Source organism: Patiria miniata, unplaced genomic scaffold, assembly GCF_015706575.1.
Source record: "Patiria miniata isolate m_02_andy unplaced genomic scaffold, ASM1570657v1 HiC_scaffold_5, whole genome shotgun sequence".
Taxonomy (NCBI): Eukaryota; Metazoa; Echinodermata; class Asteroidea; order Valvatida; family Asterinidae; genus Patiria; species Patiria miniata.
The window spans coordinates 31964124-32108302 of NW_024037072.1; the positions used below are offsets into that span (position 1 = coordinate 31964124).

Genomic DNA, 144179 nt, shown 5'->3' on the forward strand with positions numbered 1-144179 from the left:
TATCTTACTCGATTGTTAGTGAATGACAGTATAAAGCATCCTGTAAAATCTTGGCTCCTGGTGTGCTGACATTTTCAAGAAAACTTGTATTTTTCCCAACACTGGTCGGCCGACCATTGGAGAACACTGGCGTTTTTCGAAAAGTGCTCCTAACTTTTTATATCTAGTTATTCCGCATTTTCTTGGCAATTGATAACACATCTCTGAAGGGGTACAAGTCTGTTAGACTGATTCTCTGACCTTACAATTCCCCTAAGTCTATAAATTGCAACGTCTCATCTTAAGTGGGGTCCGGGAACCAGACTACAAGAACATGGTAGCTTTTCTTAGATTTTCTAGCATCTCCAGTCCCAAAACGTGAAACAAGGAAGTTTAACAATATTTTCTATAGCTATTAATCCTCCAAATCCATTTATTTTTTGAAAATTGCAGCAAAAGCAAATGTTGTATATTCCCTTCAACCACATGTACAGGTATACACATAAAAAAGGCCATTGGTCTGCAAGTTCATTCTTTAAGGTACACAAAATTCCCATTTGGGAGAAAAGGCTTTGAAAAGAGCTTTTAAACATTTGCATTGCTTGTGATAGTCTGGTTACTAATTACTAACAAATTGTAATAAGAGAAAGAGCAGCCCAAAAAGGTTCCTTTATACTTTTTCTGTCGTACGCAGTGCTTGAGGTGGGAATCAATCGCGTTTGTGCAACAGAAACTTGCAACTTGCACTTGTTTTTCAATTATACATCGTATTCAGTAGTTGCAAAAACGATTTTTGTCAAACTACATAAGATTACCTCTGTCACACCCTATGTGCCATTTGGGAACGTCTGTAGTGTTCTGATGGAATTACATATCCATAGAACCTGTGTTACACCGCGACCGTTCCTTCTTTTTTTTCATTACAAAATTCCCTGTACTCAAATAGTTTTTTAACTGAATTTTGAGTCATTAAATTCTTTCTCCTGTAAAACATTAGGGAGGCGATTCTTTGTATAAGTATTTTAAATTACAGACAATTTCTTGAAGTAATTACAGAATTTAAAAAACAGAATTCTTGAAGCAGCTTGACTTTGTACATTGTGATAAAATTCTTACTAAAAGATTATATTATATACAAACTATACTAACTATTACATGGGTGTGTTGAATGATAATATGTATGATACCCGGGGTGAATAAATTGCTGTTGTACAGTATGCAGTATCAATATGTTGTCTTGTATTTGTATCTCATTCTTTGAAAATTGTCTAGATCTCGTAGACCCGGATAAAGGATCTGAGGTACTGTTATTCAGCAGCTTAATTGTACGCTTGGTGAACTGAAAAGTAGTCTATGGAACAGCAAGGGTCTGTGATATACTTGATACTTGGTTGGTTCTTCTCCTAAGGACTTCCACAAGGGAGTATATCTCGGAGGCCAGAAACACTGGGGCAAACTCCTCTTAGCGATAAGTGTTACAGGGTTCTTTTACGTGCGTTAGGCCTTATACAACACACGGGACCTCCGGCTTAATGTCCCATCCGAAGGACGAAGCAATAATGGTTAAGTGCCTTGCTCAAGGGCACAAGTGTCCGGGCCCGGGCTCGAACCCACACCACTGTTGCCTCTGAAACACCAGAGCATGAGTCAGGTGCTCTTAACCGCTAGGCCATGACACTTCACTCCGAATCTGCTCATATGTGAGCAGATTCGGTGATTAATTATGCAAAACAAGACTGCTGACCATTCAGCGGGCGCCCTCTATCAGGTCTTTGGTAACTCGTTGTTGGATTACCAAAACATGGCATACAAATTGACCAATCAACAGCTTAGTCCACATTTCTGATCAAAACGATGTCAGTTTCAAAAGTGGATTCCGATTGGCTGGCACGCGGGGTTGCATAAAATTTGCATGTTAGGATGTATCAGATGTTCGACTGTGGCTCTGCACACATAAATGTCTGATCCTACTTAAAAGGTGTCCTTTTGAAAAAATGAGCTGATATTTTAGGAATGATGTTAAGTGTGCAGATTTGAATCCCATTTCAATTGAGGGAATCTATTCCATAGTAAAAAAGTTAGTCAGTGCTATGTTCAAATTTCATCCTGAAAATAAACTTTTATGGGGGTTACAATTTAGTTTTCTCACAATCCTAAAGTTATGGACTTTTAAATGAGACATTTAACACATTTTGAATTATTTGCCTGACGATAATTTAAGTGCATCGTGTGTGTGTAAGAAATACAAAAGTGATTTGTTTTTTGGTTGAAAATATATTTTTTTTTGAAGTAAAAATTGAAAATTGGTTAGGCGAAAACCATTTAAATGTATGTATGAAGCGCACAGACAGTATATCCTTTAAAGAAGTATAGATTTGGGCTGATTATCCAGTTGCTATTTTCGTGAAAATAAAAGTTATTCACTTTTGAATGAGACATAGAATGAAAACTGACATTTAGTTCTTTCTTTCGCAGGGCGGGTTCGGTTGTGCAAAAAATGAAAGCCCTTTTTTAAGAGGCTGCAGACGCCCAGAATAGAGAAAACAATTCATTAAAGCAAAAATACAAGTTGAAAATTCGCTGGGATTTTTTTTTTTTAACAGCATGGGATATCTTTATAAGCAGATGATTACAGACCAGAGGAGAGAACAATTCGAAACAAACAAACAAACAAACAATGAAAGCCGGACACCGTAATTTATTGATAGGTGATTGATTTTAATACCGTTCTTTACAAAGGTGTTTTAGTAGAATTTATAGTATGTGTACTACAATTGCTGGAATGGAAAGTGTAAGGGGGTTTTGCAGAATGCATTTATACAAAGGTATCAAAACTAATGTTTAATGTAATGTACTTAAAGGGAATGTACAACATTTGCTTTTGCTGCAATTTTCAGAAATAAATGGATTTGGAGGATTAGTATGTTAAAGCAAATACTGTTACACTGACTTGTTTCACGTTTTGGGTTCGTTGATGCTGGAAAAACCAAGAAAAACAATCATATTCGTGTAGTCTGGTTCCCTGACCCCACTTAAGATGAAACGGAGCAATTTATAGACTTTGGGGAATTGTAAGATCAGAGAATCAGTCTAGCAGGCTTGTAGTCTTCACAGGTGTGTAATCAATTGCAAAGAAAATGCAGACAAACTAAATAAGAAAAATTAGGAGCACTTTTTGAAAAAAGCCAGTTTTCTCCAACGCTGGTCGGCCGACCAGCGTTGGAAAAATACAGTTTTTCTTGAAAATATCAGCACACCAGGAGCCACAACTTTACAGGATGCTTCAGACTGTCGTTCCCTAACAATCCAGTGAGATATTTTGTGATAATTTGATCATTTTGTTTTTTGATTTTTGCAAATGTTGTATCTTCCCTTTAAACACAGTCAGTATAGCTGCATCATTCATGAAGCATGTTTTTTTTCCCCCAGCTTTTCAGAAATACCTTACTTGCATTCCTGTCGTCATGGATGACCGAGTACCATATTGGTTTTGAAATTTCTAAAAAAAAACCTTATGTCAAATTGGGTAGTTAGATGTATTGGTGGAACGATTGTCGCTAAAAAAAATACCCACCACTACAGGTTTTGAATGCATTTTGGCACGAAATAGCTCATTTCAAAGGAATGACAAAAACTTGGAATGATTTTATATTTTTCATGAAACAACAGAACAATGTGCCAGTTTATGCAAAAACACCTTCAATATGTCTACCTCAATACAGAAAGCTGTTAAGAACCATGCATGATGCAACCATACTGACTTCATGTATATGTATTCCTTACATTCAACTCACTACATCAAGATTACCTTTTATACATGCTGTATTGAAAGTGAAGTCGGGCACCAGATATATTACGTGTCCATCTTTATGTGGTGCACAACACTAATTTGTGACCGTACTGTTTAAAAAAAAAATGTTGTAAAGATGCTAAGACTTTTTGATAATTTGACCGTGTAGTATGCTGCATGCACAAACTTGCATTACATGAAGGGCCTCACGTACACCCAAAAGAAATACGTCTTTCATTTATTTCAAAGACAAATTACAGTTGTGTGAATTGATGAATTAACAATGCCCACATTTGATGTGTCCATTTGAACTCCACAGGCAATTAGTAATAATCAAAGTAGAAGTTAAAAAAATAAATAAATAAATAACAAACAAACATTTAACAATTGAAGCATACACACTGTTCCCCTTTCAGTACTGCATTCTTACAGACTTTGTGAAAATCCTTTATTATTTGTGATATTTTATCATCATACTGGCAATTGATATTTAAACAATCCTGTAAAATTGTTCTGTACTGGCTTTTTGTTCAATTAACTCAAATTTAGGCCTCACAATGCCCCTCTTCACAGAGATTTTGTAATAGATTTTGAAAATCAACATATTGGTTTTTAAAGGTGTCTATAATATAGGCATTTATACGTTTTTATGGTGCAAAACCATGAAATTTTTCAGCGCGAGGTAGCAGAAATGCAGCTAATTGCTTCCCTCAAAATTTTCATGCCAGATAAAAGTACCAAAAATGAATATCATGCAAATGACCCAATTCTAAAACACTTATAAAAAACTTAGACAAGACTGTTGTCAGTATTATGATAACTCAACTTGTGGGTCAAGTTCATTCTTAAAATTGTCTTTAAATGTTTTTAAAATTTAACGGCAGAATATAAATATAGGGTTGTATAGGTTATAAAGTTACTTTAAATATCATATAGGCTCTGAAGTTGAAATATAGGGTTTTTTGTTTTACAGGTTTTAAAGGTTGCTGTGATGCCTGCAATTATTAAAAAAAAAATAACATAACATAACTAGTCAACCAATGGCCATGTAGCTTCTATTATTGATACACTATCAAAATATATCATCAAAAAAGAAATTGTTTATTAATTAATTATTTTTTTTGGGGGGGGGAGGTTTGAAGTTGCAACACATGAACCTCAAAATTAAAACCAATAAATAAATACACTATAAATAAAGAATACTACATAAAATATAACAATAGGCCTAAAAGGTTTGTTCCATCATGTTGAAAGAAACGAAAAACATAAAAATCAGCAATAATACATATATTTCAGAGTCTTTAAAATTTTGTTGTTCACTTTTGTTTAAACTGTCACCAACAGTCTACTAGCATAGAACAATCTCCATTACATAAATATAAATATATTTCATTCATTACAAATGTTAGAAGATATTTTACAAAGAACTCATAACAGTACTGTACTGTGGTATACTCATACATAAACCTCTACAATCACATTTTCCCATCCCAACAGCCATTGTTGATAGGGAAAATCCATCTGGGTTTTTTTATTGTGATAAAATATATATAATTATACACATAATACATGTACATTGTAAGATAAAAATTGTTCATGAATCGTTTGAATTGAAACATTTGCGTTATTTGCCCTTAACCACCAACAGTATTATACACAAAGGTGAGAAATGACCTTAAAATAGGACAAGAAACAAAGCAGAAATTTTTTAAAGGCATATATACAGGGTGGTGCAAAAAGAAGGAAACCCACTTTTGACAGGTACTTCAACCTAGTTACTTAACTTATATGAACTTTTTTTTATAAAAATGTAGTGACATTTAGCTCTTCAACAACACGTGGAGATAAAAGCTTTAAAAAAATCACAAGACTAGCGTTATTATGCTAATCTGAATACAAGTCACCAAAATCACTGTTGTCCACGGGCAAGTCTAGAGCAGTGTTTTTTCCATCTTCAAATCAAGCTCCGGAGCTCAGTCAAGTGGATGGAATAAAGCCATCGGTGGACAAACAGGTTTGACACATAACAATTTTTAAACTATACCTTTGCAATCATTTTTTCGTCACTTATGTTTAAAGATCAATATTTTAAATACCATTAAATTGAACTTTTGAAATACATGTTGTGTGTGTATGCTCAACAAGTAGGTGAAAACTGCTGTCAAAAGAGGGTTTCCTTCTTTTTGCACCACGCTGTATACATGTAGGATTATTTGCTTTTATGTCTTGTTTTGTTCTTTCAAAGCCAAAAAACAAACACATTTGTTCAAAAATCTAGACTAGTACTAGGCTGCATGACAATTAGCTAACCAGTTTGGGCTCAGTAGCTTCTCCACCTTTTGAGGAAAAAAAGTGAAAACTGGTGCACAATTTTTGGTCGCCTGGATTCTGTTGCCAGTGCTTCTGATTCAATAGTTTGCTGTTTTATATTCTGAATTACACCCTCTCATGTACAATCCCTAAATCAGCACTAGGGTATATTATTCTCATCAATAATATATTTGACGTTGAAGTCCAAGTAGATGGGTAATCTTCTGAGTATTTAATAAGTATAGCAAAATTTAAAAAGTGTGCATATACATGCCTTTAAGCCATTGATAGGGTCAATAGTTCATTGGCTCAATGCATGAACAGTTTGCTTTTATAAATGTAATGCATAGTATTTACATAGTACAAGTTCCATACAGATGTAGATACTGTAATACTTTTTAATGCCTCAGGTTAGATACAGTACTATACTCAGATGATATAACATGATTACTGTTTTATATTGAATATTTACCCACCATTATTTGACACAGATCTCGGCCCCCAAAATTGAGGACGCTGATCTCAAAATCCACTTTAAATGCTTCAAATGTGTTTGTATACATAATATCTTTGATATTTATACATGTGAATATATTTTTGGAGAATTACAATGTAGTTGGTTGATGGGCGAGTTTTCTTCTGCTCTGAAATCAAGTCAACATCGGTGTCAAATAAGAACTTGAATTGTGACAATTAAAGGCATTCCTCACATGTCACTGTCTGGCCATGATCAATGTACCTCCAATCCCTGAACATTAGTGTAATCCGCACACATGGAAGTGTTGAACTGGGGTCATGTATATTCAAAATCTGTCCAATGATTGCTCAAACATGTTGGCACAGGTTAAAGGGTAAACATAATCTGTCCAATGCAAGTTTAAAGGTATTAGAAATCACCAGTGCCCTTGGAAAGAGGGGTAAGTGGGTTTGAAACTGCCTCTACGTGTATATGAAAATGTACGAGTAAAGGCCGGTTCATGATACTCGGTGCGAACGCAAACATGAATTTGTGACTTTTCACACTGTGAATTTGCAAAAATTTGCAACATTTCAAAGAAATTTCAAAAATTGGCAACTTTTCACACTGTGAATTCGCAAAAATTGAACACATTTCAACTCCCGCGAATTTCGCAGCAAATGCTCAGTGACGTCAAATTCGCATCGTATTCACACTCGCATGAAGTATGTACCGGCCTAATAAGTCAGAATGGAATGCTGCTGTGCAGTTAGAGCGCCACTTCTGTGAGGCAGTTATCCAGCATGAGGTGAACCTGGGATGATGGAAGTGCTGGCTCTTTCCCCCAACATGATTCCAGAATGCCAATCAACTGGTTGAAAGGTAACACACACACAAAATAATAAGACACAAAAAATGCATGTCAATAGGGGCTCCCTCAGGGTGCTGTGTGGCCTCCGCATAAAAACAAGCTTATAGGGCAGAGAAGGTATAGCATATGCGACACTGATGACTTCAATGTGTACAATGAATACAATAAGCCTACTGCAGATCAACTTGATTTGTCTGAAACTTGTATCTAATAAGATCAGGTCCCTGAGGTTAGAGTTGCTTGTTTTTTTTATAAGCCATTTGTGTCACAAAACAGGGATCACAGCTATATTTGTATGATGGTCAAAAGTTTTGTAGGCCAATTTTTTTTAAAAGTACCGGTAAATGCGTGTATGGCATATGGCCATTACAGATGTTTTGTTTGCAAAGGAGACTCACCTGAGTGTAAAGGCATCCATCATAGTCCTTCAGTGAGTCAATCCACTGTAGCACAGCCTGTCCGCATCCTTGCTGCTTCCACCAGAAACCCAGCACCACTTTGGGTAGGCAGGGAAGCAATGCTTGCAACTCCTGGCAGAAGTTGACATGTTGCTGGTTGATTCCGGTCACGGGGATTCGCTTTGCACCGGGTCCCGCCTTGAGGCGGCTCGACCTCTTGTGATTGGACTGGAGCTTGTCCTCGAAGCTGCGGGACGGGTGATGGTTGATGACGCGAGAGGACAGCTCATTGATGGACTCCAAAATGGCGTCCTGACGGTGGAGCTTGCGCATCATTGGAATGCCTGGCGATGATGAGGGCTCAGAAAGACCAACAAACGTCTTAGGGGAAGAGACAGATGTCTGAGATAGACAGGAATCCTCCAAGCTTCTAGACTTCATTGACAAGGTGGCACTTGAAGGCGGGTTTCCCGGTGAGCACTGGGGACAACTGTCCACCGAATCCTGACCGTGAGATGAGCCTGAGTCCAAAGAGTTGCTCTTGTTGGCTGCCACCTGGCCATGGCAGGAGCTAGGTCGCCCCCGGCACATGCCCATCAGTCTAGGACTGTCTGGAGCATGGATGGTTCTCCTCTGGAGGTTTGTAGGAAGGGTGGAGGTGCTCCCAGGGACTATTGTGATATTGTGGGGCCTTGGGGCCCTCTTACGGACGTAAAACTGCGAGAGGGAACTAGCTGATCTTGCTACAGTTACTTGTGATTTGCTATTGCACTTGTCACCATTGGTTTCATCGTTAGACTCTGTCCTACTCAGCTGATCATGGGCTTCCTTCAGGTTGGTGTTATGCATCTGTGCTGTGGTGTGTATGACGGTGTCTTTTCCGGGAGACACGTCCAGACATTCTATCTCTTGAAGGGTCTCTGGGACTCTTGGCTTGGCCCTGCTGGTCCTGTCTGGCACCACACCAGATCTATGATGGCCATTCTGGGAGGCATGATTCTCCACCCAAGTCTCTACATTCTGTCCTGGTTGCAGATGCGCGTTACCCTTGCTAGTCAAGCAGGTGTCATTGGCGTTCTCAGGGCATGTCTCAAAGGTACACTGGAGATCTGACTGATGTATCATCCTCTGTCGCTTCATCATCAGGCTGTTGGATTTTGTCTTAATCCCTGAGGACACACTGTCAGCCCTCCTGTTCATTTTATCACTGCTGCTGCTGCGCATGGAACTCTGATGTGATGATATGCCACTATCCAGACTGCACATGCTGTCTCTTTTCGAGCAATGGGATTCATCAACCCCTTGACTACAATTGTTCCTTCCTGATTTGCCATTCTGTTCCTTTGCTCCTGGATTTCTTTGGCTTTCTTCCTTTTCCACATTTTCTGAGCCAGTCACTGTTCTCCCTGATGGTGCATGAGGGACTTCTTTAGAGGAATGTGGTTTTTCTTGTGAAGTAAGCTCATCGTCTGATGCCATCATGTCAAAGTAAGGGTTGACGATACAACAGCTCCCATCCTCTGTCATGTTGGCCAAGCTTGTCTTGGCTTCCTCTTTGGACGTTGGCCCATTGCCCAGATCCTTCTTGGAGCCTCCGCCAGAAGAATCAGAAGAGCCTTGGAACTTGCCAACCTTACTGGGATGGCTCTCTAACGTGCGGTCGCTAGAGAACTCTCCAATGCGGTAGGCCTTGATCTGTTTGGTCCTCCTGGGATATGTACCAATCTCCTCCCAGGAGGGATTGTCAGGTGCAGGGAACCGGAACTTTTCAGGGGAGGGGCACCGGTAGCCATCCCTTAGGGCACAGTCGACGACAGTGTTCTCCCAGCAGTGCATCGTGGGTGCATCTGCCAGCCCGTCATCTGTGCTGCTGTTGATGTTGCTGCTGCCACAGGAATCCATGGAGCCACTGGCATTCCTGTTCAAGTTGACGTGGCACATGTCGGCAGTCCAGGCCTTGGTGTCGGCGGGGGCCAGAGTCCAGCCGCGGGTGACACCTCGGTTGGGCTTGCGGTCCAACGTCCAGGCCTTGGTCTTGATAGCCAGCCCGTCCTCAGGTATGCGTATCATTTTCAGCCAGGCCATCATCTCCAGCAGAAGCAGCGCGAAGGATCGTACATCTCCTGTGAAAGGAGCCTTCTCTGGCACCTGAGGCTGAGCTGTGGTTATCTGCTTGGAGTCCCAGCCCCCAAAAGAAAAGCACACCAAAATTTATCATTATCAGGTGACATTTGTTATGACCTGAGGCTACATCTATGTCATTTAATGGGAACCATAGCATTAAGAAAAAAAAAGGAAAATAAAGGGGAAAAGGAAACAATCAACCAAAGCATGTTTAAGTTATAATCCTTCAAATAATTGAGACCTTTTCATGACATCAGTTTACTTTTATTAATGAATGGGAGGTTAACTCGACGTTTCTAACAGTATGCTTTGCTCGTCATCAGGAGACACGGCTGAGCATCTGTCTCCTGATGACTAGCAGAGCACACTGTTCGAAACGTCGAGTTAAACCAACTGGTTCTTCTCAGAACCACACAACTCACTAAGAGATATCATTCACATGGTGTTACCGCAAACCTCCCATTCATTGATCATGTCCACCATGCAAACCCTTAAATCTTACTTTTATTAAGTCACTAAAACAACTCGAGAACATAACAAAATATTTGATTACAAGAACTGATGAAAGAACAATTGATTATATTTGAGACATACGCCCTCAGACATGTTAGAGACAAGTCAAGAACCACCCCTTCTAGACAGAACTACAAAGACACTATGACGCTGCAAATTCAGGATTTTCCCATGATTCGATTCCCTGTCAAAAGGTGCATCTCCTTGGTAACCTGTCAGTGGTGCACTGTATGTTGAACTGCAAACCCTAATTCAAAGACCTACCGTTTCTTGATTCACGGTGGATCCTGGCACGTTGGCCACTACGGTGTTGCTTGAAGCGTTACTGACAGCGTCATCTTTCTGCGAGCTCCTGTCGACATCTGAGGGTGGCCTTCGAGTCAGGTCAACAGCCCTGGAGAAGTTGGCGATGACAACTTTGATGGCCATGGTCTGTCAATTACAAGGGGAAGATATTGTTGTTAAATAATGGTGAAAAAAAAAAACACGATAAAAAAAAAGAAAAGGAAGGGGGCAAACTGTTTAACAGGTTTCCTTGGCAACCCCGTCTGTTGATTTCATATTTGCATATTAGTTTAATTGTAGTGCAGCTTACTTTCTGCATACTAAAGAAGTAAATGATGTAGAGCTTGTAAACAGGGTGACAATTCTTCAATACATTGTTTTTATTTACTCCATTCACTGATCCTCTATACGAGGATAAACGACTTCCCCAAATTTCTGGTTAGATGGTTGATACGGCACTTGCGCGTCGTGTGTGTGCGTGCGCAAGACTCGGCGCGCAACTGCAGTCTTACAGCGGTCAAATTTCTGTCAGGACACCAGCTGTCGGTGATCAAGGCGCTCACGCATTGTTCTACATGTTCTAAGCGTTGCTCTATGAGCTGACGCGGCATATCACGCATGTAGACAATCCATTCCGTAAATTTTGTACACAAGCTCAGATGATTTGTTTATCCTTGTGTAGAGGATCCGTGCTTGGATTTCAGCTGTAGATATGCCTGTTACAACATGATCAAAATGTGCATAATACAAATTATTGTCATTACATGTATGTAAATCATAACCCTCTCAGAGCCTTTAAATGCCACAAGCACAACAAGCCGCTTAAGAGGATGTTGGAACATTTCAGCAGATAGATTCTAGGTACTATTACTCAATATGGGGGTTAATGATACCCCTGGAAAGTTAAATAAAAAGCATGAGCCATTGTTTTCTGGGAGCGTTTTAGAGGACCCAGGAGAGTTCCTAGCAAAATTGCCAAAGGAGTAGGTTAAAGAGAACAGCTGATTGATTATAACATGCAACTTTTTGGAGGAAAAAAAATGGAGGGCGATTAAAACTATAAAGGTTCCTTTTCTTTGTAACTTATTTTACGTCTTAGAGTTTGACTTTACATTAACTATTTTGATGCCAATCTTTGACATGTTAAGTTTGCATATTTTGTGTTTAATAAAATACTACCATTTTGAAACATTATCACGTTAAATTACTCCGTTTTTTTTTTACATTGTTGACTAGAAACATTGCCCAGTGGCTTTATTCCCACAGAATATAACACAGAAAAAAAAATCACCGATATAATAGCCACATCACAATGACAATAAAAGGATGCCAAAATTATGCAAGTAACTGTGGATTGCCCTTTCCTCATTTCTTACCCGAAATAAAAAAAGACCTTTGTGACTGAAAGAAATTAAAAAGAGCCAAGGCTATGTGTGTACATACATACAAAAAAAAGCTGAATTGCAATTGCCGGGGCTCAAGATTCAATCTAAGGGATATTGTCCTTTTTGATTGCTGCATGGAGCCGACCTGACTGCACTGCCCTGAGCAGGGCAGGCTCTTAATGTCAGGCAAACACACGGTGTCTCTGGCCAATGCCTAGCACAGCCCAGTGCTTTATCGAATTTTGGAGATAAAAATACACCGGCTTGACGGCAATAGTTCAAATAAAGTCATGCCAGTTTTCGTTACGTCGGGAGGTTGCTTGATAAGGTTATCAAATCATTGTGAATTATTCATCCATTCGAATGAAAAAAATATTTTCGGGAAGCTGTGCACAGTTCCAGCCACAGAATAAACTTATCGCACAGATAATATTTTCTTAACGGTAGGATGAATTTTCAAGTTGACACCTTATTTTTTACATGACTGATGCTTTCTTATTAAGCCATTCTTAACCTCATTTTTAGTAAGATTAAGATCATTAAACTAACCACAAAATGCATTAAACTGTTAAAATATCTCTTTTTTGTTAACAATAGAAATGTTTATCACTGGTGACAATTCAGTTCATTTTAAATATCTCCCAAAGTGCTTTTTTTCTAATGTAAAATAGTAACATTTACAAGTACAAAATTTAGATCTAGTTAGATGTACTGAACGTTTTTCTAAAGGTAGAGTACATCATTTGTAATTTGTGCATTTTGTTCATTTGTGAAGCAACGAAAGTGCTCAAACTCTAAAGAAAAGTGCTTAACAACTAACCGGATGAAAGTTTAGCTCAGTGAATACTATATATTTTTGGGAAAAATATTATTCTATAGGATCTCAATTTCTAATCAAAAGTTGCAGAGTCATGTTTTGAATTACGCCCGAATTTAGCGTCCGGGACACATTCTCATTCAGCCGATTGCAGATACGCCATGTCACGCACTTAACTGACGAATTATAGCAACCGTGCACACGTATGCGTCGAGTCAATGCTTGCATGCCCTTCGCCTAATTATAAAACTGAACTACCGGTACTAACGGAAATTTCCAAGAATGTGTCTTTAGACGCATCGTTGGAAATTGCCTTCTTTCATTGTTTTCTTCGAAATGACAGCTTACCAGAAAGAATAATTTCACAGGGAGTTTAGTGCAATTTCTATCTTTAAACCAAATATGCTTTTCAACAGTAATTTCGTCAGTTACTTTTTGGATAGGTGCAAATGATGGACTGTAGCTTTAATACTCATATTGATTATACATCTTTACTATTACAATGAAAGGAAATATTATTCACACCATTAGAAGAAAATATGTAATATGGCTGACCAGTCTTTCAAATAGAATTTCTGATGACATTTTAAACTCAACCCAATACTAGGAGATCGCAATCGTGTTGTTAGTGAGCAGTCCCAGACTAAAGTGCACAGGGCTCAACTCAAGCTCAATTATTCTACAAGTGACCTGGTCCAATCAGACGTCGTCGGTTGGAGCCAGTTGGCTTGCCTCCAGGGGGGCTTCCTTCAATCGTTAGGAGTAAGGGATTGAGAGACAGACCAGCGACGTAACGTGGGGCCAGCTCAAAATCTCTACTCCTTTGATTTCCCTCCGTTGCGAAGTGTGTTTCTGAGGGCTCACAATCTAATTGCCGAGTCCATCGGAATGCTTAATTCCTGTATAACTTGCTCCAGATCAAATCAGTGGCATGACCAGGCTCTTGATTAAAGCAAAGTATCCACCGGTCCTTGAAGTGGAAAGTCTTGATGTAAATTGGCTGCACGCAAGGTCAGCAGAAATTTGTTTAATTACATGTATTTGAAACTGGATGTCATACGGCAAATCTCACCTGGAAATTCAAGTTGGGGTGGGGGAGAGGGGGAACGGGAGGGATGATTAAAGATGGGCATTTGCCTCCCAAATGTATGATTTTTGCCCTCATCTCGCCCAGGGCTTCCAACCTTTGGAGCCCCTATGGGGATGTATATACATTTAGCTGGCATGGGGTCCCCAACATTCAGAAACCTTCAACCTTTTTTGATTGAAGTCAAGTGCATTTTGATGAGTGCAAGAAAATGTCTCAGATACTAATAGTACATTGTGTATATGTACAACACTGCAATTCATGTACAGTTGTACAAATTTATGTAAAATGTGAGTCAAAATTGAATAGTACACAATTGCAAACAAGTTATCAATCGATATCTTCCTTCTTTTTTTCCACTGCACAAATGTCAGTGCAAGAAAATGTCTCAGGTACATGTGATAATAGTACATGTGTATACGTGTATACAACACTGCAATTCATGTACAGTTGTAAAATGTAAAATGTGAGTCAAAATTGAATAGTACACAATTGCAAACAAGTTATCAATCAATATCTTCCTTCTTTTTTTCTCTGCACAAATGTCAGTGCAAAAATGAAACATTAAATGAGAACTGCAATATTGACCAAAAAGCAAATAGTGTAGATGAATAATAACAAAAATATGCCTTAAAAGTACAAGGTTCACTATCAAATTAAGACCCACAAATAAAACGATCCATAATCACGAAGATAGATTCATAAACTACTACCTTACTGTTTATATTTATCATCAATATGTTCAATATGTAGGGTTCCTGTTTTTTGATTGATTCTAATTAGATTATTGTCACAAGAAGTGTAAATAAATTGATTTTTATGTTAATGAGATTTGTTAATAGTATTGATTTCATTATTTCCCAAATGAAAAATATTGTTGGGGACAGTACATATTCAGCAAAGTTTTCATTTCACATAATAAATTTCCATATTCATGAGTAAAGCAGTATTAAATTTTATGACAGAAAAGCTGCTGCCATTTTTCAGATTTCTCCATGAAAATATTTAATTTCAATTACTTAAATCCTGATCATTTTATACATTTTTGGAGGCTGTAAGTGTTTGATACTCAACTTTACAACATCTACCGGTACATGTAGATATTTCTTTAACCCTGCTATGTCCAGTGCAGTTGGCAAAGATAATTATTAGACCTTTTAAAACATTTATTAAATTTGCCTGACCAAAGGGTTTTGAAAGGTGAAATAGTGCTGAACTTTGGGACTTTCCAAAAGGTTTCCAAAGGTGAAGCAACTCTGTGGGCAAATTCAGCAAGTTGCATTTCAATACCTTTCAAAAGGAATTGAAAGGTGTGGTAGTGCAGTAACAATAAATTCTGGAGGATTTTAAAAGGTCCAGCATTTTCTTTCCCTCCAATTTGCCAGCACCCAGATTTTGAGGTGTTTTGAATGGTCTAACTATAGGAGAGTAAATCCTTTTTGAGTGTTTGAATTATGCTGCCAAAAAAGGAAACTGATTGTATCACTTTAATTTGTGGCAGACGGTGGATGTCAACCGGGGCACCCACAGCTTCTTGAGCAGGCTTTTGGGGGGGGGGGGGGGGTAGGCTTTCTGCCTAAATATAATACTATCAACATTTGTTTAAAATTATCATATTCCTTTACTTTAACATCCAAATTCTTTCCACTGTACAGGTACTTCACAAAATGGAAATATGAATGAAAAAATGAGTCCCTCAATATAAAAAATAGACCAATATTGCTTTCTTCAAAACAGAACTTTCCACTTTAAGAAGCCAGAGCGTGGCTTAAGATTACAGCAGCCCAAAGGCAAAAACTGTCAATGTAAGTTATTACATTTGCGACTTATCAACTGATCATCTGATGAACGGAAACTTGATGCCACCAAGAACATGTATGTCAGATCTCTCAGGCATTCGATGACATTGTTACAATCATGCCTTTTGCCAGGAAAAGCATTTAAGTGATGCATAAACACATTGTGCCATAAATGCGCGACAGCTGCTTTGTCATCAAACAAATCCATTTCCATCTTATTCTGCTGGCTATATTAACTGTTGTTTGCAATGGAAAGCTCAAATTTTGTGCTGAATGTCTCATTTTATATCTTTTGACAATTTCAATTGTTACTTACAGTATTCTTTCCTATAATTCTACATGTAAGCCCTAAATGTTTATTTATTAGTTTTGATTGATTTGTAACTGAAAGAAATCCCCACTTAATTTGTTAAATTAAAAACTAAACTTATAATTGCCCAAACTACCAGGGTATATTGTCAACATTTTCTTTTGCAGCCTTGTGCAGGGCATACATTTTTTGCTTGAGTATGATGTATGTTTCTAACTAGCACAATAAATCTATATTGTAAAAAATTACAATGCATGTTGTAAGGCCTCTCAAAATTAAGACAAGATATTCCCTCCCCCTCAAAAAAAAAAATAGCCCAAAAATTCCTCCCCCACAAAAAAAAGGAGGTTATCAATGTAAATGTTCAGTAAAGACAGACTCCAAGAAAATATCTTGTCACAGCCAGCCTGCCTCCCTATTTACCGAAGGGCTCCTTGGGGTGTGTTAGTCTTAATGTCTGGCTTCTGCAGCAATTTAATCACATTCAACTATGACCAGAGGTGAGAATGGTACTGGGAGTTAGCATGGTTAGGGTAAAAGGGTGATCCGAGCGCAGGCACACATTGCTTAGAGTACTGGAAATATATCACTCTTAAATATCATGTATTTCGTTGTAGTTTTTGTATATTTTATAATAACATTGTCATGTATGATGTATGATATGAGCTTTGCGAGTAAAAACTTGGATTTGTGATGGTGAATACTGAGCTATATTGTCTAGCAGTCAAGTATTTTTTAAATTCAATGTTATTAATTGTAGGTTAACCTTTTCAAGGTTTGTGACATTTTCCAGTTTTTGGACTTTTAGGATCAGTTTATTTTCTTGGATATCATTTCATATATGTATCCAATTGTTATCATTTTATTCTTTGTACTTTGTTATTTAATGATGAAGGTGCTTCCCAAATGTATTATTCTTTTCTGCGTACAATGCCAACACCATGTGGTGCACATGTACAGGAAATAATGTAACTTCTTTTTTTTTTGGGGGGGGTATATTCCAGAAACATAAAAAGCAACAGCAGCACAGTATTATCAAATTTTAATTTAAGAAAACCAGCCTTTCTTAAAAGAAGGCCTCAGTTCAATCATTAAATTTATATATTGGGAAAAATTATGGGGTCATTTGTACTTTCCAGAGAAATTCCATCAATATTGCTAATTTGCACACAGAAAATCCATGGATTATCTTGCACTGACACCCTAATACAATGATTGCACAGCTATCACATGGCCAAGCACGGTCCATAAGTCTTCCAAATACCTCTATCTACCGCTCCCTCACATAAATACATCTCAAGAAGGATTGGAGAAGGATCGATAAGCGTTAGTTGCAGCCAAGGCCCGTCCTTGCTTGCGAAAAAACAGGTCCTATCACGCCTGCCCTGTCACATATCCGGTCTGGGAATCAAACTCGACGTTATGAGTGAACGAAGACTTGGAGAGTGAGAGAGAGAGAGAGAGACGGAGAGTAGAAAACAAATGCAGCAGAAAAACATGTCAGTGAGATGAAGGGAAGTCTGACATCACTTGCGGGATTTGACGTCAATGGTCGGTGCGGTAGAATACCAAATGACAACGATGGTTTGGGCACAGGCAGGGGTACCCCCCCCCCCCCCCAGGAAAGGTTTCTGGGCTTGGACAGGGTCAAGTGCTACACAGTTGGTGATTTCTAGGAAAGGAAAGGATTCTGTTTTCTTTGAGAGGTTTTGATTTGGGACATTCAGTCTGAGAGTCTAAGAACTGGCGGCAGTGAAGGAATTATGTTTCAGCAAGCCACTGGCAAGTTAAACAAGTGAAAGTTTAAATATTCAGGCTTTGTGATCCCCCCAAATAATAATAATTAAAAAAAAATCATTATAGCACAATGCCGGAAATTCAGAAGCCGTAACTAATGCTAAACTGGTGTGCTGTGATGTTTAAAAGAGCAAAAAATAGCAAAAGCATTGGGCAATAGAAACATCTAAATTAACTGTTTTTGTTATGTACATGTAGTGTTATTGATATTCAAGCTTCCTGCAGTTTTGAAGAAAATTAAATTCAATTTAACGTCAGTTACGGCATCCACTTTATTACGGTGTTCACTTATTAGTGAAAAATCTACTGCTCCTCAATTTTTTTTTCTGCAATTTTAATTTTAATTTTAATTAGAATGGATACATGTACCATGACAAGACTACAAGAAGCCCACAATTGCCTGGTTTGATACTTGCAGAAGAATGCACAAGTGGAAAATGGACACCATGTGCATGTCGTTAACTGTCCAAACATACCATTATTTTTGCAGTGAAAACTTGTTGCCTATAGTATCTTTTCAATGTTGTTTTCAACTTAAAGGGATGTTTCTCCCAACAATTTAAGACAAAACAAACTGCATGCAGCTTTCATCTTGCTTCAGATCTCTAATGTCCCACTTTAGGTTGCCAGTGTTTGGTTCGTACACTTTCATGCAAAAATGAGCCCCCCTATTTTGAAATTCAATAATGCACAACAACAAAAAATGAAAAAAAATAATAATTGGCCTATGGGATATGCTGCAACTATTCATTTCAAACAACTATATACAATAATCTGATTTGTAAATGACAGATCTATGTCTCCTTTTTTGGTAAGACTAAACTTCGTGTAGAGCCGTACGTCCATTTTCATATTTATTGGCTGTATTTTCTGCTTAAGATCTGTGTCATGTGCCCTACTTTTGCGTGACCCTGAATCCACGGGCAATATCAAAGCAGACTTGGCGACACAAAATGAATAAAAAAATATATATATAATATAAAATTGCTTCCATAAAATTGCCATGCTTCTATTTTGAACTTCCTGTGACCTGCTAAAAAACACCCCCCCCCCCAAAAAAAGCTGCAATATATTTAATTAGTGGGTTGATGAGAGTCCAATGCAGGCCTCGGGCAGTTTCATATCCCCTGGCAGCACCGCTTTGCCAAGCCGGCCATGAAACGATGAGCGCCACGCCATGCGGATAATTACCAACAATCGCACAACTTTAACTCAATCAACTATGATTTCTTTATGTCCCCGCAATTCAATTTCCGTTACAAATCTTCGTCATTATTTATGCTAATTTGGCAGAAAAATTTGCGCAGATTTGTTTTTGTTTTTATAGGGATGCTAACTCCCTTTGGGTCCAGGGTATCAAATATTGCTCAAATCTGAATTTTTATTTAATTTCAAATATCCAATGAATACATTTCAAGTTTTTTGACCCTCTATTTTATAATTACAGTTTGTACATCGTTTCAGCCAAACCGGGATCAGTTTTGTATGCAGTATGCATGTTGAGCAACTGCTCTGTGAGTGGGCGGGATGATGAATAAATGAAAAAAACAAGCTTGCTTCCTGTCATTTATCACTGATCTCAAAGCTAGATGAGAGATGTTAAAACAAGATAATCCTGCTGCTCCCTAGAAAAAAATATTATTTTGAAAAAAAAGAGAGCATTTTTTAAGGGTATGCCTTTAGAAATGAAGCCGTGCCCTTTTTACTCTATACAAATTTGAGGGGGGGGGGGGAATACACACATGTATGCGAGAAAAAAAAGCAGGGTTGATTTGGGACAAACAGTTACACTTTCCGTTTTGTTGCAGTTTTTATTATTTCAGACTCTTCTGTTTTTAGCTGCGGGTAGCAGTTTAACAAATCATCATGTCTCGCCGTTAGTAAGTTACATGTAGTAGCATTGACATTGTCTATTGCTCCTACATATTTTGACCGATTTCAACCAAACTTTGTCAAAAATATCAGTAGCCCATCCCCAACATGTCACATGACCAAACTGGGGTCAAAGGTCATCATGAGGTCACTGGGGTCAAAAAGCTGATTTTTTTAAAACTCAAAACACTGCATATGCATGAACACAAAATTTGTCGGCCCGCAGCTTCTGAGATCCAATCGAGCTTGTTCTTTTATCATTTCTATTACTGCCTCTTCTTGTTACGTTTATTTTTCAAGCATTTTTTTTTCTTCGGAAAAGTCAAATGTCACGCTTTTCCCCAATGGCTTTCAGGATTCATTTTAATGCGTACGTGGGCTGTATTTCTACATGCTCCTTTTGTTCGAATAAGACAAGATATGGCACAGTTAAATTTGTATATCTCATGACATCTGTGATGAAGAACATAAAGGTAGGTCTACACGGATCAAAAAATAAGCTAGGTTCTGAAACTGAATGTAAAAATATCTGTCCTCCCAAAGTATGGTTCATCAACCACAGGAAAACGTTTTTATTGCAAACCGAATTAAATGACAAAAGTAAAACAAAAATTGTTAAACTACACCACACACCGTATACCTGGCCCAATTTGTTTGGGGGAAAATCTTATCTGCATGTAAATAATTTATAGTGCTCTCCACATATCATTCAGATACAAATGCCAATGACTAGTTCGATTAGGTACTGAGTAGGTAAAGACCACAATTATTGTAGTAAAGTGACTCATGTTATTTCATTTCACTGACAAGGATGAACAGCCTGTCATCAATAGCCCATGGAAAAAGCGGACAATTGGTTTCATTAATCTTGACCTTCATACTATAATGTAGACGTACAAAGACTTGGAATCATGACTGATTTCATTGTACAATACAACAGTGACGGTGGTCCACGGACCATCAATCTTGCCCTGGCATGGCGGCTGGCGCTGACACATTTCTAATTAATGAAACTAGAAAATCCAATTAAAATAATGCAGGTGGTTTAATCCAAGAAAATTAATCACGAACCATCAAGTTGTTCTCAAGTAAACACAAATTTACACGTTTGTACCGGTATGTACATGTATGTACATGTATAACCACAGAATTGTCCACTGGCTCTGTGCAGCATTGACTGGGAGCTCTGTGTACGTAGCCAGTCTCACAATAGCCCGGCGTGGGAGGACACTTTGATGGTGTGAAGTACACTACAAGCCCAGAAACATGTCAATTTGCAAAAAAGAAAAAAAATTAGCAATAATATACTGTGCACTGTTTCAGGGTGAAGTATGGAAACGATCTCGGCCCTTTTTGTTTTTGTTTGCATTGTTTATAATTTTTAATATGTATGTAACGTACATTTTGACACTTACAAGTAGAAGTTTTCAATACACACGATGTGCGATATACCGGTAGAAAGCACATTGCCTAAAAACTAACTACAGAAGCACTAAAGGCTAAGAAAAAAATCCCCCTAACGCCCCCACCGCCATCCCCCAATAAAAAAAACCCCGATCAATCCTCATCATTGACTATATTTCCCAATGTTTGTGCAATGTATGTTGTTGAAGCTTATGAACGCACTTCAGATAATTAATCCACACAGGTAGCAGTAGTAAATGTAGGGGTCTTCCCCCCCCCCTTTTTTCCTCCTTCCCCTCCCCTTTTTCAGCTGCTGGAAATTTTAATAATAGTAAAATGTTGCCAAAAATAGTAACATTTTACTTAAAGATCCTAAATTTATTCTGAAATAGCCTTAGAATGCGAAGGGGGCAGGGCACGCCTTCACTCAAATATACCCCCCCCCCTCCCCCATGCATTTCCTGAAAACCACATCCGCCCCTGACACGACAGCCAAACCATGTCTCTTCCATTTCCCCCCTCCCCAGTTTTTGAGAAAACAATAACAATTGTTTCTGTCTGACTCACGCATCAATTTGGTGATTCATTGCCATGGCATTGTTCAATTTTTTTACGACTCGTTATTACTCATTCTAAGCATAGAGGCCCAGCACATTTGAATATTTACTCATACGATATGACAATGGCACAGACAATCTCCCGGTAGTTTCAGTTTGATAGTTAATGACAGGGAACTAATTAAATATTTGCAGAATGACTGGACGGGCGTTTCTAAAACCGTCCTGCCATTATATATAATTTTTTTCCGGGGGGGGGGGGGGGGGGGGGGGAAATTTCTTGATCATGATGACTGGGACAGTCATGTGTACACATTTCCAATGCCAGACTGAACACAATTTTCAGGCACCATTTAATGAAGTACCACTAGTCTCAAGTGCAGTCCCTGGGCCATTCTGATGATGTGGCTACAATCCATCCATCACATTAGGGTAACTACCGTACCGAGGCACAAGTAGATGCTTTGGCCATCCATTCTGAATGGTATATGTCAGTGGGGAGGACAGGCAGGGCTGCCAGGCAGCGTCCTAAGATGATGAATTTGATACTAGTTCTTCATCTTTTGCGTGGTTACAAAAATGGCAAAATAATAATCTGCAATCTGAAATCTATCCATTCTATCACAAAGGCCCCTTTTAATGGCAGAAGCATTGTTCAGATAATCCATCACGGGGCATTTGCTTAGTACAATAACATGCACAATGGTTGCTCCATTGAAGGGGTTCTCGTGCGCGTTCAGACGTGCACTAGGTCTTGTGAAACAGCTGCGAAGGTTATTATAAAGCTACTCATATATGTCGGCACAGTGATTTTCCTTGAATTATTTTCCAATGTTTTAAATGTTCCTTTCCACGCACTGCCTTACTCTGAAATTCCCTACCTCCATCCCGTTTTCCAGGTTACTACAACCTATCCCAGTTTGAGCGCAATGTGAACATTCATCTTTCATGTTGAACTTAATTGTCTTCCTTTTCTATCATCCCCTTTTCTTCTGTCTCTTCCTCTGGGGCCAATTTCACGGCGCTGCTAAGCATAAAAATTTGCTTAGCACAAAAAAAGTCTGGCTCATAAAAGCAGGTTACCAGCCAAAACTCCAAGTGATTTATATTGCTTGTGATTGGTATTCAGCTGCTGTTTGCTTAGCATGAAAATCACATGGAGTTTTGGCTGGTAACCTGCTTATATATAAGCCAGACTTGTTTTTGTGCTAAGCAAATTTTTGTGCTCAGCAGCGCCGTGAAATTGGGCCCAGGTGGCCTTGAACTTGATTGGCCTTAGTGCCTCGTGACGTGCGACTTGCATGAATACAAAACAAAAAAACAAGGTCTCTTCTCAAGAAACCTTAAAAACAAAGTCTTACATGTACTTTCTTTTTCAGTTGGCAAGGTTTTAAGAAAAACAAATGAGCAAAGAAAAAAAACCCCAATAACTTGGATATAAACCAAAGAGACATAATGACCTGGGCCCAATTTCATAGAGCTGCTTAAGCACAAAATTTGCTTAAGCACGAAAAAACATTGCTTAGTAAAATCACGTAACCCGCCAAAACTCCATGTGATGTACATTGCTTGTGACTGGTATTTAGCTGTTGCTTACTTAGCATAACAATCGAGTGGAGTTTTGGCCGGTAACCTGATTATATTAAGCAAGATTTTTTTGTGCTTAAGCAAATTTTTTGCTTAAGCAGCTCTATGAAATTGGCCCCTGAATACAGGGAACGCCTTGATGAGTTTCACTGTTGATCTGAGTCATTCTCTTACTGTCAACAGTTGGGTATCAGTTTCATATATTGTGGGGGAAAAGAGGGCAGGTATTATACTTTGTTTCGATTCCTGATGCTGCATCATCCTGTGTATCTGGAAACCCTGATGATGTGGAGACAATCAAGGTTTTGTTGACGGAACAAATAGAAAGCTAGAGTTCTTTTTGGATAACTAAACTGTCGGGGTTAGACATTGACTTAAACATTGTTTCATTGTTTGCATTTGTTGCTTTATGCGAATGACTATTAACGTATGTGTATTTGAACATTGAGTTACTTTTCTGAATGCACTGAATGAGAAAAACAATGAAAAAGAAATACCGGTACTTTAAAATGAAACAAACATTCTGCATGTTTGGAGGATGAGTTCTGAAGATTTGAGTTCAATAAAAATGTAAGTAAGTTAAATATGAAATAAAAAAAAGCTATTTGGATTGGGATGACTAGTTTAAAAGATGTATGTAAAGTAACATTGGTTACTAAATAACATTTAATTATAAGTTTTCCAAGTTGATGTGAGCTATTTTAAAGCCTATATTTATTTATTTTATTAAAAATTGAATATTTACATATCTAACAGCCATTTGCATAATATTTATCAATCGAAAAATGATTATCCCATACACTGTGCATTTCAAATTGAGGTTGGAATCCTCTGTTGTATTATTCCAAACGGCAGCAGTGTGTGGCCTGGAGTACATATAATGGGCTCAAAGATGCTGGTAGTGCATAGGCGGGGCAGACAGTTTTATCAATGAGTCATCGTTTTGTCTGTCTGTGTGAGGAGGGCAGGGGAAGGGATGACAGATGTACCAAGCATGTGGTATTGTATCTTTGGCTCGGTATCATGCAACACACAATGGTTTCAACTTCATTCATAATATGCATTGTGCACAGGTGGTTGGGGTTGTGGTTGCATTTTATAGAAACGAACACGTCAGCAGTAAAAGGTTAATGATGTTATCAGCGTTATAGGGGGGGGGGGCCAAGGGTGCAAGACCATGATCTCGCTTTGAATTGTGCGCTGGTTATTTTATGTTTACAAACTTGTGCATGTCTGTTTGCTTGTTTTCAGTTTATCTGTTCACATGTTACACTTGTCTTTCAATTCATTGTTTTAAATGATAATTCTAAGTTATACATGTAGTTTATACTTAGATGAAAATCTCCATTTTTTCCTGTACATTTCCATAATTGAATACTTTTCAGTATTTTAAAATATGGTCTTTTATAATGTACGTTTAAAGAGCATTAGAATGTATTTCTGGTGACTGCTCTATGTTCCGACACCCCTATGTTCCGACAACCTAGATTGTGTTACTCCCGGTTAGGGTTAGGGTTAGGGTTAGGGTTAGGAATAGGAATATGTGCAGTCGGAACATAGGGGTGTCAGAACATAGAGGTGTAACCGTATTTCTAATGCACTTGTGCTTAATAAATGAAAAACTAGTATTAGCAATTTATTATTTTTTTGTATTATTTATTTATTTGTTTGAATGGTGCAAAATGTTTTTGACTAAATGACTGAATGTTGATTCAGGTGAAACTACACAGGAACATAGGACAGTCACATATGTATTTACCATTTACCACATTTGTTTTGAACAAACACAGATCTGTAATCTGTAAAGTCTACAGTTCAAGAGTTATCAATGTTGTGGTCTGTTGTGCTGATGCCAATACTGTAATTAACACCAAATGTGCACATCGCCCAGCATTCTCCCCAATTCTCAGCAGCGGCAGGATCCCATTTGAGTGTTGTGGGACATGGGGCCGATGCGTCCCAGCCTGTCCCATAGACCGTGTGAATAATTCATAATTCTATTACCAGCTCCGTCGTCAGGACCTGTTGGCCTAGAACCTGATACACAGGAGGCCCAGGCATCCTGATATATCCCCTTCTCTTTTTATCATTTCAGTTTGAGTGCAGACATGTTTTGAGTATCAGACATTTATGATGTATGCGGGTGTTGTTATGACTTTCAGATGTATTAACTGCAAGCTAGTACTTTTAAAAGAAAAAAAATTGCATTTCCCATGAAATGTTAACCCGAACCAATCCAAGATTAATATTCTCTCTGGATTTGTTACATTTAATAGCCTTGACTTTCGGTCTGTAAATGCAGCTTTTGTAACATACAGTGCATAAAATGTATGTATGAATATACTTTATGCATGTGCACCCCCTGTACACGTGTACATTTGTACAGCATTGAACACTCCTGCTGCCTTTGTTTGAGCATGTCTAAAGCTAGAAGGATGTCTACTGGGTTTTTGGTGCCTGTTTTCAACTGAAACACCCTACCTTTTCAATTCTTTGCAAATTATGACACAGGGTTTCAAAATCTTTCATGAAAATCCTGCTGCTGAGCCAAAATTTGACACTTACTGCGTGTGCAATGATGCATATTTTTTTTCAACAGACATGCATGGTGTACAATTCAAGTGTTCAACGTAATTTACCGATGATTCTTATTGGATGTTACATTTGTATGTAACAATTCATGACTTATTAAAAGGGGAAATAATATTTAATAATAATTATTATAACTATAATGATCTGCTTGATTACTGTGCCCTTAGTTAGATCCATGCTGCATGATTTATTTGTGCTGTGCCTGCCATTGATGGCTGCATGGCCTACTGTTGGAGAATCCACATTAACCCTCCAGCTGTCTGAACAGTCAGAGACAGTCAAAAATCAATCCTCTTCCCCTGCCATGCCTTTTACACAGGCTAGTCACCAACAGTCAGATCAATGAGATCATATTTCAAGCAAGCACTAGTGACTAGTCAAATTCAGTCAACAGACAAAAGCAGGCAAGCACAGCTGTCTTACAGTCAAAGCATAGCTGTGTCAAGTTACATAAACAGTCACAGCCAGTCAATCCTGTTTTATGTACCGGTAAGCTGGGAGCTCTTAACTGTTAAAAACAGTCACTTGACTGATTTTGACTGAATGGAGAACTTCGCAAAGAGTGCACGTTTGTTTGCATAGGAGGGTTAATTATATTTAAAACAAAATATACGGACATGCCTGGGTCCAAATCCTTCAATCCTTATTCGTTTCAGTGCATGTTAGGGATGAGGCATGCAAAAGACAACCTTGCAAAACGACAGCTTTATTATCGTCATCTGAAGTGAAGCTTTCCATTCGAAACAAAATGTCAGGGGAGTGTGCACTATTCGCACGGATTTTTTTTCAAGTCTTACTCCTGCTGAAACCGTGTTATCCTCTTCAGTATTTTATTAGCTCTGTATCCATCTGAAACCTCCAGAGATATTTTGCACAACAAAAAAGGGAAACCATATTCTGAAAGGTGCCTGGCCATTTTGTGTACCCGAAAACAAATATTTACACATGTAGTTGTATAGTTCGGTTTGTCTGATGTCACACAATCCGAACCTTCAATTGAAAACATGGTCTCTCGATTAATTCATAAAAATTTTAAATGCCCCAATTTAGAATATCATCTCGATTTGCTTGTTTTATACTTCCAAGACAGAAACATTTAAAGCCTTTAACTCTTCAACTCTTCAATTCCAAAATTAAACAGCATATTTAAAAACAAATTTATTGAAATTCTTTACAAATTCTGAAATGGATACGTGCAAAATCCAGGAACTGGTTTAACATCAGGATTCATTATGCATTCCTAGGTTTATATACCCTGGCATGGTCGAGCATTTTTTTGCAGAGGAGAGAGCGAGAGCAAGTGATGAGGGATGCAGCTGAGCAAACCGGCCTCAAGGTCATTCCTGATGAGACACTTACAGCGCAAAGGGTGTCGGGCCATTTCATAACACTAGTCTGCTGCTCTCAAAGAGGGGACTGAAATCATGAATAATTCTGGGCACAAGAGTTGCTGTCAACACATGCGAAGTTCTGGTTTGGGCAAGGCTAAAAATATCCCAGATTATCAGGGCACACATTTTTATTGTTTCAAATATGCATGATTTCGAATTAATTAATCATTTACATTAAAAAAAACTGCATGAATTTTTGGCATGATTATTTTGTTTTGAAATCTTTGAGAGAAAATGTGCCGCTTAAATACATGCATTTAGCCATTTGGCAATTAAGAGGACAGTAAAAATCGCATCAAAAAAGTTAGAGAAAAAACACTTGGTGAATTTCTATTTGTAAATCTTTCTTTGTCCTGGACAGATAATCCCAATTTATTTCATGCCTACACCCAAGCCCCCGACAGAGGGACGCTGCTCCTACACCTGAGCCTAATTGGGTTTTATTCCTACCCTCCCATTTCTGACTCACAAGGAGTGACTAGTTACGCCCTGCGATTCTTTCGCCACGCTGACGAGAAGATTACGTCCGTCCAATTTCACCCGAGACCACAATTCAATCTCAACGTGTGAGAAGTTGGGACATTGGGGCCACAACGAGATTTGACAGTCTGTCAGGCTTGTGTGATCTCATCCAGAAGGTTATTCTTTCTGTGGCTAAGCAGGCCTTGTTTCTATCTGCCCCCCCCACATCCCCTACTCTCCTCCCCTCCCTTCCCCCAGGGCACCACCGACTCCATCTTGAATTAATTCCTTCAATTGTAATTAATTTCAGTGCTTTCATATCAGAGTGTTTGGTTGACATACTGTAATTGCTTAAGAGTGCTGGTTATTTTGGATGTATGCATTTCAGACAGTCCAGTCCTAACTGAAACCAAATACATGATTCCGATTACCCCTGAAATATGATTTTATCCCCCATAAATGATCTTATCCCTTCCCCAATTATGCCCTAAAGAGTAAGCAAAACAATAACTTTGGGGTGGGTCACTGCATGTAAATGTTATGGTACGAAAGCTTCACAAAAAAGGCTAAACAAATTAAAAGATGCTTAGAGTTTGCAATCCTGGTGTAAATGTAATTCAAAAAATGGAAGGCTAAATTCTGCTGGACAAGATTCCTTCCTATTTGATTCCTATTTGTACAGCTCAAAACGCTCCATGTACTGGCCAAGAATATACAGGTAGTTATACTTTTTCTTAAATTAAAAGAAAAACTATATGTAACTACAAAAGATGGCTTAAGGAAAGAGTAAGCTTTGCTGATATCCAAAGAATGTTGGCTTATCACTACTGACCACTAATGAACACTAAAAAGGAGATAGTGCAAGTTTTTTTCCCCAAGCTGCCAAGAAAGATTGGATTCAAATTTAAACCAGGATTAAAAACTACTTTTCCTTTGAAGGTGCTTGCGAGATGTGGCACCACAATAACTTAATATTCCAATTGCTAATTTGACCAAAGTCATAAACTTTCAAGTCGGACATCACAACGAAACAATAGAGTACGTATCAGCCTACGATAAGTATAGATTAAATAAGTACCAAGCACAGGTATCCACATCTAATTCCAACAGAAAGATTGGTTTTCAATAATCAAAGATGATAAACACTGAAAACAACATTTTTGGAGCCAAAAGGAGTGCTTGAGTGTCTTGATTTTTTTTAATCATTCGCGGGCAGGGAGAAAATGCAATTATAAAAATTTGCAGCGGAGAATAGATATGCCGGCTTTACTTGTTTTGAGCCGAAACGCCCACACAATGAATCCTTTCCCAATCCTTGGAAAGTAAAAGTGCATCACATGCATAATATATACATCAATAATGCACTAACGTGTGCGTAGATAGCGTGTTTCTTCCCCTCGAGTTGATAAACAGACTCAGCAATGCACAAGGGATCCATTCGCCTTTCCTATTTTAGCTCATTCGACGGCGCTTCACGACAAGGGAAAACAACCTCGGCGACGCAAACAATGAATAATGCATTTAGCCAGCAGCCAGCAAGCAGCTAAGGCGCTGACTTTCAGATTAAGAAACGCAGAGGGACGAGGAACAACACACACATACATGCACAAAGTGATGCCTTTTCAAAGCCATTTTAAAGCATTGTCACGATGCTTCTAGCCTACAAGATTCCTTTCAATTTTGACAATGCACGCCGATGTCAGCATTTAATCGGTGCATATCAAATTTATAAATTAGCAAAGCTGAGAGGTTTCACATGTCATCCGTAATACTACTCCTTATCTGAAGTACATCAGCAGAGGACTCTAGCCCAAAGAGAACCTGCTGATTTAGAGTCTGAAAGTACCGGTAAGGACTCCGAGCACAAGTATTCCCTCAACGGTAAGGAAGAGAGCGTTAGGGGAGACCACTTGGAGTGACATTTACACACACTGCCAACAGACGCTCGCGCGAAGAGGCTCGCGCGAAGAGGCTCGCGCGAAGAGGCTCGCGCGAAGAGGCTCGCGCGAAGAGGCTCGCGCGAAGAGGCTCGCGCGAAGAGGCTCGCGCGAAGAGGCTCGCGCGAAGAGGCTCACGCGTTGTACTCCGTGCCATACACGTGCAAACCAGTATGCGCACACGGTGTGTCCCGTCCACGGGGCTCTCGGAGGTCGTTAATAAGCGCCCTCTTTTGTTTGTGCACAGAGCCCATTGTCGTTCAAAGAATTATGTTTCTTGTCTCTTTTTTTTAATCAGGGATTTTTTTGAGAGGGAAGTTTTTTGCCAGATCATTAAAACTAATTTTTTATATTTTTTATAGAAAACAAGTAATTAACTTTGAATTATTCCCTGCTTTTGAAACATTGAGAAAGAGGCAATACTTCACCCGAATTCGGAAGCAAAGCTGATTCATTGGGGTATTGGTAAATGTCACAATCAGTCAATGTCACAATTCATTGGTTGCCGTCCATGAAATTGGCTGTGCATTCATGTAACTTATGAACTGACCAGAAGAATCAGCATCTCAATGGTGTACGTAATTGAAAAATAGAAAAGCGATGAAAAAAAATGTTTCCCTTACAACATTTTCAAAGTCTGAAATAATTTGACGACAGTACTGAAACACAGGATGGTGCCAAACTTCTCAGGTCATTCAGTATACCTGGTTAATCAAATCCTTAGAGGTCCACACAAAATAAGGGCTTTTCATCCTGTTCCTATGATTCATTCTCACTGATTTAGTTGATCATTTAAACCAAAACTACTATGGCCAGTAAAAAGAAAAAAACAATTCAACTTAAAATCTGACTAAAAAGTCCACACACCTTTGTGTGGTTTTGGGCTAAATACGGTTCACGGATCCTTCTACATCAACTGACGATGGACCTACCTCAATACGTCCGCCGATCAGAACGCTGGTGGTCTCCATCAGACCGTGGACAATGCTCATGGCGTGGAGGTAAGCCATACCGGCCGAGACCTGCGTAGCGATGGCGTGGACGTGGCTCTCTTGGATGGTACGAGGGTGACTGTGTAAGAAATCACGCAGGGTGCCGTGCTGGTAATAGGCTGTGCAGATGAACCTGGAAAGACAAAAAAAAATTCAGTTTATACACGTAAGACATCATTTGCGCGCAATCAATAAGCTTTTTTTCATCACTGTCTCTCCTATTCATGTTAAAATAGAGTGGAACCGGGTCCCTTCAAACACAAGGTAAGCAAGGCCTACCGTTCACACTTAACTGGGTAAGTATACGGGTCAGCTGTAGCTTTTGGATCTTCTACCCAGACAGAGCCTCTCAACCCCTTGACCAGAGTTGGATTAAGCCCATGTAGAGCACCGGACCCATTTAGAAGCCATGTGGGATTTGTGCTACTGTGAAAGGTGTTTCTGAAAACTCTTGTGTTAGACCCGGGTCCAACATTTAGATTTTGGATAGTGTAAAAGGCCCTATTGCTGCTCCTTATGCAGAGAAAGAGGGTAAGGCCCCCCTCCCACCCCCCCAAAAATGATTCTGCTTCCGGTTTCCCTACCTACATGTACCGGTACCCTATTCTGACAGCCCCTACCTAAATTTTTTTGGGGGAAAAATGAGAAGAAAAAAAACCACCCAAAACCATCAACTACTACCTTTTACCCTTGACTACACGCAGACGTCTCCATATGAACATACACACAAAAACATTGTCACAAAAATGTTGTTGAGATATGCCCTACATCGATGTAATTTAACCTTGGTAAAATTCAAAATCACAATAGTAAAACAAACCAAATATTTAATCCCCCCCCCCCCCAAAAAAAAACACAACCAGAAAAACCTTTCCTTGGAATTTTCAAAAACTTTGAAAACCAAAATGTTCAGTCTTAAACTGCTGCACTGCACATAAACTTTCAGTTAGTACATGTACTTCAACACTATATAAGACAAACTGTGAGAATATAATTATTTCAATACTTTGATGATCGAGCCTATCATTTGTTATCAATGAAAGATTTTTTCATATTTTTTAACAACACTATTATGAAAATAGTATCCAATGTACACGTATGGAAATCAGGAAAACCGATTTCAAGTATTATTGAACGTTTTATCTTAATGGCAAATGGAAACTATTACGCAGGTAAAACAAAAAAGAATTAAAAAATTTATTAATGACCATGATTTATCATTTAATTTGGACTATACTAATAAATCCGTATTTAGCTACGCACAATTTGTCAACCCAGTTTAACTGCTAGCGGGATTTGCCTTGAAGACAACTAGATGAATATTTCATTCCCTGTGGCTGTTCAGATTTACACCTTTTCTCCATCACACCAGGTAAGGCCTGACAATCAAAATTTAATGGCGTGGATGTCAAGGCGAAACGGGGGAAAAGAAAAACACTGTCAGTGTCTTGCAGCAGAGTCCACGGAGAGGTAGGGGTCACAGGGTCAAAGCCGAGGTGGTTGCCAAGGTGTCTAGCAGTTGTCTGTCAGTACTTCCCATATTTTTGTAGGGTTTCTGGTTTGCAGAGACAAGTAACTTTCCCCTGGTCTGACACAGGTATGCACTGTTGTTATAAATCACTAAGCGTTAGCAGGTGACTAACTGGTATACGATGGATTCAATCATAAATTTGCTTACTGATGGATTGAGTAATTGGTAAAATCAGCCGCTGATTTACTGACTGATTGATTTGATTAACTGGTTGATTGATTGATAGATTGGTCAAATAATTGATTCAGTATTTGACTAATTCAATGATAATTGGTCAGGTGGGTTTGGACTCAAATTACTTAAACTTATATAAACAAAAAAGACAAAGAAAAACAATGAAATAAATTGAATTGATTGAACTAATAACTTGAGTGATTGATGGACAACCTGAATGACTGATTGAACGAGTGGGCAGATTATTTGGGATATTTTGTGAGGATGAAAAAGGCAGTAACGGTTATTGGTCTTTTTCAGGAAACCAAAAGGTTTGGAGGTTTTTACAACAAGGCATTACTCCTCTCACATAGATTCAACAGGCTTTGGTGAAATTTTGGTTTTCAAAAATGAGACAGTAAAACAAATCATTGACAGAATGAATAATATGAGACATGTATGGCAAAGTGGCAATAAAATGAACACAAACCTGTCTCAAGAACAAAAGAGACACAGCCTGGGATGACAATGTAAAAGCCAGTTCACCACAAAATTTGTCTGGGTTGAACCATGTGTTCTTATTCCTCCATGGTTGAACTGTGGTCAACCTTTGAAAACATTCAGTGTCGAATATATATGCACTTGCCTTAATTTCTACGCCAAGTACAAACCAGGAATGAGATTGTCAATTGAAAAGAAAGTCTGAAACATTTACAAAATGTCTGAAAAATGCATATCCTTCTGTACTAATGTCTTTCTCTCAGATTCAAATAGTCTGATTTCTGACAAAAGTCTGCAAAATCCTGCCTTAAACCGTTCTGTATTTCACCACAACGTAATGCTTTTAAATGAAGTTTTCCTTTCTACAGTGAAAGTTTTGAGATAACTGGAAAAACATGTACTGGTATGCATGCTGGAATATAGATCAGTGCTTGTCAAGGGGTCAAGTCATATGAGGCCATTTACAGGCAACCTGAGACAACCAATTGCACTGTAAGCTAACTGAAATCCTAGGAAGACCAAAGTGCATGTATAGTCCTCCAACAGTTCAAGGAAAATTGGAAGATTCCCAAATTGTTTTCCAGAAAAAAATTAAGTACACCTGTTGTTTCCTTCTTGGAGAAATTGCCTGATATGAAACAAGTTGCCTATAAACCACCTTGTGAAACTAATACAGTCCTGTTGTACAATGTACGTGTACAGGTTTGTACATGGACTACTACATGTTATTGCAATTTAGAAAACCCCTGAGGTGCCCCAAACTGGAATGATCGACATGATCATGCCTGACAGTAATAACCTGCATGCTTCAACTTCAACTTCACCTGTAACTTGTGGGCAATTCCACGGTAACGGAAGGACGTTTTCACTCATTAAACAAAATTTCAAATGTGTGTATCACAGACACTGTTCATAGATACAGCAAACAAATGTCACAATTGTATTGCTATAATGCTACTTTCATTTTCCACAATTTTGGGGGGCATGAATGCCTCCTGTTTATGAATTATGAATATTAATGAGGTCGGTAACGGAAGGACAGTAAAACGGACAAGGGTTTTCCAACTTACTCGCGTTTTGCGTAAACTCTGTGAATTTTATGGGGCAATTATATTTTAAAGGTAGGAAATGGAATCCCTGAAGCTTTATCTATACTATACCGTCTTTCATTTGACTTTCAGTGTTTCGGTGATATAATTACAACGTTTTAAGCAGATTATAAGTTGGTAACGGAAGGACGGTAACGGAAGGACAAAAGGTTTACTCAATTATAGCATGAACAAAATGTGAATTTACACTAATTATACAAGTGAAACAAATTGCTGAAATGTGAAATCAACAATATGCAGACCTGGCATAAATAATTATACCCAAGAAACTATTGAGATAAAGATAGAAGCCTGCTAATTAATGATAACAAAAGAGAAACGAAAACAACCCAAAACACATAATTCACGAACACAGGACTACTACAGAAATAGACTTCAAACCCATCACCTCAATCCTTAAAAGTTTAAATACACAGTATTTGAACTCTTGAGTATATTGGTTACATGTTCACCAACAACTTTTAATAATAATACCGGTAGGTTCAAAGGTTTACCTAAAGGGGGGGGGGGGGGGGGGGGGGCGACCAGCCTACATGTACATTTAAGGTAAAAACATCTACCGGTAGAACTGATGACTTCAGTTAGGTGTTGCTTTTAATTGAACTCTAAAATCAATGTTTGAAATCAAATTATAATGATTTAGAGTAGTAACAATTAATTTATAAACATCCAAACTGAAATTGTTAACTTGGGCATAATTTGTCAAAGATTGCACCTCACATATGTCTTACACATGTAAATTGAATGAAAGTGCCCCAAAGTACCGGTAGGCCTACTTTCTGCCATCTCATTTTTGACATAATTTTCTCCTGGAATGGCTTCACAGAATTCGTATCTTTCTCTGTTGTCCATGAATGCTGATGGCAGCAACTTTATGATTTGATTTTCTGCAACAACTCCATACATGTACAAGTACTGGTACATCGGCATATATGTACAAGTACATTGTACATGTTGTACATGCCTGTGCCTTCCTTTGTAATAAACACCTTGCCCTGCTTATCCCGCTTTTGTGAAGGTGGGTCACATGAATGTCCTTTCAATGCTCATTATACATGCATGTATTTGCAGTGATTTTCATTTTTCAAACATGAGCGCAAATGTTGTAACATTTGATAAAAATACGATTTGTCCTTCCGTTACCGTCCTTCCGTTACCAATTTGGTAACGGAAGGACGTGATTTAATTAATTGTAATTAAAAAACGAGAAGTACAGCAGTGTCAGTTATAATGTCATATTGAAGGCCCACCTAAACTTGCTTTGCACAAAAACTTTCAATGCATTCATACTGCAAGTTTTAAAAATAAATTAAAAATATGTATTTTTTCGGTAACGGAAGGACATTTTCGAAGGCTGAAATATTAGAAGTCACTGAAGCGAAACAAATTACGCAAAATGTTAAAAACAAGTTTCAGTCGGTTTTTCAAGACCAATGCTTTCTCGTGACAGAAACTGATGGCATTAGTACATATTTTTGTGTGTCTATTGGTAGAATACTTTCATATCACTATTAATCACATTTTTAGGATTAAAACAGGATTATTACATAATCCTATTTTTTGGTACCGAAATGTATAAAAAATAGAATTGGGACTTCGAATCTTGAAAATATAGACTTTTAGCTTTCATTTGATGCCAAATTTGTTTAAGTCACATGTATTTGAATATTTTGGTGTCATGTCCACTTTGGTGTGGAATTGCCCTTGTGCTGATCAGTCATAATGCAGTTTTGCATCACGGCTGTCATATGCTTCGAAATGGGTTCAATATTCACAAGAGTTAGGTTTTGTATTTATGATCAAACTGGTCTGAATTGGCTATTATTAAGCAAACCACCTCACAACTGCAGTGAACAGATGAAGTTAATTGTTCCACTAATGTAAATGATTTTTACTCAAACTTGGGATGAAAACGGATTGATTTTTTTCCTGAAAAGTATTTTCCTTATATAGGCTAACATGGCTGTTATTAGACATTCTTAAAAGGGGGAGGGGGGGGGGGTCTTCTAGTAAATCCCCTCCCATTCAATTTAACACTGGACTTTTTAATATAAATTTATCCCAAGCAGACACTGCATTTAATGTCTACTTTTAATCTTCCATTCCATTTCTTCTCTTTTCCCGCATCTTTGAGCACAGGAACTGTGCCTCCACTGTTGATTTAACATCTCTGAGCAGATATCCGCAAAATCACGTGTCCAGATCAATGTGTTGCCAGAACGACCAGCCTTCCCCCCCCCCCCATATGCAATCAATACTTAAAAAGCAGCTCAGACCCCATACTTGCGTCTGTAAGGATAAGTAAACCCACATGCAATTCAAGGTACAAACTGCATCCTTACTCAATCCTGCTTCACACACCACTAATTCAATTGATTGTCCAGCCGGCCTAACACTTTATTTGCCCGAACCCTCGCATTTCAAGATTGAAAGCAAACAGACCCGTGGCATTTTCATTGCCATTAATGCACGTATCATCCATCAAAAGCAAACAGTTTTAATGAATTAGATGCCTTTTATAGCCCCGTGCTTTTTTTAAAAAGAAAGTTCCCAGCCTTCGTAATCAGATTCCAAGGTTGCCAGGCGACTGACACATTGTTTGCGGATAAAAGAGCATTGTTGCTCTTTTTGTTTCACCATAGGTTCATCCCTATTGTTCAATAACTCCTATTGTTAATAGCTATTGACATTGATAACACTTTGCTTGTGAAAAAACATCATCCACAAGGCCAAAGCACCATCTGTGTTGGTTCCGGGAATTTCAATTTAGCACTGCTTTGTTATGCTTCTCCTTCGTGCGAAAAACTTACAACCAATATTGCATACAAGTTGGCAGAGATTACTGTGAATTTATCAGCGCCAGTGATAAATCAACCATAGGCCACATAAATCCGAATTCTGCGGTGATAAATTGTAAACCAGTAGGCCTCCTTCAGTGAGATCACAGATATAAGTCCCTTACAAAAACTGTTTTTTTTTTCAACAGCGCAAGTGGTGATCAAATCTCACAAGTTAAAAAAAACAAACAAACAAACACAACAGGTTTATGGCTTCTGACTAGTGCCCCTTGAACAGGGACATTGATAAACTAGGGAACCACCAACATACATGTACAACTGGATAGCTCAGTTGGTATAGCACCAGCATAGCTATCAGATTCAAACCCTGCTTCAGTCAATTTCAAAATTATCATTATGCACCTAATCAGTTTACCAAAAAAAACATCAGGTAGTTGCATGAGCCAGTGGCAACTTATCGTTAGGAGCTACATGTGCATGCATAGAATCAAAACAAGACGCTGCTGTTAATCAACAGGGTTATAAAATAAAGTGAGAATATATTTGTTTATCTTTCCTTTCCTGAGTAGCAAGAACGAAACCGTTATACCGGTAAATTACAATGATATTGAAATTTGATATTGTGCGTCACCAGATACAATATGTTAGGAAAATGATTGTAAACTATTTTCAATTGCCGTCTTATAACCGAAACCCCCCAAAAACTGAGTAAACAACACCTCACACTCCTACAATGATATTCCGGCTGTAATCCTTTCAAAGACACTCCTACGTTGTTGTCATGGGCAACACGATCCATTGAGACTGGATCATTTGGATGCGGCGTCGGTGCAGCCTCAGGCTCATTAGTGTAGCCGGCATCCCTATCTAGATTTATAAATTGCTACATCAGTTCTCCATCAATTTCCGGTGAGCCGACGGACTTTTTTTTCTCCTTCTTAAAGTCTTGGGCACTGAATTGCATTAGTGTGCTGCATCAGACTTGCAGTAAATACAGTCCGTGCATAGGCATTTGGCACATTGAAAGCTAATTTCATGAGACTGATATGAGAAATCTGTACTGTGAGGCTGAAGCAGGCCTAGTGTTTTCTAGGGCGAGAGTTTTTCTTAAAGCCAGAGTCCATCATTTGCAGCTATCCCAAAAGTAACTGGCGTAATTATTGTTCAAAAACATACTTGGTTGAAAGATAGTAAGGGGACTAAACTCCCTGTGAAGTTATTCTTTCTGGCAAGCTGTCATTTTGAAGAAATCAATGAAAGAAGGCATTTCAACGGTGCGTCTTAAGAAGCACTGTTGGAAATTTCCGTTAGTAGTTCGTTTTTTATTCGGTGAAGCGCACACAAGCGTTGACACCAATGACACGACGCTCATGCGCGCACAGTTGCTATAATTCGTCGGATCGGTGCGCGACATCGCGTAGCTGCAATCGGCTCAGTGAAAACGTGTCTCAGATGCTGAATTCAGGCCCAATTCAAAACATGATTCAGCAACTTTTGATTTGAAATCGAGATCCTAGAATGTCGTTTCTCTCGAAATATACAGCTGAAGCTGAGCTGAAACTTCATCAGGTTAGTTGTTCAGCACCCTTCTTTAAATTTTGAGCACTTTTGTTGCTTCAAACGAACAAAATGCACAAATTACAAATGATGGACTATACGGTACCTTTAATAAACTGCACCTCTTTTGTATACAGTGTTGAGAAACTGAAGGGCAACATAACTGGTTACTGTATGAGGTCTGTGGACCAAGAACTATAAAGGCAGCCATTCAGCCTGTTTGGCTGATCAATTCCGCAGCAGATAAAATTTCAGAAATAAGCGTCTGTCTGAACATGAAACCAATGTGTCTGAAACCTGTACAATATAGCTCACAACAGGTCTTCCAAGGGCCCCTTTGTGTCCCAGTGGGGAAGTCCTCAAGCGGAACACTCTATTATTGGCAACGTTTATGCCAGGGACAATGTCAGTCTCGGCCTGCAACTAGGGTTGCTAACATTGTAAGGGAGTCAATGGACAAAAATAAAAAATTTTTAAGCGATCTTGAATGACAAATGTTAGTGTACATATAAGTGTAATACAGCACAGTACACTAAATCTCCAAGAAATCGGAAGAAAAAAAAAGAGTTCATTTTTCTGGAGGTGTTTTATGGATGTTTTGCTTTTGGTTTTTCAAATTAAATATGAATAAAATTTGGCCTCATAAATTGGTAAATTTATGTGAATGTATTTTTAAATTTTTCTTACTTTTATTGTCAACAACTAATAATTTATGAACTGTCAACATTTTTTTCACTTTAAAGGGAATGTACAACATTTGATTTTGCTGTAATTTTCAGAAATAAACGGATTTGGAAGATTAGTATTTATAGCAAATATTGTTACACTGACTAGTTTCATGTTTCTTGGTTCGTAGATGCTGGAAAAACCAAGAAAACCAATCATATTCTTGTAGTCTGGGAGTGACCCCACTTACATGTAAGATGAAATGGAGCAATTTATAGACTTTGGGGAATTGTAAGATCAGCGAATCAGTCTAGCAGGCTTGTACCTCTTCACAGGTGTGTAATCAATTGCAAAGAAAATGCAGACGAACTAAATATGAAAAATTAGGAGCACTTTTTGAAGGAAAAAAAAGTTTTCTCAAAGGCTGGTCAGCCGACCAGCATTGGAAAAATACGTTTTTTCTTGAAACTGTCAGCACACCAGGAGCCACAACTTTACAGGATGCTTTTAATAGACTGTCATTCCCTAACAATCCAGTAAGATATTTCGTGACAGTTTGATCATTTCATATTTTGATGTTTGCAAATGTTGTATCTTCCCTTTAATGGATAATAAAGAATTGAATTGAATTGAATTAAATCGAATTATCATGACGCCATTCTGGATTGGGTCATAAGCCCCGTCGATTTTGACCACTCTGTGGTGATCTGACCACAAGTGGTGATCTAACTGAACAATACACACTCTTTCCATTAAACCTACCTCTGAATGCTCGGCTTTTCTGGATCAGGCGGGGCTGGATCAGTCTGGCCCCGGTCCAGCTTGGTCTGGGAACTCTTGGAGTGCCACAGGTACTCCACAATGTTGCGGTGGTGCTCCAGCCGGCTCAGGCGGTACAGGATACCAGACTCGTTGCGCCACTCCCGCGAGTGGGGCTTGGTGAAGATCTTGAGTAGTCCCCGGCGCGGGGAACCGTTCTTAGATTGCCACTCGACTATTCCAAAATTCTGGAAAGGAAACAAAATGAGTACTGCATTCTCTTACAGGTACTTCTATCTATGTATTTATGTTTTCAACTTAGGGAGCAAAAAAAAATATGATTTTGTTTTCATTCTCAACATCATCTCAAAATGAAGGAAACCATAAGAGGTAAAAAAGCCAGGAGATGCAACAGAACTTTTAATACAGTAAAAGAAAATGAACAGTGTACACAATGAAAAGGCTGGGTTTTTCTTTACTTGTCCCAAGTTACTAATTATTTTGTGCAATGAAGCATAGCTTTACAAAAAAAAAGAGAATAGTACAGAATGTGCTAAATACATGCACATGTACGGACCGTCAACTTCAACAACATAATTTCGCTCTTCATTTTTTCTTGAATACTACATAAAAGGCAAAATTTCATGAATTCTGAAGGTCATAGAATATTTACCTAAACACTCACAATGTATGAACACAATTTATAAAAAGATTATTATTCTTTTTCCATGGTAGGACCTGGTGCCAGTTGTTATTTAAAAAATGAAAAGCGGGCCAAAAAAAAAAACAATCTTGAGATATTTAACCACTGGATTTTGAGACCATGGAAATTTCTCTTGTGTTAAAATTCCATCAACAGCACCTAAGCATTTTACATCCCTATCTCAAAACTGATTTTATGCTGCAGCCACTAGACGTACATTGTACATATATACTGTTACACAAATCCAAACACTCAATGCTTGCACAAATATTCAACAAACAAACAATCGACAAACAAACGGCCAAGCACTTTACTAAGTTGACTCCTTTCAGACTCTCAATCAATGGAAATGTGCCGTTTTTTCCCCTCTCTATCTCTCTCAGATTTTTTTCGTCTTAGCTTCCTTTCCCCCGCTCGATTTTGCCCAAAGCTACACCTAGTGCTTTCCCCAACACGGAACTGTCATGTGAAGTTGAAAGGAAATCTCGGCAACTGTTTTGCGGGCACGCTAGGACTGATACCTGATCACTTACCCAAAATGGTATAAGAAGCGCAGAGTCCTTTGAGGCGCAAAACATGAACTGCACGTGTTTTATCATTGGGAAACACGTCCCATCACCAAAATAAGTGTACCGCCATGAGCCCCTTTTAGATTTACAGATTTTACAGATTGATAAGCTCTTCGCTGATCATTGGAATGCCTGGAAATTCTGTTTCCCTTCTGGGTTCCTTAACCATCATCATTAATAAAAATAATAAAATCAAATAAACAAATGAAAATAAAATAATACAATAAATTGATTAATGAGGTGAGGCAAATGAACCAAATTAACTAAAAACCATGAAAAATCCAGAGTTGTGCGCTATTCACCAACTGTTGAAGGCCACGGCAGTACAGTAAATAATAAATACTGTTATCTTTCAAAAAGATGTTTATTTTAGAACAAAAAGTAACAATTTCACCCAAAAAATATCAGGGTTTGAAACCAATGCAAGGTTTTTTTCTTGCAATAATAAAACGCTATATGTTATATGAAAATCAGGTTAACGTATACTACTTAGACAAACTGCTCTGCTCAGCAGTTTATTCAAGACCAAGGTTAAAATATTGTAAATATCTACTTTGAATTGGAAAGGGTATTTAATTTATCAAGTTCAAAGTAACGTTCACTGTGAAAACATACCTGTTCACTTTTACGATAACTGGGAAATGGAAATGGACATTACATGCAGTTCATCAATTTGTGTTTGTCTTGGTCAAATGGGTCTTTAAAAATAACAAATTAAATAAACAAAATGTTTTTACTTTTTTGTGAAAAACAACAAGAACATTGGTATAGTTTGGCAACAGAACTCAATAGACTGGTTTTCTAATCACCTGACTGAGTCCAGGTATCCAATGGGTATTTCAAGACCTACATAGCTTTAAGAATTCAACACGACACATTTACATAAAAACTATCAATGCCCCTACCATGTTCATGTGGCGCCCGATGATTGGGACTGTCTCCACCCAATGCACGACTGACGGCGCATTGACACGTTTGCCACTTTTTTGTTGGGGCATTGGCAGACTGTCGACGGACGGAGTGTGGTTGCCGTTTGGTACCCTGTATGCATCCATCTTCTCTGGCATGGTTATGGCTCCAGTCAACTGACCGATTCGCAACTGCACTGCGTCTTTTGTTTTGGCAACTGTTAGAGGAGAAAAATGCATGTCTTATATTCACTTATTATTGTTTTAATGTGTGGAAAGATTTAATCAAAAAGTATTTACATGTAACATATATACCGGGGGTGAAATTACATATCCCAAAATGGTGACATGAAAAAAATAAAACAAATTGCAAGAACAATGCCTCCACTCATCCATGCCACAGAGGAACAAAGTGATGCCCTCTGCACAGGGTCTATTTATTCAACTAAGCACATAGATGTAAAATACGTGCACCTTGTTTTTGTTCTGACAAATATTGTTAAATGGTTTGGAAAATTTTGGATGCCTAACCGTAATTTCGCCCCCGGACTTGGCGTATTTGATACATTTCATCAACATGCATTTCAACCACTCATCAGAAACTCAAAGAATATGGGTTGACATAATTATATACTGCAGGTAAATGTAAGGCCTTTCAACCCTAATCTTCCCAAATCTTCCTAAATCCGCTTTGCCAAATGGAGGATCTTGCAGGATTGAGGCTATGTGGCAAAATTGTAAGGCTGAGTTTGGAGGATGCACTGTGTCAAGGTCTTAGGCCGGACTTTGTGTTGTTTATGCTCAGTCGTTCATAAATTTAGGCCTAGATTATACTTGAAATCCTCCGCACTGCTCCAGGATGTCACTGGCTCTGCCTCATATGGACAGTGATTGCTGGAGGATTTTGCAGGATTGAGGCAGTGGTCACCCCTCCAAGGACCAGATTCAAGAAATAAGGGATGATTTTGGAGGACTGAGGCTGAATGCAGTTTTAACAAGGAGGCAGTTGGAGGATTTTGCAAGATGGAGGTTGCATCCCAGCAAAAATGCCTGGGGAGTTATACAGTTGTTTTAGTTTGGGCATTTCCACCTCTACACACAGGTATGCAGAGTGTTTTTAAACAAGCTTAGTTTACTCAAATTCCTGCTGAAATTGAATGTCACATCCTCTCACTTGTGTTATTTCAAATGTAAAACAAATATTATAATTGTAATGCAAGATGCAAAGCCTTGGGTGTGGATGTGAAGGCTAGAGGAAGATACAATGTACTGGTATGATTATACAGATAAAGTGATAAACTTGATATGGAATACATTCCGGTAAGTAGGCCCTACTGCATTATCATATTTCCACTGAGTAGGGAAAAAACTACATTCAATTACACATATATATGCACATCAACACGCTTGGAAGTGAATGCAAAATGCATGCATGTTCACATCACAACATCAGACACAAATTTCTGTGGAATTAAAAAAATTATGGGCACCAATAGGCCTACTTCCACACCGTCCCATTTCAAAATATGGAACTTTTAACAAACTGGGAATAGTACATTGTTGAAAGTAAAACTTCAATTACTGCGTGATGATAAAAAAATTAACTTGTTGGAGTTCTGGGCTATAACAATCAATTTCTAATTAACTAATTAATAAACTCTCCATGAATGTTTGGAAAAAAGCTCCAATTTATAAATCTATTTAAAAGCTATTTTCAACCCCTTCGTTTTGATATAAGACCCGATCTGATGATAACAGGGATTTTTTTCTTGATTTTATTTGAAAATCTACTTTTTTCCCGCATTTGCCTCTGAAAATTTGAAGAAACAAGCAAGTTTGTCAAAGATTATCTTAGCGACAGTAAACCCCTCTTATAAGTAATGTCAGAGTTAATTGTAAGAATTAGAAGCTTCACATGTACAGGTATCTCCCAAGTCACAAGACCTGAATACAGAGCAAGGCAGCAATCTCCACATTTGAATCTGAATTGAGAATATTTATCCTGGGTTCTCACACAACACTCAACCACTGATCAACTGATTACGGGAGGGGGCGACATTATGGGGGTGGGGGCCTGGGCATGGAGACGAAACTCTAAGCACTGACTCTCTATCAGGAAATCTTGTCAACAACTTCATCCATTTCAGTTTTCCAGGGTTGGAACGAATTATCATTCTGTTTGCTCCCTGACTGACGGTAAACAAGTTCCTTTTTGGAAAATTCACTTGCCACTGGGGAAAACTTGTCGTAATGCATGGCCGGCCAAGTGCACACATAAAATCACGGAAGTGTCATGGTTGATAATTCTCTTCAGCATGTAAGAATACTCAAGGTAGAATTTAACCTTTGCCAAACTGTGACAAAGTAACCCACAGCACAATATAAAAAATAAAGATGGTGATCACCATGATGCAATATGAGAGCACAAGGGCATAATCATTAGTTCAAAAAAAAAAAAATTCCTACCCCCCTCATAAAAAAAGTTAAAAAGTTAAAAACAATGGGTCATTAGAATTAAAAGAAGGCTGATTAGGTTGTAAAAGGCCATTCTGAAATGACAAAGATGCTATACAGGGCTAGTAAAAAAGAAATTGACCTGGATTAACTGTTTTGTTTTCTTAAAAAAGCAATCAATTTTGATGCACCAATGAAGTATGTCTTAAAACATGTAAAAGGGCATGTTCTTTCACTCATCTGAAAAAAAAAAGAATTACTAAGGCCCCCCCAAAAAAGTCTCCGGTTTCTGGAATGGAGCTTGTCCAAAAAGTGGTGCGGCGACGCGGCTTTTTTTTTTTTTTACCTGACTTTTTTTGCTTCAAATGTCGGCTGATGACTACAAATGGTGCCCGACTAAACTTAGTGCAAATATTATGGGAGTCCAGAGAGGCCACATAAAGCTTATTCTCGATCATAACCCCATCTAAAAACACGTTAAAATTGTGCAGCAGCAGGATTCCAGTCAAACCAGTGAGTTTGGCGGTTTTGAGACATCATCTTTCATTGAAAAAAAAACTTTTTCATTTTGCCGACGCGCATGGCTACGGCGACGCGCGTGCATACCAGAAACCGGAGACTTTATTTTTTTGGCCTAAAATTGATCCATGCTGTCCATGAAATGTCGTTGGAAGCTCTTGAACGGAGTGAGAATTACAACTTACACACAGGCATTCAAGTACAAATGAGATTTTATGTAAATAACTGTCAGATTTAAGTGAACTCTTTTTTTTTTTTCTGAAATATTTCTGGCGATTTTTGTCTGTTATTTTTCCGCATTTTTTGGTTCATTCATGAAGGTGGGAAAACATCACTGTTTCATTGTATTTAATGGGTATTCATCAATTTGCAGAATAATAAATGATCAGTGGTGGACAGCTGAATTGTGTTATCTTTTTTTTTTTTTTTAAATAGACATGTAACTTGGGAATGGAGTATGCAATTTAAGTGAAATTTTCTAGACAATAACATCCATATGTTATTTCTATGAAATGGAGTGAGCCACATTTTTTAATAATATTTTTTTCTTCTTTTTTGGAATTCCGTCCCTTTTTTTTGACTCACCCTGTAAAGGTAGCAGCTGTTTTGGCTCTTAGCCTTATCAATTATGAGTCAATCAAATTTGTAATGGGGAGGTCTGCTAATCTTATAATAATTAGCCACTTTCATCAAAATTTTGAACGACTTTTAATATCACAATCACACAATTACAGATAAGGATTGAAATGGGTCTTGTAGGGTTTAACTGCTTGCAGTGGTGGGGGAAGGGAATGGTACATACGGTACCACACAATAATGCACAATCATGCATGCGTTCACACTTTGTACTTTCGTACTTCACCACTCGGTTAAGAAATGTACAGACAGCAAACACTGAAGTGAAAGTTCGACAGCGATAAATTGGTATGAATGACAGGTGATGCCTACCGTCAGCTTCTCCTGGATGACAATTATTAAATGAGCATATCAAAAGAATATATTAATCAATCAATTTGGTTTTTCCTTTTGTGAGTAATTAACAAATGATTTCCCCAAAATTCCACAGGGATACCACAACACAAATTATTAAACTTGAATATCGGTTCAAAAAATATGTTTTTTTTTTTTTTTTAAGTTTTCACAATTGAGATAGTTTCAAAATGTTCTAATTTAATATAACAAATATTAGGGCTGTCCATTTTTGAATAATTTAGAAGTTGATTACTCGAAACTGTGTTGGACCGAATATTTGGATATTCAAAACTGCCAGCTGCATACTGCAAAAGCACTGGTAAAAAGTTGCACAAAGAGTGTGATCGATATGGAGCGCTGGGATGTTTTGCAGTAAGTATTTTTTAACCATAAAAGGGCTTTAACCTGCTGGATGTGAACAATGAACCGCCGCTGACAAAAAAGTTTGTGTCAAAAAGTGGAGCCCGACAATAAAGCGCCGCATCTTTACAAATTACGATAAATTAACATCACAGTCGTGTGTGTATGTGCACATTTTTTTTGTTTGTTTAATATTCAAACAGTCAAAAAACTATTCTATTATTTAGTCAATAATCAAATATTCAACTATTGGTCTATTCTGGACAGCCCTACTACAATTCTGACCACAATTTTTTTAAAAGTATGTTTTTAAACATCAGTATCTATACTGCTGCCATATCTATTTTATAAGATTTATTACGAGGACAAATATCAATAAAATGCCATCCTATTTCTGAGGCTGCATCTTTTGCGATGGAAGCGTTATCACTCACCTTTGCTCCTTGTTCCTTTCAAGCAAGATGAGAAAGTGTAGTTTTTACAGCTAACCCTCAGCAGATAGAGAAAGGGTCCGAAGATGCTCCCGAAGGGCTGAACCACGCCAAACATCCACTGCAGTACAGAGTCTGACACCTGAACTCCTGCAAACATGCACAGTAGGGTCAGCAGTGGTGGGATCCAGAACAATACGGTGCCCAGAATGAAGCAGCACTGCCGCTTGACAAGGAGTGAATTTTTTCGCTGGACTCGGGCTTCCATCGGAATGGCCGACACCAGCACGTTCCGCTGACGGCTGAGGTGGCAGAACGTAACGGCGAACAAAAGGAAGAGCGTGAAGACCCCAAGGGATTCCACGATGTACAGCACCAAGGTGAGCTCCCACATAGGCAGCCAGGTTTGATGCAAGGGAAGACATAATGTGTAGCGAGAGCGGGCCTGCCCAGCCTCAAAGGCATCAAAGGGGAGAAACGGCACGGTAATGACGACCAAAATAATCAGGCCTTCTATGAGAGCTATGCCGCGCATCTTGGGCAGGTAGTTCTTGCCCTGCTTGAAGCACCGTGGAAACAGGAGCCAAAGGAGGAGGTTGGTTGCTGTGGTGAGCATCGCCGATAGCGACAGCAGGCAAGCTGCCACCCCAACATAGCCACAGAGAGAGCACAGCAAACGGTATTTCTCATCTGCACCTTTGCTCTCCTTGATGCCGTTGTTGATAGAAGCCAGCAGCAGCACAAACACTGCCGTCAGGAGGTTACACAGCAGCAGGTAGTACAAGTAGAAACTATTGACGCCGTTTTCCTTCTTCCTTGGCCAGGCCATGATGATGAGCAGCACGTTGATGAAGACGATTATCAGCGCGACTGTCCACATGCCAGCCGCTAAAGGCTCTGAGAGTTTGAGCGCATCAGTCATGGCCGGTGGTGTAGTGTTTGCATTCAGCTGCATCGCAGCACTCATACCAGCTTGGTTATTCATTCCAATCCATGTATTTGTACCTCACTCTCACAACTGTTAACAAACAATAGGAGTTATCAGGCATTTACAATGATCAACTTATCATGAATACATGTAGCTTAGTCATTCACACATTATGTTAATGGACAACAGTCTGTGAAAACCAAACAATCACAATTCAATTCACAACAAATCACAGGCATGCAACTGGGAAATCACAAAAAAAGAGGAAATTCAAATTTTTCCCAGACTTTGTACAGTGTTTTTCTATTTTCAATGGCACACATGGGAAGTAAAAAAAGAGGAAATCAGCTGAACCGAGGAAAAGTTGCATGCCTGAAATCAGCTTTCATTGGGTATAAAATTAAATAAAAGGAAAGAATGTAGAATCCAGACGCTACTTCTGCAGTTGCGTACAAGAACATTTTCCAAGTATTTCTTAACAACATCGGAAATGTTTCTGAGATCCAGATTCATGTATTTTCAACATTTTTGCAAGGACTTAATTGAAATGATACCTGTAGGCCTATATAAAGAAAAAGTGGCGTCAGGCTGCAAGTTCTTTCCAAATTAAAAATAAATTCTATAGGGCCTAGGTCCAATAAAACTTAAAATAATAAAAAAAAGGACCCATCAGCTTAAATCAGGATATACTTTTTCTGTATTAAGTTTAATGATAATAATTGTAAAAAATAATAATAACGGGCTCTTATCATGCTTATATAGCGCTTTTAATTAAGATCAAAGCGATTTACATTATCTCTGATCACTGAGCCATCAAAGAAACATTCTTTATAGCTAATTTGAACAAAACATATTTCAAAATTCCTTTTCTCCCCTTGACAAACGATTTCTTCAAACACAAAAATGCAGTCAAATTAAGTTTAACTAGCAAAGTAGCATCGCCTGCTCAGACGGAACCTATGGTACAACTCGAACACACGGAGCATGCATCTTATTTGCCCAGCGACGGCTGGCCAAGCATAAGCTACACAACGGCAACACCGGCAACAGGACCGAATTTCTGTCCCAAGTCCCTTTGCATCTCAAGCCCTCCAGTGAAGCACATTCTCATTGTAATAAAATGCTGTCTTACCTGCATGCATCCTTCAGTGGAATTCAGGTACTGCCTTCCTCCATGTTTTCATAAATACAATTCCAAAAGAGGCAGATCGAGCAGTTATTTTATCTGGCCTTCGGATCGTACGTGATGTTCATGTGTATCTGTCTGGCTGTATCTAATACGTGTGCATACAGCTGGCGCGCTACAACTACTACTGCTGACTAGTGCACGTGGTACTGGACACGATCAATTTATGCGCTGCTCAATTTGATTGGGGCGAACTGTGAATGGCAGTCACTGTTCGGGTTTAGTACGTACTATACCACGGGCTTATACTTTAGATAATGAGATAATTGGTAAACGTATTAGCGCACTAATTAGTCGCTAGCATGGATGAATTAAAAAAAAACACGGCAGACAGAATCAAGCCACAGTTTATTGTTGTTGGTGAATAAATGTTTGCATATTGCTTCCAGTTTAGCCTGGCCTTCATAAAGAGTTCTTGCCCCCGGTCACAGTTCCAAATAGGCCTAATTTCAGGAAATCAAAAAGGGTATCGTTAATTTTTTTTTAATGGCAATATTCTGTTGGATAACGTACTACTTACTTATGAAGAAGGACATACTGTTAATGATTGAAAAACTGAAGAAAAAAAATATGACTCAATGCTCTTTTGACAAATATTTTAATGGACTTCTTCTCAAGTTCAGAAGAGTTGAATTCAGGGCCGGATCCATATAACACTGATCCGTTAACCACTGATAATCATCATCATTGCTTGCAAGGTGGTCGAGTGTGGCTCCTATTATAGAGGGCGCCATTTATAAACTTGCGGATAGCACATTTTTAGAAAAAAGCCTATATGCGTATTATATTTCCCCTGTAGTTTATTTCCGTTTTCAACCTCTTTATAGGTGTTCCACCCTTTTCTGGCCTGGACATTTCATGGGCGGTGGGCGCAAGTTGCAAACCTAAAAAAAATATATATCCTCGAGACATGCACAAAGGTTTCAATGCCTTGTTGTTGAATGTTTAAAATGTGTACAATTTCTGAGATGCGTACCGTATTTGTAAATATTAATATTCGTCGTATGCAACACCAATGTACTTTTCCTTAGGCATGTGACTTTAACTTTACTTAGCATTATTGAATAATTTGTAATGTATACAGGGCCCCAATGAAAACCAGTTTGTGAATGTTTGGGCATACCCAGGGTAAAGAAATTCAATAAATAAATAAATATAAATCCAATTAGTGATTTGCACTGTATTGTATCAAAAAGGTGCTACAGCTGTCAGTTATTGCTTGTGCACGCATTGCTTGTGCGCCATCTTTTTTACAGAAATTGTCTAATTGTGGATAATGGGCGTAAATGCGCATAATTATAGACACGTTATACAATTTGTTTGAACAAAACCTTCTATAAACAGAGGCTGTCCAGCCTCCCCTCCCCCTCCCCTTTCCGTCCGCCTTCGAATTTCACACTTGAGGCTATTGGTCCCTGGTTCCCCCCCCCCCCCAATGTTGACAAGAAATCGCCGTTGTTGTTGATATTCCAAAGGTAACCACTGACGACGTGCCCATGGGGTGAAAAACCTGTGTCTCCGGTCAAAATGTGTGACTGACCCGCAGCCGGACAGCAAAACAACAGCAATCTGATGCGAAATCGATGCATGTTCATCGATTTGACGATTTTTGAAGCATGGGCCTATCGACTCGTAGTCTCGTATCGTCACAACAGTGATCAACACAATGCAAAGCAGGACAGGCTATAAAGCACTATCAAATGGCAAGTAAACAACCTTTTATAATGCTTAGGGCCTACCTGTCTCCGCCTGTGTTGTTTATTCGCATAATAAAAGTCTCGTTTTCTTAAAAGTGAAAAGTTGGAAGCCCTGATTCGATATAACAACCTCTGTGAAGGGAACATAAAAGTAGCAAAGCTGACTGTTATTAGAATAATATTCTCCATCCCTTGGTCGAGGGAGTCGAAATGAGGGCCTTGAGGAGAACATTACCACCCCTCCCGCTCAATCGGGGGCGGGGAAGTTCACCCCTGGTTGGGACGAGGAAATTGGGATGAGGTATGACATTGCTTCTTTTTGATCGTAACTCTTCGATGTATTAACAAAGACCCTTAGTAGACTAAACAAAATTGTTCATGAAGGAAAAAAAAATCAACAATCCTTGCTATATGGATGAGTATTTTAAAGCAAGAATCAATAACGGGCACCAAAATGTGGTTTTGGGGGTAGGTGTATGAGGTGTTGAAGAAAGCGCAGTGTACTCGAGATTACCACTTGAAATTAGATAACACGTTCACAATCAACCAGATAAGCGGATTACAAGGGGATTATTAGGTGATTACCCGCTTTATCGCCTCTTGAGTACATATAGTGGGTTGTAAGTCCATTATTGATAATCGAATGAGCATTTGGCGAAGGACGTACACGAGGTTTACATTGAGGTCGCTTATACATCTCACTTGTGAAAGCTTGAAAAGCTGCTCAGCCATAGCAACCTAGGCAAAAGCATTGTAAGCTAGCTGTCAGATACGGGGCCTCGTGCGTATACATTGATCACGTGTCCAGTGTATTGCCTCCCTTTTGTGCTAACTGTGGCAATTTCGTGCAATGAAATTATTGGGACGCAAATCATGGTAGCGGTATGGCGGTATAAGCCTCTGTACTGATGACGTCACACTTTGTTTACACGTGTGCTTTCTTATTGGGGACGACGGTTTCTTACAATTGCCGGATCTGATCCACCAATTGGGGGATCTGTATCCTGGTCCAGAGGTGGATCAGAAAAGGTGGATCTGATCCTGATCCACCTTATAACGGTTAGCGTTCCCACTACACACAATTGCCGGATCTGATCCACCAATTGGGGGATCTGATCCGGCAATTTGGCAAAAGGTGGATCAGATCCCCCAATTGGTGGATCAAGTGGGAACGGGGTCTTAGCCCCATAGAAAAACGCACAAGTAAACAAGTGTGACGTCATCAGTACAGAGGCTTATTGGAGCTTGACAGAGATGCTGCAATGCATTTTCGTTTAGAAAGAGGCAAGGAAAAAATCCCTATTATGATGCCGTAAAACCTAGCACCTCATCTTGCGTGACTCACATCGCACTTTGCAGTTAGATTACCTCGATCCCCCCCCCCCCCCTCGGAGCTAGCTGCTCCTGACCTTCTAAAAGTACAGACGGTTGCAATGGCGCCCCCAATACATCTCAGCTAAACACATCCGTAATGTATGTTTGACCTCAGTTTGAATCCGATCAAATGCATAATTTCTGTGCACAAAAACGTTCACATTTTACTGTTAATTTGTGTGTGTGTGTCAAGCGGGCGCACTGACCTTGTCAGAAAAATTCATCAATTTAAAACTCAGCATGAAAAACAAATCAGTTTCATTGTTCATCAAAATGTAATTTATCTGGTCCGTTTTACCTTTGCAGTTCATTAGATTAGCAGTTTTTAATGTTTTAACCTCTAATCCCCGGTCCCAAGGATAGCCCCGTATGCTGGCTATTATTTTAATGCGACTAATACACCACTAATGTATTGTTTAATTAGTCTCTGAAGTTGTGAACCTACCCATTAATGCATCAACTAGTTTTGTTTTCATTAACCGTTAACAGGGAGTTGTTACTTGTATGTCATTAGGCATTATTATAGGCCCTATCACGCTTCAATTTTGCCACTTTTATCTTTAAGACTCAACCCCAAAATGCCAAGATTGCATGCATACAGCTATTCGTGGTAAACAAAGAAAGGCCCGAACTAAACAAGAAACTACATCCCCCTGAGCACAATGATTCATTCAAAATTAACATATTTCGGCAAGATAAAGCTAATTCATTGAAAAAACCTCTAGTCTAGACTTGAATGATCTGGTTTAATCTGTTGAAGTACCAGTATTTACAGATAGCAGCCTTGGTCCAAAATTTTGGCCACCGGTATGCAAGTTAGGGGAATAATGCTCATAGCAATTTTTGGCAAGGCATGCACCCCTAGAGTTGGAAAATATGTGACAGCGCTGTAGCAGTGGCCATATAGCTCGTAGAGCAGTTAGGACAGTGATTTTGGTGTCTATGACTAGGTTTGAGGGGTCAATGATTTCATTTCTGTCTTTACGTAAAAGTAAAACACTGGAACTTGCTTTAAATGAAAATCCAAAATGGCCGCCAAAATGGCCGCCAAAATGCATATTTCCACATATAACTAGCCACATCTAAGCCCATAGAGCAGTAGGACAGTGATTTTGGTGTCTATGACTAGGTTTGAGGGATCAAAGATTTCATATCTGACTTTACCTTAAACAGCGGAACCTTGCTTTTTGTGAAAATCCAAAATGGCCGCCAAAATGGCGGCCAATGGCAGCAAAATGCTAGTACCACATATATAAGTGGCCACATCTAAGCTCATAGAGCAGTTAGGACACTCGAGTTTGGTGTCTATGACTAGGTTTGAGGGGTCAAAGATTTCTTGTCTGTCTTTACCTAAAGCACTGGAGCCTTGGTTTGTATCGAAATCCAAAATGGCCGTCAAAATGGCCGCCAATCTGCATATTTTCACATATAAGTAGCCATATCTAAGCTCATAGAGCAGCAAGGACAGTGATTTTGGTGTCTATGACTAGGTTTGAAGGATCAAAGATTTCATTTCTGTATTTACCTAAAACAGCGGAACCTTGCTTTTTGTGAAAATCCAAAATGGCCGCCAAACTGGCCGCCAAAATGCCTATTACCACATAAAAGTGTGCCATATCTAAGCTCATAGAGCAGTTACACTCTCAGAAAAAATTACACAAGTTGTGTAAAATTTAACCATGTTTTATATGTACTTTACGAACTCGCTTGCAATTGTGTAAAAGGTTGTTGGGTAAAAGTTTTCTTGACAATTGTGTAAAAGTTTACTTGATGTATGTGTAAATATATTTACACATTTATTAGGTAAAAGACAATTAAGTAAACTTTACATAACTTTCAGGTGAAACAATACTGTATTATCATGTAAAATTTCCATATTCATGAGCAAAAGCGTGATTCAAGGCAGAACAGTAGTGTCTCCATAGCTTTGTGTACAAATATATACAAAACTTTCTTCATTTTCCTGGAGTAAGTTCCACTTTTTACTTCATGTTGAACAGCTTGTTTGGACAGAAGCAGTGGCCACTATTTCTTCAAAACTTTTTTGGGGTAATTTTGAAGGACTTATTTTTGCACTGTTCACAAAAAAGCACTTTTGACAAGGAGTACCTTGTGTGACAAAAGCAAAACAGCGCCCTCTAATTGAAAAACTACCACTTTGTCACTTCCAATGAAAACAAGTATTAAAATCTTGTATGTATTGTTGCAACAAGATTATCTGAATTTCCACTGCATGGTCCTTGAAAGGTTTTTGGTGCTGTGTACGACCACCCCTATGTCTATGACCCATTCCTAAACTGGATGAGCCAATGCAGTGGCCAATCCGAGACACCGTAGCGTTGTTGTTGCCAGCTGAGGGCGCTATTCATCGTTACCGTAAAAGTTAGAGTTAGTTAACTGCATTGCTGCAAAGTGATCGAAATCCGGCTATTATTAGTCCCTCAAAATCATCCCATAGCTCCGTAAGTTCATGACAATTATTTCCAGTTAGTGACATATATCTCATAGTCCAATGTTCATAGTCCAGAGTTTATAGATCATCATTCTCCCAGCGTAGTAAGTAGACATTGCGGCAAGATTACCATATGCGATTGCGAAGTTCACTAATTTTCCTCTGCATTGACTAACAAGCCCCCCCAGATAGCAATTTCATGTCATCAAAGTCAATTTCAGCAGTGAGAAAATACAAGCATTTTCTTAGAAAACACTTAGAATGTTTCAGTCCAATCTCATAGGGTTTGCACACAGGGTGTTAGTGAACTTCGTAAATGGAAATCTTTCCGAAATTGCAAATTTTATCTACTCGGAATCGGATGCGGCATGCACAATCGATTATCGATGTGTAGGCCTAGACCATGACCATCAATGTTAGTTATTCATTTAGGTACTAGGCCCATTGGCATTGTTAATGATCCTACTCGTAGTACTTTTTATTTTGTAAATTGAAGGCCTAGCCTATTCATATACGCGTTAAAATCGCCGGCTAAATATCTACTATCTCTGTGGCACTTTACTGGACTAGGCATACATTGTGATTGTACCTCCGTACGTACACGTACATAAAGGCCACACTGACAAGTCTTGGAGTTGGCACGTGTACAATCATAGCCCCATAAATGTGGCCACTTACTGGACTATAGAAGCACACTCACCCTCTTTTAAAGTGATAGAAAATTAGTCCCCCCTTTTTCAGACGTCTACATTATATATTTTGTGTAATTTCCAGGTTCATTTTGCACAAGTTAGGAAATTACATGAAAAATAGACGTCTGAAAAAGGGGGGACTAAGTTTCTATCACTTTATAAAGAGGGTGAGTGCGCTTCTAAAGCATTAATAAACTACAAACAAATTCTAAATGTGAAACTAAAATCTTGACAAAGTTCTACATTTTCGAGTACACGTGTGGCCTTTATTAACGGATGTACATGTACTTTACATGTAGTCCAGTAAATTGGCCGCATTTAGGCCCAAAAAAAAAAGTCTCCGGTTTCTGGTATGGAGCTTGCCCCAAAAGTGGTGCGGCGACGCGGCTTTTTTTTTTTTTTTACTTGGTTTTTTTTTTTTTTTTTGCTTCAAATGTCGGCTGATGACTGCAAATGGTGCCCGACTAAACTTAGTGCAAATATATGGGAGTCCAGAGAGGACACATAAATCTTATTCTCGATCATAACCCCTTCTAAAAACACGTTAAAATTGTGCAGCAGCAGAATTCCAGTCAAACCAGTGAGTTTGGCGGTTATGAAACATCATCTTGTATTGAAAAAAAAACTTTTTCATTTTGCCGACACGCATGGCTGCGGCGACGCGCGCGCATACCAGAAACTGGAGACTTTTTTTTTTGGCCTTATGGGGCTACTATATCTATGGTGTATTATTTTTGCTCATGATAGTTTTGGTGTATTATTTTTGCTCATTTCAGCAAAACCTTCCCACCTTCCTACTTGTACCTACCATCGTGAAACCTCCCTTCTGATCAACCATGTCAACTGTACCATTATCTTCCTTCAGTCAATCTACCAACCTTCAAACCTCAGGTCAGATATTTGTTAGGCTTACTTCCAGTCTGTAAACCGGACATTACTTGAAGAATTCATTCGTCATTCTAATGAACTTGCATCAGTCATCAGTTTATTCCAAGTTACTGCAAATCTACCACAGTTTTGACATAATTCTGCATATCTAAATGTTTTCAACCAATCAATGACTTGTATTAAACCAATCAGAATTAATCACGGAATTGTAATTGTACAGTAGGACTCTAATACTTGTACAACTCATCAATCAATCTAGGTATGGTTGTAGCTATAGTTGGCTTCAGCAAATATTGGCCAAATCAGAATCAAGATTTTCAAGCCCTCATCCAACTCTGACCAATTACATTCTCTGGGCCTGATAACTATGTAGATGAAAAACAGATTGTAAATAGTTTTGCTTTAAGTTCAGTCGGAAAAGGGGGGTATCGTGCACCCTCGGAAATCAATTTCTAATAAACGTCTCTAGGTCAGAAAAAATGCGTAGAAAACGATTTGCTATGTTAAAAAATTCAAAAATTGTCCCACGTATTGTTTTTATGCAAATTAGTGCCGCCATTACCGAAAAATCTATTTTAAACTATATCTCAGCCAATATTGCAGATAACTGAACGAACCAGGTATCTAAACCCATGTTTTCAAGGTCAGAGATCACAATAAAACTATTCTGGAAGTGACCACATGTGTCTGTGGCATAGGAATATGCAAATTAGTGCCGCTAATACCGGAAAATCATGTTTTTGGCATATCTCGGCTAATATAGCACATAACTACACCAGTAAGGTGTCTAAACCCATGTTTTGAGGGTCAAGTATCATAAGAAGACCATTCACGAAGGAACTATGTGTGTCTTTGGCATGAAAATATGTAAATTATAAAGTGTCGGTTTATCAGATATTTGATTTTTAGCCAATATCTCGGCCAATATTGCACATAACTACACAAGTAAGGTGTCTAAACCCATGTTTTGAGGGTCAGGTATCATTAGAAGACCATTCACGAAGTAACTATGTGTGTCCTTGGCAGGTAAATATGTAAATTCTAAAGTGCCGATTTATCAGAAATTTGATTTTTAGCCAATATCTCAGCCAATATTGCAGCTAATGTTGACAGAAGGGTTTTTGATAAGCAGTAATGATCAAAGTTGATTTAAAGCCATCATATTCAAAATAAACTGTAATATTGGCTGAAATTGAATATAATATTGGCTGAAATTCAAATTTTTGATAAACCGGCAATTTAGAATTTACATATTTTCATGCCAAAGACACACATAGTTACTTCGTGAATGGTCTTCTAATGGTACCTGACCCTCAAAACATGGGTTTAGAGAACTTACTTGTGTAGTTATGTGCAATATTGGCTGAGATATCGGCTAAAACTCAAATATCTGATAAACCGACACTTTATAATTTACATATTTTCATGCAAAAGACACACATAGTTCCTTCGTGAATGGTCTTCTAATGATACTTGATCCTCACAACATGGGTTTAGACACCTTACTGGTGTAGTTATGTGCTATCTTGGCCGAGATATGCCAAAAACATGATTTTCCGGTATTAGCGGTACTAATTTGCATATTCCAATGCCACAGACACATGTGGTCACTTCCAGAATAGTTTTATTGTGATCTCTGACCTTGAAAACATGGGTTTAGACACCTAGTTCGTTCAGTTATCTGCAATATTGGCTGAGATATAGTTTAAAATAGATTTTTCGGTAATGGCGGCACTAATTTGCATAAAAACAATACGTGGGACATTTTTTGAATTTTTAACATAGCAAATCGTTTTCTACGCATGTTTTCTGACCTAGAAACGTTGATTATTAATTGATTTCCGAGAGTGCACGATACCCCCCCTTTTCCGACTGAACTATTTTAAATCTTGATTTCTTGTGAGACTTTGCCTCACTTGCCTTGTACGGAAGGTTGCTTCACAATCTGCTGCCTGCTGTGCCAAGGAGTGGCCCACTTTGATTAAACCAGTCAGCAACCAGAAGTTCACAGTGCATCAAACACATTGTAAAATGGGCCCAAATATGTAGTAATGCAGCACTGTAAAACTTGTAGTTAACTCAGTGTGTTTGTTTGTGTTTTCAACACAGTCTCCAGATGACGACACTAACGGCAAACACCTGTCAGACAGGTGTTTCTCTATAATCTGAAGATTTGGCATCACTGGAGCAAGGAGAGATTACAGGAGTGTTGTGTACCATCCAGCCCTGGTGATTATCCTTTCATAGCATGCAGCATTCTGTTAAGACAAATGGTTGCAGAATTTGATGTTATACGAAGTCAGATGTCAACATCAGCACTTCAGGAAAGTTGACACAAAAGGACCCGAATTGATTTGTTACCTAAAATATGTAACATGGGTGAGAAAGCATTCATTTGTGCAACCTGTGGTAAAGCCTCTACTACAAAAAGAGATCTTCAACGACACAATAGGATTCACACCGGTGAGAAACCATTTGTTTGTGAATTATGTGGTAAAGCCTTTGCTTGGCAGAGTAATCTGCGCACACATCAAAGGATACACAGGGGTGAGCAATCCTTCGTTTGTGAGACCTGTGGTAAAGCCTTTACGACAAGAGGTGGTCTTCAACGACATGACAGGATTCACACGGGTGAGAAACCATTTGTTTGTGAGACTTGTGGAAAAGCCTTTAATTCACAGAGTCATCTGCGCGAACATGAAATGCTACACACGGGTGAGAAACCATTTGTTTGTGCAACCTGTGGTAAAGCCTTTGTCTGGCGATATGATCTTAGCGCACATCAAAGGTTACACACAGGTGAGAAACCATTCGTTTGTGAGACCTGTGGTAAAGCCTTTACTTGGCAAAGTTCTCTTCAAAAACATGAAAGGATACACACAGGCGAGAAACCATTCGTTTGCGAGACCTGTGGTAAAGACTTTACCCGGCAAAGTGATCTACACAAACATAAAAGGATACACACTAATGATAAACCATTCGTGTGTGTAACCTGTGGTAAAGCGTTTACTCATCTTAATGCTCTTGGCCGCCATGAGAGGGTTCATACTGGTGAGAAACCATTTGTATGTGCAACCTGCGGTAAAGCTTTTGCTTGGCAAGCTGGTCTAAACAGTCATAAGAGGGTGCACACAGGTGAGAAACCATTTGTATGTGCAACCTGCGGTAAGACCTTTGCTTGGCAAACGGGTCTACACAAACATAAAAGGGTGCACACCAGTGAGAAACCATTCGTTTGAGTGGCCAGCAGTAATGTTTTTAGTTGACAAGGTAATCTTATCCAACATGAGAAGGTACACACTTGCAAGTAACCATTCTTTTGTTAGACCAGTGGTAAAGTTTTTACCTCCACCAAGTCATGTAAAGATCCATAGACAGGTCTCCATGGCTGATGATAAACTCTAATATCTTTGGTAAATGAAAACTGCAGGGATGTTTAATTTTATAATAATAACTACAACTTGGGTTAGTGGTAAGAAATTTGTCTTATGGAATTTAAATATAAAGTAGATGAAAATAGAATGAATAAAATTCGTTCCTGGGAGATCTTGTCTTTGTATTCATATTTTACATGTCTTTACTCTAGCTCGCTTTGACATTCTTCTCCAAATCCTTCAATAGTTGTGCGCATACTCCGTTTTCGACAATCTTTTGTCCAAAATTCAATCCATCACTTCAATCACCAAGCGGTAAAATTGCCAATGATTTTAATGTAATATGAGCTTATTAATCACATGTACATGTACTGGGTGTTATTTGATGCCATCACCAACATAAGCACTTGAGAAACATGGACACAAAAGAACCACAAAAGAACCTGAGATGATTTGTCACCTGAGGGTGCACACTGGTGAGAAACCATTCGTTTGTGTCACCTGTGGTAAGGCCTTTACTACGTAAAAAGATCTTCAACCACATTACAGGTTGCACACGGGTGAGAAACCATTCGTTTGTGCAACCTGTGGCAAGTCCTTTGCTACACAGAATCATCTTCGCCGACATGAAATGATACACACGGGCGAGAAACCATTTGATTGTACAACCTGTGGTAAAGCCTTTCGCCGTCAAAATAATCTTCGCACACATCAAAGGTTATACATACGGGTGAGAAACCATTCGTTGTGCAACCTGTGGGAAAGCCTTTGCAGGTTACTTGTGGGACCCGCAGTCAAGTTTTTACTTGGCGAGCTGATCTAACCAAACACTGTAGGGTTCATTCTAGTGAGAAACCATTCGGTTGTGTGAACTGTGGTAAGCCTTAATACTCGGCAAGATAACCTTGACCACCATGAGAGGGTTCACACCACTTGTTTGTGGGACTAGGGGTACAGTTTTTCCTCGACCAAGTATAATTTCTGTGTTCTGGCCTGGCCCTGCTCACGAGCTGAATCTTTGTCACTTCGTGGGAACATGAATCGCGGAGGCTTTACTTATTTGTACTTTTGACATTACATCGCGCCGTGTTTGTGCACGAATGCGCGGCCGAACAATGGCGGCGCGTTTACTGTCGGACGGGTAAACGCGCATTGTGCTTTCACTTTGTTTACTTTGGAAAATGGATTATTGAGTGAAAATTTTCTTACAGAAGGGAGTTCAAGCGTTCCTCCAAAACAATCTTTACAAAAAAAATAACTGAACGATGAAGAGTTACCCTCAATCCCTCCAAACAGCTTTTCCACACTTTCTTGATATACACTTTCTTATTATGCATTTTCGAAATTCAAGAACCCCCCTTTCCTTTTCCCTTAATCCCTCCTCCTCCCAAAAATGATTGTAAGTAAATTGTCATTTCATTTTTGGCACATTGGTCATTAGATCACACTGAATTACTCCATCAACGAAATGAATAATTGTATTAATAATATGCTAAAATGACATCATATTTTTTTAACTGAACACTCACACGAGAAATTGTATGGAGATTCATTCAAATGATTGATATATTTATTAAAAAACCTGAACATACACCAATTACAATCTAAAAGGTAAACATACCTTAATTTTACAAAGTAATCAGTAAAAACTTCTTCCCGTCCCTAGATTGATCAGGGAATGACATCGTTCACCTCTTGTGATATTGTGTGAAAGGAGATGAATCACAAACCAAAATAGTACTATACTAATTTTGTCAAAGAATAATTCAAGCTACGCACGGTCTTGTTTATAATTAAATGTTTAGCTATACTTCTGAAAATAAATATAATTACTTGTAAGTGTAATGGGAATCGTTTTTGTGAGCGAATATGACGGTGTATATGGCTATAGCTAGTAAGCTTATATAACGGTGTACACAACATAATTTCAAACCGTATAAGTACTCATTGCTTTCTTCACCATACAAACTGTCAATAATGTGACAGTCATCTTGGGAGCTCATAAAAATACTTGCGTTGAACTCCACAACTTCTTTCCAAAACCAAAATCAATCAATGTTAACAGTTCCACATCGTAAAAATTGATTAAGTCAAACGCTCAGATGCCTATCGCATCGCATGTTCCATTCAGTGGATGATACAGTCGATTCCATCCCTCCGTGAAGTTCTCCATTTTCGTCCGGCTCGGTCCTGCAGCTGGTGGTTTTTGCTATATGGCTTTGTTGAAGTTCTTTGTTTGATATGAAGGTCAATCGGCCAGTTGTGCAGTAAGTACCCTCCGTACAAGCTTGCACGGAGGGTACCGAAGTTCCAGCGCTCCATCCACTGAGTAGCGCTCCATCCACTGAGTAGAGCTAAAGCCAAGGCAGACATAATTCAATCAGATTTTGCATATAAAAGTTATAAAGGTTATTCGAATAAACTATTTTAAACAAGTCAACTTTTGTTCATTGCCATTGCCGGGTCAGTCATGCACGTTTAGGCCTATGTCTTAAAAAAACATGGACGGCGTATTAAATCTGTATTAAACTGCAGCAGCATGAGATAACGCCAAGTATGTTTTAGACTAAATTTGTTTCTCTGCTACATTGATGCATGTTTCGTTGAAGTCAACCGAGGACCTTATTGGCTTTATTTGTTTTGTGACGATAGTTGGCTTCCCAAATGAGATTATCAGAAATGACAACTCCCAGGTACTGATGATCCTGAACTCTAGTCAAGGTTTCACCCATAAAGAAGTCAAACTGGAATTTTCTTCTTAGACTCACAGTCATGGTGTTACACTTTTTTTCTCATGGCCTAATGTGTGTGTTCATCGCTGTATTGAGACATACGTTTGTACATGTATAAGGCCCCCCCCCCAAAAAAAAGTCTCCGGTTTCTGGTATGCGCGCGCGTCGCCGTAGCCATGCGCGTCGGCAAAATAAAAAAGTTTTTTTTTCAATGAAAGATGATGTCTCAAAACCGCCAAACCCACTGGTTTGACTGGAATTCTGCTGCTGCTGCACAATTTTAACGTATTTTTAGATTGGGTTATGGTCGAGAATAAGCTTTATGTGCATGGGCGTCGCGAGGGGGGGGGGGGGCAAGGGGGGCACTTGCCCCCCCCGGAAAAGCAATAAAAAAAAAAGAAGAGAAAAAAGAAAGAAAAAAAGAAAGAAAAAGAGGCGCGAAGACAAAGTGTTGTAAATTTAATGAGTTGGGGGGGGGCAACATGTCCCTGCCCACTCTAAATCTGATAAATCGAGAATTTGTTAAGAAATACAAGCATTTTTTGGCCCAAAATTTTTTTTTGCCCCCCTCTAGAAAAAATCCTGGCGACGCCCATGTTTATGTGGCCTCTCTTGACTCCCATATATTTGCACTAAGTTTAGTCAAGCACCATTTGCAGTCATTAGCCGACATTGAAGCAAAAAAATCAGGTAAAAAAAAAAAGCCGCGTCGCCGCACCACTTGTTGGGCAAGCTCCATACCAGAAACCGGAGACTTTTTTTTTTTTAGCCTAATGGGGGCTAGACCACTGGTTTAAAACTACATGTACCTGTACATGTAGATAAACCAATTAAATGTAGCGGACACATGAGCGGACAGCATGCAATGGCCACTCCGAGACACCGTAGCTTTAGTGTTGTGTTGCCAGTTGAGGGCGCTATTCATCAATACCGTAAAGTCAGAAAATTACGGTAGTGATCCGTCAACTCCGTTAAAATCCGTATTCCCATAGATTGAAGGCCATAACTTCATGAAACGTATTTCCAGTTAGTAACATGGATCTCAGAGTAAAAAAATATTAATACATCATCATACTCCCGAAAGTAGTAAGTAGAAATTGCAAATGTTGTGGCTATTTTCGTATGCACGTTTTACAATTTCAAATGTCAGCACACCGCTACTTACAATAGCATCACAGCACATTCTTATGATTGCGCAACTGGATCCTTGCGCAATTTGCGCAAAATAAAATCTTCCAGATTGAGCGCACATTCCTAAGAATGCGCGACAAGATAACGGTCTTGTCGATGCCGAGAACCGGCTGCGCTTGGCAAGTCTAGCTGCATCTTCGTTCACCAATTCTTCATAATTAAATTATACTGTTGCAACGCAAGGTCACTTTACCTACTCCTAGAACTATGAGGCTCCACGTAGAGTCAGAAGCCCGCAAAATTGTTGTCAACACAAAACACTAATTAAGTACAAAAACGTCCATTCCAAATAAGCTATTTCCCACAGAACCGCTGCACAGTTTGCCCCTAAACTCCGTACAATACCTCATGACATACTCACGTTATGTGCACCCAACAAACATCGGTGGATTCTGTCTGTTTTTAGGCCAAAATGATGAAAAATATGCCCTTTCCGCACTGAGCCAACCTAACACTTGAAGCGAGCACGCGCGCTGATATCGCAGTCATTTTCGGGTTCGATCGCTCGGAGCGCGCCGCGGGGGGTACGTACTTGCACTTGTACGCATGCGCATACTATCAATCCGCTCCTACACCATACCCCCCGCGGCGCGCTCCGAGCGATCGAACCCGAAAATGACTGCGATATCAGCGCGCGTGCTCGCTTCAAGTGTTAGGTTGGCTCAGTGCGGAAAGGGCATATTTTTCATCATTTTGGCCTAAAAACAGACAGAATCCACCGATGTTTGTTGGGTGCACATAACGTGAGTATGTCATGAGGTATTGTACGGAGTTAAGGGGCAAACTGTGCAGCGGTTCTGTGGGAAATAGCTTATTTGGAACTGACGTTTTTGTACTTAATTAGTGTTTTGTGTTGACAACAATTTTGCGGGCTTCTGACTCTATGAGGCTCCACTACGTGGAGCCTCATAGTTCTAGGAGTACACTTTACCTAGGAAAAGACTTAACGATGAAAAGTAGAGTTGATATGAAAGTATACACGTATTTACCAGGAAAAAATAAAAGACATAATAATACTTAATACTAATAGTGTGGTGGAAAGAATTCTGATTTTTGAGATGACAAAAAGGGGGGGGGGGGGAGACGTAAGATTGAAGAATGTGAAGAATGAGAATGAATACTGTGACATACCGTAGCGCTAATGCTATTTGCCACTTACATTGCCACCAATTAATTGTTCACACCCCCACCATTACGCCGGAGAGCTGGATTCTATCTAGTCTAAAGAGCAATTTTGGCAGCTTCTGGACATCGTTTTTTTGTGGCATGCATTTGATACATACATGGACTTGTAACTTGTCTAGCCTAAATAAAGCACTTCCCAGACTAGTTCCCAGTCCTCCGTTACTACAAAACTTCCCATAGTGGGCAGAAAAAAGCAATAAATAACAGGTTTAATTTGATTCAAATTATTGTAGTTATACGAGTGCAGAAGCATAGATCATTTTCTTATGAATTATTTCCCCTTTAACCGCTATAAATTTCATTTCACATAATTATGCCGTGCAATGTTTGTTAAGATTGTGCAAAATTTGTAAATTGCGCACCTGATATTCCCACGCAATCTTAAGAATGAGCGCTCATTCTTCAGATTGCGTGCTCATTCTTAAGAATGCGCGCTCATTCTTAAGATTGCGTGAATTGCAAGAAAGCGCACAACAGAGAAATAAAACACATCATACATATGTAGCCTTGGTCGCTTTCGAGTCAACTCGTCCCTTGGGCAATCCATACCTTGGACGACTCGTACTTTCGACAACACATACCTTGGACATCTTGCACCTTTGACAACTCGTACCTTGGTCAACTCGTACCTTCAGTTAAGACGACTCGTACCGTGTAAAATATGTAAAGTAGTACAGTACGCGTGTGACTAATTTTTTAATGATCCTCGATCCTCCTAATAAAATTACTAATATTTAGGGAGTCCAGCTTTTTTTGTATTTTTTTTTTAAGATTTCACCATGTTCACAGACAAGTTTGGCATCATCGACAAGCTTGTAACCTGAGGATTACAACGGTGCTAAAATTAGCTTTGTAACTTCTTCTGGTGATGAGTTATGACAACTTTAATGACAATTTTTAGGGTGTCGTTTCTGTCATCAGTTTTCATTCTAACTCCCAAAAGTTTAGAAAGCAATTTCTTATGTATTTCCAAAGAAATATACAATACATTTGGTACCAACAGACAGAGCAGGAACTACCAAATAGGCAAATACAGTGCTTTTTAAATTAGCCTAATACTTGTTTCATAGGTGGAGTTAAAGGCTTTACAAGACCAACCAAATGTTAGAGAGGTTTTCAACTAAACATGCAACTTACCGATTACTTATATTATCGTTTCGGTTTGCGGTAACACCACATGGTATTTTATAAATATTCATGTTATTTTTTTTTTCATTTGTCAATTTTTCATTAATGTGGTATTTTATTAATATGTGCAGGTCTCCCTCTGAGTAGTCCTTAGGAAGCTGGTAGGAATAAATACTGTCATCAACATCATATTTAATGTTGACCCAGTCTGGATACCCTGGAACATGAACAATGAGGCAGAAGCCACACTTTACAGTGAAGATTTGTCTGACCAAATTATGGTTTCAATGTTGCAAATTTCAAGTTCTAATGAAAACAAGAACACACAATCATTTTGTAAACCTTACTTGTTAGTACAACGAATGATTTCATGCATTTAAACATTTTAACAAAGCATATGAGATGAGTGCACACTTTGCAAGTATGCACAAAGGTGTGGCTACCCTTATGTATAAAATGTACTGAATGAAGACCATGCAGAACTTTGTTATCAACGTCAGTGTTATCAAAGACATTCCTTTCTGAAGAATACTTGGGTGATTGTAACATGAGATTTATTAACAAAAAAATTCAGCACTGCCAAATGCTTGTTTTTGTTGTAGTAAACTACCCTGGTATTACAAAATAAATTTGTGTCTACCAAATCTGTAGTTATGTGGTTAATTAAAGAACTTGCATATACATATATACGCACAAAACATATTAATAATATTTTCACTGAACAGTGAACTCATGTCTTCTCACTTCTTCCACATTATTTCAATTTTTTGGCCTGGTACTGGTTGAATTGATACTTTTACGTTGCACATTATAAAGTGAGCATGACCCAAAACACATTTGACAGGTACCATCAAATTTGACCCCTTTCCTAAAAGTCCTGTGCGGCATGAGTGCGACATAAAATGTTTTATTTTAAAGGTTTCATTGGTTTTGGAAACCCCGAAGTTCCCAAAAATCAACCTTACAAGCTCCCTAAACCCCATTTTAATAAGGTTTTCCTGAAGAAAAGGTCAAGTTTTGAACCAAAAAATATATTTTTGCTTCACAATATTTTACTGAAAGTTCATTTTCTTACCTTAAAATTTGACTAAAATCGCCAAGTTACATGTAAACCAAACTCTCACGCGAACAAAATATCAGCGTCCATTAAAAAAAGTCTCTCTTGCAAAATAAAACTTCACCGATCAAATTGTATGTAAGTTCCAAATAAAATAGCATCAATTAAACAAGCATGTTTTCCTCTTCCTTTTGGCGAGTTCTCTTTGACTTTTGGGCAGTATTTATACTAGAAATCAAAGATTTAAAAAAGAATGTTTTAGTGTGGTGTCATATTGCAATCTACCGCTCGTCTCGCTATCCTATTTCTGCACAGATAAGCTGATAAGGCTTTGCAATCAAGTAGCTTTTCCCAAACGACATCCGCTTTCCATCTTCTGATTGGTCTATTACATGCATATCAAATGCCTTGTTCTCCGCAACACAAATCCAAGATAGGCTTTACGTCTTGTGAGAAATGAGAAGAAGTGAATAACGCTCTCTGAGATTCGAACTCAGATCACCTGATTAGAAGTCAGGACTTCTTCCAACCAGTCCACGAATGAGCTGGCAATCGTCGTTGGTTTAAACACTATTATCCCTTGTTCTATAACTTATTCTCTAATTTCCCTGGACATCATGAATATGCATAATGCAAAGAGAGCGCCCTCTTTTGATATTGTCCGATCTCATTTGTGAAAAGAAATTTCACGGCCTGCTGTGCAAGTGAGTGGCCCACTCTGTTAAAGATTATAAACCAGTCAACAATCAGAAGTGCACAGTGCACACCAAACACATTGTAGATGGAGTCCAAATGTGTAGTACTGCAGCACTGTAAACCTCATACATTGTAGTAAACTCAGTGTTCTTGTTTGTCTCCAGGTGACAACACTGGCAGTGAACCCCTGTTTTCGGGAATCTGAAGATTTGGCATCACTGAATCAAGAAGAGACTCCAGAAGTGTTGTGTAACATCCAGCCCCGGTGATGATGCTTTCATAGTGTGTAGCAAACTGGTGAGAAACCATTAATGTTTGCAACCTGTGGAAAAGCCTTTACTTCACAGAGCATGCAGAGTCATCTAGCCCAACATGAAATGATACATGTGCATACGGGTGAGAAACCATTTGTTTGTGAGACCTGTGGTAAAGCCTTCACTTCACAGAGTCATCTACGCCAACATGAAATAATACACACGGGTGAGAAACCATTTGTTTGTGAGACCTGTGGTAAAGCCTTCACTTCACAGAGTCATCTATGCCGACATGAAATGATACACACGGGTGAGAAACCATTTGTTTGTGAGACCTGTGGTAAAGCCTTCACTTCACAGAGTCATCTACGCCAACATGAAATGAAACACACGGATGAGAAACCATTTTTTTGTGAGACCTGTGGTAAAGCCTTCACTTCACAGAGTCATCTACACCGACATGAAATGATACACACAGGTGATCGTGAGAGACCATTCGTTTGTGCAACCTGTGGCAAAGCCTTTACTTCACAGAGTCATCTACGCCAACATGAAATGATACACACAGGTGAGAAACCATTTGTTTGTGAGACCTGTGGTAAAGCCTTCACTTCACAGAGTTATCTACACCAACATGAAATGATACATACGGGTGAGAAACCATTTGTTTGTGCCACCTGTGGAAAAGCCTTTACTACACAGAGTTATCTTCACCGACATGAAATGATACACACAGGTCAGAAACCATTCGTTTGTGCAACCTGTGGCAAAGCCTTCACTTCACAGAATCATCTACGCCAACATCGTATGATGCACATGGGTGAGAGACCATTCGTTTGTGAGACCTGTGGAAAAGACTACACTTCACAGAGTCATCTACGCCAACATAAAAAGAAACACACGGGTGAGAAACCATTTGTTTGTGCAACCTGTGGGAAAGCCTTTACTACACAAAGTCATCTTCGCCGACATGAAATGATTCACACAGGTGATCGTGAGAAACCATTCGTTTGTGCAACCTGTGGCAAAGCCTTCACTTCACAGAGCCATCTACGCCAACATGAAATGATACACACGGGTGAGAAACCATTCGTTTGTGAGACATGTGGAAAAGACTACACTGCGCAGAGTCATCTACGCCAACATGAGATGATACACACGGGTGAGAAACCATTTGTTTGTGCAACCTGTGGAAAAGCATTTACTTCACAAAGTCATCTTCGCCGACATGAAATGGTACACACAGGTGATCGTGAGAAACCATGCATTTGTTCAACCTGTGGCAAAGCCTTCACTACACAGGGTTATCTACGCCAACATGAAATAATACACACAGGTGAGAAACCATTTGTTTGTGAGACATGTGGTAAAGCCTTTACTCGGAAATGTCATCTAAACATACATGAGAACATACACACGGGTGAGAAACCATGTGTTTGTTCAACCTGTGGCAAAGCCTTTATTTCACAGAGTCATCTACATAGACACGAAAGGATACACATGGATGATCGTGAGAAACCATTTATTTGTGCAACCTGTGGTAAAGTGTTTACTTCACAGAGTCATCTTAGCCGACATGAAATGATACACACGGGTGAAGACCAATTGTTTGTTCAACCTGTGGCAAAGCCTTTACCATGTTCACTGCACAGAGTCATTTACACCGACATGAAATAATACATTCATTTGCAAGGCCGTTACTTGGCAAAGTTCTTCAAAAATATGAAAGGATACACACGGGCGAGAAACCATTTGTTTGTGAGACCTGTGGAAAAGCCTTCACTTCAGAGAGTCAGCTACACCAACATAAAACGATACACACGGGTGCAAAAAAATGTATTTGTGCAACCAAGGGAGGTGGTGTGATGGGCCATGAGGAAGCCAGTTGTGGAGGAATGTCTTTTGAGAGCAGTAATGACGTTGTACACAGGAGCAAGTACGGTGGTGAGGACACGTGCAGGAGATAGTAGGAGTTTTGAGATGAAGGTTGGCGTACATCAGGGCTCGGTACTGAGTCCCTTGCGTTTAGCTAGTGTGTTGGACGTGGTGTCGAGTGAGACGTGGGGTGGGTAATTGCCCTGGGAACTGCTGTATGCTGACGACCTTGTTCTTATAACAGCAACAAGAGAACAGTTACAGGTGGAGATGGAGGCGTGGAGAGCATGTCTTTTATCAAAGGGCCTGAAGGTTAATGCCAGGAAGACCATGGCTAGTCAAGTCAGCGGTTGGTCGGTGATGAGCTCAGGTGCATGGCCCATGTGGTGTAAGCGGGAAGGGTGTAGCTGCCAACTCTATCCAATGTACAATGTGTAAGAAGTGGGTCCATATTGCAGCAATGTGAAGAGTAGTCTTCGGGCTGCCGGTGCCACGTTCTCTTGTAAGAGGTGTCGAGGTGATGGCCCATGGCCGGAGGAGAGAGAAGTTGGTCTGGAGGTCTGTGGTGAAACGTATGAGATGGTGGAGTCATTCTGCATTTCTGCTACCTGGTGAGATGCTGGGAGCTGAGGGGGGAGCAGACATGATCCATCAATTATAAGAAATACTGCTACAAAACGACGTCTATTAGTTGCAATGCTTTTCTTAACGGCCAGTTCGTGATATTCTTATTAATAGCGTTGAAGAAACTGCTCACAAATGAATGTCGAAAGTGTAAAAAAAGTAGCTTCATTAGCATGGAATCAAACGAAGTGTTACATTTAACGCGTCAGTTACGTTTGTCATAATAACTGAATGCTACACAAGTATATGCTTGACATGCTAAATACCATCGTTTTATTCACTCAGACACCAAACAAAATAATAGAATGACTTTCTTGGTCGAGAAACAAAAACAAAGTGTACGCTTTCAAGCGTTAAACGTGGAACAAAATTAAAACCGTGAGTTGTGTGAAATCATGATTATATACCATAGTCGTCTATGATCGCGCACCGGGCTTCACAATTCAGTTTTTTTTTAAAATATCACATCACTTTAATGCACTATTTAATGGACCACTATGGTGATTGTAGCTTGATTCTTTAAATGTAAAATTGGTGCTCATCCTCCTCTATTGCAGTTCAATTATTCATATTAAACGAAACAGTTGTCATTTGTGGGCCAATTGTGTTTGTTTTTTGTGTTTGTTTGTTCACAATTGAATACATTGTAAAAAATTTTTTTACAATGAATATCTTAAAAACAATCTGATACCACTAATAACTCAATTGTAAGTTCACAATTTTTCAATAGAATCACCAAACTACAACGCGAGTGCCAAAAAGATGCATTACTGCAACAAACTATTTCTTGCTTATTGTTCTTTAAACTATCTACTTGAGCATCGGTGTGTAGCCACCACAACAAGAGCCACTGAGTACAATGTACATGCATTTTAACGTATCTTCATGGTCTACTCTTCATTGGTGATTTAGGTCATTTCCCTTCATTTCAGTTTACCTGTACGAGATCACGATAGAACAATCAAGCTGACGTACCTCAGAGCAGACGCAATTCCAAGTTTAATCTCAGATATTGAATTCACAAGAGCTTCGTCCTTTTTTATCAGAGTTTTGTTATTTGTTCATGATCAGAATGTAGCCATTAATTTAAGTTGCATTTAGGCTGACTGAAATGTCGCATGAATGGGATCTATAGTTTGCAGACAGAATGTCTTTCACGAATGCAACATATGTCATTCCATCCGCTGACGTGGTGGCATTCGACACAGCTTTCGTGTGTCCCGGCAGGGGAGTTTGGCTCTCCTGGCTCCCAACCCTTGTAAGAGACATCAGATCCATCACTCCACTGGAACTGATCCTCCCGTTCGATGTCACTGTAGCCAATCCATGCCGCGAGGTCAGAGGCGCTCCTCGCGTAATCTTTGATGAATTCATCCTCCTCTTTGCTGTGGATGGACGCAAGGTGGGCCATCTTCCCCGGGTGGGATAGCATCTGGCAGTGGCGCTCAGCATCCATCCAGGACATTCGCTTGTGCACCCACAGGTAGCAGTGCCCCTGGAAAGCACGCCAGGGTGGCAGGCAGAAAGGTGAGCTACAGAGTGTAGCTACACCGCCGTCAGACGACAAACTGACGGATACAAACATCAGTACCAGAAAACAGGTCGACGCCATTACTGTGTACTGTCCTCACACTCAATTTATCATTGTCAGCTTCTTTACTGAATCGTTTTTGAAGCAAAGGGAATCTTCAATTTCAGATGATGTGTTTAAGCGGAGTTTTCTCAAACTCCAAACAGCCACAGACAACGCCGTAGTTACATATACTGGCAGAAATGTCATGCTCCCGACATAGCCTTTTCCCGGCTAAGGTACAGTAAAGGAGTGACAGGCTCGTGAAATTATTTATCATCCATCCACTTAATATTTAATATTCATTGTCCCTGCTTACCTTTTTGGTGTCAACTAGGCCTATATAACAACGAAATTCTGGCATGAACATAATCTCCATACGATCCTCTCCGAACAGATCCTTTCAAGAGCAATAAATATTACATTGCGTATGGTATCTTACCCGCATACGACCCTCTTCGAACAGATCCTTTTAAGAGCAATAAATATTACATTGCGGATGGTATCTTACCCGCATACGACCCTCTTCGAACAGATCCTTTGACGAGTAATAAATATTACATTGCGGATGTTATCTTACCCACATACGACCCTCTTCGAACAGACCCTTTCAAGAGCAATAAATATTACATTGCGGATGGTATCTTACCCGCATACGACCCTCTTCGAACAGACCCTTTTAAGAGCAATAAATATTACATTGCGGATGGTATCTTACCACATACAACCCTTTCCGAACAGATCCTTTGACGAGTAATAAATATTACATTGCGGATGTATTTTACCCGCAATTACCATTATCATTAGCCCGGTTCTCAACATCAGCCACTTCATCTGCGTGCCTTGTAATAAAAAATGCATCATTCTTAGAAATTGCAAAAAAAACCCACGAGTTATACCCTCAAGGGCATAATGTATACAAAATAAAGAGTTCAATTTGTTTTGTCTATTTCAAGAGGCGTTTTAGTGTTCGTTAATTCCGTAACTATTAACGATTACAGACGTTTAGATAGTGTTATCGAACCGGTGTTTTTATGTAAGCGATAAATCATAATCCACTCGCTTTGTCTAGAATGAAAAGACTGAGTAAAATAATAATAAGTGGATATTCGAAGGGACAATAGAATAGCACAGAAAACGTGTGAAAATCACCTCTAGTTTTCTTGTTCTCTTCTTGTTGTACTAAGTGGCTCGATTTCTACATAAGCTGCAGCTCCTACTGTGGTTCGCTTCGCAGTCTCCTGAGATGCTAATAACAGCCGAACGACTGCAAGAACTCACACCCGACAAATAACACAAAAAAACTGAACAATGAACCGAATTGCTCCTATAACAACCCTTGTAAAGTTGAGTAGCGTTTAACTGACATATCGCATGAATGGAATCTAGAGTATGCAGACAAAAGGTCGGTTAAACATGCACGACTTGTCATTCCATTTGCTGTCAAAAGCTGATGATTGGCATTCCATACAATCTTCGTTTACTTCGTTTATTTGGGGGGATCTCCTGGCTACCAACCCTTGTAAGACACATCAGATGCATCACTCCACTGGAAATAAAACTCCCGTTTGATGTCACTGTTAGCCAATCCAGAACCCGTGACTAGCCGCAAGCGCAAGACCAGAAGCGCTCATTGCGTAATCTTTGATGATTTCATCTTCCTCTTTGCTATGGATGGACGCCAATATGCGATCTACGTTCGCATTCTGTGTCCAGTATGTTACACATGTTCTCCAATCACTTTATCTTTCAGTTGTGGTAACAAAGCAAAAGGCAACTCATTAGATCTAGAGTTTGCAAACAAAAGGATTGTTTATAGTGCACCATACGTCATTCCACATACAGGTGTCGTGCCAAAAACCGTCCGGTGCCGAATAGTGTCCGCTAATTAGCATAATGCGATCTGATTGGTCATGCGTCTATGACGTCACATTGTTTACGGACGCTTGCCAAATAGTGTCCGCGCTTAGCGTGCATCCTATTGCGTGCCTTGTCGAGCTGTCAATTCATCGTATAGAAAAGATCTCTTTTCACCTGAATTTGCTTTTGACAATCTATTTTAACGTTTTCCTTGTTATCTGTGATAACTATTTGACTTGGTTTCCCTAATAGTTTATTTGTGCAAAATGTTTGTGTGTTTTTTTCGCGTCAGTTCACCTGTTGGCATGCAGTACGTACGTAGGCCTAACGCCGTGTGAAGTGTGTGTAGTACGTACTGTGCTGTGTGTAGCATTATAACCAACGTTATATTTTACGGTTTCTCCCACCTAATACTGTCCGATTTTTCCTGCCAAATATTGTCCGATTTTTCCTGCCAAACTGTCCAATTTTTCCTGCCAAATACTGTCCGATTTTTCCTGCTAAACAGTGTCCGATTCCCCCTGCCAAATAGTGTCCGATTTTCCTGCGAAAAAAATGTCCGATTTTTCCTGCTAAATACTGTCCGATTCCCCCTTTCAAATATTGTCCGATTTTTCCTGCCAACAAATACTGTCCGATTCCCCGCCCTGCCAAATATTGTCCGATTCCCGGCACCGGACGGTTTTTGGCACGACACCGGCATACTCGGACCGACATTCTAGATGCATCAGATCCGTCAATCCACTGGAAACGATCCGTCAGTGACATCATGTGTGTGGAGTGGGGGAAGAAGTTCAGGGAGCTGGCCCCATTTTTAACATCTAAGGCACCGTCCCTGAAGATAAAGGGTCAAGTATACCCTGCCTGTGTCCAGAGCTGCATGATGTAGCGAGACATGGCCCACTAGGGTGGAGCACGTCTAGCAGTTGGAACAAGCGGAGATGAGAATGATCAGGTGGATGTGTGGGGTGTCTCTTGCTGACATGCTGTCAAGTGAGGAATTGAGGAGTTGGAGTGGAGGGGATCAATATTGGGTCATAGATGTACACGTGTACCTGTATGTATAAAAAATAGCATTTGCTTTTACTACCTATTTTTAAGCATTTACTTGCATTTGTATGAATAGAAATGAAGCAAATGCTTTCCAGCATTTGCTTCATTTTGAAAAGCTACAAGTATTTACTTTTTATTTGTAAGCTCTTGCTAGACTAGAAGTGTGTACTTAATTTCGTATGAATAAAAATGAGTAAATGCTGCAGATTTAAAGTATTTACTGGAAATTTTTCAAGGCTTGGTTGGAGCAACCTTGAAAATATAAAGCAAATACTTCTGCGCAAAACTGCTGCATTAAGTTTTATTGATATTATTTTTTTTTCTCTTGTTCCTACCCCAAATCCCATAGACTTTGTACACGTTTATTCAACGCGGCATTTTGGACCTAAAACAAACTGGTGTTCTCATGAAACCTAACCTGTGTAAAGACCCCATAGTGAGTTTGTGCCCTGAAGAATGACGTCGTGGTGGCATTGGTCACGTGATGTCACGCTAAAGATTTCTGGATTTAATGTTTTGAAAATCAGTACAAACTCAACCGTGAGAGACCTGAACTTGATTGTTGTGGGAATTGATTCTAACCCTGGGTCTTCATTTAATCTTGTGTGCGTAAAATCATGTGACTCTTCCGGTCCAAACCTTGACGTCATCAAGTATCAGATTACAAGCACCAAAGATTTCTAGATTGAATCTTTGAAAATCAATATAAAATTAATTGTGAGAGATCAGATTTTGCTTTTTTTATGGGAATTGATAGAATAATCCAGCGTTGTCATTCTTGATATTACATGTACATGTACGTGCAAAATCACGTGACCCTTCCTTCAGGTCAAAACCGGAAGTGCCTTATTATTAAAAATTGGAACATTTTGTCTGACGTGTTCAAAGTGTGGATTCGTAATTCCGAATCCACACTTTTACTAAAGATTCTTCGTTCCGAATCCACACTTTGTGACCAGCGTAACAGATTCGTAGTTCCGAATCCACACTTTTAACAATAGTGTGACGTCATAGCAATGGTTTAAATACAGGTAGAATGATGTTAATTCAAAAATATAACTAGCAAAGCAGAATACCACTGCACATGTAAAGCCAACGTAAGCTCGTCTTTTGGTAACTAGAGTTTGTAGCTTCAGAGGTTGCGACACTGCAATGTATCGGACCACAGTAATCATTAACAGAATGCACCATCCCAACAGCTGACAAAAATCAGCTGTACCGGCGAGGATACGGCTAGTACGTCGAGATGCAGTTTGAGACTTGAATAGAAAGTGCAAAGAATCCAACTCCAGCATCGGTAATCGTTAGAGCTACAAGCAGCAGCTTAGTGACGTTATGCATGTCATGTATGCGATGTAACACCAGCAGAGAAAACAAGTTGCAGATGAGGCAGAACAAGCAGATTGGTACTAGAACACACACATACAGAATGCAACTTGGTCCGTCCGAGTTGTTCTCACTAGCAACGTTTGAAGCTGTTGAGAACTCCCACAGTCCTGTGATGTTTTCCTTTTCGTCACTGAGTTGTCATAGTTCTTAAATTTCCTCGCATCAATGACTTAGCAAAGATTTCTTTCATTTTAAATGATTGAAATTGTCCATTTTGTCATCTGTTTATGAAAACCAATTAGTGATGGAATGTAACTGGTCCAAATCAAAATCTGTCCAGAAAACATATACAGGATTATGTAGTCCAGCTACAGTTGTTTGTACATGTTGACTTTGCTTTTAATAGTATCTTAGTCATGTACATTTTGCTCTCAAAATCGGTAGAATGTTGAAACAGTTCATCTCAAGACTACTGAAACAAAAACGTGGTTTTGTCCTCTCCATGATATTCAACCAAGTGCACATGTACATGTACATCACCTGCGATTACTGCCATGCTTATGGGTATTTCCTCTACCAGACGCTTTGGTCTGTCAGCAGCCTGTTGAATGTTTTGGCCATGCATAGTGTCATACGTGTATGTGTCACAGCAATATTTCTGCCTCACAAAAACGGTCATAACACATAGTCACGGCAACCATTGATGAAATGCAATTTGCTCCACGAGCACTGTGAGCCCAGGCTGCTCTCAGAACGTTTACTTTAAGCAACTCGTCAGTCAAAGTGTTGGTATACAAATAATGAATGTTTGTGAGTGCAATGGAAAGAATAATTTCACGAGGTGACAGATGAAATGTTCCATTTCACGAGGCGAAGCCGAGTGGAATGGAACATTTGTCACCGAATGAAATTATGCTTTCTATTGCACGAACGTAAAACATTCATTATTTGTTTTATATAACGCCTGAATAAATCCTCGTCATCTGATTGGTTGACTTTTAATAGCCAATTTATTCAGGTTAAAAATTGTTTACAAGTTTGACAAGTTCAGAGTTATCATATTATGCAAACTGTTCAACAGGTTGAGAACTATAATTTATCTCGCCTTAAAACTTGCCATAAGTTTAGAACTCAAACAGTTCAATAAGTTCAGACCTTTTATTGCCAATTTAAACACCACAGCGCCACCATCGGCAACATGTACAGTGACAGTGCAATTTCAGCCTCGACTCCAGGGGCACGTGCTCGTTCCTTACACTAACCCCTGGCTGTGATGATGACGTAAATGACGCTGAATGGCTATCCACAGCGTACTGCGCGGGCATTTCGAAGATTGCACGCCAGGCGCGCCCATAATGCGCTCGCGTGCTTAGCTTTGCACGTAACGTCACGTACGAAAAAAATATATGATTCAAAAGTCGCGATGCCTGTACGATACGGATTATGTCAGCCGCGTTTTTTGCTAAAAAAAACCCTTTATCTGTGGTTGTAAAGACACGAAAGGGGTACATACATTTAATACAAATCTTTGCTAATTTTTAACACAACGTCCAAACGTTGTGTTTGAAAGGATTGATGCTTCAAAATCACAACCTTTAACATTTTAAAGATGGCGTCGGCACGTAAAACGGATAGACTGCAGCCCTAATTATAATGTACCGTATTTTGGTATATTTAAATAACACAATTCCAGGGGTTACGATCGCGCAAGGCATGATGGGAAACAACATGGCGCTATGCAAGATCGTACCCACGGGGCACGAGGTTGGTGCAATGGTACTTCTAATCACAGTGCAATAGTACTACCATTGCACAGCGCGTTGCGCGCCACGCGAGCGCCGTGCATTGGTACGAATAATTCAAGACATGTGATCAACGATCCATCAATCAGATGACGGGGATTTATTCAGGTGTTTTATAATACACAATATTCTCAATGGCCATTTCTGATACGCCAGGTAATACACAGCAGGCTGATCCAATGTTTTAGCCAACGTAATAGTGTCATACGTGTCTGTGTCACAGCAATAATTGTGCCTCACAAAATGCGTCACGGCAGAATCATAGCAACCAATTTATTGGTGAAATGCAATCTGCTTCTTAATGAGCAATTATCATCGGTCTCAGACCGTTTGCAGACAAATCAATCACTTGTCAGTCATAGGTGTTTACCCAGTGTTCTAAATTGACATTTCCTCTGTGTCAGGTAAATTGCAAAATGTTCGAAAGATACATTGTAGCTTGTAACGCTGTGCTGTCGATCGCTGCTGTTCATTGTTACATTTTCCCGAGGCAGTTATCGCAGGATCAGTCAGGGGTTCAGTGGTGAATGATAGTTGGTAGAATTTAAATGTGTTTTAATTACTGTTGAAGCAATTTTTAACATCAGGTAATCTTGCCTATAAGCTTATCGGTCCTGAATCACCTTATTTTAGTATCGTTTTTTAAAAACACCCTATGGGATTTAAATTAAAACTATGTATTTGTAGTATTTCTTACTAGTGTTCCCAGTAAAAGAAATGTAGCTTTAAGAAACAGATTCCTTAAAAGAAAGTTTCAACCTTTGCTATTGTTTGCATCGTTTCTTAGAAGAAAAAAAACATCTGACCACCTGAGTGCCTACATAACTGTTCGCCTCTCTGACAACCAGTCCATCCACCTGCTTTACAGCCAACAAAGTTTAAGCAGGCTAGATACCTTTTTGACATTCAGCCTCAGTCTCCCCAAATCCTCCAAACCATTAGCAGGATTTTGTAGGGTTGAGGAGGGTTTGGGTTGGAGCATTATCCCAAACTTCCATGTCTAGAGACCTCAAGTCCAATTGGGTAGCATATTACACAAACCAAACATGCTGAATTCCAAATTATTCGCCTATCATGAATTATTCCCCCATCCCCCGGATGCCCAACCCAAGACGTGGGGATTGTCACGTTTGAAGTGACAAAGTCCCCACCCTCGGCAAAATTTAAGTGACAATCTCCGATGTACACAATTACGTGGGGCGCACTAGTGATTGCCTTATCATGCTTTACGCCAATAGTGTCACACCCGTTTAGCTGTTGCAATTTAAGTGAATCCCGTTTGGGGACCCCAAATAAACAAGCTAGAATTTTCTCGTATAGGCCTCTGTTAATTAAAAGCCCACCGCATTAAATGTTCAAACAAATCAACCGATCAATGAAATGATCACGAAAAAGGAATGACCAAGAATTAAACGGAAATACAAAATATATGCGCGCATATCAAATAAACTCAGATTTAACCACAAATTGTACTTCGGTAATCACTCAAATCGTAAACCTACAATTCAAGTAAATAGATCACTTACTATCTAAACAATAAACAAATAATTAAATATTCCGGAATATGTGCACTTTCTAACTAAATGGGCCCAACGCGGTTTTGTCGCACCAGACTATTCTGGCTTCCGTCGAGAGTCCGGCGATCCCCTTGCGTCGGCTCTCTATAGCTAACTCGATCGTCACAAAGTCGGATGAGCATCAGCCAGCCACCTCCGGCGAACTTCCCGGCTGATGAGCGTCACTCACAGGGTGACCGTAAGTTCAGAGCCAAATTCTGCTAAATGCACATCAAAACTCTTTTAGATTTATCAAAAATCTGCCAAATTCCCCAGAATTACTCGAAATACACTATAAATACTTAAAATCATATGCAGATTGGTAGTACTGCCTTAATCAGGGTTCAAATTACATTATAAACAATCCATAGTCACATAAAGATGTTATGAAATTATTGCGTAAATTTCGGGCAAAACGCAGATCCGGTGTCACATGAAAATCCGACTCCTATGAAAATCGGACCCCTATTTCCCTTTTATTGGTTAATCCCTCGCACGTGACAGGTCACTCTCCCGAAACGATCCTAAAAATAGCATAGTATCGTACTCACGCGTGCGCAGTACTACCAATGAGTCCACATTTCATGGAGTCGGATATTCACGCTACACCGGCCACGACAAAGTCCGTTTCCCAGTGAACCTTAGCACCTAGCCAACCTGTCCCATTATGCAAGGGTTTGTTGAAAGGATTGAAGCTTTTTTAAACAAATGTACAATTTTTTGTTCAAATTTGCTGTTTTTCTGTCAATTTTTTTTGCAGAATACTGCCAGAAATCTGCCAAAAATTCCATTCTGTCAAATTTTCTGTCAAACTCATTTTTTAACAAAAATTCTTTCAAAGTTAGTCGAAATTCGGCTAAAACGGTCACCCTGGTCACTCATCAGTCGGCCTGGACGTCTGTGCGGTGCCGCTCGGCACCCGACTATGTGGACTTTATATGGACCTGTCTGTCTCATATCATGTCTGTCTGGCTCACATCAGCCCCGGCTAAAGTGCCGTCTACAAATAAATATTACACAAAATAACAATCTATCTCAAATTATCATACATTAAAACATGTGTTTTAAACGCTATATCAAGCGATCAGGGTCATTCGAGGAGCAAATCCTCATAAAATCAATCTAGCATCACAAAATGCTTCAGAATAATTCACATCTAAAAGGTGACTTTTTAATCAACTTTACACTTTGCACAAAAGAAAAACCCATACTTAAGGTGTGCATTGCCTAGTGATGTCATGATGACGTCATTTGTTGACTAAACCTAGAACCTAATAAATAAATGGATAAATACTGGACAGGGTTGATATTTAAGGATCATCAGCAAAAATGAGAGTGACACCAGGATGATGCCATTATTTAATTATTTCGATTTTCATGAAATTTGGAATTTGATACGTTATATTTATTGCACAAGGGTGAACAAAGGTTGTATATAGAATTGTGAGACAAAAAGTGTGATGACATCATCAAAACGTGCAAATTTATGAAGTGATCCAGCTCCCCACGTCAATTAAAGGGGAAGGAAGGAGGAACGGTCCTCTAATTAAAGCGGACGAGTGTTCTAACAAAATATACCATTATGATGATATGACGGCTATGATTTCCTGAACTAAAATAAATGTATTCCTTCAACACTTTTAGCATTCAAGTCATTACACACAACAGAATGTCACAGTAAAAACAATGTGAATGTCAAAGTTCAACACATGGCTGTGTACATACGTTACACAAAACTACAAAACAAATGCAACGAATCACGTTTGTCTTTCATGGTCACGAAAATACCACAATTTCTCTAACAAAATATTAAACCAGAACAATACTCATTGGGAATTTTCTATGAAATTACCCTCCCTCAGTGATATATCTCAGGAACATGGCAGGAGCCATGCTCCATACAAAAACGAGAGAATTTTCGAAGACAATTTTATTTTGGTCTTCTCTGCAGGGTGACCGTAAGGTCATGGCCAAATTCTGCTAAATGCACTTCAGAATTCTGTCAGATTTATCAAAAATCTGCCAAATTCCCCAGAATTACTCGAAATACACTATAAACACTTAAAATTACATGCAGATGTTGTAATATTGCCTTAATAAAGGTTCAGATTACATTATAAACAATCTATAGTCATATAAAGGTGTAGTGAAATTGCGTAAAATTCAGTCAAAACGAGGTTGCGTCATGATGAATTCCCATTCCCAGTGAACCTCGGCGCATTGACAAGGCAACCTGTCCTATTTTGCAAGGGTTTGTTTAAAAAGACTGAAGCTTTTTTAAACAAATCTACCTTTTTTCAAATTTGCTATGTTTTTCTGTCAAATAACCATTTTTGCCGAAGTCTGCCAGAAATCTGCCAAAAAAATCAATTCTGTCAAATTTTCCGTCAAACTCGTTTTTTTTTTTTTTACAAAAAATCTGTCAAATTTAGCCGAAAAACGGATAAAATGGTCACTATTCTTCTCTGTCTGAAGCCCACAGAAGAAAACTTGTTACAAGTTGCCTTTGCGCGGGAAGCACAAAGGTCACACGTACTATGCAAATCAAAGTGTTTCATGAAAATATGCAAATCACTTGCCAAACTTTTGGAAGTACAACAACTGACGGCGCACTTGGTCTCCCTACATTTACTAACACACTGCAGGCGATTTGCTCGTACCCCCCGCCCTGCAAACAGGGCGCTGGGAAGGTCTGATGAGCTTCACATAATCTTGTAAAGGAAGTGGCCTATGCAGGCCCGGATTAAAGGGGCACAAGGTCCTGAAATCCTCGAAATTTCATGTTTTGGATTGTTTACTTTAATAGCCTATGTCAAACATCTGGTTAAAAGGAAACCAGTCTAATGTCTTACCGTTCCCGAGAAAAGCCGAAAAAAACCGCTTGTTTACATCGGACACGACGGAGCACGAATACGTTTTTCGTGTCGTTCTCAGTGTACGATATACACGTTGTGTGTCTCGGGAACAGTGGTGACCAATCACCAATGCAAAAATAGTGCTTTCTTTAACGTCAACAAAAGACGAACACTTCACGAATGAAATCACAACCAGCATCCAAACATGCAGCTCGAATTTATGGGGTCGCAAAAGTGGACCCCGAAATTCGTTCTCGCACGCATAATACAGGAATTACACAAAAACGCCCAGTTTTGAAAGGATAGTTCTGTGGATCATTTCCGATTAAAATCATTTCGTTCAAAGCGCGTTTTGTAGCCCGATTGGGCTGTTCCAGGACCTATTGACCCTTTAGGTGTTTCGTAGGCCCTAGGCACCAGTGTTCCGTAGGCCCAACTCCGCCGTAGGCACCGGCACCAAATTCAAAGTACAAAGCACTGTTCAAATCAAGCCAGGTCAAACTGGTATAGGGCCTCGCTCTATAAAAGCCTATTGGCACCAGGGGCGTCAATTGCTTCTCAAACGTAGGGGGTGAACATGTGTATCTGGATCTGAACTAATGCGAGTGCGAAGCCTAAACGGCGTGGGGTTCGGGGCCCGCTGAAAGTGCCCCGAAAAAATGGATCCCAGACGTTCTGTGATGCGATCTCAGGCAATTTCTGACCACTATTAACACATCATTTTCGAGTTTGGAGTCGGAGTCATTGAATCAGCTATTCTGAGCCATAGAATCAAATGTAGGCCACAATTTTTTATTTGGGGACGAAAATGTCCCCCCCCGTCCCACACCGATCGACGCCAATGGTTGGCACCGTGCTTCAGAACAACAGACTTTAACATGTACATTTTATACGTAGGGCCTATACATCTAGATATGCCTAGCTCTACAGCGTCAGTTGGTGAACATTCTGAGAGATACCCTAAAACGTAAAAAAAATAAAAAAATCTTCGTTTGGGTGTGTGTGTGTGCGTGGGTAGGCCTGTTTAAGGGTTTTATGGCACACTACGGTATTTTCGTTGGCCCCCGAATTTTTCGTAGGCCCCTATATTTTTCGTAGGCCCCAGGATAATCCGGGCCTGGGCCTATGACTTATTATATAAAGCATCTGGCTGCAGCTGTTCAAGACCTCAGTTTTAGACAATGCGCGCTAATGCTATCCGAAAACTTCACATACAAATGCACACATTTCATATATACCGGATGTGATTTCTTTTCATTGCGGACTATGTGGACGAATTTTAAGCGGCATAATGCAATCATTGACCCTTCGTGAATTTGAAACGGAGCCTGAGCAAGTGACAGGAATCGCAAATTTACAACACAGATAAGTTTTACAGATTTTCCTACATTATAGCGCTTTTAAAAGAAAACAAAATCATTTCTGAATTGGAATAATAGAGTAACGCACCAGTCTTAACGGCCGTTTGAAACCTCGCGGGGTCGTTGCCGTGACGACTTGCCGATCAAAGGTCACGCAAAATCTATCCAATCAGAGCGTTAATTCATCAGCCCTTCCTAGCGTCCTGTTTGCAGGACGAGCGAAACTAGGCGACGGGCTTGAATATTGATGTTGTAGCCATGAATAGGACATTTGTGTTTGTGACGCAGCACGAATTCTGCCTCACAAAATGGCAGAATCATGGCAACTAAATTATTGTTGAAATACAATCTGCTTCTTAATAAGCTTTGCAAACCATCACCGAGCTCATAGTCATACCATTTGCAGTCAAAATAAAATCAGTCACTGATGTTGCCACATTACTCTACATTGACAATTTTACTATGCCTCTTTAAAAAAACAACATCAAACTTAATGTTTGCAAGTAACGGTGATGTCCATCCCTTTTTTCATTTTTAAAGGGGCATAGGTCCTGAGATCCCCGAGAATTTTAAGTTTTGGATTGTTTACTTATCCTATTTCAAACGTCTGGTTGAAAGGACACCAACCTAATGTCTTACCGTTCCCGAGAAAGGAAAAAAAATCGACACTCGACGGATATTGTACGTATACGTTTTTCCTGCCGTTTCTACGTACACGTTGTGTGTGTCTGTACAGCACCATAACTACGGATGAAATCACAACTAGCTCGACTTTTTGGAGTGGCAAAAGTGGACCCCGAAAGTCGTTCTCGCATGCATAACACAAATTGCCCAGTTTTTAAAGGAAAGTTGTGTGGATGTTTATATCTTACTTTTAAATGTTCTTTCCTATTAACATTATGTTTTTCAAAGTGAGTTTTGTAGCCCATTTGTGCTGTTCCAGAACGCAGTTCCCTTTAAATGTTCCAGGTAGTGATTGCAGCGTTACCAAAGAATTTCCAAAAAAGGTGATGGGTGTTGGTAGACGTGGCTCTGTTGTAATAATTGTTTGCGAGTTAGCCACGCCCCTTAGACAACCCTATGGAGTGTTTGTACACTAAGATATTTTTTCTTAGATTTTGCGCGTCCGCGTCCTTTGTATATCATGTTATTGGACAATATTTCACGAGCTACGTTGAAGCGATTCTAACGCGATTTTAACGCGATAGGTCAATCCCTACTGTTTCGAATCCCCATTTTTGATATCATTTCTCACACTCCCTAGTTTTTGTAAGTAAAGTTATGCATTTCTAGAATATCTGATGTATAAAAAAACACTGTATGACAATTTGCATTAGGTTATCCTCTGTTTTAACAAATAGGGAAAAGTCAAGCTTTTAAAACAGATTCTTTCCCAAAGGGTTTCAACAGTCTTCACTGTTCCGTTCTTTGTTGTTTGAGTACAAGTGTTGAGTGTCACTGTCTTCCATTGCGACAAATGAGTTTTTTGGCAACCTTCCTGTAAGCTTCATTTCTCCAACAATAGATGATTGTATTAAGCCATGAATTGCTGTAACGCAGAGCATCAAGCAAAGTCAAAATACAGAGATCTTTTTCTGGGTTAACAACTATTGCAAATGAAGGTAGAAAAGTGACACAGACAGTGCCTGTGATAATCAGAAATGTTTTGAGAGATTTGACATTTGAGCGATGCAGCTGAACCTGTGCATCTTCAGCATTGATCTCAGCTGCTGCTATACGTCGTGCATGATGCCTTGCAATTAAAACTAATTTTACGTACAGGATAATGACACCCAAAAACAATGTTGCCGCAATGGGAACATACAATACAAACAAATACATCTCTGGTATTAGATACAAGTAAAATGATATTATTTCAAGAATATAACCAGCAAAGCAGAGTAACACTGCACATGTCAAGCTGATGTAAGCTCTTCTTTTGGTGGCAATAGTTTGTAGCTTCAGAGGTTGCGACACAGCAGTGTATCGGACCACAGTAATCATTACCAGAATGTACAATCCCAGCAGCTGACAAAAATTAGCTGCAGTGGTTATAGCTTGTACATCGAGATGAAGTTTGAGGCTTGCATAGAGAAGTCCAAAGAATCCCACGCCAGCATCGGCAATTGTTAGAGCTACAAGCAACAGCTTAGTGACGTCATGCATGTCATGTATGCGATGTAACACAAGCAGAGAAAACAAGTTGCAGATGAGGCAGAAAAAGCAGATTGCCGCTAGAACACACACATACAGAATGCAAATTGGTCCGTCAGAGTTGTTCTCATCAGCAAAGTTTGAAGATGTTGAGAACTCCCACATTCCTGTCACGTTTTCCATTTTGTCTGTTGTCTTAGTTTCGTGTGATTTGCCTCACACCAATGACTAAGCAAACATTCCGTTCAAATTACAGGTTAGCAGAAGAAAATGATTGAAATTTTCCATTTTGTCATCTGCTGATTAAAAACAAATACATGTAGTGATGGAAATTAACTTGTCAACATCAACTTTTTTCCAGAAATTTTATCAGATGAAGTCCCGCTTCCATTGGTGGTACATGTAGACCTTGTTTTGAATGGTATCTTCAGTCATATTTACATTTGTCCTCAACTTCAGTAGTGGGTCGAAACAGTTCCATCCCAAGAGTACTCAAACAGAACCATGCTTGTTAGAAGAATGAATGTCCCCTACATACTGTTAAAAGTCACCAGCTACGTCCATGTTAATAAGCAGTTCTTTCTGGCGGTGAATCAGTTCTGATTAGGATTGCTGTAAATGCCAAATTTTACAAAGACAGTATAGCACACACCCCGAGATATCAATATCGGTATAGTCGTGTGGCTTTCAATCATCTTGTCAAATCACTTCACAACGATGCATTTGCGACTTTAGAATTTGCATCTGAAGTATGGCGTAACAATCTATTTGAAAACTTCAAGATCATTACAAGGTTCTTCTCAACCGTGCCATATAAATTGCTCTTCAAAATTATTCTGACATTCTAGAACACACCTTTAGCTCTGTATAGCAGCCTATCCCAATGCCTTAGCCATGAATAGTCTCAAAGTAGCCTGTTCGGTAGCCTGTTCCAATGCTTTAGCCATGAATAGTCTAGTAGCCTGTTCGGTAGCCTGCTCCAATGCTTTAGCCATAAATGTTGTCACAGCAGGAATTATGCCTCACAAAAACAGAATCATTGCAACCATTGTTGAAATGCAATTTGCTTCAGTAGCACCGCAAGCCCTCACTGCTCTCAGAACGTTTACTTACTAAACAACTTGTCAGTCAAAGGCGTTCTCACAGTATTCTCAATGGCCGTTTCTGATAATACCATGTAAATTCTACAGCGGACTGTTCTGTGGCAAAAAAAAATAGTGTCTGTTGACGCAGCAAAAATTCTGCCTCACAAAATGCCTCGTGGCAGAATCATTACATCCAATTTATTAGTGAAATGCAATCTGCTTCTAGATGAGCACTTATCGCCGTTCTCAGACCGTGGAAAGACAAATCAATCACTTGCCAGTCAAAACTGTTTTACAGTTTACCCAATGCTCTATATTGATGTTTCTGTCATGCCGGGTAAATTGCAAATTTTCCAACAAACAGTTAACGTGTAGACTGTAACTCTGTGCTGTCGATCACTACTGTATACACTGTTATGTTCCCAAGGGAGTTATTGCAGGATCAGGGTTGAATATTTTGTTGGTTGGAATCAAGTGTGTGGTGATAAATGTGGGAGCTTCACTTTTTAATATTTTAATCCCCTTATGTTGGGCTAGGAGCCAAGACCTTGCTATTGTAAGAATTTAGTATTCTCCAATACAAATTTGTTTCCAGAACTGTTTATCAACATGGAAACTGATAGAAACTTCAAGTTCAATACACGATTGCACAACCTAGTCATGATTTGCAAAAATGCAATGGCGTCATAATGACGTCATCATGTATCAAATTACAAGAAATTAAAGATTCTAGATTTAATCTTTGAAAATCAATATCAAATCAACCGTGAGAGACGTGAACTTGACTTTTGCGGGAATTGATTTACTATAATCCAGGATCTTCATTTTATCTCGTGTGTACAAAATCACGTGACCGTTCCTTTCGGTCCAAACCCAAAGTGCCTTATAACTTCGTTTTTGTTTATACAAAATATCATTTATTTGTAGCTGTAGTATATTGCGTGGTAATACCGCCCTCATGTGGTTGAATAAAAGGAGTCGTGGATAACCTTCGTACTGCTGCTTACTTTGATAAATCACCGAGCACATGCCACATTCATGTTCGTAAAAATAAAGAAATTGAAATGTTTTCTTGTCATCTGCTGATATAACGTACAGATGAACACAATGAAGGACAGTAATAGGTCCACATCAACAACAAAGCTGAATTTTGTCGTGCTTCAAGGAGCTCTTTTCTACACCTTCTGGTAACGCCACTGCTGACTGTCCCCCTGCCTGTTCACAAGTCTGACAATCTGTTCATCGGTCAGTATACATGTACCTGTCTGGCCACCTATCACACCACCAATTGTGTCCACATATCCGATAACCGGTCCGACCACCAGTCCGTTCACCTTCCTCCCCAAACATAAGCAGTGTTGTAGTACTCGTACTCGGTTCTCGTACTCGAGTACTACTCAAGTACTTTTTAAGTAGTACTCGTATTCGTACTCGAATGTCAAAGTACTCGTACTCAAAATGACGGTAATCGTACTCGGGCAGCAAAGTACTCGTACTCGACATTTCAAAATTGTACTTGAGCATCAAGGTACTCGTACTCGAATAGCAGTACTCGGGGGGAAATGGTACAGCTTGACTTACCACGGCCTTATTTTATCAGTTTAAAATGGTTGGTTTGTGGAGAAATCAAAGTTTCATGATTTTTCTCTGTGCACGTCCGGACAAACACATTTAACAGCTAGCCGTGAGTGAGTTTGTACGGTCTTACTGGGCCTGGGCCAATTATGCACAATGAACCATTTGCCGTATGGCTGTATTCGGAAATACAAGTACTCGTACTTGTACTCGTACTCGGAAGTACAAGTACTCATACTTGTACTCGTACTCGGAAATACAAGTACTCGTACTCGGAGACCTGTTCTTGTACTTGGAGGTACAAGTACTCGTACTCGGCAACCTAAGTACTCGGCAGTACTCGGTACTCGGAAAAAAAGTACTCGACTTCAAAACTGAACATAAGTTCATATCCAAGCGCTTGCCACCAGTGTAACGTCTTTCTTGGGTGGGAGACATTATCAATAAAGAGTCAGATAAGTTACAATTCTCTTACACACACTAGTCTCTACTTTATTCAGGAATAAGCTGATTTACCCGATCATAGATCGGGTATATAGGGCGTAGTGATGGGGATGAAAATGTGGGCAGATGTAAATGGGGGTTAGTTGAGAAGACATGCAGTAATAGAAAAGCAACTTTTGTGGTGTGATCTGAGGCAATTTCTGACCGCTAAAACCAATTTGAGCAAAAGATCATCTTTTAAACGTCATTTTCGAGCTTGGGGTAATTGAATCAGGTACACGGTATTCTGAGCAATGGAATCATTATATTAGGCTACAATTTTTATTCTGGGAAGAAAAAGTGTGGGGGGGGGGGGGGGCTAAACAATGTCCCCGCTTTAAAATGGGGGGGGGGGTCCCCTGTTCCCCACCGATTTACGCACATGATAATTATATTCAATGACAACTGTCTTTAAATGTTCCCGTTGGTCTGTTAAATTGGCATTTTGTGAGGCAGTCGCATTGCCGGGAAAACGTAGTGAAAAGGTTACCGTAGTACACAGGCGAAGGCTGATTGCACAGTTTTGACAATAAATCATACTGCAATCAAACGTGAAGTTGTCATTTTCAATGAAAATGTTGAGTGTTACCATACAATTACAAAGTCTGAATGATGGAGGAGGGTCATAATTAAGTTTCAGTATTGGACTCTTCAACAAACGTAAACTTGAACTTCTTACAATTTGCGAGACCGTCTGCGAGGAAAAAGTCGATTCAACTTTTATTCAAGTTGGTCAACCATCTATATAAGAGCAAGTTTTACTTGGCCTCCGAGAAATGTTCGCTCCTGGAAGGATCCGAGACCGGTCTCCCGCGACGCCAAAATGGCTCCACGTCCATAGAAAAATACGGAGAGATTTCTTCCGCCAAATCAAGCACATTTTCCGTACGGACCGGCGATCCGTTTTGTCGATATTTTTGTGACTGCGTTCAAGATCGCGATATTTGAAGCAATGCATCGATCTTTCGTTGATCCCAAACAGGCCCCCGAAATTATAACGCGACACTTAATTATACCGTGACGTGGCGGGCAGCGAACTCACAACGCTCAGCCTTGGTACAACATAGAGCTAGTGGAAGCATGGAGCTGTAAACACAGCGCCGTAGACCCAACCTCGTTTCCAGCGTGTGCACCGGAGCATGCTGCAGTACGCGTTGCCATCGATGGTTTTACGCAGACCCCGGAAGTACACAGTGTAGACTTTCGATTGGTCAGACCGCGCAAGGCATACTAATGTGTAGTCATTCTGAGTATTCGTTGCACTCAGCGCAGGGGCGGCAAGCAAAGCATACGAAAGAAAAGGGACACTTGGTGGCCACGCACCATGGACAAAATATATTTTACCAAGGTCACCCCATACAACCGTTTGGTGAACACTTTTGCAGAACGGCCAAGTAGAACACGTAAACGGAACCCCTACGTTGAAGCCACTGACCTCGCAGAGTCTAGACCCGCAGAAAAGCCAGCACAGGGGGCGGACAGGCAGTGAACGTGAATGCGCACACGACGGCAAATTCCTGTGCGAAACGCAGGCACGAAAAATCGACGAAACGCATCGCCGGTCCGTACCGGAAAATTAGGACGACCCGAAGTGTCCGACCCAGCGGAAGACACCCTCTGCATTTTTCCACGGACGTGGAGCGATTTTGGCGCCGCGGGAGCCCGCGGTCTCGGATCCTTTCAGGAGCAAACATCGTCTCGGAGGCCGAGTAAATTTCTCTCTTATATATTGTAGAGTTTGCAGAATCCAGTATAGGTGGCGCTGTTTACTTGTAGTGGAGGTTGGGGTCAGCGCAAGTCAGCGTGAAATTGGCGCGAAAAGTGCGTGCGCGCGCGCGCGGGTTGTTGCTGTACAGATCTTGGTTGTGAAGGTCGGTTCGGAAAGGCCAGCTCCGTGCGTACACACCCCAGGCTCCACGTTGCGATAACCAGTATAGTGCAGATAAAGGTAAATCACAAGTAATACTGATATCGTGTGTTCATTGTTTGGATGTTTGGAGGAAAGAATTAGAAGATAAGAAACCGGAATATTGGTGTCATTTGTGTCTTATTCTGTCTGTCCACTGAATAAAATTGAACCCCCGAAAACGCTACATTGGTGGCAGCGGTGAGTCCGCTTCTGTTTCGAGTCAATTTTCTCGTAGTTACGATTCCCTGATTGATCGACCGACATGGCAGACACCAACCCGATGCACCCTTCCACTCGTCCATCCATGCCCCCTCCACCCGTTTCCCTCCCGACACCATGGTTCCATACAATTCCCCCCATTTTCCCTGCCCCGCAAGGCGACATGTCAAGTTTTGTAGTTGACATGCCGCATGAAGTTCCCCGTGCAGCTTTTGACCCGGAGTACTCATTCCTGTCGCTACCTGGGATCCCCCCGCTAGCGACCAGCTCGTTGCAGTGGACAACCGCAGGGTATCCGGCCGAGGCCTCCACGCCCACACCGTCACCCCACAGCAGAGCACAGGAGCAACCACTCTTTCACGGCGCCGCATCATACGATGGAGCCACCGATGCACCGATTGGTCCACCGATCGTTTCCTCACCGCTCGTCGGTACAAGGCAGGTACATGGAGTCAACGGGAACACGACAAGCCAGCACAGCAATGGCTCCGCAGTGCAACCGTGGCACGACGGACAAGGGCGACTGCACTTCGATGGCGGTTCAATGATAATACCGACGGCTGGCGCACCGGATAGCGATGCCACGGTTGTGGGGGCACCGACGGGTTCATCGGTTGCGCCGACAGGTTCATCGTTCGTCAATCCACAGTTCATAGGTGAGCACCACGAGCACGGAGCAAGGGGCGTCGGTTCGGCGCAGCAACTCATGGGAGTCGGTCAGCGACCATGGAACGGTACTTCAGGGTATGATTATGTTCGTGCCGCTGGCGGTTCAGGGGTCATACCGACGGCCAATGCGCCAGGTGGCGATGCGTCGGCTTTCAGAATACCGACGGGTTCATCGGTTGCACCGACCGGTTCATCGGTTGTCAATCAACAGTTCATCAGTGCACACAACGAGCACGGAGCCACATGCGTCGGTTCGGCGCAGCAACACATCGGAGTCGGTCAGCGACCATGGAACGGTACACCAGGGTATGATAATGTTCGTGCCGCTGGCAGTTCGAGGGTCATACCGACGGCCAATGCGGCAGGTAGCGATGCGTCGGTTTTAAGGGTACCGACAGGTTCATCGGTTGCACCGACTGGTTCATCGGCTGTCAATCAACAGTTCATCGGTGCCCACCACGAGCACGGAGCCACCGGCGTTGATGCAGCGCAGCAACACATTGGAGTCGGTCAGCGACCATGGAACGGTACACCAGGGTATGATAATGTTCGTGCCGCTGGCGGTTCAGGGGTCATACCGACGGCCAATGCGGCAGGTAGCGATGCGTCGGTTTTAAGGGTACCGACAGGTTCATCGGTTGCACCGACTGGTTCATCGGTTGTCAATCAACAGTTCATCGGTGCACACCACGAGCACGGAGCCACAGGCGTTGATGCAGCGCAGCAACACATTGGAGTCGGTCAGCGACCATGGAACGGTACACCAGGGTATGATAATGTTCGTGCCGCTCTCGGTTCAGGGGTCATACCGACGGCCAATGCGCCAGGTGGCGATGCGTCGGTTTTCAGGGTATCGGCGAGTTCATCGGTTGCACCGCCCGGTTCATCGGTTGTCAATCAACAGTTCATCGGTGCACACAACGCGCACGGAGCCACAGGCGTCGGTTCGGCGCAGCAAAACATTGCAGCAGGTCAGCGACCATGGAATGATACACCAGGAGTCGGTCAGCGAAATGTTCGTGCTGCTGGTGCTTATCCGCAACGATCAAACACAAGTCCGTTTGCAGCAGCTGCAGGAACTGTAGATCGACCAGTGCAGGGGCGGTTGCGTCCACTTATGCGACCCGATAGATACAATGGGACGACTTCATGGACTGCATACTATCGACACTTTGAAATGTGTGCCAGTATTAACGGATGGGGGGAGATAGAGAAAACGGAGTATCTTGCTGTATCCTTGGCTGGTGCAGCCCAACAGGTGCTGCAGGGTCAGACAAACGATGGGACACCGTTAACATTCAGCGGTCTGGCGAATGCTTTGAAAGCAAGGTTTGAACCAGATGGACGGAAGGAACTATATAGGGTGCAACTTAAGAACAGGCGCCAGAAAAATGGAGAAACTCTGTCGGAGCTCGCACAGGATATTCGGCTTCTCGTTGACAAGACTTTTGGCGAGCTTCCAGCCGCCGGGGTGGCGACAATGGCCAGAGATTATTTTCTTGATGCTTTGGCAGATGGAGACACGCGGACACGGACGCTTCAAATGCGTCCCTGTAATTTAGAAGAAGCACTCACAGCTGCGATCGAACTTGAAGCGATTAAAGGTGCTGAGCAGGAGAACAACACCAAGAGACTACGCTCCATAGGGGGAGGGAAGAAAGAGGTGATTGTCAATGAGGTCGGCAAATGTGAACCCCACGACAGTGCCGTATCCAAGCTTGAGCAGCGTATGGAAGAGATAGGCAAACAGCTACAGTCTTTGATCCGGCGAGAAAATGACTCCCGAAAGAACCAGAAAGGATGTTTCAAATGTGGAGAACAGGGCCACTTCAAGCGGGACTGCCCCAAATGGCGCACCCAAAAGACAGAAACAGAACAGCAGGGAAACGAATAAAGGCTGACTCCGAGGGCCGACGGTCAGCCAAGCATGAAAGGCCACCACAGAAAGTGTTTTATAGCGGAACCATAGCCCCAGTTGGGGCGGGCCTCCATGTACCTGGGCACATCAACGGAACTCCAGTAGAAATGCTTCTTGATACGGGTGCGACTATCTCCATCGTTTCCAAAAGAGTGGTAGATCAGTTGGATAACAAGCCAATAATCAAGAGTTCTAGCGTGCAAGTTTTCCAAGCAAACGAGACATTGCTAAGTGTTTATGGGGAGGCAACAGTCGAGCTTCAGCTAGGTGGTAGAAAAGTGCACCACGAAATGGTGATAGCTGATATTCATAATGACATTCTTCTTGGATTGGACTTCCTGGACAAGCACAACTGCGTCATCGACGTTGGAAGAAGACACCTCGTGTATGGAAATTTGGAAGTTCCTCTGAGAAACATCAACGTACGGCAACAGAGCTGCCGAGTGACGGTAAAAGATACAGTAGCTATCCCACCTTTTTCTGAGATTGTTGTCGAAGGTGACATAGAGCGACAGAACTGTGCAGTTGGCGTTGGGATTGTTGAACCGATCCAGAGCTTACTGAAGAAGCACAGCATACTTCTCGCCCCAGCAGTGACTCGGTCTGATACGTCTTGGGTTCCGCTTCGCATCTTAAACCCCAGTGAGGACACAGTTATCTTGCGAAAGGGAACAGCAGCGGGTTTGTTCCAGACCGTAGATGTTATTGGCCCCCCAATTTCCAGCACAGAAGTGGGAACTGGTGAAACTGTCGGAGAAAGGGTTGAACAAGTTACGGCAGAGCGGAGGACAAATACACAGAATGGCCAACTCCCAGAAACAATGCAGGAAATGTTGCATCGTGCCTCGTCCCAATTAAGCGAGGAGCAGAGGGGCCGCATAAACAGGCTTATTTGCGAACACCGAGATGTGTTTTCTCAACATAAAGGAGACATTGGCCTTACTTCATTAACTGAACACTCCATAGACACCGGAAGTGCCAATCCCATAAGACAAGGAGCTCGTCGCATACCTCTCCTTCAGAAAGAGACGGTAGAGAAAGAAATCAAGAAGATGATGGACGGCAGCATCATAGAACCGGCATCCGGACCTTGGGCAGCGCCTATTGTGCTCGTGAAAAAAAAAGATGGTTCAGTTCGATTCTGCGTTGATTATCGTAGGCTCAACGCCATCACTAGGAAGGACGCTTATCCAATACCCCGAATAGACGACTCATTCGAAACACTTGAAGGATCCAGATATTTTACAACATTGGACCTAGCCTCGGGGTATTGGCAAGTACCAATGAGCGCGGCAGACAAGGAAAAGACAGCTTTCTCAAGTCATTGCGGGCTGTACCAGTTTAGGGTCATGCCGTTTGGGCTTTGTAATGCCCCGTCGACTTTTGAACGTCTAATGGAGAGAGTCCTCCATGGGCTACAGTGGCAGATATGTCTTGTGTACCTAGATGACGTCATTATATTCTCAAAGACATTTGAGTCGCACATTGACAGACTGGGAGTGGTGCTAGATCGCATAAGGCAGGCCGGACTGAAGCTCAAGCCGGATAAATGTCATCTGCTTCAGGAGGAGGTTTCCTACTTGGGGCATATTGTCTCAAAAGGGGGAGTCAAGACAGATCCAAGCAAGACGCGGCAAATCGAGGAATGGCCAGTACCAAGAAACATACAGGAGGTGAGAAGTTTCTTGGGCCTGGCATCATACTACAGAAGGTTTGTAGCTTCCTTTGCAGAAATCGCCAGACCACTTCACAAGCTCACAGAAAAAGACAAGGACTTCAGGTGGACGCATGACTGCCAATTGGCTTTCGAACAACTGAAACAGCGGCTCACTTCTGCTCCGGTTTTGGCATACCCGAAGCTTGACGCAGAATTCATTCTAGACACCGACGCCAGCAATAGCGGTATAGGTGCTGTTCTTAGCCAACTGCAAGATGGTCAAGAGCGCGTAATTGCTTACGCCAGTCGTGCCTTGTCAAAGCCAGAGCGAAATTACTGTGTAACGAGAAAGGAGTTGCTTGCTGTCGTACACTTCATCAAACACTTTCGACCTTACTTATATGGGTGCCGCTTTCTTCTTAGAACAGATCATGGATCTCTCCGATGGCTCTTCAATTTCAAAGAACCAGAGGGGCAGGTTGCAAGATGGCTGCAAGTGCTGGCAGAATATGACTTCAATATTGAACATCGACCGGGACGCAAGCACAGCAATGCCGATGCCATGTCAAGAAGGCCGTGCACTTGTACACGGTGTAGGGGCATCCAAGTTGAGCAAGGATACGACAGCGGGGAACAGCCATCGCATGAGGGACGGACACAAGTTAAGGGAGACCAGCACCATAGCACAAAGGAGAAATGCCAACAAATAGAAGGGCTGTGGAAAATTCAAGAGCAAGATCCAGACCATTCACTACTTGCGCAGCATCATACACACAGTTCAGACAGCAGTCAGTTCATTCGTGAGGTGTCGTCTTTCTGTTGGCTGAAAGGTTTCACTGCTTCGGAGTTGAGAGAAAAACAAACAGGTGACCCGACTCTGCAGAAGATCATAGGCTGGCTGGAAAGTGGAAATCCACGACCAACTTGGAGAGAGGTGTCTGCTGAGGGTACATGGCTCAAAACCTTATGGGGGGCATGGCAGCAGCTTTGTTTGCACGACAGAGTGTTATACAGGCGTTGGGACGAGGATGATCGGCACCACTCTCGGTGGCTTCTAGTAGTCCCCAGGTCCCTCCGTGCGGAAGTTTTCAAGCAACTTCATGACGACCCTACAGCTGGCCACCTCGGTATTAACAAAATGCATGCAAAGGTGAAGTCCAGATTCTTCGTAGAGGACTTGAGAGACTCGGTGGTGACGTGGTGTACCCAATGCCTCCAATGTGCCAAACGCAAACCTCCTCCCAACAGGGGCAGAGCACCAATTAGACAACAGGTCTCAGGGGTTCCGATGGAAAGGGTCGCCATTGATATTACAGGACCATTTCCAATTACAGAAACAAGAAAAAACCGATACATCCTTGTCATCACGGACTACTTCTCTAAGTGGACGGAGGCCTTTCCCCTACAGGATGTTACAGCCCAGACGGTTGCCAATGTCTTTGTCAGAGAGTTTGTTTCTCGATTTGGTGTACCGCGACAGCTGCATAGCGACCAGGGTCGCCAATTCGAGAGCAGGCTGTTTCAAGAGATGTGTGTACTCCTTGGAATAGATAAGACCAGGACAAGTCCTCACCATCCCCAAAGTGACGGCCAAGTGGAAAGATTCAATCGCACGCTTAAAGACATGCTGAGCGCCTATGTTGCTGAAAATCAGTTGGACTGGGACCTTCATTTACCACTGGTGATGATGGCATATCGGGCATCAGAGCATAGCAGCACTGGACAAACACCCAACTATCTCACTTTTGGTAGGGAAGTAGAACTCCCGGTAGACCTGGTTTTAAGATCTCCAGAAGAACCCCAAGAAATCACTGAATATGCCATACACCTGAGAGAAAGAATGCACGAGGCCCACGAGAAGGCACGAGTACACCTTCATAAGGCCGCAAAGCACCAAAAGCGGAATTACCAAGTAGCAGGCAAGCCGAAGTGTCTGGAACCAGGGACTGCTGTGATGTTGACAGTTGAGCAAAGAACTGTTGGGCTGTCTCCCAAGCTCCAGCCAAGATGGGAAGGCCCATACCTTGTAACTGAAGTGCTAAATGATGTCAACGTCAGAATCCAACGAGGATCACGCCATAAGCCCAAAGTTGTCCATATTAATCGTTTGAAGCGCTTTGTGGGTGAAGTGGACAATTCATGGTGGAGGCCAAAGAGCCCTGCATTACAGCAACTTCCTGGGTCCGAGGAGCTCGAAGAGGAGGGGGAAGAGGAAGCCCCTCGAGTTGTTCTGCAGCCGAATTCTTCTGGTGGAGGCAAGGAGAGCCAAGAGGCTACCACAGGGTTCTCACAGGAATCGGCAGAAGACCACAACATGCAGGAACATATGGAAATCGTCAATGGAGAGATAGGGGATCCACCAGTTGCTGAACCTAAGAAAGTTTCAGACACAGACGGTCATCAGGAATGGCACAACAGAAAACGTCGACCTCCTCAGCGTTATGGCGAATGGACCGAATAACATTTTTAACTACGGAGCAAATACGAATTAATCTAATCCCCTGTTCTCTGTTGTATTCTCTGCAGATGCCGAAAAGAAGTCACAGCCGTTATCGCCGGGATTCTCTTCGCCGATCGCCCACACCTGACCGAACCCACCAACGACATGATGAACGAGCGGAAAGCTGCAGGTGCCTCGAATGCGATAAGTCATTTGGGGCCAAGTCAGCATTGGCAAGGCACATGGCCGAACAACACCAACCACGTGATCGGTTCCCCTGTCTGTTTTGCGACATAATCTACGGCCGGAAAAACGACTTGGCGAGGCACATCCGACGGGCTCACACAGGCAATCTTGATGCAGGCAACCAGTCGCCGGTATCAGTCAGCAACTCCCCCAAAGCTCCCAAGACGCCCGAGATCTCCAAGACGCCCGAGAAGAAGTCCGGACCGTGCCTGGAATTACACCCGTCTCCAGATGACGTGAGGCGTTTGGCTTCGCCACAACGTGCAACATCCTTAAGGAGAGTTCTCATACCCCCAAGTTCTGCAACGGTTTCAGGCCAATCAGATGAGGCAACAGGAAAGCTCGTCAAGCGGAGGCGCGTTTTCGACCTCTACGATGAGGATTCCTTGATCGCGAGGATTACTTCGGAGGAATTCTTTCAGGAGTAGGACATGGTGGTCCACTTATAGTTTTAACTGTTTTTGTTGTTTTTTAGAACCTTAACTTGTTAATGGCGTTTTTCTAGTTATAAATTTGTTGTTCGTGAATGCGGGACGCATTCTTTCCCCGGGGAGGGGATGATGTAGAGTTTGCAGAATCCAGTATAGGTGGCGCTGTTTACTTGTAGTGGAGGTTGGGGTCAGCGCAAGTCAGCGTGAAATTGGCGCGAAAAGTGCGTGCGCGCGCGCGCGGGTTGTTGCTGTACAGATCTTGGTTGTGAAGGTCGGTTCGGAAAGGCCAGCTCCGTGCGTACACACCCCAGGCTCCACGTTGCGATAACCAGTATAGTGCAGATAAAGGTAAATCACAAGTAATACTGATATCGTGTGTTCATTGTTTGGATGTTTGGAGGAAAGAATTAGAAGATAAGAAACCGGAATATTGGTGTCATTTGTGTCTTATTCTGTCTGTCCACTGAATAAAATTGAACCCCCGAAAACGCTACAATATATAGACAAGCTGATTTACCCGATCATAGATCGGGTAGGGCGTGAAAATGTGGGGAGTTAAATGTAAATGGGGATTTAGTTGACATGCAGTTATAGAAAAGCAATTTCTGTGGCGCTATCTGAGGCAATTTCTGACCACGATAGTAAAACCACTGTATTGTTTAAACAACTTAAAGATCATCTTTTAAACATCATTTTCGAGTTTGGAGTCATTGAATCAGCTATTCTGAGCAAAAGAATTTTATAGTAGGCTACAATTTTTATTCGGGGAAGAAAAAGTGTGTGTGTGTGTGTGTGTGGGGGGGGGGGGGGGACAAAACGATATTCCCCGCTTTAAAATGTTGGGGTGGGGGTCCCTCGTCCGCCACCAATTGACCCCATGATAATTATGTACCATGGCATGTTTGTAAATTTTCTCGTTGGTTTGTTAAATTGGCATTCTGTGAGGCAGTCGCATTATTTTGTGGGAAAACTGAGTTGAAAGACTTATTGTATAGTACACAGGCGAAGGCTGATTGTACAGTTTTGACTGTTTATCATAATGCAATAAAACGTGAAGGTGGCATTTGCAATGAAAATAGTGAGTGTGTTCATAACATTACAAAGTCTGAATCATGGAGGAAGGTCATTATGAAGGTACAGTATTGGAGTCTTCAACAAACGTAAACTTGAACTTCTTACAATTTGCGAGACCTGCGAGGAAAAAGTCGATTTAACTGTTTTATTCAAGTTGGTTCAACCCTAATGAATAAAGCAAGGCAATTGAATCAGCTACATGTATTCTGAGCGATAGAGTCATTACAGTAGGCTACAATTTTTATTTGGGGAAGAATGGGTGTGTGTGTGTGGGGGGGGGGGGGGGGGGGGGGAGGCTGGAACGTACAATGTCCCCTGCTTTAAAATGGGGGGGGGGGGGGCCTGTCCCCCGTCGACTTACGCGCATGATAATTGTGTACCATGGCAACTGTCTGTAAATTTTCCCGTTGGTCTGTTAAATTGGCTTAATATTGTGAGGCAGTCGCATTTGGAAAACGTATTGAAAAGGAGTACACAGTCGAAGGCTGATTGACAGTTTTGACAATAAATCATAATGCAATAAAACGTGAAGGTGTCATTTGAAATGAAAATGTTGAGTGTTTCCATACAATTACAAACGGTCTGAATCATGGAGGATCAGCCTTGGTGGTGGAAGAATGGAGCTGTAAACACATTATGGAAGCAACGGCACTCTATCACGCGACGTCACATGCTTCAAACAGCGAGCATCGTAGACTCAACCTCGTGTCCAGGGTGTGGAGCAGGCTGCAGTGCGCGTTGCCATCGACGGTTTTACGCATAGCCGGGAAGTACCACGCAGTGTAGACTTTCGATTGGTCAGACCGCGCAAGGCCTACTAATGTGTAGTCGTGAGTATTCGTTGCACTCGGCGCAGGGGCGGCAGGCAAAGCAGAGGAAACAATAGGGACACTTGGTGGCCACGCACCATGGAGAAAAAAATATTTTGCCAAGGTCACCCCATACTACCGTTTGGTGAACGCTTTTGCAGCACGGCCGAGTAGAACACGTAAACGAAACCCCTACGTTGACCTCGCTGACCTCGCACAGTCTAGACACGCAGAAAAAGCCAGCACAGGGGGCGGCCAGGCAGTCAACGTGAAAGCGCACACGACGGCAAAACGCAGTCACGAAAAATCGACGAAACGGATCGCCGGTCCGTACGGAAAAATCAGGACGACCCGAAGTGTCCGACCCGGCGGAAGACACCCTCTGCATTTTCCCACGGACGTGGAGCGATTTTGGCTCCGCGGGAGCCCGCGGTCTCGGATCCTTTCATGAGCAAACATCGTCTGGGAGGCCGAGTTAAACTCTCTCTTATATATATAGATAATTACATCTCAGCTCAATGGAGGGCGCACTATATACAATGTTAAGTTTGTGCGTACATGATTATCTGTGTACAGACAGAGGTCTATGGCCAGTGAGCGGCCTGCAGCCAAGGGCGAGTCCGGGGGGGGGGGGGGGGGCATGGCCCGAAACCAATTTTTTTTTAAAGTGACATCGCAATAAAGGCAGGCAATGAGTACACCACCATCTTTTCCTCAAAAAAACATTGGTTAAAGTGGTCAGAAATTGCCTCAGATCGCACCACAAAGCATCTAGAATCCAAAACTTTTTCAGGGCCCTTTAGCGGGCCCCGAACCCCACGCCGTAATTTTTTTGACCCACTTTTTCGGGGGACCAACATTTTTTGGGGCCACTTAAAAAATTGTGTTCAGGATCCGCCCTTGCCGGCAGCTCGTTAATCTACGTGTACATGTCAGGAACTCTGTCGGGGTCAGAGCCCAGATCATCAATGACCAAAACTTTTGGGTGCGCGTCTTAGCCAATGAGAGCATTGGATTCTGGTAGTCATGAATAATGCATACGTGTACAAAGGCATGGGGAAAGTTCTCTATGGGAGATGTGTTCACCGGCTGACTTGACATTCTAGTGCAAGAAAGTCCGAGAGCAGTGGTTAGCGGGCGAAGTAGGATCATTAATGGTGCGTTACGGGGAACTGATCCTCAAGGAAAAGGGAAAGGAAATAACTTTCTCGGTACATAGGCTTGTGTACAAAACTTAGTCTCTAGACTAGGTAAGAATCTACACTCTAATTTTATGGAGTAAAACTATGAGATGAAGGACGTAACCTGACCTCTAGCTACCGTAGGTCTCGGCCAGTGGGTTAGCGGGACACACTCGCTGGAGTGTTCGGGGTCACTGAGGGGTGAATACACGGGTAGGTTTTAGCGAGCCACATTCGCTAAATGCTGGGGTCAACGTGACTCCGGGGAAAGGTGGAGCTTGGACCTGGATTCTGTTTCACAAGTCTCTTCATTTATTTCACTATCCTCCGATGATCCCGGTTTAGAGTTTTTACTAGAGTGATAGTTGTTTTAAATTACCTGCATTTTAATATAAACATATGAGTTATTTGCTCTCTAAATCGCCATATCACTTCTCTGTATTGAAAATAATAAAATGAATGCAATTTTGTTAAAAACATTACAGCCTTTTGTACGATGTACTTGTATTCATATTACACCCCCGCGCTTTCCAGATATTCCAAACCACTCCCACGTTGACAAACAAAATAGCCACACCTACATAGTGCATATAAATATGTGGACTTTCCGCAAGGCAATATGTAACCTTAACAATAATACATGATGAATTCTTTGGGAGGGGAGGAGTCTTTGCACATAAGTAGGAGTAGGAAGGGGGGTGGGGGGGGGGGGGGGGCTGTGAGACAGGTACGGCTATTGGTGTAAATTATGAAAGGTTCACTTGCAAATTGATATCTATTTACAAGTTTAATGTAGGAAAATACATGTAACAATCAAAATCTGAATTTGGTGGCAAGGGAAAGGGCGGGGCCTAGCTGGGAGGGGAGGACTACAGACATCATTATTTTAACTAATGGATGCACTTCAATCAGAGGACAATGGATATGGCCATTATTTCATTGCGGCTTGTGAATACTGATTTAGTTCGGAGTGGATGTTCATTAGAAGTTAAATAACGTAGGAAAATTTGGAAAATATAAGTGTATACATTCATAAAACCGAACTACCGGTTTGATGACGTCACAGTATTTGGAAGCAAAATGTGAACATTGTAATGGTATCGTTATTTGGGCTACGATATACGACATGGATCAAATGATAGAAATAAATTTAAAATATGATCGTTTGCAATATCTCATAGAAGTAACTTCTGGTCTAATGACGTCATGAATTTGAAACCTTGCCAAGTTATCTGTGGTTAATCAAAGAATATCAAGGGGCGATTTGGTAAAATTTGAACCGATGGTTTGAAAATTAAAGAAAGCAAACACTATTTTATGTGCCGCTAGGTTGCGCCCTTTCAGATGATGACGTCATAACACCGTTTTTATGCCTGGCATTCCTCACTAAACACTTTCATAATATATGTCTGTAGTAAAATGCTTCCGCTTTTGAGTTATTTTCAGTTTTTATTGCACCTCCGGTAACACCGGAAGTAAAGGTCAAGCGGTTTTGTGTCCGGAAACACGAAATGTTTCTCACGGCATAGTCTTCAACCTTACAAAAAACGAACACGATATTCTATGTAGTTCAAAAGGTATAACGCAAAACTATTTTGTCAAAATTTGCCCTTAAATCGCTTGTAATTTTGTATCTGATGACGTAACAAAATGTATAACATGTTCGTAACATGGTACAAGTTCACACAAGGTTTTATGATCATATGAAGACGTTAGGCTAACGTCTTCATTTTGAATTCACCTAACTTTAACCTTCCGGTAGACCCGGAAGTAAAGGTCAAGCGAGTTTACGTACGTGCAATTGTGACAGCACAATAATCGGCCATGATACACTTTGTCGTGCCATACTCATATCGAGAATTGCATGCGTGCATTCGATGTGTAAATGAATCACAACTTTTAAAAGGTGGTTGTGAGGATGAGAAGGCCATGTATTGGAATGGGTAATGCCCATGCGTTGACGTATGTGTTGAGTAATGAGATTGAGAAATATACTCCGCGCATATTCGGATTTTTGAAAAAAAGGCCATTTTAGCTTCCTTAATTAAAGTAGCGCTACGCTAAAGCTCAAGAACGCATTGTGAATCTTAGCATGCGTCAGAACTGCAATTTTACTGGAACTTCCTGTAACATGTCCATGCTCAAGACGGTTCAAAAACAGTGGATTTATTTGTGAAATACAGGCCTACTGTGAAATCTGGCATATGCAAAAACATCCCTTCTCAAAGACAGTGTATGGTGCTTCTTTCTTTATTTACAATGAGGATGTAACCGTCCAATTTTGCCGTTATTTCAAATAAGCTGAATTTGAATTCACAGATTACAACGGTCTACATCAAAAAGATGTTTCAAATTGAAACAAACTATTGATAACATATCACTTTTCCCATCAACCACGTATATGTGCTAATTTTACAACAAAATGTAAATTAACCAGATTCTGTCATAAAAGAAAAGAAAAAATTGCATGAAAACTGTAATTCAACAATCAATATCAAAACTGCTTTAAAACCAGTTACAGCGTGGATATAAACATTTAAAAAAAAAAAAGTGTACTGTATTACTTGTGCTTTTCAATATTCTTGAACTGAGCATTGGTTAATTCTGTTAATAAAAAGTAACAATGTATAAATGAGCACTGATACTGTTTATATCGTTCTTCCAATAAAGTAATTTGAAAATTAATCTTGGAATTTCAAATTTAACGCAATAACATGCACTTTACACAGACATGTTACTGTTTTAAGAATTAAAACTAACGTCCACAATCATCAGATTGCAATGAAAGAGTGGATGATCCATTATATAACGTGTTTTTTTCATGTCACGCGTCAGCAATCTTGTAGTTTAATTAGGGGTACTTATAGCAGTCTGCTTGGACTTGCATCTCGCCTGGACCCATTCCATCAACAGCGCCATCAACGATAGAGCTGTAATGCATCCCAGGATGAAAAAGGCCCAGTCAAAACTGCCAGTCTGGTCGTACATCCAACCTGCCAAAAATAAATAGTTCCAACCAGTCAAAACCAGAAACGCATTGATGGTCACAATAAACGCAGCTACCCTTAACGTATGTTCGAGAGAACCCTTAAACAGGTGACCATCAAAATGTGAATGAAACCACTGTATCGGTGGTTATGTGGGGGTGTAGTAAATGTTAACATGTCATGTATTGGTCGACGAACCTAAGACATCGCATAAGACATTGCATTGAGACTATTGTCATGCAATACACTGATCTTGTCAAAGCCATAAGATGAAACGTGATATGATATGCCTTACCTGGAAAGAATCCTAGGCTGAAACTTAAAATGGCCGTCGCCAGCTCCATCCAAGCGAAAGCACATGCCAAGAGATCAGGTCCAAGCAGCTCCCTGGTGTACAGATCATTCAGTGAAGCCTCTGCTCCAAAACCGCCACAATAGATAACTGAAGTGGTCATCATCAACCAGTAAGAGTTTACCCAGGGAGTTATCAGGATAGCTAAGGCACTCAGTGTGATCACCAATGCGATCACCGGTCTCAATTTTAACAAACCTTTGTCGACGAAACAACCGAGCAAAATCCTGGAAATGACGTTGCCGACCCCTCCAGCTGTGGTGAATGTCACGGCGTCGTAAGGAGAGAAGCCTTTGGCCTCGGCTTGGGAGACGTAATAGATCATCCATTGATCACTCGCAAAGCGGCTGCATATGAAAGGGACTGCTGTGATCCAAAATGAGAACTTGAAACAAACTGAGAATCCGAAATGTTTCATCTGCGCACTGAAGGCGTCTTTGAAGGCGCTTAGTCGTGATGACTTCTTCAAGTTGCCTGTCTCCTCGGCACTTGATGAGCCGACTTGTGGTTCCTCGTTGGCGCCGGTGCTCACCGGCTGATAGCTGTCATTTGTTTCATCAGTCGACGCTGAACGCAAGAGGGCGCCACACACCCCAAGATACGTGGTCAACCCACCAAGAATTAGCAAAGCCCCTCTCCAGCCGTACGTATCTAGCAACAGTTGGGTAAAAGGCCCAACGGTGATCATGCCGACTGCACCTCCTGCTGTCCCTATGCCTACCACACTGCCATAGTTTGTCGTAAAACAGCGCCCGAGTAGCGCCCTTGTCAGAATATTGACGACACTTAAAGCAGGTCCTGTGGATAAGATGTAAGATAATCGATGAGTGATCTACTCCACGTTGGTTGACAAAGTATTAAAGGGAGGGTCAGTGTGTTTTGGGTGTGACACCATAAAATAAATTTGCAGTTCAATTATTTTGTTAGCACAACGAAGGTATGAATGTTCTAATGAGCTGGGAAAAGAGTTTTAAATTCAGCTTTTTAATTACTAAATAGATTTGACTCAATTCGAACTTAAGTCGACCCAGTGCTGAAACACGCAGAATATAAAAAGTCATCATTGCCTCTTAAATGCTAAAAACTATTCATTCGTAAATCAATTTATTTATTTAATCATGGGATACTGAATTTAAACTGAAAACAACCCTTGTAATATAATAATGAATGGCACGATCTCTTGAATTGAATAAAACACCTACCAGCTGCCAGTGCTAGTATTGATGTCAACATGACAATACTAGTGGAAAAGGAAGCGATGATCATAGACACACCAAAGATGAAACCGCCGACCGTCACGACCGTGCGAGTACCAAACATGACTTCGAGTGGCCTAGCAAAGATACCTATATAATCAAGTACACGAAAATGGTTGGTAAAGTGTACATCTATATACATGAACGTCTTAAAGATGGAGTAGATCATCCAAAAAGTAACTGCAATGACCACATTATTATTAACAAGCTTGCTAATGGCACTAAAGTCCTTGGGAAATAATTCCTTCTGTCATTTTGAAGAAAAAAATAAAAGAAGGTCATTTCCAAAGATGAGTCTAGTGACACATTTTTTGGAAATTTCCGTTAGTAGCTGGATTGTAATTGGTCGAATCCGTGAATGGGTGCGCGCAAGCGTTGAAACGACAAACGCACGCATGATGCGGTTGCTATTATTCGTCGGTTCAGAGCGTGACATCGCGTAGGTGCCATCGGCTGAACGAGAACGTTTTCCTGATGCTGATTTAATCGGGCACAATTCAAAATATGACTCGGAAATTTTGAATTAAAATCCAGACCCTAGCATATTTATTTTTCTGGATATACAACATTCACAGAGCTAAAACTTCATCAGGTTAGTTGCTAAGCACCTAGCTGTCTTTAGATTTTGAGTGTTTCTGGATTCAAAACAACCGCCATGCCACGCCAACAGTTATTCCCGTCACACTTTTATTTGAATTACAACAGTCATGTGATCGTCTCCTTTTTGGGGGCAGTTGATGTGCCCACAATGTGCCTTAAAATCATGGTCAAGATAATACAGGCACACATACCGAGGGCTGTTTTTTACGATGTCTTTTTCACACAAAAAAATGTCTGGAACGGATAGTCTTTGTGTCATTGCACATGAAATGAAACTACATTTGCCATTCAAGTTCACCACTGGGGCACCATACATGAAACTTCATTGTCTTGCTCTAACACTATCATTAAGCATTACATAAACAGATGCGATAATTACAAACTTTACCGGTAACACATATGACTGCAGTGATAATCGATAGCATCCAGCCGGCCAGCCAAGTTTGGGTTGCAAATTGCTCTTGTAGTGTTGGTAACATCACTCCCAGTGCCTTGAGGAGCCACACCCACAACAAATAGCTGACAAGCAGACAGAGAACTGCGCACCAACCCTGGTGGGAACGACCAGCTTGAATCCTGCCCATGATGAAGCCCTGTCTGGGTGGTAGTTCGTGAACTATGAACGAATCTTTGTAGCCTTGGTATAGGTACTAGTCTAGTGCCCCGATCCCTGGCCCAAATTGTTGCGGTCACTGCGTATACACGAAAAATCGGGCTTTGTTTAGCGAAGGTCATTTTACGCGGTATAGCCTATACCAGGTCAGGGCCGCCGATTCAGACATTTTTGCCGAAACAAAAACGTGACCAGACATTTCTGGTTCATATAGTGTATTGATTTAGGGTTTATCTTATATACACTATAGCAGAACAAACAAAACTCGTGCTCTACTATCTGTACTTTGCTAGTAAATGCACCGCACATGGGACGAAGCAGACTTAATTAGTACACACAAATGCAGTTCAAAATGATGAATTATTGTGCAGTTAATTGCAGCAATCGTGCTGATCGGGAGAATCATCTGTCGTACTTCAGGATCCCAATGGTGACACGAAAGGACAGTACAACTTGAAAGTACAACTTGCTAGGAATCAAAGGCGAGGACTCCAGTGGCTTGCTAACGTTAATCGAGGGGACATCGTAATGAAAAAGATCCAGTGATACGAACATTTCATTCTGATATGCTAGTGATCGTCGCCTTTTCTTTCTTTATATGAGTAGGGGGAGAAGGGCGGATACCAGACTTTGCCATAGGTCTGGGGGTAGTACAGGGCCAATGGGGAGAGGGGCAGGTACCAGACTTTATCCCTCCCCTTTCCCCCACCCTCTGGCCACGCCCCCACCCCACCCGCCCCTCCCGATATCTCAGCCCCAAGCCAAAACCGGGGCTCAATATCTCTCGTCTTGAAGATCTCTCTCTCCAGCCGGTGAGTCTGATTGCTTATAAATCCAAAAAGTCTAACCTCTTAAAAAAATTTAAAAAAATTATATTGATATTTATAAATGATGAATATGATCAAGCCAATCGTTAAGGGATTTTCTAGATGGAATAAAGCGACGCTGCGCGATTACGTCCAGCGATATAATGTACCGTATAATCAAAATGTTGCTCTTACGCGTAAAGTATACATTAACGGGATAAAAAACCACGAAGCTCAATTTAAAAACTTGAGGAAAAAGACGCTACATGAGCTCAAACAGATTGTAGATGATTACGATCTAGAATATAACCCGTCGGGTTATAAAGGTCGATTTTTGAAAAAAGATTTACTCTCAGCGATTCAAAACTCTAGGCAACCCGAGTATTTTCAAGAGGCTGAGTTTAGAGCGACGAGGAGATTCAGAAAGAACTTTAGAAACTGGGAACTGATTCCTAGACTTTTTAATGACGATTTAGTCAGATTTTTTGATACGCACAAAGATCAAATTGTAAATAAAATCAAGTCAGAATTGAGAGAGCTGAGAGGTTTAAAAATGGAGCTCACAATCAAAATAAAATACGAAAAAACCAAACCGGATGGTACAATCGAAACGATCGAAGCTACACATTTTACCGATCAGAGAGTCGTTTTAAATCAAAGTCAAATAAAACAGGTTTTAAAAGAAGACATCGACCAGATATTTAGAAAGGATGAAAGGTATACGAATCAAGGATCGGGTTGGGTTTTAAAAAAGATAATGGCGTTGTATATCAACATCAACAGGTTTAACCCTGTGAGAGGTAGTTCTTATATTGACCTACCAAAATGTATCAAACAGAAAACGGCGATGATTAACATTAAAAACAAAGACGACGAGTGTTTGAGATGGTGTTGGAGAGCTGCTCTTGGGTTGTATACGGATAAAGTAAAAAATAACATAAAAAACGATCCTAAATATAAAATTCATAAAGAAGAACCTGTTGTATACACCAAAGACGACGGACTCAAATTTAAAGGCGTAGACTTTCCAACACCGATCGACCAGATACCAAAGATAGAAAGACAAAATAATTTAACGATAAACGTATACGGTTATGAGGGGGAAATATATCCGTTATACGTGTCTAAAAACTACAAACCAGAGTCACGACCTATCGATCTGTTTTTGTTTTCTGAGGGCGACAAGCATCACTACTGCTGGATAAATAACTTTTCGAGATTGATTCACAACGTTACAAAAGATAAAAGTAAGAAATATTTTTGTCGAAGGTGCCTGAGTCATTATAGAACGCAAGTAAAATTAGATAGACACATGGCCGATTGTAACGGTATAGATACACATCCGTCAAAGATTGTATTTCCTACCGCTAAGCGAAAATATGTAAATAACGAGTGGATAGTCGACGAAAAAGATGTGCCAATATTAGAATTTAAAAACTACAGGTTTAAACAAAAAGCACCGTTTGTAGTTTACGCCGACTTTGAATCGATATTAGAAAAAAACTCGGACGATAAAAAGAACAACACGCAAAAGACAAACATTCACAAAGCTAGCGGTTACTCGTTGGTAGTAGTTAGATGCGACGGCACCAATGCGTATCAAGAGACTTATAGAGGTAAAGATGCTGTATCAAAGTTTGTAAATAAAATGTTAAAAATACAAAGCGACATAAATTGCATATTTAAAAAACCCCAACCCCTGAAATTTAACGAGCGAGCTAAAGAACATCATGATAAAACAAACACGTGTTGGATTTGCGAGAAACCAATTTATCCCAATTACTCGAGCAACTGTCAGTGCCAGAAACCCAAAAAACCAAAAACAGAAAAACAAATAAAAGAACATCAGTACGAAACAAAAATGGATTTACAGAGTCTAAATGCCTCGAATGCAAAAAGAAAATCAACAAATTTAGAAAGGTGAGAGATCACTGCCACGTCACGGGTAGATATAGAGGTGCCGCGCACGCCTACTGCAATCTAAAATTACAAGTTAAACCAGGTTTTACCCCCATACCAGTCGTCTTTCACAATCTGCAAAATTACGACGCTCACTTGATCATGCAGAGTATTTCAGAGTACGATGACGAAAAGAAAATACAAGTTATCGCTAGAAATTCGGAAAAGTATATTTCGTTTTCGATCGGAAATGTGCGATTTATAGACTCGTTTAATTTTATGGCGTCTTCGTTGGATAGATTATCTAAAGCTTGTCCGAGAGAGTCGTTTAAACTACTCAGAGAACATTTTAATCGTCAAAATATCGACTCGTTGTTACAAAAAGGAGTTTATCCGTATGAATACATGGACTCGTTTGACAGATTTCAAGAGACCAGCCTACCCCCCATCGAACAATTTTACAGCAGCCTAAAAGACGAAAATATATCGCGAGAGGACTACGACAGAGCTAAACTGACGTGGAACGAGTTTAAAGTTAAAAACATGGGGGAATATCACGATTTGTACGTCACTACCGACACGTTATTACTGGCATGCGTATTTGAAAACTTTAGGAAAACGTGTATTACAAACTACGCGCTAGATCCGGCTAATTACTATACAGCACCAGGATTGTCTTGGGATGCCTTGTTAAAACACTCAGAAGTTAAACTCGAACTATTGGAAGACGTAGACAAACATTTATTTTTTGAAAAGGCAAAAAGAGGTGGTATCTCGAGCGTGGGTGGTATGAGATACCACAAAGCCAACAACAAATACCTACCAGACCATAATCCAAACGAGCCGTCGAGTTACATCACCTACCTCGATGCAAACAATCTGTACGGCTGGGCCATGAGTCAATACCTGCCGTACAAAGACTTTAAATGGGCGTCTACAAAAACGTTTACCGAGTCCAAGATATTATCTCTCAGGAAAACGTCAAACACCGGTTACTGCTTCGAAGTAGACCTCGATTACCCGGACAATCTCCACGACCTGCACAATGATTATCCCCTAGCGCCAGAAAATATCGTCATACCAAAAGAATGGATGTCTGATTATCAAAACGAGTTATTGGATACCGAACCTAGTAGCAACGTGCAAAAATTGACGTGTACCCTTAATCTTAAACAAAAATATGTTTTGCACTACGTCACGTTGCAGTTGTATCTCAAACTCGGCTTGAAACTTAAAAAGGTACATCGAGTGCTGCAATTTAAACAAGCGCCTTGGATGGCATCTTACATAGACAAAAACACGCAACTCCGAACAAAAGCGACCTCTGATTTTGAGAAAGACTTTTTTTAAACTCATGAATAACAGCGTGTTTGGTAAGACGATGGAAAACGTCAGAAACAGGATTGACGGTTACCTGCTCAGAGACAATAACGATGACGATCGAGATAAATACCAAAAAATTATACAGAAACCGAGCTACAAAACGACGACGTCATTTTCAGAATGCAAATTGTCATTTGTCGAAATGTACAAGACTAAAACCGTGTTAAACAAACCGATCTATTGCGGAGTGAGTATCTTGGATCTCTCAAAGACGCTGATGTACGATTTTTATTACAACCATTTGAAAGACAAGTACAAAGATAAAATCAGTTTGATGTACACAGATACAGACAGTTTGGTACTCGTAGTGCACACTGACGACGTATACAAAGATATGCAGCAAAACGGGCAACACTACGACCTTTCGAATTATCCGACGGATCATCCTTTGTACGATCCAACCAATAAGAAAGTGATCGGTAAATTTAAAGACGAGTTTGGAGGTAAAATAATCAAAGAAGTTGTTTGCATAAGACCTAAAATGTACTCCATTTTAACCGCTGACATCAACCTGAAAAAAGCCAAGGGTGTCACAAAATCGGTCACCTCTAAGAAATTAAAACACCGACACTATTACAACTGCATCTTAAACAAGAAATCTCATTATGAAACCATGACTCACATTAGGTCGGAAAATCACATCCTTTACACCGTATCTCAAAATAAACTATCGTTGAGCCCGTTGGACACAAAGAGGTACATTTTACCGGACGGTATAAACACGCTGGCTTTTGGTCACTACGGCGGTAATTGCGTGTCCTCGGGTACGACTTGAAGCTCTTGTCTCACAAAACTCCTTTTTGGGCCGTTTTGAAGGTAATAAAGAGTAGGACCCGTCGTGACTTTTTTACCGTTAATCATTTTAAATTGACTCGTTCTTTTTTCCACGTTGAAGATGTCTACGCTCCAAATGGGATCCGTGGCTCTTCTCGAAGTTCCACCCTCTTGCTCGCCCGGGTAATATAAATATCTAACCATGGCGTCTTGCGGTAATTGTTGCTCTTTTGTTTTAACGGGGTTAGCCGGCGATTGCCGGACCTGTTCTAGTTTAACCGCCTCTGACGGTGCTTTAGCTATTAATCTCGTCGTTTCGTCATTTATTGCCTTGATCACGCTGGGTAATCGCTCGACCCATTGTGTGTTTCTACTCTCGGGATTTAACATTTCTTGAGCGTACTGATGACCAAACAGTCTCTCGGCTAGCGTTCGATTAAATCTTTCTACGATACCCTGCGATCGGTGGTTTCCGGGTTCGCCGACGATAATCTCGACGTTTTTTGAGGTCATCCATTTTTTAAATGCGCCCTTAAATTCGGTACCGGCGTCTACTCTCAACGTTTTAGGGTAACTCAAAGGAGATCTCGCGTAAATCTTGACGATAGCATCTTGGGTGGAATCCGCCGTTTTAGAAACCAAAGGTTCTGCTTCGTGGTATCGACTCGCTACGTCGACAACCGTCAAAGCGTATTTATAAGTCTTGCGTTTTACTTTATCCCAGGGTAGGTATAGCACATCCATTTGGTGAAAATCGTTTGGTGTTTCAAACTCTTGCGATGTACTCGTAGGTCTGGGTACATACGCGGGACCCGGTAGATAAATTTGCCAGATCGCTTGTTTTTTAAGCCAATCTCTGATTACCTTTTTATCGATTTTTGTTTTATCGTGTAAATGGTCGACGGCGCTTTCACCTCTCCAATAACCACTCGGGCTATAATACAGTTTAGATAATGTTTGCATATTGTTTAATATAAAAGACGTTTATAATAATATGGCTAGCGTTGCTATGGTGTTAGGAGGCGCGATCGTCAACGCTTTAGCTTTTACGGGTTCAAACTTTTTCTTTTCAAATCTGAAACAGAGTGGTGTCGACGAGGAGCGTAAGAGACACGATTTAGCGATAGAACAACTCTCAGCCGCCAAAGATAAGTGGCAACGAGAACGAACGAAATATCTAGATTTTCTCAACGAACGTATCAGAAAACAAAATGCCTCTAAAGAAACATTTTCCAACGTAGACCGAGCGTTGCGTTACTACAACGAGGTGAGTGGACAATCTACCGAACTACCCGTAGGACTGCAACGCGAACCAAAACTCGAAAATTTTTACGAGCCTAGCGACCAACAAATAGAAAGAGAACTGGTGTTTATCGCGGGAGGAACGCTTTTGGTGGGCTTTTTGGCTTACAGATACCTTTAAATTTAAAACTCGTATAAATAAAATGAATGCGTACGGAAAAAAGCTCAATCCCAGCAGGCTATTAAAAATACCCAGATCTATCAAGGGTGAGAGAAAAGAGGTGGTCATTACCCACAATCCTAGTAGTATATCGGCGGGGCAAACGCTGAGAGTTAAGTTTCCTCAATTGGGCGTAGACGACGTGATCGTACCCGGCACTTGTAAACTAGCTTTTAGTTTAGAACTCGAAGGTGGAAGCGACGACAATAGAACCATTTTTGGCAATTTAGCCAGAAATTTAGTCAGCGAAATCAGCGTCAGGCTTCAAGGTCACGAAATCGTAAGTTATCGTCACGCCGACGTGTATCACAACTTTAAAGACAATTGGATCAACAGCTCGACAACTCGAAACATGGCGTACTCGGGCATAGAAAAAGAAAACGTGTCTAAACTAAGAATTGGGGCTGGAGATGCTAACGCGGGCGCCAACAGCGGTAAAGATCAGGCTATCGCGGATGCCTATGGTAACAGATATTGTATTCCCCTAGACATTGACATACTGACTTCGCATCACCCTTTTTACCCCAGCGGTTTAAAACAACCTCTGACGTACGAGATAAAGTTTAACGATCACGAAAAAGTAGTCAACAGTTCAGATACGGCGGCGATGTATTCTATCTCAGACTTGTCTCTCGAATACGAAGTGGTGACCAACAGAGACCTAGCTATCACCATCAGGAATAAACACAAGGGGTTAATGCAATATCTGTTTGATAAAATCCACTCGCTAGAAGTTAGATCCGTCAACAAATCGGACACGCTTTGGAACGTCAGCGTCAATCAACCCATCAGGAGTCTCAAGGGTATTTTGTTTTTGTTTAAAGATCCCGCGGTCAAAAACCCGCAGCGATTTTACAATCCAAAAATAACCAAAACATCAGTGACCGTAGAAGGTAAACCCAATCAACTCTACAGTCAAGGCATGTTTCAGTATCAACACTGGAATGAAATCAACAAGTTCTTTGGAGACAGCGATACCGAAAGCGGGCGCGGAGTAGCTAAAGACTTAAATTTGACGGGTTTTGACCTCGGAGACTACCTAAAAGACAAGTACGGTCTGTGGCTCGATTTTAGAAGTAACGACGACAATTCCGCTCACGGATCCGGTAGGAAACTCGGAGACGGAGGAGGCATCAACATTCAATTTAACAGAGAAGCCGAAAGTCAAGGTGACCTCACGATGTACGTATTTTTGGTCATGGATGCTCAATTGAACTTGGAAGACGGGAATTTTAAATCTCTGTTAAGTTAAAATGACACAACCGCATTGCGCTTTAATCGTCGGCAAAACAATTCGGGCAAAACCAAATGGATTTTGGATCTGTTAGAGTCAGACTATAAAAATACATTTGAAGCGATAGTCATCATTTGCCCTACCATATTTAAAAACAAAACGTACATCGAAAGAAAGTGGATTCAAGCAGATCCCGAGGTATACCTCTGCGATCCGGAATTGTACAAGATGACGCTCAACGAAGCGATCGATTTTTACAGGAAAATATTTGAAGGTGTTGCCACGCTGTTTATCGTGGACGATTGCTCTTCGGATCAAGAGATTAAATATCGTAAAAAGACGTGCGCGCTAAGCAAAATGGCGTTTAGCGGAAGACACGTAAATCACAGCTGTTGGTTACTGACCCAAAAGTACAACAGCGTTTTAAAAGATTATAGAGAAAACACGGCCTGGTTGGCTTTATTTTACTGCAAAGATAAAACATCGTTTGATCAAGCGTTAGACGAAAATGACGTCGTACCCATTGAAGAACGAGATTATATAAAACGACGTTTGAGAGATGTGAAATATAGTAAATTGGTCGTATACACCGAACCTCCAGTTAGTTACGAGCTATTTGAGTAGGTCAATAACCTAGCTTGTCAACAGATATGACCTAGCTTGTCAACAGATAGGACCTAGCTCGTCAACAGATATGACCTAGCTCGTCAACAGATATGACCTAGCTCGTCAGCAAATATGACCTAGCTTAGTAGCAACCTATTTAACAAGCTATACATGTATTACAATTTGTTAATCAACAAACGTCAACAAAATACATTTTGTTGTTAATAAATGATAGCAATATTCGAGTATTTGCAGTTTTTGGCTATTATCGTCATATCGCTTAATCTATCGTTTTACACCTACGAATACCTTTGCCTTTGTAACAAAGTTGCAAAAGCTACAACAAAATTAAATTCGTTTCTAATTAAATGGAGGACCTAAAACTGACTTTAACGAACGAACAAGATCACAACGCAGAACACAAAGATCGTTTGTGCGGTGTCGTAGCAGCCGGAAACTCTAGAAAGTACTTGGGAAAGGAATACACCGTTAAACATATCGAAGCTCTTGACAGCAAAGAACTCGAAAAGCTGTATCATCTGTACGAAACTAAATTTGGAAATGAAATTGTTAAAACCGTTGGTAAATACACTTTAAGTCTATTTTCGAGAGTGTTAGCTGTGGTAACACCCGTACAAGTTTTAGGATATAACGTCACTATAGATTCTGAAGAAGAACTCACCAACGACTTGAGTTCCGATCCTATTATAAGCGCGAGTATGGCTGGTATGTTGAGCGACGTTTGTTACAAGTACGGAACTTTAATATCACCCTTAGTTGCTACGATAATCACAACAAAACATTTAAAATTTAATGAACCTAATATAATAAATGGAAGATCAGAAAGCAGCGATCACAGCTCAACCAGCAGAGACAGAGACGCCTCAACCGATAAAAACAACGTCGTCACCGACGGTAACGAGAGTGACCAAGACTAAAAATCCTAAACGAATTCAGCAGGGTAAAGCTTTAGCCGAGCACAATAGACAGATGAAATTAAAATTAGCAAAAATGAACGTAACATCGGACGATAATACGAGCTCACCGGACTACAACTCTTGGGCGATGTGGGGGGCTATAGCGTCTATAATAGGAGTGGGGTTGCTGGTACTAAAAAGTAAGGCAACTGCGCCGGTTATACAGCCAGTGCCGGTAGTCACGCAACCCACTACACCCAGCGCCCCCAAAACGCTAGACATGGAATAAACCAGCAATTTAAAAATTGTTATATTAAAAACGATGAGTAACTTTGACACCAACGGAATAGCTAATACGATTTATCACGGAGCCGTCATATCGGGTCTTTCGATGGGATACGCCATGGTAGGAAATAAACTACTCAAAATGAAAGCGCCGGATTTAAGCAAATTAAGCGTAGAAGATGCGGGTAAATTGACGGGTATTATAAGTGGAGCTCTGGCCACGCAAAATTGGTTGGTGGCCCAGGGTATACTACCGGGCAGTATAATGAAAACGGTATAATTTAAATAGGTTTATTAAATAAATGGCTGAAGGAGGATTTGACTTTGACCCCGTTGATGATTACGATTACGATGAAGATGATAACGACGATGTTGTAGCAGAGACCAATCTGGACGACAACTTTGATACTCCTGCACCACCCATCCTCACTACCGACATAGATGACGTTTTAGATCAAGGAAGAAGCATGGTCACTAATGGGCGCGTTGATGAGTTTTACGATACCTATAACATATACGAAAAACCAATATCTCCGAGATACGAAAAATTTATTCTCAAAAAAGACGGTTTATTTTATGACACTGGTAAAGGCTTACTAAGGTTAACGGATCAAAGAAAACCAGACAGATTCTTAACTCTGAGGACTATAGAGTTAAATGTAAGAAAGATGGGTTTAAACGGTAGAGATTTTATTAGAAAGGAATTAGGCTTTACGCATTACGAACGTAAGACACTCAGTGACGATCAAAGTCAACAACTGCGATCGATACAACCCGAGAGTATCCCCATGACAGAACTACCCAGAGTCACCGATGAGGTAATCGAGATTATAGATGATTTAGAACAAGACACCGGCGCTCAAACGGAAGGATTGAATTACAGAGAACTCCAGGGTTTAGATAAAACTCTTCAGACGTTAAGAGGTAACCTAGAACTTAATTTAGCGCGTCTCACAGAACTAGACCGAGAGATTGCAGCCACGAGGCAAGAACTCGACGAATCTCACAGCGAAGAGGGACGACGAGAGTTAAACGATAAATTGAGCGACTTGAACGTTGAAAGATCCGCCAGATTAGAAGCCGCAAAAGCCAACGAACGAGGGCTCAAAAGTCAGATCGCTAGAATCAAAGAAACCATTAATAAAATATTAGGCGACGACACGACTCTGGCAGAAAAGATTAGAACTCTGTTTAGAGAACAAGGTGTGACCGTAGTGAGTATTTTAGCCGCTTTGAGTTTAGCCATCAGCACGATAGTGAGTAGCATCGTCGCTAGCGTGAGAGGCGCGGGTGCCCCACCCGCGCCATCGCCAACACCTACACCTACACCAACACCACCAAAAGGCGGTATCAAAGAGTGGATTTCAAAACAACTCGCTAATTTTGCATCTGCTCTTCAAAAACTCGGAGTGAGCGCGTTGGGTGCTCTGCCGGGTATCATAGGCAGCGTACTAAGTTGGATATTTAACGCGCTGAGTAAGTCCGTATCGTGGTTGGCCGAACACGTGTGGGCTTTGTTTTTGGGTGTGGGAGCCTTGGTGTTTGCGTACCTGCAAAAACGATGGTAGTAATAGTTGTAATCAAGTTTAAACAAAAAAAATAAGCCTTACCAGCACAAAGTTGGTAAGGCTTATTTTTTTGTGTGTTGTGATTAGAGTGTGACTTATCGCGTTACCTCGTAAGCCAAAATACCCATACCAACGATAGCCAATATTCCTACCGTCAACGATAATTTTTCGTCTTGGTGAGTTTGTAGTTTCGTGGGTTCTTGGGTTAAAACTGTAGGTGCTGGTGCTGGTGTGGGTGTTGGTGCTGGTGTTGGTGTTGGTGATACAACATCGTTCGTCATAGGCTCTGGGGCTGTTGGTAGCGCGACATCATCGGTGTCATCAAAAGAGTCGTCCGGTTGAGGTTGTGAGTTTAAATCTGGCACCAAACCAGTTTTCATACTCTGGGTAGCGATTTTAAGATTGTTGTTATAGCCGTCGTGCGTTCCAACCCTCAAGTTCATATCCGATGGAATTAAATACAACCCCGGTTTCACGACAAAATTTAGAGGCGTTCTGGCATACTGCAAAGAGTCTTGAAATTGATTGATACTCGTTTCCATGTCGTCTACTGCATTGATGATATCTTCAACGATGACGTTAAATTGTCTCTGAGCGTCTAATCCGGTGCCTGGTGATAATACGCTCGTTTTTGTTTGAGCCTGCGCACCGAGTAAAGCGTACACGTAAGATCTGATCGATTCGTTGATCTTTATGATTCCCGCGGGGGTAAACGAACTCGTGTCGGGTATAAAATCTAACCAAGCCTTTTGTACCGATTCATTTTGTTCGATAAAGGCTACGGTGTAATCGCTGTAACGCCCCGAACCCTTGGGTGGATCTTCCAAACCAAACCCCATTTTAGTTCCACCCATCATATTTTTACGATACTGACTATACTCGAGATTAAGGTCGGTTGTATCATAATCGTTTCCGGGTACGGGTACGTAAGACGTGTCCCAGTAATAAGCTATACCTAAACCGTTAGAGTTTGTGTCTCTCGTCTGTTTAAAAGACTTGTTTTGATCTATGCCAAACAACAAACAGGTATCGGTAAAAGCTCTGAGATTATAACTGTTGTCTAGAGCTTTAAATGCGTCATCCCCCGGTAAAGGAGCGGCAAAGTCGTACAGGATCTTTCTAACCGTAAAATATAAATGAAAGTTAAAGATGGCCCAAACGTAACGGTTGCTCGCGTTTAAAAGATCGAATCCAACACCGCAGCCCGTAGTAGCGCAATAGATCGCAAAATTTAACTGATTTTGATAAAACGACATGGGGTGTGATTTCCAACGATCTACATCCTCATCCGTTGTGATGCGAGGCAATTTATAGTCTGAGGTTAAGTCGGGAAACAAGGTTAAAAACCCGTTGGTATTATTAACTATAACTTCCAGTTCACTGGGTTTAGTGCTGTTTAAAAACTTTGCTTGGGGTGCAGCTTGATGCTTTAGCTCGGTTGCCTTGGCTACATTTTGATTTACTTGTTTCGTTACCTGATCAGCTATCGATTGTATCTGCTTTTTTAACGACTTAAAATCACTCATTATTTTAGTTTCAGTTTTAATATAAAAAGACTTTAAAATAAATGCATTCGTTTCACTTGTTTCAAAATGAGCAGACGTTTAAATTAGAAGACGTCGTAGATAATTTAAACGGTCAAAAATCTGTACGCGTAAAAAGGCTAATGTTTAACACCGGATATTTTAATATTTCCAGCGCCACGGAGATTGATTGGTTTACGCAAATAGATGGGAGACCCGCGTTTACCACAGATAAACCTCCCCTCATACCCGCGGAGTTTCTTTCAGATGTACACATAACAACGCCGGATAGAGATTTTATAGAGCGATTGTTACCCGATATACCATACCACTATTTATTTAACGATGAAAATATTTTACAAAAAACTATAAACGATCTTATAAAAGCGTACGAAGACGATAGACTAGAATCCGTTTTAGAATCAAACAAAAGAAAAAGAGCTATTATAGCTGAACGGCGAGGGTTGATTTTAGCCGCCATGAATTCAGAAATACCAAAAACTGAATTAGAACTTAATACGCTTCAATCTTTAGTAAGAATATTATTTGTTAGAGAAAGAAAAATCTTTGAAGGTGAGGAATTGGCTTTAAAGTTTATTGAAGGAGAAATGGGTGCGAGCGAGTTGAGCGAGTTGAGAGATAGTAGAGAAGCAGGGGTAATTATAAGGGGAAGTCTTATCGTGACGGGTGATGATTTAGATTTTATTCCTCCGAGTCATTTAGCGCCGTTACCACTCGGAGTCACCGGTTCGGTCATCATAGCACCGGGGTGGTACGACGTCGATTGGTTCGATTTCATTTTAAATTCTATACCCGGGGTAAGTTTTCGAATATTTAGAGAATCTAAAAAGGTGACATTGGTGATAACCGACGTAAATCTCAAATTGCGCTTGAACAGAGAAGTATCTCGATTACTCAATTTACCCAAAGGAAGACTGGTACCCAAAGTGGTGTATACGGGGTCTTACGACGTTAATCCGTTTAAATTTTTGTTTATTCACTGCCCGCAATTAAGTACGAGTGAAAACTTTTTTAATGGTCGTCCTTCTGACATCTTAAAAATCGTACCCGTGGCTACGCGCAAACCCGATATTGATAGAGCCGAGGGATTCAAAAATCTTAAAAACGGTATAATCGACAAACTGACATTTTCTATCAGCGGTGAAAAAGGACAGGTATTCAACAATAAGGGTGAGGGTATCATTATCGAGTTGGAGATCTTTTAATTTTAAAATCTTTTTATATTAAAAACATGAGTGTAGATGGTAAGGCGTTATACCCCGATATTTCTGGAGATGTACTCCGATTAAATAGTAACGTTAACGAAGAAACAAAAGTGTACAGACTTAAAAAGATTGAAGAGATTCGATCTTTAATCTTGAAAGAGAGAGACCACCGAGAGCGCACTTATAAAAAAATAAAGAGAATGATCGACACTATTAATTACGTAGAGATAGGATTAGAAGGATTGGGGGCTATAGCGGGGGCTGTCAGTATTCCCGCTCTCTTGGGTGTTATATCAGCCCCCGTTGGATTGGTGCTAGAAGGAACGTTTATAGGCGCTTTTGGTGTAGATATTCTGCTTAGAATCGCGTCTAAGCGATTATCCGCCAAGCTGAAAAAGCACGACCAGATTAAAATATTAGCAGACTCCAAACTTAACACGATTGAAGAATACGTGTCTCAAGCCATCAACGACGGAGATATATCGCACGAAGAGTTTATATTGATTACGAGAGAGCTCGCAAAATTTAACGAGCTTAAACAAAAAATTAGAACAAAGACCAGCACAAAGCTTCAAAAAATTAAAAACGATACAGACTTTGAAAAAGAAGTTAAAAAACGGGTAGACGAACGGCTGGCAAAAGAAAAAAAATCTCTTATCGAAAAACTTACAAGTTCAAATTCTCGGTAAATAAACATTATGAAAGCGATCCACCGAGTTATACCTCTATTTCACCTCTTGGGGTGTTACCCTCGGCCCCGCCTTTATTGTAGTGGTCATCGTATTTTTTTAGTGCTTTATTAAATTGATTTTGAGTCACTTTAAAATAATCTCTAACTCGTTCTTTGTCTAATCCAACGACGTTATGAAAACTCGCGGCTATTAACGAGCGTTTGACACATCCGTTTCCCCTCAATGTTTTGTAATTAACGAGCTCGTTATATTTATTGATTGTTTCTTGGACATCTTCTGAGTCTTGCTCTGGACACACCGACAAAATAAGTTTTTCCACAGTTTTTCTTTTGTTTCTTTTTAAAATTGACCAATTGATACGATCTTCTTGCGCATTTTCTGCCGAAAAATCAAAATAACGTGAAACTATTTCACCGCACGTTTCACAAATTAAAAAACCATTCTCGATGATTATATGATGATCGCACTTGTCCCCAAGTTGCGGCGCCTCAAAGTATTCCATCTATTTAATAAACTTTAAATAAAAATGATTGCATTTTTAAATAAAGAATTAAATATCGCCCTCTGTTTCTTTATATAATTGAAATCAGATCTCTTAGTGCCCGTTAATAGCGCCCTCTGTTTTTTATCGGTACAATAACCCTTATCATAAAATTAAATACCGCCCTCTGTTTATAATACCTCACCACCAATGAATGGCGCCCTCTGTTGATTTCTTTTATTATAATTGCACTTGGACTCGATAAATCGATCATTTATTATACCGCCCTCTGTTTATATTATTTTGATATCCATCACCACACAGAAATAGCGCCCTCTATTGATTTTGTATTATAATTGAACTTGGACTCGATAAAACTATCATTCATACGTTCTCTTTATTTGATATTCATATATTATAATTTATACAGTAAAAAGCCACTCCGAGTGGCTTTTTCGTTGTTATTCAAATTAACTCATTTAAATAGCTTTTCATACATCTTAATATATACAGTAAAAAGCCACTCTGAGTGGCTTTTTCGTTGTCATTCAAATTAACTCATTTAAATAGCTTTTCTGACATCTTAATATATACAGTAAAAAGCCACTCCGAGTGGCTTTTTCGTTGTCATTCAAATTAGCTCTTTTAAATAGCTTTTCATACATCTTAATATATACAGTAAAAAGCCACTCTGAGTGGCTTTTTCGTTGTCATTCATATTAGCTCTTTTAAATAGCTTTTCATACATCTTAATATATACAGTAAAAAGCCACTCTGAGTGGCTTTTTCGTTGTCATTCATATTAGCTCATTTAAATAGCTTTTCATACATCTTAATATATACAGTAAAAAACCACTCCGAGTGGCTTTTTTGTTGTTATTCAAAGTAGCTCATTTAAATAGCTTTTCATACATCTTAATATATACAGTAAAAAGCCACTCCGAGTGGCTTTTTTGTTGTCATTCAAATTAGCTCATTTAAATAACTTTTATTACATCTTAATATATACAGTAAAAAGCCACTCGGAGTGGCTTTTTCGTTGTCATTCAAATTAGCTCTTTTAAATAGCTTCTCATACATCTTAATATATACAGTAAAATGCCACTCCAAGTGGCTTTTTCGTTGTCATTCAAAGTAGCTCATTTAAATAGCTTTTCTGACATCTTAATATATACAGTAAAAAGCCACTCCGAGTGGCTTTTTTGTTGTCATTCAAATTAGCTCATTTAAATAACTTTTATTACATCTTAATATATACAGTAAAAAGCCACTCCGAGTGGCTTTTTCGTTGTCATTCAAATTAGCTCATTTAAATAGCTTTTCTGACATCTTAATATATACAGTAAAAAGCCACTCGGAGTGGCTTTTTCGTTGTCATTCAAATTAGCTCATTTAAATAGCTTTTCTGACATCTTAATATATACAGTAAAAAGCCACTCGGAGTGGCTTTTTCGTCGTCATTCAAATTAGCTCATTTAAATAGCTTTTCTGACATCTTAATATATACAGTAAAAAGCCACTCCGAGTGGCTTTTTCGTTGTCATTCAAATTAGCTCATTTAAATAGCTTTTCTGACATCTTAATATATACAGTAAAAAGCCACTCCGAGTGGCTTTTTCGTTGTCATTCAAATTAGCTCATTTAAATAGCTTTTCTGACATCTTAATATATACAGTAAAAAGCCACTCCGAGTGGCTTTTTTCGTTGTCATTCAAATTAGCTCATTTAAATAGCTTTTCTGACATCTTAATATATACAGTAAAAAGCCACTCCGAGTGGCTTTTTCGTTGTCATTCAAATTAGCTCATTAAAATAGCTTTTTGGTTTGTCATATATCAAAAGGTTTTTGCATTCTTTAACTGCTGAGTCAAATCTCCTATTTTGACCACGATCCATTCACCCACCGTGTTGACCATGCTGTTTGCCAATGTGACGAAATCTTGCCCGTATGTAACATCTACAACACTAGATGGACAGTTCATCTGAAAAAAAGGAGAAATAGGCCTTAATAAGTAAATTTTGTTACACACAAACATACAGTAATAATAATTTGGGGCCTAATCATCCTTACTCGCATCTGGCATGCTAAATTGAAAAAGACGCAACTACAACGTGTTCGGGGCCGCTGACAAGTAAAGACGCCTATGGTTTTCGCCTTTTACACACAAATCACCCTGACATATTGGACACCTGATGTATAAAAAATACACGTTATAAGCGTATTATAATTACCTTTGAAAGTTGGTCTGTTGGTAGTTTAGCTGCTCGTATTCGGAAATGAAGCTATACAGTTGTACAGTGCTGTCGAGTCTGGATATGATTAGATACCACTGAACTCTGCCTTATAAATCCGACTGGCCATCCGCTGTGAGGGTATCTGGCTTATATAGGAACTAAAAATAGCAACCATTGTTTGCTTCTGACGTTGCGATGAGTCATATCCTGGCTGCCCCAACTAACAAAAGCAATTCATCACGGTCCATTGAATTTCAATAGATGTTTACCCCCAACTGCAAAAGTGTGTCACCCCATAGAGCTGGGTCCTAGCTCTTTGGTCACCCTGAGTCACTTCATATTTTGCAAGTCAGGGTTGGAGTAGACTTGTACGAGTCGTATTTAACACAAGCTCAAAAATGAAAAATATAAATATAGAGGGCCTGGCCTTATTTCGAGACTGAGATATTGAGAGAGATATTTGGGAGGGAGATCATTGGGAGAGGGAGATTATTGGGAGGGATAAGGGGGTGGGGGCGTGGCCAGTGGGTGGGGGAAAGGGAGAGGGGTAAAGTCTGGTACCTGCCCTTCTCCCCATTGGCCCTGTACTACCCCCAGACCTATGGCAAAGTCTGGTATCCGCCCTTCTCCCCCTACTATATGTAAAGTCAGCCGTGCGTTTCTTTCTTCGTTCAGACGTGTTTCGATCGATCGAGACTCTTTGACCCGTGTAAGGTCACATATTTCTTATTATCTTTATTTTTATTATCTCCTGATCACAGAAGACCTTTCTCGCGCTGTCGGGTTTTACCATTTGTGTGGCAGTCCTGTGGCAGTCCTGTGGCCGGCCGTGCGAACACACTGATATACTGTGATCGTCTCCTTTCTTTCTTTATATATGAATCAGCCGTGCGACTTGAAGTACGCTGATATACTGTGATAGTCGCGTTTCTTTCTTCGTTCAGACGTGTTTCGATCGATCAAGCTCTAGATCAAGAATTTTTTACCCCTAAACCGTGTAAGGTCACAGATTTCTTATAATCTTTCTTCTTATTATCTCCTGATCAGACAAGAGCTTTCTCACTCTGTCGGGTTTTACCATTTTTGTGTATTTTAACGTTATTTTCTGTACCAACTCCCCATGGTTTTCTGCCGTGGCTGGCCGCAATGGCTAACCAAACGGACCATCCATTCAGTTCCAGCCGAGCGTAAGCATTAATGAAATAATGTTTACAAAAATAGGAGAAATGATTATATAAAGGATTATTGAATAAACTTCTTTTCATACAAAGGTTAATGAGTTTTCATTTTGATGTAATGCTATGATCTTGTTTGAGGTCTAAACATGGTTCCAGATCATTTTCAACACACTCTAAAAACATGGTGTAAATTTTTGTTACGTAAAGTTGTTGGGTAAAATAATTGAGTACATGTTTAAACAATGATTTAAACCCCAAAACATTATTACGCATCACTTGTGTAATAACAAAATACGAGTTTTACCCTTTCACACGCAACATTTTGCTCAATAATGGGTAGCCTGTGAATTTTACTCCGAAAAGTTGATAAATGCGTTGTTTACTCCGAGTTGGGCAGAAGTTAACTACAATGTGTGAGGTAAACATGTATACATCGTGTTGTAGGCGCGCACGGATTGTTCAAGATGGAGGACGCGAAATGTTGACGTCGTGGGGATTGGCGGAACTCGTCCCCATTTTTGAAGGAAAGTTTGAACTACGAGAGTTTTAGCTCACGACATGCAGCCTTCTCTACCCATCGTAGACTATTTTGGTGTGGTAAATGTGATATGATATGACATGATAATGACAAGACTAGCGATGTATTAAGTGAAGTTCTGTAGCTCATGTTCCACGCTCCATGTACAGTAATCAAGTAACCCTGGGAGGTATAGATCAAAGGTTATATGAATATGCATGGTCCCATTACATCCCCCCTTTTGAGAACAAAATCTATGAATGAAAGTGAGGGTTAAATGAACTAGATTTTGTAGCAAAATTGGAAATACATATACAATGAATTGTCCTGTGTGTCTAAGGAATGAACTAATCGCCAAATTGTCATCTAATTTGCTGAACCAAGTAGGAAACTTTTCTACTGTCTTGCTTATTATCAACAATATATTTTAGGAACTCTTTTTCGGAACTCTATTTTCGGAACACTTTTAAGTAACTTTTCTAAATGACAAAAACAAAACTTAAAATTTGTCTGCATAAAAAAAAAATTGTTTCTTTGTTGAACAAAGTGAATTAAAATTGTCTTTACTTAGTTACTTTTTTCTTTTACGCTGGTACTTCTTTCTGTGCCTTGTAACGACAAAAAAAAATACATTAAAAGAATAAAACTTAAAAAAAAATGAATTTGTTGTCTCTAAGCGTTACTTGAAACAGGCTTATGTTTCAATCAGTCTTTGTGGTTTCTTCACTACGCGGCCACTGCGTGTACGGTATGGTTCAGTAGCCACAGCAGGTAAGTTAGTGATAGAGTTGTTGTTGTCACTGTGTTGTTTCTGATCAGTAGACTTGCTCCCAGTCTTCCTCAGTATAGACTTGGGGGCATGTGGGTTGAGTGACGGGGTATGTACGCTAGCAACTGGTGGGTCTGCAAAGCGGAGTGTCTTTCTCATTGGTTCAGTATTGCGAATGTGCACTCTGTTACGGCGTAAGCTTTGTCCAGTTGGTGTCTGAACAATGAATGATCTGGGTTCTGGACAAGCATCTTTGACAACTGCGGGTGTCCATTTCCCAGTGTGATGATCTTGAACCGTCACGTGTTGTCCCGGTACCAGTGATGATAGTTTGCGCATACCATCACGGTCATGGTACTCCTTCTGTTTGTCTTGGCGCTGGGCCAACCTGGCATACACGTCATCTTTGTCGTGCCGGTTGTGTCGAATCTTCGACGGAAGATTGTCCTTGAGTTTGCGACCATTGAGTAGCTCTGCAGGTGAGGGAAGAGCACTGTCTATCGGAGTTGTGCGGAGGCATAGGAGTGCAAGGTAGGGGTCCACGTTGGACTGCTTTGCCTTTGTCAGGGTCAATTTCACAGTCTGTATCATCCGCTCGATGAAACCGTTACTCCTTGGATACCTTGGGCTTGATGTTACGTGATCAATTTCCCAGTCTTGGGAGAATTTGTGGTACTCACGGCTGTCGTACTGCGGCCCATTGTCACTTATGACTTTGGTGGGGATACCTTGCTCACTGAAGATTTGTTTTGTGAGAGTTATTACCGCTGCACTCGAACACTGACCACTCACGCGACGTACAAATGTAGCTTTGGAATAATAGTCCGCGATGATGAGGTAGTCAGCATTGTCAAAATGGAATAGATCCGTTCCGACGGTCTGCCAAGGCCGCTGGGGTATCTCATGAGGTAGTAGAGGCTCATGAGACTGCTTGCGCTGATGTGTTTGGCACACAACGCATTTCCCAACCAACTGTTCAATGTCCTTGTTGATACCTGGCCAATACACGCACACTTTGGCTCGCAGTTGGCATTTGTTGACACCTTGGTGTCCGGCGTGTATTTTTGCGAGTGTCTCTTGTTGCATGGATTCGGGAATGATGATTCTGTCTCCCTTGACGACTAGGCCGTTGTCGACCGAAAGTTCGTCTCTACACGACCAGTAGTGACGTATGCATTTAGGCAGATCCTTGGGATCCTCCGGCCAGCCAGTCATGATTGTCTCAGACAATGGTCGTAGAGTAGAATCACTAGCTGTCTCTTGCTTGAGCTGAGTGAGTCTAGCAATTGAGAGAACTGTATGGCGTAGATTGTCGTATCGAACTTGATCTGAGGGCCATACGCGGGATTGAGTCGCGAAAGAGCGTCTGCGAGTAATAGTTCGCGTCCCGGCTTGTATACGATCGTGAAATCATAGGGCTGCAAACGCAACATCATACGCTGGAGTCTTGGGGGTGTGTTAGCGAGGCTTTTGTGTTGGATGTTCTCCAAGGGCTTGTGGTCAGACTCCACAACGAACTTTGACCCGTAAAGGTAAGTGTGGACTCGTGTACAACCAAACACCACTGCAAGCAACTCGCGTTCGATGTTTGCGTATCGTTTCTCAGTTTCTGTCAGTGCTTTGCTCGCGAATGCCACAGGTTTGTTGTTTTGCAGGAGTGCCGCTCCGAGTCCTTTCAGAGACGCGTCGACCTGTAGCACTGTGGGTTGTCGAGGGTCGAAGTGGGTGAGCGTACACTCAGTACCGATTAGCGACTTGACATTTTCGAATGCTTTCTGGTGCGATTCCGTTCACTGCCACTCGCTTTCTTTGCGTAACAGTGCGCGGAGTGTGTCCGTATGATCAGCGAGTCTGGGGAGAAACGGCGCGAGGTACTGCACCATGTCCAGAAACTGCAGAGGCATCGTACAGGCATCCGAAGAACTTAATGCAAGGGGTTCTCACCTCGCACTTGCTGAGATTGAAGATCAGGCCGTATTTGCGAGCGACTTGCATGATGTTGTGTAAGTGTTTGTCATGTTCTTCGACTGTAGAACCGAAGACTGCGATATCATCTGCAATCCCCAAAGTGCCAAGGCATTGCTCCTGGATCATGTCCAATTTCTCCTGGAAGATATCCTGGGAGACTTTCAGCCCGAAGGGTAGGCGACGGAAACGATACCGTCCAAATGGCGAATTGAAGGTTGTCAAGATACTGGACTCCTCATCCAGCACGATGCTCCAGTACCCATCGTGCATCCAGCTTGCTGAACACTTTAGCGCCACTGAACTGATGTGTGATTTCTTCCAGTGTTGGCGTTTTGTGATATGTCCGCTTGGAGGCTTTGTTCAGTGCTTGCGGGTCTAGGCACACGCGAAGACTGCCGTTGGGCTTTCTGCTGAATGCCAGTGACGAAACCCAGTCTGTGGGCTCCGTGACCTTGGTAATGACATTCATGCTTTCCATTCTGTCCAGTTCAGTCTTAAGCTCCTCCTTGATCTGGATTGGGTACTTTCGTGGAGGATGTACGACCGGACATGCATCCTCTCGTAGCGTGATATGGTATTCACCGGGGAATTTACCAATCCCAGTGAAGCGATCAGGATACATGCTGTGGAGGTCATCTTTCGTTGGTATTGGCTTGATGGGCTCGCGTTGTGTCTGCGATGTGCGATGAACACCCACGGAACTGTCACTGCGTCGCGGTGTTTTGCGTATCGCACAGTTGAGCGTGATGAGGTGGAGAGCTCGTGAGGTCGGAAGTCCAAGGATTGCCGGACCTGTACGTAGTATCGGCGACGAAGAAATCTGCGTCAAGCCAGTCTGTCTCACTGTAGCTGCATGGAATTTTGACGCATCCGTATTGTTGAATTCGGGTTCCATTGTAGGCTGTGAGAAGCGTACTTTGCGGAAACATGCGTCGAAATGTGCGAAGGGGGAGTATGTTCCCTTGTGCACCTGTTTCGACCTTGACATTAAGCGTGTGTGATCCAGGACGATGTTTCAGTTTGATGCGAAGTATTGCGAAAAGTTCATCGCGAGTATCAGTTGAACGCTCAACGTCATCGTGATTGTGCTGGGCTGTGATGGTGTCGAAAGCGATGTTCTCAAACTGGTCCTGCATATCAGTCACTTCATACTCAACCGCGTTTACCTCGTTGGATTTACGAGGTTTGGAGCGCGATGAAGACCGACGACCGCGTTTAGGTGAGTATGATCCCCTGGTACGCGTGCGTGATTTGCGTGTGGTACGTGGTTTAGTCTTAGTGCCTGCTGTACTGAGGCACATGTGTTGCCAGTGTCCATCTTTGCCGCAACCATTGCATGTTGTGCCGTATGCGGGACACTTATCGCGAGGTCGATATGGGTGTCGTCCACCACAGTTTTTGCATTGTCCTCGCGTCCTGACGACGTCCACCTGGGCCTTGCCAATATGGCTCAGTTGTGCCATATGCATGACACTGCCTTCGTTTGCTCGGCAAATGTCCAAGGCGTCTTTGAGTTGCAGTTTGTAGTCCTTTCGGAGCAGTTTCTTTTGCACCTCAGAGTATTTTACCCCTGAGATGAGAACCTCGATAATTCTCTCATTGAGGGCTGTTTCACTGGCGAATTGGCATTTCATGGCTTTAGCTTTGCATCGCGTGTAGAAGTCATCAATGCTCTCGGTTTCCATCTGGACAAACCGTTGAAATTCCAACCGATGTATGCGGAAATTGTCCTGGGGTTCAATCTGGCTGGAGAACTTGTCCCAGATGTTTTGAGGATTTTTGAGGTCTTCGTCAGTCAGACCCCATGTGTTGAACATACGGAGACCCTCTTTCCCAGACCACAAAATGATATAATTGTGCTGGTCTTTATCCTCAATGTTTTTGACAGCGAACCACATGAGTAGGGGGAGAAGGGCGGATACCAGACTTTGCCATAGGTCTGGGGGTAGTACAGGGCCAATGGGGAGAGGGGCAGGTACCAGACTTTACCCCTCTCCCTTTCCCCCACCCACTGGCCACGCCCCGCCCCTTGATCTCTCCCAATGATTTCCCTCCCCTTCCCAATAATCTCCCTCCCAATATCTCAGTCTCAGTCCCAGGCCAAAACCGGGGCTCAATATCTCTCGTCTTGAAGATCTGTCTCTCCAGGTACCAGATCAAATCCTCACTCTCCCCCGCCCACTTATAAACAGCGCCCTCTAAAACTTTTTCTTTTGTAAATATTAACCAACACCCTCCATAATATTAAAAAGAGTCAGACGTTCAAAATATAATTAGACAAAACAGAAATCATATCTACATTAAATTTATTAAACAAAAATTACGCTATTCCGAAACACTTGGAGCAGGGTTATTTACATTAAAACCTCTATACACACTGATAATTAAAAGCAGACAATATGATCAAATGTCTTTCAAAGTCTCTCAACCAGCAGTACAGTCAATAGATACGCCAGTAGATCATGGCAGTTGCACAGCATGTAAACATAAATTTTGAAGATGCACGATGCTATAGTCCTATGTTGGCGTGTCTGTATAAACGCTTATTGACGAGGCGGTGGCTATTCTTTGGGAACCACTTGATTGTTTTAGCTTGACGACAATGGCATCACTACATCAGTATTGTGTAGGGTTGACAACAGACGATTACTTGTCAACTTGTGATGTCAGTATTTGGTGATTGCTGATGGCCAGATGACTTTTGTTGACAAGTTAAAGTTCTCTTTGTGACTTGGCGTCTCTGTATACCAGGCTGTCAGTAGATATTGGTCCTGTGTCGGCGTGTCCGTATATCAGACTGTATACCATGGATAAACGCTCAGTCATGGAGATGGTTGATATACTGGCTCCCGCGGGGCGCAAGTTATCCTGACGTCACTGCTCTGTGTAAGGTTGACTGATGTTTTTGAATAAGCACGCTCCTGGTCCTGTGTTGGCGTGTCCGTATACCAGACTGTAAAACATGGATAAACTCTCAGTCACAGAGACGGTTGCTATACTAGCTCCCGCAGGGCGCGAGTTGATTGTTTTTCCTGACGTCACTGCTTAGTGTGGGGTTGACTGATGTATTTGATGAATGCTGGTGGCCAGACTCACTTTTGTTGACAAGGTTCCATGAGAAAGTCAGATGCCTTTGTTCATCAGGTACAGATCCACGAAGCGTAATAAATTGAAAATTTGTGCTCTTTTGCTGCACTCGTGGGAATCTTTAGATACATATTGTCTGCTGGAATCAGTCAATATGGACTGTATATAGTCTCTTTACACTTGTGCATAAAGCGGTAAATTAAAAAATGGTTTGGTATGGCATAGAGCAATGAACAGATATGGATATATAAGCATCGATGCGGCAAATTAAAAAAGGTTTGAATTGGGTATACCGCACAGATTGGACTTTTATGCCAAAAATAAGCGGTTTCTTTTTTTAGCGACCGTCACCTAACTGATCAAATCATACAAAATTAAATTTACAAAATATAAGAATTCAACGAGTTTATGCCAACACAAATAATTATACCGTAGTTTGCTGCCAAATATAAGCGACATGTGGGTCTAGTAACATTATCCTAATTTCATTTCTAAGATTGTAGATTGTTTTGAATGGAACTCCTAATTGGTCAAACAAAGGGTAATTTGTTAATAAATTTGCTACAAGACGTATTTTGTTGGCATAAGCTCTGTGAATGCCTACATTTTGTTTAAGCCACTCTTCCCAAGATGTTATTGGTTTTTCTCGACTATGAAGGCAATGAACAGCATCAAGCAACTTTCCATACTTGATGTAAATACCGATTATAGAAGCCTGACGCTGACCAATACCCTTATAGCCAGAAACTAGATGCGGAACAGATTCCCCTAAGGTTTTTATAGTGTCTAAGTTTCTATACAAAGGGAAACTGTTCGTTTGAGAAGAGTGCTGTACCTTACTCAGCAGATGCCTGTGTAGGTCATCGCCGGTTAGCTTAGATTTTGCTTTACATGTAGTTTGACCCAAAAGATACTTTATATTTCCTCTCGGTTTTATCGGTATGATTTGATCAGTTGGGCCATTTAGTTTCAAATCACCAAGAAATGTCAGCATTTCTTGGTGATATTTTACATGTGACTCTATAATTTGTAAGTCCTCTCGACTCCAGTTATAACAATCTTCCATTGGTACATCATTATTTTCCATGGTCGCTAAAAAAAGAAAACGCTTACCTTGTAGAATTGGTGTAAGAAGCTAAAACCCCAAAACACGTCTGTTCTGACAGCGGTCGGTTCATATAGTGAAGCGAAAAAATGGGCGGCGTCTGATATGAACTAGTTTTTGGAAACAACAACAAAAGCGTGACAGATTGAAATTTTGCAGTCCTGCATGGTAGGCAGTTTATTGACTTTGCTCTTGGAAACAACAATAGCGTGACTGATTGAAAGTCACTGCATGGTAGGTGGTTTATTGACTTTGCTTTTGGAACCAACAATAGCGGGACTGATTGAAACCTGACCCAAACAAGTTTTGAAAACAACATAGCGTGACAGACTAAAACCTGGCCCAAACAAGTTTTGAAAACAACAAAGCGTGACAAATTGAATTTTTTTTTGCGGGCTGCACTTTGCTCTGTGTCATGTATGGAGCGCTGATGGTATGGAAAGTATAAAATGAGCAGAAAGGTATGGAGCGCCAATCATACATTAAAAAAAAACACCTTTATTTAAAACAATTAATCATTTATAATAAATGAATCTTTTTCAGAGTGAAAACGTCGAGCTATCTGATAAAACAGATCAGTGCAATCACCATATAATCATCGAGAATGGTTTTTTAGTTTGTGAAACGTGCGGTGAAATAGTCTCGCGTTACTTTGATTTTTCGGCAGAAAATGCGCAAGAAGATCGTATCAATTGGTCAATTTTAAAAAGAAACAAAAGAAAAACTGTGGAGAAACTTATTTTGTCGGTGTGTCCAGAGCAAGACTTAGAAGATGTCCAAGAAACAATCAATAAATATAACGAGCTCGTTAATTACAAAACATTGAGGGGAAACGGTTGCGTCAAACGCTCGTTAATAGCGGCGTGTTTTTATTATGTAGCTGGAATAGACTAAGAACGAGTTAGAGATTTATTTAAAGTGACTCAAAATCAATTTAATAAAGCACTAAAAAGATACGATGACCACTACAATAAAGGCGGGGCCGAGGGTAACACCCTCAGAGGTGAAATAGAGGTATAACTCGGCGGATCGCTTTCATAATGTTTATTTACCGAGAATTTGAACTTGTAAGTTTTTCGATAAGAGATTTTTTTTCTTTTGCCAGCCGTTCGTCTACCCGTTTTTTAACTTCTTTTTCAAAGTCTGTATCGTTTTTAATTTTTTGAAACTTTGTGCTGGTCTTTGTTCTAATTTTTTGTTTAAGCTCGTTAAATTTTGCGAGCTCTCTCGTAATCAATATAAACTCTTCGTGCGATATATCTCCGTCGTTGATGGCTTGAGACACGTATTCTTCAATCGTGTTAAGTTTGGAGTCTGCTAATATTTTAATCTGGTCGTGCTTTTTCAGCTTGGCGGATAATCGCTTAGACGTGATTCTAAGCAGAATATCTACACCAAAAGCGCCTATAAACGTTCCTTCTAGCACCAATCCAACGGGGGCTGATATAACACCCAAGAGAGCGGGAATACTGACAGCCCCCGCTATAGCCCCCAATCCTTCTAATCCTATCTCTACATAATTAATAGTGTCGATCATTCTCTTTATTTTTTTATAAGTGCGCTCTCGGTGGTCTCTCTCTTTCAAGATTAAAGATCGAATCTCTTCAATCTTTTTTAGTCTGTACACTTTTGTTTCTTCGTTACTATGTAATTGGAGTACATCTCCAGAAATATCAGGGTATAACGCTATACCATCTACACTCATGTTTTTAATATAAAAAGATTTTAAAATTAAAAGATCTCCAACTCGATAATGATACCCTCACCCTTATTGTTGAATACCTGTCCTTTTTCACCGCTGATAGAAAATGTCAGTTTGTCGATTATACCGTTTTTAAGATTTTTGAATCCCTCGGCTCTATCAATATCAGGTTTGCGCGTAGCCACGGGTACGATTTTTAAGATGTCAGAAGGACGACCATTAAAAAAGTTTTCACTCGTACTTAATTGCGGGCAGTGAATAAACAAAAATTTAAACGGATTAACGTCGTAAGACCCCGTATACACCACTTTGGGTACCAGTCTTCCTTTGGGTAAGTTGAGTAATCGAGATACTTCTCTGTTCAAGCGCAATTTGAGATTTACGTCGGTTATCACCAACGTCACCTTTTTAGATTCTCTAAATATTCAAAAACTTACCCCGGGTATAGAATTTAAAATGAAATCGAACCAATCGACGTCGTACCACCCCGGTGCTATGATGACCGAACCGATACTTCCGAGTGGTAACGGCGCTAAATGACTCGGAGGAATAAAATCTAAATCATCACCCGTCACGATAAGACTTCCTCTGATAATTACCCCTGCTTCTCTACTATCTCTCAACTCGCTCAACTCGCTCGCACCCATTTCTCCTTCAATAAACTTTGAAGCCAATTCCTCACCTTCAAAGATTTTTCTTTCTCTAACATATAATATTCTTACTAAAGATTGAAGCATATTAAGTTCTAATTCAGTTTTTGGTATTTCTGAATTCATGGCGGCTAAAATCAACCCTCGCCGTTCAGCTATAATAGCTCTTTTTCTTTTGTTTGATTCTAAAACGGATTCTAGTCTATCGTCTTCGTACGCTTTTATAAGATCGTTTATAGTTTTTTGTAAAACATTTTCATCGTTAATTAAAAAGTGGTATGGTATATCGGGTAACAATCGCTCTATAAAATCTCTATCTGGCGTTCTTATGTGTACATCTGAAAGAAACTCCGCGGGTATGGGGGGAGGTTTATCTGTGGTAAACGCGGGTCTCCCATCTATTTGCGTAAACCAATCAATCTCCGTGGCGCTGGAAATATTAAAATATCCGGTGTTAAACATTAGCCTTTTTACGCGTACAGATTTTTGACCGTTTAAATTATCTACGACGTCTTCTAATTTAAACGTCTGCTCATTTTGAAACAAGTGAAACGAATGCATTTATTTTAAAGTCTTTTTATATTAAAACTGAAACTAAAATAATGAGTGATTTTAAGTCGTTAAAAAAGCAGATACAATCGATAGCTGATCAGGTAACGAAACAAGTAAATCAAAATGTAGCCAAGGCAACCGAGCTAAAGCATCAAGCTGCATCCCAAACAAAGTTTTTAAACAGCACTAAACCCAGTGAACTGGAAGTTATAGTTAATAATACCAACGGGTTTTTAACCTTGTTTCCCGACTTAACCTCGGACTATAAATTGCCTCGCATCACAACGGATGAGGATGTAGATCGTTGGAAATCACACCCCATGTCGTTTTATCAAAATCAGTTAAATTTTGCGATCTACTGCGCTACTACGGGCTGCGGTGTTGGATTCGATCTTTTAAACGCGAGCAACCGTTACGTTTGGGCCATCTTTAACTTTCATTTATATTTTACGGTTAGAAAGATCCTGTACGACTTTGCCGCTCCTTTACCGGGAGATGACGCATTTAAAGCTCTAGACAACAGTTATAATCTCAGAGCTTTTACCGATACCTGTTTGTTGTTTGGCATAGATCAAAACAAGTCTTTTAAACAGACGAGAGACACAAACTCTAACGGTTTAGGTATAGCTTATTACTGGGACACGTCTTACGTACCCGTACCCGGAAACGATTATGATACAACCGACCTTAATCTCGAGTATAGTCAATATCGTAAAAATATGATGGGTGGAACTAAAATGGGGTTTGGTTTGGAAGATCCACCCAAGGGTTCGGGGCGTTACAGCGATTACACCGTAGCCTTTATCGAACAAAATGAATCGGTACAAAAGGCTTGGTTAGATTTTATACCCGACACGAGTTCGTTTACCCCCGCGGGAATCATAAAGATCAACGAATCGATCAGATCTTACGTGTACGCTTTACTCGGTGCGCAGGCTCAAACAAAAACGAGCGTATTATCACCAGGCACCGGATTAGACGCTCAGAGACAATTTAACGTCATCGTTGAAGATATCATCAATGCAGTAGACGACATGGAAACGAGTATCAATCAATTCCAAGACTCTTTGCAGTATGCCAGAACGCCTCTAAATTTTGTCGTGAAACCGGGGTTGTATTTAATTCCATCGGATATGAACTTGAGGGTTGGAACGCACGACGGCTATAACAACAATCTTCAAATCGCTACCCAGATTATGAAAACTGGTTTGGTGCCAGATTTAAACTCACAACCTCAATTGGACGACTCTTTTGATGACACCGATGATGTCGCGCTACCAACAGCCCCAGAGCCTATGACGAACGATGTTGTATCACCAACACCAACACCAACACCAACACCAACACCAGCACCAACACCCACACCAACACCTACACCTACAGTTTTAATCCAGGAGCCCACGAAACTACAAACTCACCAAGACGAAAAATTATCGTTGACGGTAGGAATATTGGCTATCGTTGGTATGGGTATTTTGGCTTACGAGGTAACGCGATAAGTCACACTCTAATCACAACACCAAAAAAATAAGCCTTACCAACTTTGTGCTGGTAAAGCTTATTTTTTTTTGTTTAAACTTGATTACAACTATTACTACCATCGTTTTTGCAGGTACGCAAACACCAAGGCTCCCACACCCAAAAACAAAGCCCACACGTGTTCGGCCAACCACGATACGGACTTACTCAACGCGTTAAATATCCAACTTAGTACGCTGCCTATGATACCAGGCAGAGCACCCAACGCGCTCACTCCGAGTTTTTGAAGAGCAGATGCAAAATTAGCGAGTTGTTTTGAAATCCACTCTTTGATACCGCCTTTTGGTGTTGGTGTTGGTGTTGGCGATGGCGCGGTTGGGGCACCCGCACCTCTCACGCTAGCGACGATGCTACTCACTATGGTGCTGATGGCTAAACTCAAAGCGGCTAAAATACTCACTATGGCCACACCTTGTTCTCTAAACAGAGTTCTAATCTTTTCCGCCAGAGTCGTGTCGTCGCCTAATATTTTATTAATGGTTTCTTTGATTCTAGCGATCTGACTTTTGAGCCCTCGTTCGTTGGCTTTTGCGGCTTCTAATCTGGCGGATCTTTCAACGTTCAAGTCGCTCAATTTATCGTTTAACTCTCGTCGTCCCTCTTCGCTGTGAGATTCGTCGAGTTCTTGCCTCGTGGCTGCAATCTCTCGGTCTAGTTCTGTGAGACGCGCTAAATTAAGTTCTAGGTTACCTCTTAACGTCTGAAGAGTTTTATCTAAACCCTGGAGTTCTCTGTAATTCAATCCTTCCGTTTGAGCGCCGGTGTCTTGTTCTAAATCGTCTATAATCTCGATTACCTCATCGGTGACTCTGGGTAGTTCTGTCATGGGGATACTCTCGGGTTGTATCGATCGCAGTTGTTGACTTTGATCGTCACTGAGTGTCTTACGTTCGTAATGCGTAAAGCCTAATTCCTTTCTAATAAAATCTCTACCGTTTAAACCCATCTTTCTTACATTTAACTCTATAGTCCTCAGAGACAAGAATCTGTCTGGTTTTCTTTGATCCGTTAACCTCAGTAAGCCTTTACCAGTGTCATAAAATAAACCGTCTTTTTTGAGAATAAATTTTTCGTATCTCGGAGATATTGGTTTTTCGTATATGTTATAAGTATCGTAAAACTCATCAACGCGCCCATTAGTGACCATGCTTCTTCCTTGATCTAAAACGTCATCTATGTCGGTAGTGAGGATTGGTGGTGCAGGAGTATCAAAGTTGTCGTCCAGATTGGTCTCTGCTACATCATCGTCGTTATCATCTTCATCGTAATCGTAATCATCAACGGGGTCAAAGTCAAATCCTCCTGCAGCCATTTATTTAATAAACCTATTTAAATTATACCGTTTTCATTATACTGCCCGGTAGTATACCCTGGGCCACCAACCAATTTTGCGTGGCCAGAGCTCCACTTATAATACCCGTCAATTTACCCGCATCTTCTACGCTTAGTTTGCTTAAATCCGGCGCTTTCATTTTGAGTAGTTTATTTCCTACCATGGCGTATCCCATCGAAAGACCCGATATGACGGCTCCGTGATAAATCGTATTAGCTATTCCGTTGGTGTCAAAGTTACTCATCGTTTTTAATATAACAATTTTTAAATTGCTGGTTTATTCCATGTCTAGCGTTTGGGGGCGCTGGATGTAGTGGGTTGCGTGACTACCGGCACTGGCTGTACTACCTGCGCAGTTGCCTTACTTTTTAGTACCAGCAACCCCACTCCTATTATGGACGCTATAGCCCCCCACATCGCCCAAGAGTTGTAGTCTGGTGAGCTCGTAGCTTCGTCCGATGTTACGTCCATTTTTGCTAATTTTAATTTCATCTGTCTATTGTGCTCGGCTAACGCTTTACCCTGCTGAATTCGTTTAGGATTTTTAGTCTTGGTCACTCTCGTTACCGTCGGTGATGACGTTGTTTTTATCGGTTGGGGCGTCTCTGTCTCTGCTGGTTGAGCTGCAGGCGTTGCTGTCGCTGCTTTCTGATCTTCCATTTATTATATTAGGTTTATTAAATTTCAAATGTTTTGTTGTGATAATCGTAGCAACTAGGGGCGATATTAAAGTTCCGTACTTGTAACAAACGTCGCTCAACATACCAGCCATACTCGCGCTTATAATAGGATCAGAACTCAAGTCGTTGGTGAGTTCTTCTTCAGAATCTATAGTGACGTTATATCCTAAAACTTGTACGGGTGTAACCACAGCTAACACTCTCGAAAATAGACTTAAAGTGTATTTACCAACGGTTTGAACAATTTCATTTCCAAATTTAGTTTCGTACAGATGATACAGCTTGTCGAGTTCTTTACAGTCAAGAGCTTCGATATGTTTAACGGTGTATTCCTTTCCCAAGTACTTTCTAGAGTTTCCGGCTGCTACGACACCGCACAAACGATCTTTGTGTTCTGCGTTGTGATCTTGTTCGTTCGTTAAAGTCAGTTTTAGGTCTTCCATTTAATTAGAAACGAATTTAATTTTGTCGTAGCTTTTGCAACTTTGTTACAAAAGCAAAGGTATTCGTAGGTGTAAAACGATAGATTAAGCGATATGACGATAATAGCCTAAAACTGCAAATACTCAAATATTGCTATCATTTATTAACAACAAAATGTATTTTGTTGACGTTTGTTGATTAACAAATTGTAATACATGTATAGCTTGTTAAATAGGTTGCTACTCACCTAGTTATTAATTGTTACTAACCTAGTTATTAATTGTTACTAACCTAGTTATTAATTGTTACTCACCTAGCTACTCAAATAGCTCGTAACTAACTGGAGGTTCGGTGTATACGACCAATTTACTATATTTCACATCTCTCAAACGTCGTTTTATATAATCTCGTTCTTCAATGGGTACGACGTCATTTTCGTCTAACGCTTGATCAAACGATGTTTTATCCTTGCAGTAAAATAACGCCAACCAAGCCGTGTTTTCTCTATAATCTTTTAAAACGCTATTGTACTTTTGGGTCAATAACCAACAGCTGTGATTTACGTGTCTTCCGCTAAACGCCATCTTGCTTAAAGCGCACGTCTTTTTACGATATTTAATCTCTTGATCCGAAGAGCAATCGTCCAAGATAAACAGCGTAAAGATAAAAAATCGATCGCTTCGTTGAGCGTCATCTTGTACAATTCCGGATCGCAGAGGTATACCTCGGGATCTGCTTGAATCCACTTTCTTTCGATGTACGTTTTGTTTTTAAATATGGTAGGGCAAATGATGACTATCGCTTCAAATGTATTTTTATAGTCTGACTCTAACAGATCCAAAATCCATTTGGTTTTGCCCGAATTTGTTTTGCCGACGATTAAAGCGCAATGCGGTTGTGTCATTTTAACTTAACAGAGATTTAAAATTTCCGTCTTCCAAGTTCAATTGAGCATCCATGACTAAAAATACGTACATCGTGAGGTCACCTTGACTTTCGGCTTCTCTGTTAAATTGAATGTTGATGCCTCCGCCGTCTCCGAGTTTCCTACCAGATCCGTGAGCGGAGTTGTCGTCGTTACTTCTAAAATCGAGCCACAGACCGTACTTGCCTTTAGGTAGTCTCCGAGGTCAAAACCCGTCAAATTTAAGTCTTTAGCTACTCCGCGCCCGCTTTCGGTATCGCTGTCTCCAAAGAACTTGCGAATTTCATTCCAGTGTTGATACTGAAACATGCCTTGACTGTAGAGTTGATTGGGTTTACCTTCTACGGTCACTGATGTTTTGGTTATTTTTGGATTGTAAAATCGCTGCGGATTTTTGACCGCGGGATCTTTAAACAAAAACAAAATACCCTTGAGACTCCTGATGGGTTGATTGACGCTGACGTTCCAAAGCGTGTCCGATTTGTTGACGGATCTAACTTCTAGCGAGTGGATTTTATCAAACAGATATTGCATTAACCCCTTGTGTTTATTCCTGATGGTGATAGCTAGGTCTCTGTTGGTAACCACTTCGTATTCGAGAGACAAGTGTGAGATAGAATACATCGCCGCCGTATCTGAACTGTTGACTACTTTTTCGTGATCGTTAAACTTTATCTCGTACGTCAGAGGTTGTTTTAAACCGCTGGGGTAAAAAGGGTGATGCGAAGTCAGTATGTCAATGTCTAGGGGAATACAATATCTATTACCATAGGCATCCGCGATAGCTTGATCTTTACCGTTGTTGGCGCCCGCGTTAGCATCTCCAGCCCCCGTTCTTAGTTTAGACACGTTTTCTTTTTCTATGCCCGAGTACGCCATGTTTCGAGTTGCCGAGCTGTTGAGCCAATTGTCTTTAAAGTTGTGATACACGTCGGCGTGACGATAACTCACGATTACGTGACCTTGAAGCCTGACGCTGATTTCGCTGACTAAATTTCTGGCCAAACTGCTAAAAATGGTTCTATTGTCGTCGCTTCCACCTTCGAGTTCTAAACTAAAAGCTAGTTTACAAGTGCCGGGTACGATCACGTCGTCTACGCCCAATTGAGGAAACTTAACTCTCAGCGTTTGCCCCGCCGATATACTACTGGGATTGTGGGTAATGACCACCTCTTTTCTCTCACCCTTGATAGATCTGGGTATTTTTAATAGCCTGCTGGGATTGAGCTTTTTTCCATACGCATTCATTTTATTTATACGAGTTTTAAATTTAAAGGTATCTGTAAGCCAAGAAGCCCACCAAAAGCGTTCCTCCCGCGATAAACACCAGTTCTCTTTCTATTTGTTGGTCGCTAGGCTCGTAAAAATCTTCGAGTTTTGGTTCGCGTTGCAGTCCTACGGGGAGTTCGGTAGATTGACCACTCACCTCGTTGTAGTAACGCAACGCTCGGTCTACGTTGGAAAATGTTTCTTTAGAGGCATTTTGTTTTCTGATACGTTCGTTGAGAAAATCTAGATATTTCGTTCGTTCTCGTTGCCACTTATCTTTGGCGGCTGAGAGTTGTTCTATCGCTAAATCGTGTCTCTTACGCTCCTCGTCGACACCACTCTGTTTCAGATTTGAAAAGAAAAAGCTAAAGCGTTGACGATCGCGCCTCCTAACATCATAGCAACGCTAGCCATATTATTATAAACGTCTTTTATATTAAATAATATGCAAACATTATCTAAACTGTATTATAGCCCGAGTGGTTATTGGAGAGGTGAAAGCGCCGTCGACCATTTACACGATAAAACAAAAATCGATAAAAAGGTAATCAGAGATTGGCTTAAAAAACAAGCGATCTGGCAAATTTATCTACCGGGTCCCGCGTATGTACCCAGACCTACGAGTACATCGCAAGAGTTTGAAACACCAAACGATTTTCACCAAATGGATGTGCTATACCTACCCTGGGATAAAGTAAAACGCAAGACTTGTAAATACGCTTTGACGGTTGTCGACGTAGCGAGTCGATACCACGAAGCAGAACCTTTGGTTTCTAAAACGGCGGATTCCACCCAAGATGCTATCGTCAAGATTTACGCGAGATCTCCTTTGAGTTACCCTAAAACGTTGAGAGTAGACGCCGGTACCGAATTTAAAGGCGCATTTAAAAAATGGATGACCTAAACAAACGTCGAGATTATCGTCGGCGAACCCGGAAACCACCGATCGCAGGGTATCGTAGAAAGATTTAATCGAACGCTAGCCGAGAGACTGTTTGGTCATCAGTACGCTCAAGAAATGTTAAATCCCGAGAGTAGAAACACGCAATGGGTCGAGCGATTACCCAGCGTGATCAAGGCAATAAATGACGAAACGACGAGATTAATAGCTAAAGCACCGTCAGAGGCGGTTAAACTAGAACAGGTCCGGCAATCGCCGGCTAACCCCGTTAAAACAAAAGAGCAACAATTACCGCAAGACGCCATGGTTAGATATTTATATTACCCGGGCGAGCAAGAGGGTGGAACTTCGAGAAGAGCCACGGATCCCATTTGGAGCGTAGACATCTTCAACGTGGAAAACAGAACGAGTCAATTTAAAATGATTAACGGTAAAAAAGTCACGACGGGTCCTACTCTTTATTACGTTCAAAACGGCCAAAAAAGGAGTTTTGTGAGACAAGAGCTTCAAGTCGTACCCGAGGACACGCAATTACCGCCGTAGTGACCAAAAGCCAGCGTGTTTATACCGTCCGGTAAAATGTACCTCTTTGTGTCCAACGGGCTCAACGATAGTTTATTTTGAGATACGGTGTAAAGGATGTGATTTTCCGACCTAATGTGAGTCATGGTTTCATAATGAGATTTCTTGTTTAAGATGCAGTTGTAATAGTGTCGGTGTTTTAATTTCTTAGAGGTGACCGATTTTGTGACACCCTTGGCTTTTTTCAGGTTGATGTCAGCGGTTAAAATGGAGTACATTTTAGGTCTTATGCAAACAACTTCTTTGATTATTTTACCTCCAAACTCGTCTTTAAATTTACCGATCACTTTCTTATTGGTTGGATCGTACAAAGGATGATCCGTCGGATAATTCGAAAGGTCGTAGTGTTGCCCGTTTTGCTGCATATCTTTGTATACGTCGTCAGTGTGCACTACGAGTACCAAACTGTCTGTATCTGTGTACATCAACCTGATTTTATCTTTGTACTTGTCTTTCAAATGGTTGTAATAAAAATCGTACATCAGCGTCTTTGAGAGATCCAAGATACTCACTCCGCAATAGATCGGTTTGTTTAACACGGTTTTAGTCTTGTACATTTCGACAAATGACAATTTGCATTCTGAAAATGACGTCGTCGTTTTGTAGCTCGGTTTCTGTATAATTTTTTGGTATTTATCTCGATCGTCATCGTTATTGTCTCTGAGCAGGTAACCGTCAATCCTGTTTCTGACGTTTTCCATCGTCTTACCAAACACGCTGTTATTCATGAGTTTAAAAAAGCCTTTCTCAAAATCAGAGGTCGCTTTTGGTCGGAGTTGCGTGTTTTTGTCTATGTAAGATGCCATCCAAGGCGCTTGTTTAAAT

The 144179-nt window shown here is 40.7% G+C and overlaps 7 protein-coding genes across 8 annotated transcripts; 2 read left to right on the plus strand and 5 right to left on the minus strand.

Moving 5' to 3' along the window:
- Positions 1-5971: 5971 nt before the first annotated feature.
- On the minus strand, positions 5972-48919 carry LOC119741457. Its single transcript, XM_038217213.1, has 8 exons — positions 48767-48919; positions 46710-47724; positions 41968-42188; positions 39794-40038; positions 30657-30849; positions 10707-10874; positions 7806-9974; positions 5972-7407 (listed from the first exon to the last, which is right to left on the minus strand). The coding sequence occupies exons 2-8, from the start codon at positions 47689-47691 to the stop codon at positions 7306-7308; spliced, it is 4080 nt and encodes a 1359-aa protein (XP_038073141.1). The 5' UTR covers positions 47692-47724; positions 48767-48919; the 3' UTR covers positions 5972-7305.
- Positions 48920-54245: 5326 nt separating this feature from the next.
- Positions 54246-59467, plus strand: LOC119741218 (zinc finger protein 595-like). Of its 2 annotated transcripts, none has more exons than XM_038216954.1 (3): positions 54246-54353; positions 55812-55926; positions 58033-59467. In XM_038216954.1, the coding sequence occupies exon 3, from the start codon at positions 58299-58301 to the stop codon at positions 59160-59162; it is 864 nt and encodes a 287-aa protein (XP_038072882.1). In that variant the 5' UTR covers positions 54246-54353; positions 55812-55926; positions 58033-58298; the 3' UTR covers positions 59163-59467. The 2 variants fall into 2 exon arrangements, with proteins under 2 accessions (XP_038072882.1, XP_038072881.1); XM_038216953.1 differs by having other exon boundaries at positions 54258-54447.
- A 3487-nt stretch (positions 59468-62954) lies between these two features.
- On the plus strand, positions 62955-70629 carry LOC119741219 (gastrula zinc finger protein XlCGF26.1-like). The gene is made up of 2 exons (XM_038216955.1): positions 62955-63115; positions 67451-70629. Exon 2 carries the CDS (start codon positions 67598-67600, stop codon positions 69215-69217), a length of 1620 nt encoding a protein of 539 aa, XP_038072883.1. The 5' UTR covers positions 62955-63115; positions 67451-67597; the 3' UTR covers positions 69218-70629.
- Positions 69832-71651, minus strand: LOC119741375 (snaclec CTL-Eoc125-like). The gene is made up of 2 exons (XM_038217126.1): positions 71229-71651; positions 69832-70041 (listed from the first exon to the last, which is right to left on the minus strand). The coding sequence occupies exons 1-2, from the start codon at positions 71649-71651 to the stop codon at positions 69832-69834; spliced, it is 633 nt and encodes a 210-aa protein (XP_038073054.1).
- Positions 71652-103034: 31383 nt separating this feature from the next.
- Positions 103035-107594, minus strand: LOC119740406 (monocarboxylate transporter 12-like). Its single transcript, XM_038215700.1, has 4 exons — positions 106859-107594; positions 105817-105960; positions 104558-105412; positions 103035-104268 (listed from the first exon to the last, which is right to left on the minus strand). Exons 1-4 carry the CDS (start codon positions 107052-107054, stop codon positions 104123-104125), a joined length of 1341 nt encoding a protein of 446 aa, XP_038071628.1. The 5' UTR covers positions 107055-107594; the 3' UTR covers positions 103035-104122.
- An 18969-nt stretch (positions 107595-126563) lies between these two features.
- On the minus strand, positions 126564-127853 carry LOC119741376 (uncharacterized protein K02A2.6-like). The gene has a single exon (XM_038217127.1). The coding sequence runs from the start codon at positions 127851-127853 to the stop codon at positions 126564-126566; it is 1290 nt and encodes a 429-aa protein (XP_038073055.1).
- A 988-nt stretch (positions 127854-128841) lies between these two features.
- LOC119741377 (uncharacterized protein K02A2.6-like) lies at positions 128842-129228 on the minus strand. The gene has a single exon (XM_038217128.1). The coding sequence runs from the start codon at positions 129226-129228 to the stop codon at positions 128842-128844; it is 387 nt and encodes a 128-aa protein (XP_038073056.1).
- Between the last annotated feature and the right edge of the window lie 14951 nt (positions 129229-144179).

Coding starts and splice junctions, on each gene's coding strand:
- LOC119741457 (XM_038217213.1), bottom strand. CDS start 47,691: ATGAATAACCAAGCTGGTATGAGTGCTGCGATGCAGCTGAATGCAAAC. Junction 42,189..46,709: donor GAAAGGAACAAGGAGCAAAG/GTGAGTGATAAC, acceptor CTCCTCTAACAG/TTGCCAAAACAAAAGACGCA. Junction 10,875..30,656: donor TGATCGGCGGACGTATTGAG/GTAGGTCCATCG, acceptor TGTAATTGACAG/ACCATGGCCATCAAAGTTGT.
- LOC119741218 (XM_038216954.1), top strand. CDS start 58,299: ATGGGTGAGAAAGCATTCATTTGTGCAACCTGTGGTAAAGCCTCTACT.
- LOC119741219 (XM_038216955.1), top strand. CDS start 67,598: ATGTTTGCAACCTGTGGAAAAGCCTTTACTTCACAGAGCATGCAGAGT.
- LOC119741375 (XM_038217126.1), bottom strand. CDS start 71,651: ATGGCGTCGACCTGTTTTCTGGTACTGATGTTTGTATCCGTCAGTTTG. Junction 70,042..71,228: donor GCTGTGTCGAATGCCACCAC/GTCAGCGGATGG, acceptor CTCCCCCCTCAG/CTCCCAGCATCTCACCAGGT.
- LOC119740406 (XM_038215700.1), bottom strand. CDS start 107,054: ATGGGCAGGATTCAAGCTGGTCGTTCCCACCAGGGTTGGTGCGCAGTT. Junction 105,961..106,858: donor TGCAGTCATATGTGTTACCG/GTAAAGTTTGTA, acceptor TTGATTATATAG/GTATCTTTGCTAGGCCACTC. Junction 105,413..105,816: donor AATACTAGCACTGGCAGCTG/GTAGGTGTTTTA, acceptor TCTTATCCACAG/GACCTGCTTTAAGTGTCGTC.
- LOC119741376 (XM_038217127.1), bottom strand. CDS start 127,853: ATGACTGGCTGGCCGGAGGATCCCAAGGATCTGCCTAAATGCATACGT.
- LOC119741377 (XM_038217128.1), bottom strand. CDS start 129,228: ATGTATCCTGATCGCTTCACTGGGATTGGTAAATTCCCCGGTGAATAC.